The 144,179-nt window shown below is 38.2% G+C and overlaps 1 long non-coding RNA gene and 1 pseudogene across 1 annotated transcript; both read right to left on the minus strand.

The window, feature by feature from the left end:
- Positions 1-348: 348 nt before the first annotated feature.
- Positions 349-21,186, minus strand: LOC132650853 (vomeronasal type-2 receptor 116-like; annotated as a pseudogene).
- A 9,896-nt stretch (positions 21,187-31,082) lies between these two features.
- Positions 31,083-47,315, minus strand: LOC132650854 (uncharacterized). Its single transcript, XR_009588943.1, has 4 exons — positions 47,224-47,315; positions 46,731-46,832; positions 40,335-40,406; positions 31,083-31,246 (listed from the first exon to the last, which is right to left on the minus strand). It is a non-coding gene; the product is annotated as an uncharacterized LOC132650854 (long non-coding RNA).
- Positions 47,316-144,179: the final 96,864 nt, after the last annotated feature.

A 144,179-nucleotide genomic window follows, 5' to 3' on the forward strand; every position in this document is an offset into this window, starting at 1 on the left:
ATTTTTTACAATGAAGAATATACCCTCCATATTATTCTGCTGTAGAGTGTTAATAATTCCATCTTCCATAGTTCCTACTGCTCTGCTTGCCTCTACTCCAATGCCTTGTTCTCATAACACAATATGAACCACCTGATCAGTCAGTCATATCTCTTTTCTGATCTCTGTGTATCTAAACAACTACTAGTTACAAATCAGGCATCCGGTGTAGTTCCCCATAGTAAGAGCTTTTATTTTCCCTAATATGAGAAAATAGGATCTTATACAGTCATGCTAAACTATAAAATTTCTTCTGAATTTCATTGAAAATAACCTGTGAAAAAAACAGAATCTTCTGGAGTTCAAAAATGAAATAATTACACAAAATTTAATGGTTTGTTTTTAACGAGAGAAGGATAAAACAAATACATCATGGCTGACACACGGTGACACAACTTCAAAACTAGCACTTTGTAGCCAAAGGAAATCATCTATCCATGAGTTTATGCCACACTGTTCTAATTATGGGGATTCAGCTAAAAGAAAGAAACATAAAGAAATTTTATTAGTGAAAAAGTGTAAAACATAAATCTCAAACATAAGATTAAAATAATGGTTCCATTTCAAGAGATTTTAGTACAATTAATTAAATATTCACATGGTATTATACATAATTAAAGATTTATAATAGTGTAGCACTGGTTTTATTTTTTGTTTATAATTTACTAACAGATTAATTTTCATTTTAACTAAATTTTAAGTTAAAATTCCTTTTTGAATGGGTTTTGTGCCTGATATCAAGATGGGAGTTCTTATCTGGTCTTAACAAAATTATGTAGCACTTGGAGACAAAGATCAAACCAAGGAGTTCTGCACTGGAAGCCAACACAGAAAAGACTTCCATAGCCACCATAATCTTCTCCTTTGTGCTGTGGTAGACAGGGAGGAAGGTGACCCACACACAGAAGAATACCTGCATGCTGAATGACAGGAACTTGGCTTCACTGAATGTGTCAGGCAAATTTCTAGACAAGAAGGCCATGGCATAGCTCCCAAGTGCCAAGGAGAAGAGGTATCCCAGGACACAGTGAAAGGCAACTGCTGATCCTTTGTTGCACACAATGATGATGTGGCCATGTTCAGCATGAGCATCATGATCAATGAATGGTGTAGAGGTAACCAGCCAGATTCCACAGAGAACAAGTTGGATCAGTGTGCAGATGGGAATGATGAAGTTAGGGGTCCTTGATACCATTAACCACCTCACCAATCTAGCTGGAACAGTGACCTTGAATACAATAACAACTGTGATAGCTTTGGCCAGTACTGTGGAGAGAGCCACAGTGAGCAGAATTCCAAATGCTGTCTGCTGCAAGATGCAGGTGGCTGTGTTGTGTGGGCTAATGAAGAGCAAGGAACTGAGGAAGTAGATGATGAGTGTCAATAGCAGGATGTAACTGAGAGCCTGAATATTGGCCTTGAAAATGCATGTGTCTCTGTGCTTCACAAAGACTACAAGAACCACAGTTGTGAGTGCAGAGAAGCACAGTGCTGCAGTGGTGAAAGCCATACCCAAGAAGTCTTAGGACAAAAAGGTCACAGATTTCTGGAGGCAGTAACTCTTCTCTGAGTTTGCATAGTGACTTTCTGGACACATCACACACTGGTCGATATCTGTTCAGAAATAAAGGTGACTGTGAATCAATCCTCAGGTGTTCCCTTTTCCCCTAAGTTGTTACTCAGCCTCAGCTCATCAAAATGTTTCCTGATTCACCTCCTTTATTGTTTATTGTTTCAGAAAGAAATACCAGGTTGCCTGTGAATCATCTCAAATCTATGAAGCCATTTTTGTCTATGGTGACAAAAATCAAAGAATCCCAATGATCTTTGCTGTTTTTGTATGTTTGGCTTGAATTTATGGCTTCATGCATCTATTTTTTTTTCAATGCAGTTTATTCAGGAACATTGAACAATCCTCGGACCCCGGGGAAAGCCAGCCCACAGCTTAAATAGCCTCTGGGTAGCCAACCCAGGCGTGCCACGGGGGCAATGCAGATAGGTCCACATACATGGAAGCAAGCCAGCATCTATTTTATAAGTCATAAGATGACAGAATAATATTGTACAATGCTAATTTTATTCATACTTCACTTTATGAAGAAATTGCTAATTTCTAGGTGTATACTTTGTACAGTATGGACAATAGGCTTTGAAATTAATTTCTTATATACTGTTCTAAGATTCAGGACCCATATTAAATTATTTTCCCCAAATCCCCTGGATACACCCAATTTGGTTCATATTATGTATGATTTTGAAATAATAAATACCATTATATCCTTGAAGCTTAAAACCTTCACTAATATATGTTTTTACATTTAACTATAGCCTTATGTTTAACATAAAAGAAGAAAATTTTTGAAGTATTTCTATATATTCAAAAAAGAAGTTTGAAATACTCTGCTTCTAACATTTGTGTCATTTATCTTGAACTAATAACATATACTCCTTGGTTTGCAATGAAATATTTTTATTATATTAAACCTTTCTGTATTTCTAAAAATTATCACTTCATCAAATAATTTTCTGTTTTACATTTTGAACTAAACATTATCAAGTTTATTGTCAGAAAAATCAAATCTGTATTTTGATATATGTTTTCTTTAGTGATCTTGAATAGTAATTTTTTCTCAAGATAATTTCACACTCAGAGCTTATTCCTTTGCTTCTGTTATGAGTGTTTTTTGTTGCTTTTCTATTGTACAATGTATGCTTTAAGCTTTTATTTATATGTTTCATTAACTAATATATATATGTGGATAACATCTTTTTTTAAAAAATAAGTTTTTCATATTCTGCAATATTGAATCATTGTTAGTTTGAAATTTTAATTTTGACCATGTATGTGTTCACTCATATTTTACTGTATTTCAAAATATAGTCACAAAGACAGGATATTGCATTCATGACTGACGTGTTCCTACTCTGTGCATATTGAATATATTTATGCACTTACCATATATCTGAAATACAGGGAAGGACATTTATCAAAAAAGTATTACATACCTGGTCCTATAGACCACACACAATTTCAGGAGGTGGGAGACCATATCATAAGAGGAGGAACTTGATGCTGCCAATTAGTTTAATGTACTTATTGTCAAACAAACTTCTAAATGTTCTTGTTTATGCACATGGAAAAGTAATACTCTCATTCTTACTCTAAGAAGCCTCTCTTTGCTGTGATCTATGAAGAAGGCCAAGAAATATGACTGTGAAAGATCCTGAGAATGAGTGATGCATTAATGCCCATCCATAAAGAATGACTTTTAAACCATCTATTCCAACATTCAAGAAATATAATGGAAATAAATGCAAAATGTACACAAGATGATGGTTGCTAATTGTGTCTAGGCATCATATGTATTGCACTAAAGAACTCTCAATAATTACGGATAATGTCGCTGGTTGATTCTTCATAAGGATGAGATGAAGAATGAGAGAATTACTGTTCCCTTCCCTGTTAAAGTATTGCCTGTAAAGATATTTTTAAAAAGGAGAGGTAAATGTGTAACAAGTGATGACTGTATCTGGCTCCAAGGCACATTCTGAATCCAAAGGTCATGAAGATTAAACCAAATATGTCACAGAAAAATGAAAAAAAAATTCGTGCAACTGGTAAAGGGACAGTTAAGGATGAGAAGAGTAATAAGCATTAGTAGGGTGGAGCATACCTGGGATATACTGAATACATTTCAGAAATTTTTCCATCTTATGAACTATTCTAAATCAATTTAGACTTTAAAATTGAAAGTTTCAAATTTAGGCTATAAATAGCCATTGTTCAATGTATATTGAAGTCACAATAGGACTGAGAGACATGCAAATATAACCAGTCTGAGGTTTACCAAATGGAGCTTTGTTGGCTTAGCCCATAGACAAAGAGTGAAGAAATAAGGTAAAACTGGGTGTCAAAATCACTGAACTGGTACTTCCTTTTAGTTTTGGATTGACAAAACAATACTGGATATCATGCAGGGCATTCCCAGACTATATTTTGAAGAGTCGGTAGTTCGTTTGTCTGTGGAAACTATCTGGAATGTTTGACCTATTGGGTTCCTGCAAATAGGCATGAGGACTTTCTGGTTGTATATAGGATTTTCTTGGAAAACTGGGAAGTTAAATGCAGTTTTGGGGGCTATATGCCCCTCTGCACTTCCTGGACTGTTTGTCTACACAAGGCCATTTTATTTTTAAGAAACTGCTTTGACCTGGCTATCAACATACATGTTTTGGAAGGTAACTGAGTTAGACAAGTGCAGTGTGTAAGAAAAGGCTAGAGTTTTAACACCTCACTCCCATCAGAATGGCTAAACTCAAAACCTCAATGGATGACACATGCTGGAGAGGTTGTGGAAGAGAATGAACCCTCCTCCATTGCTGGTGGGAATGTAACCTTGTACAACTGCTTTGGAAATCAATCTGGCATTTCTGAGAAAATAAGAAGAGTGCTACTTCATGATCCACCTATACCATTCCTGGGCATATATTCGAATGATGCTTAACCATAAAACAAGGACATTTGCTCAAAATATATTCATAGCAGCTTTGTTAGTAATAGCCAGAATCTGGAAACAACCCAGATTTCCCACAACAGAGGAACGGGTACAGAAAGTGTGGTACATTTATGCAATGGAATACTACTCAGCAATTATAAACAAGGAAATCATGAAATTTGCAGGCAAATGCTGGGAACTAGATAATATCATCCTGAGTGAGGTAACACAGAACAAAAAGACAAATAAGGTATATGCTCATTTATAAGTGGATATTCTTCACATTATATAGAATAAACATAGTAAAATCTCTAGCCCTAAAATGCTAAACAAGGAAGACCCTAGGGAAGAGATTGACACCTCATTCAGAAGGGCAAACAAGACTGAAGTAAAAGAAGACAGGGAACAGGACAGAAGCCTGCCAGGGAGGCCCTCTTAAAGACTTTACCCATCAGGTTGTCAGAGGAGATGCTGAGACTCATATCCAAACTTTGGGCAGAGTGCACGGAAACTTATGAAGGGGGAGTTACAAAGATGTGGAGACAGGAGCTACACAAGGAGACCAACAGAGCCAAAAACACCTGGGCCCATAGTGGACATGCAGAGACTGAAACTCCAACCATTGGCCTTGAATGGAGATTTCTTAGACACCTTGCTCAGATGAAGTCCATAGGTGCTCAGCTTCAAAGTGATTTCCAAGTACAGGGCTGTCTCTGACTTGAAGTCAGTGGCCATCTCTTTAATCACCTCCTTCTAGGGGATGCAGTCTTGCCAGGCCACAGAGGAAGATGATGCAGCCAGCCCTGGTGATACCTGATAGACTAAGGTCAGATAGAAGGGGAGGAGGTTCTTCCCTGTCAGTGTATTAGGGGAATGGGAGAGGTAAATGGGTAGAAGTGGGAAGACAGGTGTGACTCAGAGGAGACAAGGTAGAAGCTATATCAGGGATACAAAATGAATAAATTGTAATAAATAATAAATAAATAACTTAAAAATTAAAAGAGAGAAGCTTGTGTAGACATTTCAATATCTAAAGAATAGACTACACAGCAAATCTAATCAAAAGAGATGGGTAATATTACATATTAACACAAATAAAATTCCATGATATTTCACAATAGCCTCAAATAATATTAAATTTCCTAGTGTAACTATAAGCAAGGGAAATAATTATGTGGTAAAACTTCAAGTCTTTGAAGAAAAAAAATTTGAAGCAGCTATGAGAAAATGGAAAATTCTTCCATGGTTATGAATCAATAGGATAACAAAGTAAAAATGACCACCATACCAAAATCAATCTACCGATTCAATGCGCTCCCCTTAAAATTTCCAACACAATTATTTACAGATTATGCAAGGATAAATCTTGACTTCATACGTGAAAATTACAAAGCCAAAATACTCAAAACAGTCTTGAACAATACAATAACTATAGGAGATATCATTACCTCTGACTGGAATTTGTACTAAGAGATATAGTATGAATGGTGTTGGCATAAAAACAGAAATATTGACAGACATATTGGTAATTGAATAGATCTCTATCTATCTATCTATCTATCTATCTATCTATCTGAGAGTTCCAATATGGTGGCAACCAGTGCACACCATTTCTGAAGGGCAGAACACCAAAAACTTGAAAACTTGTGAGTGGATGGTTAGCTGAAGCCAGAGCATTGACTTTGAGGTTTCCAGGGCTAGACCCATGTGCTGGGACACCCTGGATCCATCCTCTTCGTGGATGTCTCCGGGTCTGAAAAGTGGCCAACTATGGAACCCTGCACTCCCAGCTGCACCTTCACTTGCTCAGCTTGCCCTGGTGGTGCAACAGAGGTGGGGAGTGCATAACCCCAGGTATGGGGCACCTCCTTACTCTAAAAGCCAAACAGGGACCCAAATCTGAAAGTAGAAATCTGTGGGCTCTCTGTGCTTATCACATACACCTGTGAGTGAGTGTGCTCAGGACTTCTGTGCTTCCCACACAAGCCTGAAAGTGAGTTCATGGGCCCTTTATGCTTTGCACACCCACCTGCAAGTGAGTGTGCATGGGCCCTAGTGCTCCCACACATGCCTGTGAGTGAGTTCGCAGGTCCTCAGCACTTTCCACACAGCCTGCCAGTGAGTGCTTCTGCAAGAGAGTGCATACAGAGCCTGGAAAATGGGTCTTTCTGCACTCGCAGCCAGACATCAGATACCTCTGACACACACCCCCATTATGGGCAACATAGGGATGTCTGGGACAACAACCTCAACACTGAAGCCCCTGTTCTCTGGGTTTCCCAGTGGAGTCCAGACAAACATTTCCTAGAACGAAGACAGTGCAGCTTAGGCAGATCTGAGGGATTGAAGCACAGTGCTTGGACAGGCCTGTGGGCCACTGAGCCATTCATGGCACCTGGACATGCACACTGAGCCTGCAAAATATGCCAGAACCCTCACCTGTACTTAAGCTTTGTCCTTATACTTCACTTCTCCAGGCAGACACACCTACACCCACACTCCTGCACTTGCACATTTGCACCTGCAACCTTCCTCGATTAGCTGCATTTGAAACACCAACACCCACTCTCAAACCAGTGGACCTCTCTAATCTTCCTGAAGAATTCCCTGGACTCCACAGAAAGACAGACACAGTCTGCAGTATGGGCTCTAAGGAACAAACAGAAAAGGCTACTGATCATCAAATGGCTAGAGGCAGGCTTAAGAACACATCCAACATAAATTAGGACATCACGGATTCACCAGCAACCTCCAAAAAACATAGATATTTTAATTCATTGGAATCACAGGAAAATTATTGTAAAGCTATGCTTATTGAATTATTAGAGGCACGTGAATAAGAAATGAACAAAACTCTTAAACAGCTACACAAAAATAGAGGCACATAAAGAGGAAAGAAACAAAGCTCTCAAAGAAATACCAACAAAAAATAGCAACCCAAATATAGACACATAAAGGGGAAACAAATTTAAAAATGGATGCCATCATAGAAAGATAGGAATTCACATTCAAACAGATGAAGGAAATGGTGCAAGACATGAATTAGAATCAATTAGAATTAGAATCAATGAAAAAATACAAACAATGAAAACTCAGGAGCTGGAGAACTTAGAGAAAAGACCAGGAGCCAAAAAAGGTAAGCATCACCAACAGAATACAATAGATGGAAGAAAGAATCTCAGGCACTGAAGATACAATTGCAGAAATTGAAACTTCTTTCAAAGAAAAAGTAAAATCAGAAAAGTTCCCAACACAAAACATCCAAGAAATCAAGGACATCATGAAAAGAAAAAAAATCTAAAAATAATATGAATAGACCAAAAAAAAAAAAAAAAATCCCAGGCTCCAAGGTCAAAACACTAAATCTACAGAACAAAGAAAAATATTAAAAGCAGCAAGGGAAAAAAGGACAAGTAAAATGTAAAGGTTGATTTAGCAGAATCACACCAGATTTCTCAACAGAAAGCATGATAGCCAGAAGGGCCTAGGAAGATGTCGTGCAGACTCTAAGAGAACACAGATGCCAAACCAGACTACTATACCCAGCAAAAATTTCAATCACCAAAGATAAAGAAAACAAAATATTCCATGACAAAATTAAACTTAAACAACATCTTCATAGCAACCCAGCCCTACAGAAGATACTAGAATGAAAACTTCAATCTAGCGAAAACAACTACACCCAAGAAAATAAAGAACATAGATAACCTCACAACAACAACAACAAAGTCAAAAGAAAACAAGCACACAAACACACTATCACCACCAACTCCACAATAAAGGAACTAGCATTTATTGGTTTATCTATCAACATCAATGGACTCAACTCGCCCATAAAAAGACACAGACTAACAGAATGGTTGCAGAAACAGGATCCAACATTCTGCTGCATCCGAGAAACACACCACTGCAAGAATGAGAGAAACTACCTCAGAATAAAGGGCTGGAAAAATATTTTTAAAGCAAACAGACCCAGAAAAAAAAGCTGGGGTAGCTATTCTAATATATAATAAAATAAACTTTCAAACAAAATTAATAAAAAAAATGAGGATGGAAACTTCATACTCATCAAAGGGGAAATTCCACCATGAGGACAACACAATCCTGAACATCTATGCCCCAAATACAAGAGCATTGGTATTTGTAAATGAAACAGTACTAAAGCTCAAATTACATAACCATCCCAACACCTTGATAGTGGCAGACTTCAATACTCTACTCTCTCCATGGGACAGATCATCAAGACAGAAGCTAAATAGGGAAATAATGACACTTACAGAGGTCCCAAATAAAATGGGCCTACAGAAATTTTCACCCAAACTCAAAAGAGTCTACCTTCTTCTCAGCACCCCACACAACCTTTTCCAAAGTTGACCATTCTCCATAGTCAAACACAAAGCAAGCCTTAACAGATACAAGAAGATCGAAATAATCCTATCAGAACACCATGGCCTAAAACTAGACCACAACAACAACAACAGAAATAACAAAAAGCCTACACATGCATGGAAACTAAACAACTCTCTACCTAATGACAGTTTAGTCATGGAAGAAATAAAACAAAGAAACTCAATGTAACTCAATGAAAATGAAGGCACAACTTACCCAAATTTATGGGACACAATGAAAGTAGCGATCAAAGAAAAATTCACAGCACTAAGTGCCTTCAGACAGAAGTTGGAGATATCTCATAGAAGGAACTTAATGGCACTTGAAAGCTCTAGAAAATAATAAGCAGACACACCCAAGAGGAGTAAAGGGTTGGAAATAATCAAATTCAGGGTGAAATCAATACATTAGAAACAAGTAAACAATTCAAAGAATCAAGCAAGAGCTGGTTCTTTGAAAAAAATCAACAAGATAGACAAACCCTTAGCCAAACTAAGTATATGGCAGAGAAAAACTATCCAAGTCAGCAAAATCAGAAATGAAAAGTGTGTTATAATGACAGACACTGAGGAAATTTAGAGAATCATTAGGTCTTACTTCAAACGCCTATGTCACAAATTTTGAAAATATAAATGAAACGGACAATTTTCCTGATAGATTCCATTTAGGAAAGTTAAACCAAGATCAGGTAAATAGATTAAACAGTCCTACATGGCCCAAAGAAATGGAAGAATTCTACCAGACCTTCAAAGAAGACCCAAAGCCAATACTCTTCAAACTATTCCAGAAGATAAGAAGAGAAGTAACATTAACAAACTCATTCTATGAGGACACAGTCACATTGATACCTAAACTACACAAAGATCCAACAAAAAGTAGAATTTCAGACCCATCTCTTCTTATGAACATGACACAATAAAAGAAAAAAAAAAGTCTCAATAAAATACTCGCAAACCAAATCCTAAACCACATAGAAGATATCATCAATGATGACCAAGTAGGCTTCATTCCAGGTGTGCAGAGGTGGTTCAATATACTGAAATCCATTAATGTAATCCAGCACATAAGCAAACAGAAGGAGAAAACAAAACAAAACAAAACAAAAACATGATCATCTTCTGAGATGCCAAAAAAGCATTTCACAAAACCCAACATTCATTCATGTTTAGACTTTTAGAAAGATCAGTTATACAGGCACTTACTAAACATAGTAAAGGAAATATACAGCAATCCTAGAACCAACAAAAAACTAAAGAGAGAGAAACTTAAATCAATCCTAATGAAATCAGGACAAGGCAAGGCTGCCCCCTATTCCATATCTCTTCAAAATAGTACTCGAAATCCTAGCTAGAGCATTCAGACAACTAAAGGAGATAAAGGGAATAGACACTGGAAAGGAAGAAGTCACAAAAATTCTATCAGAGAGCTCCTTCAGCCAATAAACACCTTTAGCAAAGTGGCTGTATACAAAATTAACTCAAAAAAATCTGAAGCCCTCCTATATTCAACAATCAAATGGGCTGAGAAAGAAATTAGGGAAACAACACCCTTCACAATAGCCACAAATAACATAAAGTGTCTTGGTGTGACTAATCAAGCAAATGAAATACCTATATTAAAAAGTACAAAACTCTGAAGAAAGAAATTGAAGAAGACTATCCAGCAGGGTATTAAAGCAGATGCTGAGGCTCATAGCCAAACTCTGGACAGAGTGCAGGGATTCTAAAGAAGGGGGAGAGCAAAAGATGTAGAGGAGACAGGAGCTCTACAAGAAGAGTAGCAAAGCCAGAAAATCTGGGCACAGGGATCTTCTCTGAGACTGATACTACAACCAAGGACCATGAATGGTGTTAACCTAGAACCTCTGCACAGATGTAGACCATGGCAGCTCGGTCTTCAAGTGGTTTCCCTAGTAATGGGAACTGGGGCTGTCTCTGACATGAACTCAGTGGCTGGTTCTTTGATCACCAACTCCCCCTGAAGGCAGGGACAGTCTAACCAGGCCACAGAGGAAGACAATGCAGACAGTCCTGATGAGACCTGATAGACTAGGGTCAGATGCAAGGGGGGACATGGGAGGAGAAGAGAGAGGGAGGGCAGTATTAGCAATAGATGAGGGAAGGGGCTAACAGCTGGAATTCAAAGTGAATAAGTTGTAATGAATAAAAAATAAAAAAATAAATTGAAGATATCAGAAGATGCAAAGAGCTCCCATTCTCATGGATCTGTAGGATTAACATGAAAATGGCCATCCTACCAAAAGCAGTCTACAGATTCAACTCAATTCCCATCAATACACCAACACAATTATTTACAGAACTTGAAAGAACAAGTCTCATATGGGGAAAAAAATTCAGAATTGCTTAAACAATCCGGTACAAACTGTTTTCAACATGTGCTATAGAGCAATAGTAATAAAAACTGCATGGTACTGACATAGAAACAGACTGGTGAATCAATGAAATAAAATAGAAAAAACCCAGAATAAACCCATACACCTATGGATACTTGATTTTTGACAAAGATGCCAAAACAATACAATGGAAAAAGATAGCATATTTAACAAATGGTACTGTCCTAATTGGAAGGCTACATGTAGAAAATGCAAATAGATCCATTTTTATTACCCTGCACAAAACTAAAGTCCAAGTGGATCAAAGACCTCAACATAAAACCAGACACACTAAACCCATTAGAAGAAAAAGTGGGGAAGAGCCTTGAACTCATTGTTACATGAGACAACTTCATGAAGAGAACACCAACAGCACAGACTCTAAGATCAATAAAAGGGACCTCATGAAACTGAAAAGCTTCTATAAAGCAAAGGACACTGTCATCAGAACCAAATGACTACAGACTGGGAAAAGATCTTCACCAATCCTACAGCTGACAGAAGGCTAATATCCAGAATATATAAAAAACTTAAAAAGTTAAACACCAACAAACCAATTAATCCCATTAAAAATGGGGTACAGAGCTAAACAGAGAATTCTCAATAGAGCAATATCAAATGGCAGAGAAACAGAGAAATGCTCAACATACATAGTCAACAGGAAAATGCAAATAAAAAACCCTGAGATTTCACCTCACACCCATCAGAATGGCTAGGATCAAAAACTCACATGCTGGAAAGGATGTGGAGAAGGGAACATTTCTCCATTGCTGGTGGGAATTTAAACTTGTTCAATCACCTTGGAAATCAATTTAGTGCTTTCTCAGAAAATTGGGAATAGTGCTGCTGCAAGATCCAGCTATACCACTCCTAGGCATATATCCAAAGTAAATTTAAGTATATCACCTACCCCTGCAGGGTTCAGTCATGCTAGACCACAGAGGAAGGCAATTCAATGGTCCTGATGAGACCTGATAGTAGAGTCAAAAGAAAAGGGGAAGAGGACCTCCCTTATCAGCATATTAGATGAGCATATATTCTGAAGTAAACAACAAGGACATTTCTTCAACCATGTTTGTAGCAGCTATATTATTAAAAATAAAAAGCTTGAAACAACCTAGATGTCCTTCAATGGAGAAATGGATACAGAAATTGTGGTACTTTACACAATGGAATACTACTCAACAATTAAAAACAAGGAAATCATGAAAATTGCAGACAAATTGTGGGAACTAGAAAAGACCATCTTGAGTTAGGTAACCTAGAAGCAGAAAAACACACATGGTATATACTCACTTGTAAGTGGATATTAGCCATATAATATAGGATAAACATACTAAAATCTATACTCCTAAAGAAAGTAAACAAGAAGGAGTACCCTAGGGAAGATGCTCAATATTCATTCAGAAGGTTAAATGTGATAGACATTGGAAGCAGGAGAAACCAGGTAACAGGACAGGAGCCTACAATTGTAGGCCTCTGAAAGTCTGTACTGATCTAGGTATCAAAGCAGGGGCAGAAACTCGTAGCCAAACTTTGGGCAAAATGCCTGGATTAAATAGAAAGACCAGGAGGGGAAAGAAGCTCCAAAAGGAGACCAACAGAGCCAAAAAATCTGAGCCCTGGAAGGGGGCCTGCAGAGACTGATAACCTAACCAAGGACGTGTAGAGGACATTTAACCCACTCTCATATGTAGCCCATAGACTCAGCATCCAAGTGGAGTCCCTAATAAGGATTGCAGGGACTTTCTATGAAATGAACTCTGTGGCAGGCTCTCTGATCACCTACCCCTGCAGGGTTCAGTCATGCTAGACCACAGAGGAAGGCAATTCAATGGTCCTGATGAGACCTGATAGTAGAGTCAAAAGAAAAGGGGAAGAGGACCTCCCTTATCAGCATATTAGATGAGGGGCATATGGCAAGAAGAGGGAGGGAAGGTGGAACTGGAGGTAGACAAGGAAGAGAACCACAACTGTGATACAAATTGAACAAATTTTAATAAAAGATAATTAAAAATTTTTAAAGAAATAAATATAAATCCAAACACATATTACTACCTGATATTTTTATAAAAATATCCAAAGTTACCTACAAGGATAAAAAAACAGCATCTTCATCAAATGATAGTACTAAAACTAGATTACTATAAAATATATATAATATATATAATAATATATAATAATATAATAATGCAAATAACAAATTCATCACCTTGCACAAAACCCAACTATCAGTGGATAAAAGATCTCAAGATAAAAGAAGATACACTGAACTGTATAGAAGATAAAGTTTGGAATAGCCATGAATGCATTGGAACAGGCAAAGCTTTTCTGACTAGAACACTGAAAGGAAAGGCACCAAGGTGAACAATTAATAAATGGCATCTCATGGAATTGAAAATTTCTGTAAGGCAAAGGACACAGTTATTTAAGCCAGGCAGCTTCCTACATAAAGAGAAATTATTTACACAAACTTCACATCTGATAGAGTACTAATTGTAAAGATTATATAAAGGACTTAAAAAACCTGATTTCAAAAAAACAAAAATAAAATTGATGTGCAGACCTAAACAATGAGTGTGTAATAGAGGTATACAAATAGCTGGAAAAAAAAAACCTTAAAGAAGTGTTCAATATTTTTAGGCATCAAAATATCTAATGCAAATCAAAAATACTTTGACATTCCTATTTCTACCATAATGGACACCTCATGTTGGCAAGGATGTGGAGTAAGAACATCTCTTAAATGTTGATGTGAATACAAAAATAGCTCTAAGTAAATGAATACAGCAGTTCCTCAGAATGTTGGGAATTGATCTATCACAGTATCTAGACATATAACTTTTGGGCATATAACCAAAGAATGCAATATCCAACCACAATAACACTTGTTCAACCATGTTCATTGTAGCTTTATCCATAATATCTAGAGACTAGAAATATTCTAGATATCCCTCAACAGAAAAATAGATAAAGAAATCTGGTACACTTACACATTAGATTATTACTCAGCTGTTTTTTTAAAAGACATTATGAAATTAGCAAAAAGATGGATATTACGAGAAAAAAAAAAACATCCTGAGTGAGATAATCCAGACCTATAAAGACAAGTTTGTTGAGTACCACTTCAAAGTGGAGAGTAGCCCTTAGATTAATAACAACCAAACAACATTCCATTGACCACACACACAGGGATCTTTTCTGAGACTGATACTGCAACCAATGACCATGCAAGGAGATAAACTAGAACCCCTGCATAGATGTAGCCCATGTCAGCTCAGTCTCCAAGTGGCTTCCCTAGTCAGAGAAGAGGGACTGTCTCTGACATGAACTCAATGACTGCCTCTTTCATCATCTCCTCCTGATGGGGGAGCAGTCCTTCCAGGCAACAGGAAAAAAAAAAACAACAAAAACCAATGCATCCAGTCCTGATGAGACCTGATAGGCTAGGGTCAGACTGAAGGGGAGGAGGACCTCCCCTATCAGTGGACTGGGGGAGGGACATAGGGGGAGAAGAGAAGAGGGTGGGATTGGACAGGGACAAGGGAGACAGCTACAGCTGGAATACCAAGTGAAGAAACTGTAATAAATTAAAAATAAATAAATGAAAAATGAAAAAGAAGTCATGGAAGTAGCCAAGAATTATTTGATCTGATTTAAGGACCACTCAAGGAGAAGCAGAGCATGAATGACACTTCTTGGGTAACCAAGAGCAGGAGATTGGATATTCCAGAACCTAGGGTAAAATGAAATATAACTGATCTAAGAAAACCTCAATAAAATGATGCCTAATGATTAGGAATATCCTAATTAGAATATCCTAGTGATATTCTACTACATTCATAGTTGAATGCCTTATCCAATCATCATCATCAGAAGTTTCCTCTGGCAAGAATTCAGAGTGGATTCAGAAATCCACAGCCAGACTGTGTGAAGAGTGTCTAAATTGGAGGTCTCCATCAAAGCCCTCCCTGCAGAGCTCAGGGATTCCACTGAGAGCAGGAGGTGGGAGGATTATAAAAGTTGGGGGGATGGAAGGCACCAGGAAAACAAAGCCCTCTGAATCAACTACAAAAATGGTGCATATGAACTCACAGAGACCGAAACAGCAAGCATAAGGCCTACATGAGTACACCTGGTCTTCTGCATGTATTTTAGCTTAGTATGACAATGAGACTTCTGACTTTGAGGATGAGTGTGTCTCTGACTCTTTTGTTTCCTCTTGGGAAACTTTAAATTTCTAATCAAGGAACAAAAGTCTATATCTTCTCGCTAGTCCTTTTCCTTTGGCTTAGGTATTTCAGACTTCTATGGACAAGTTGGGAAGTTCTCTATCAGCCTGTATTTATCTGTCTCATTGGAAATCTTATTTTCAGCACAAGGAGTACAATCAAAGCAGCAAGCAGCCTTGCCTTCCTGGGCAGACTTCCTTAATCCAGGCATACAGCTCTCACTGCACACAAACTGTGGAATCTAAGAGAAATGAAAACTATTAGCAAATGTTTGGATTTTTGTGAAATTTTTGAGTGAGTGGCATGTTTCTAAGTATTATCAAATATTAATCTGGAAATGCTTACACATAAAATGAAAGGTAATGGGTATTAGTGATACTAATTTTAGAACATTTTGCAATACAAAACCCACATATTTAAACCTTGGTTCAATATATGAAGCTGTTGTCATCAAAGTAGTGTTCTAGAAGGTCACAGTATGACTTCAGATTTAAACTGTCTCAATTTTACTGGCTACTAGGGAACTTTAATATCCAATGTAGTTGTGAATGTTGATTGACAACTCTATAGGGCTTGGATTCATCATGGAAACAAGTCTTTGGGCATTTCTGTGAGGAGTTGTAGAGAAACATTTACCTGATGTGGAAAAAGCTACCACAAAATGGGGGTCAATAATTAATTGGCTACTGTGAGTTTGGTGTCATCACATTCTCTGGCTCCTAAAACATTATTTTCCCACTAGGGTAAGACTGATTGCTCACAGAGTCAGCAAAAACAAACCTGCTCTCCCTTCAGTTGTTTTGTTGACTATTTATTTGAGGTAGCAAAGCAAACACACACACAAACACACACACACACACACTCACTTGTCATCCTAATCTATCTTTTTTAAAGGCTGACAATAAAAATGCCACTTTACCCCTTGGTTTGCCTGTGGTATATATGCAAGATTAGAGTCTCACAACAGTGTGAGGCAGCCATGATCATTCAGGCCTTTACAGCCATTGAAGCAGGACATTCTCCCCAAGCATGGTTGGATACCATAAAAAGCTAAAATGGTACGCTCAGGATGCGAGGCTAAGCACTGCACTCAGGGTCAGCCGCTTTGGACCCAGAGAAGAGCATGTCTGATTGCATGCGGGTTGATGCCCCAGGTCCCGCCTCTGAGAAAAAGGTATCGGACGGGTCTGATGCTCTTTGGGTGGATGACACCTAAATGAACATCTGTACAAAGTCCCAATATATTTCTAATATCAGAGATCAGACCTCTACTCTTGCCTGATGCGTCTAAAACAAAAAGGAGGAACTGTAGAGAGCTGCGGAATGCTATGCCTTAAAGATGGAGCTGGTTTCTGCCTTCCACCTTCCCGATGGTGAGTGCTCTCTGTCACGAACAACTCCACATTTGGCTAAGGCCGAGGATCTGGCTTGCTTCCATGTATGTGGACCTATCTGCATTGCCCCCGTGGCACGCCTGGGTTGGCTACCCAGAGGCTATTTAAGCTGTGGGCTGGCTTTCCCCAGGGTCCGAGGATTGTTCAATGTTCCTGAATAAACTGCATTGAAAAAAAATGCCACTTTACTTCTCACTAAAATTTCTAAGGCTCTGTCACTAAATAAATCTTCTATCAGTGTTTTCAGGCTATGACAGAAACTTAACTTATTCATAAGAAATATGTTGGCATACTAAGATTTAAAAACAAACTTTTCCATTGATCAGAGTCAGGAAATGAGAAAACAGTTTATGTTGGCTGTTTAACTGCCTAAATGGTTGCTGAATAATAATTGGTACTGAATAAGTGTCAAAAGATCATAACATCCTGAAAACTACTTTTGTTTTTATTAAAGATCAAAATGAGATAAGTCATGACTCACCTTTATAAACTTTGTAGGCCATTGAATCATCTGCTCACATAGACAACTGTTGACCAAGAGGAGCATCTGAAGAAAATGGTGCATATGAAAATGGTGCATACTTTAACCTTTAATCCAAGACCCTTTGGAAAATTCCAAAAATTGAGAATGTCATACTCTGAATCTAGGCATTTTCTCCCATCCAGTATTTTGTGACCTCTCAAGAGATTTTTCAGTAGGTCATTCTTTAGGAAATAAAGGAACTGAAAGAGATGTAGGAATATAGTTTGAAGTACATCTAAGATACTAAAAACATTTTATTTAAAAAGTAGTACAAAGAATCATTATAAAAGGATAATTTTTAAAATTTATTTTTTATTTATTACTATTTATTCAATTTGTATCCAAGCTGTAGGACCCTCCCTCATTCTCTCCCAAACCCCTGCTATGTCCCTCTTTTAGTCCTCTGCGCCTTCCCTAGTCCACTGATAAGGAAGGTCCTCCTTCCCTTTCATCTGACCCTAGCCTATCAGGTTTCATAAGGACTGTCTGCATTGTCTTCCTCTGCGGTCTTGTAAGGAAGTCCTTTCTCAGTGGGATGTGATCAAAGAGCCAGCCACTGACTTCATGTCAGAGACAGCCCCTGTTCCCCTTACTAGGGAACCACTTGAAGACTGAGAAGGGGTACTAGGTTATCTCCTTGAATGGCCCTTCTTTGGAGTATCAGTCTCAGAACAAACCCCTATGGCCAGATATTCTGGTTCTGTTGCTCTTCTTGTAGCTCTCCTGTTCACTCCATATCTTTTTATCTCTCCCTTCTTTCATAAGATTCCCTGTACTCTGCTCCAAGTTTGACTGTGAGTCTCAGCATCTGCTTTGATACCCTGCCGGTTAGAGTCTTTCAGAGGCCCTCTGTGGTAGGCTTCAGTCCTGTTCCCTGTTTTCTCCCTCTTCTAATGTATTTCACCTTTCCCTTTCTGCATAAGGATTGGTCATCTTACCCAGAGTCCTCCTTCTTTCTTAGATTCTTTAGGTATAAAGATTTTCATATAATTTATCTTATATTATTTGTCTAATATCTACTTTTAAATGAGTCTATACCATGTGTGTCTTTCTGCTTCTGGGATACCTCACTCAGGATGACAGGCTACAGACTGGGAAATGATCTTCACCAACCCTATAACTGATAGTGGGCTAATATCCAGAATATATTAAGAACTCAACAAGTTAAACAGCAACAAATAAAGTACTCCAATAAAAATTGGGGTACAGAGCTAAACAGAGAATTCTCAATACAGGAATATCGAATGGCAGAGAAACACTTAAAGAAATGCTCAATGTCCTTGGTCATCAGGGAAATGCAAATCACAAAACCCTGAGATTTCACCTTACATCCATCAGAATGTGTAAGAACAAAAACTCAAGTGACAATATATGTTGGAGAGGATGTGGATAAAGGGGAACCCTCCACCATTGGTGTTTTGAATGTAAACTTTTACAACCACTTTGGAAATCAATCTGATGCTTTCACAGACAATGAGGAATAATGCTACCTCAAGATCCAGCTATCCAGCTATACTTCCTCCTAGGCATATATCCAAAATGTGCTCAAGTATACAACAAGGACATTTGCTTGCCAATGTTCACAACAGTTTTATTCTTAATATCCAGAATCTGGAAACAACTCATATTTCCCTCAACTGAGGAATAGATACAGAAATTGTGGTACATTTACATGGTGGAATACTACTCAGCAATTAAAATAAGGAAATCATGACATTTGCAGGCCATCGGTGGGAACTAGAATAAAAAGCACCTTAAAGGAGGTATCCGTGTGGCTGAGTAAATGAACAATACTTGGACTGAAATGCATTAAAATTTGGAAACCACATTTTCTTCAAGATAAAACCTTGCACTAGGAACAACTAAGTCAGCAATAAACAACGTAATGTGGATTCTGCTGATTCAAGTTCCTTTGGAAAGCTAACCAACTTTCAGAATATATACAAAGCTGCCATCCTTAGACGAGGGCCCTGGGGTGGAAAGTACACATTAAAGTGATCCTTAACTTCATAATCCTGTGGTAGTGCTCAGAAGCATTTTAAACCTTAAGGATCTACTGCTACTACCTCTGCTCTGAGGAATACATCCTTGCTTGTTGACAATGTATTCTAAAAACCCTGTGATACCTAATTTAAATGCCTAAATGCCTAAAAATACCTCACATTGCTGATGTTAAAACAACACAGGAAGGGATATTACCTGCCAGGGGAAGAATTCCTTTCCATCTCCATTAACATGTGGTTATGTCTGTATTTGCTGAAGATTCATCTCATGGAGACTGTAGGCCACAGCATGCATAGCACTGTATATATTGAAGCTCTCTGCATTCATAACTGGGTCAAAATAGTGTCTTGGCAGTAACTCCAAAGTAGCATTGGGTTGGCAGTTTTCTAAAAGTTGACAATCGAACTCAGAAAATGAGCACTTGAAGAACAGAAACCAAAACTTAGGAAGATAAGTGTCTTCTGGATATTTGTAGGGATTAACTGTTTAAATAAAATTTGTAAAGTCAACCATCTCTTCATGGTGGTGTGAAAAAATGAGACTCCCATGAAATGACTCTACCATAATTGTGATCAACATCCCATTGAGAGTTCAAGATCCAGACTTTCCATGTCACTAACTGCTGCTCAATATGTCGCATTAAACCTTGCAAAGAAACAACATCCCCATAAATATCACATTTGCTGATGATTCCGGAATCATTACCAGATCCTTCCATAATGCACTGGAATATGAATTCCAGGAACCACAAATCATTTTCAAAAAGGCTATGCAGATGCCAGTACTCTCCATATCTTCTCTCAAGTCTGAAAGAATCTGATTCTCTCTGGTGGCCATCGGAGAATCAGACCAACCCAGGACCATTTGAAACGATGCATCAAAGAAACTATGGTAAGTGACAGAAATGTGTCCTTGGGGGCCATCTGATAGAATTAAACTGACCTCTGTTATTTAAGCTAGAATCAAAAAGTCCAAAAGTGAGCTGTAGAAAAAGAAAATTGAAAAAAAAAGAAGAAAAACATTGGCATCAAACAGATTATCAGTCCTGAATCAACAAGCATAAACAGTTGGTATGAAGATGGTTTTGTCATATTTTAAAAGGCAAACCCAAACGGAGACTTTTCCAAAAAAATTACTGACTATTCTCAAGTTTCAGTAAGGTAGCTGTTCTCATCAACTTCTCCTTCTTTATATTTCAAATGGAATATATTTTATATGGAAATGTGGATCTATCATGAAGCACCTTTGTACTTTACTTTGTTAGATGACTTATTCTAGACCTCCTATTTTACATTTTCAATCAACCAATACTATCAAAACTGACATTTGACCCTGAGTTCCAACACCCCAGCCCTCACCTGTGGTATTTTGTAAATTTGAAACAGTTTCCCAAGGTGGGAAGATATTTTCCATGATGTTCCTGTGAGTGCAGCAGATGACATTCTCTTCAGTCCACTGTTGAAATTAGCTAGAGGTACCCTCAACGTGTGAGCCAAATAAAGGGAGCATAAAGGATACTCGTTTCCAAAGGTGCAGCATTATACAGAGCGAAGCCCAGAGTTGTGTTGGGAAGAAGAATACGGTTTCTGTTCATTTCCTCAATGGCAAGTACCAGGGCCAGAACAAACTGGTAGTTCTTAAACTCATACCTGAACAGATTAAAACAAAACAATACAAAAACATATAGGAAAAAGACATAGAATATAAACCCACATATTTAGTGCAATGGCTTTTATAACTCAAAAGCCCATGTTTCTATACAACACTTTTTTAAGTATATTCTCATGAATGATTGGAATTAACATGGGCAATTTAAGTAGATAAGACTAGGTAAGATCCTACATTATTAACCTGTATTATTTATGGTCTCAGGAAATATAATTTTTTATTACATTGCTTTATTTATCTTTTATGTGCAGAAAAATAAACTTAAACTGTCCATGAATAAGAAATTGGGTTCTGACAAAACATCACAACTTTTGGTGTCTGGAATTTGGCCCTTCTACTTTAACAATTAAGAAATGTTATTATGTCTTGATACAATCACTCAGGTTTTAGAAAATAACTTACTTAAAGTATAGCACAAAGTTAATTCAAATAATATATTGCTGCAGTTGCCATTTCTATGATATTTTCTCAATAGTGTGGCCTGGAACACAGCATGTAGACAAGGATGCCCTTGATCTCATGGGAATATTTCTTGTCTCTGCATTCAATTACTGGGATTAATTCATGTGAATCCATATTTAAATTTATGTTAACATTTTGTGTATTGATGAACTGTGCAACACTATTGTAGATGTGAGTCTCTCTGTGCATGTACAGGTTTATGAGTGTCAATAACTATTAGTGCAAGGCAGAAAGAATATCCAGGGTCAGTCCTAGCTGTCCACATTATTTCACAGTGGTTCTTTATCATTTGTTAATTATTCACTTACTGACTGACTGACTTATTTGATTGACTGAGACAGAGTCTGACCATGTAGCACTGGCTGACCTGGAACATACTCTGGCCTTGAAATCACTAAGATTCTTTCTGCCTCTCCTTACCCACTGCTGTGCAGAAGGCAGAGTACCACACTAACTGACTTCATTGTTTTCACCACATAAGCCTGCCACTGTGAACAGCAAACTTGTAGAGGGTCTCCTCTCTTGGGTTCTTCCTGCTATGTGATCATTGGATTATAATAGTACATTTATGTTTGGGGGGAGATCTGAACTTAGATCCTCACACTTGCACCTGGAGCAATTTATCTTATTATGTAATAATAATGCTAACAATAATATGGTGAGGAAAGATTTCACATTCTTCATGATGCCAAAAGTCCCACACACCAGGAATAGCATTTCATTTAGTGTCAAAGTGTGCTGTTCACAAAAAAAGTTTTCTTAACTTTCTATTTAGTAAATTGATCTTCTATAGAAATGCTACATATTAATATATTTTCAGAGTTTTCTGGAAAAGTAATATTTTTTTATATTTTGGAAAGATCTATAGGAAAGAAGATTAATTCTACATTAAAGAAGATTAAATTCTACATACTTGAAAAGAAACAAAGAGTGTACCCTTAGATGTAGAATTTTTGCGTAATTATGTTTTTCTAGTCACAGTTTTTTCTGTTGCTGTTTTTCTACATTGTTTGTATTGCTGATTCTTTGTGCTTTCTTTTTTTAATTTTTATTTTTTAATATTAGTTACAGTTTGTTAAATTTGAATCTCTGCTGTATCCCACTCCCTCTTTCCCTCCCAATCCCACCTTCCCACCCTCATCTCCTCCCTGCCCCTTTCCAAGTCCACTGATAAGGGAGAACCTCTTCCCCTTACATCTGATACTGATTTATCAGGTGTCTTCAGGACTGGCTGCAAAGTCCTCCTCTGTGGCCTAGCAAGGCTGCTTCTCCCTGGGAGGCAGGGAGGTCAAAGAGCCCACAATCGAGTTCATGTCAGAAACAGTCCCTGTTCCCCTTATTAGGGTACTCACTTGGATACTGAGCTACCAAGGGCTACATCTGAGCAGGGGCTCTAGGTTGCATCCATACATCGTCCTTGTTTGGAGAATCAGTCTCATAAAAGACCCCTGTGCCCAGATATATTTGGTCCTTGTGGAACTCCTGTTCTTTCCAGGTCGTATTAACTCCCCCCCCTTTTTTTGGTTTCCTGCATTCTGCCAGAGGTTTGGTTATGAGTCTTAATATCTGTTTTGATACACTGCTAGGTAGAGTCTTTCAGAGGCCTTCTGTGGTACAACTCCTGTCCTGTTACTTGTTTGCTCCTACATCCAACGTCCATCCCATTTGTCTTCCTAAGTGAGGATTGATCATCACACCCTGGTTCCTCTTTCTTGTTTATCTTCTTTAGGTGGATAGATTTCAGTATATTTATCCTATCTTATAGGTCTATAAAAGTGAGTATATACCATGTGTGTCTTTCTGCTTTTGGGATACCTCACTCAGGATGATCATTTCTAGGTCCCACCATTTGCCTGCAAATTTCATGATTTCCTCATTTTTAATTGCTGAGTAGTATTCCATTGTGTAAAAGTACCACAATTTCTATATCCATTCCTCAACTGAGGGACATGTGGGTTGTTTTCAGGTTCTAGTTATTACGAATAAAGCTGCTACAAACATGGTTGAGCAAATGTCCTTGTTGTGTACTTAAGCCCCTTTTGCATATATGCCTAGGAGTGGTATAGCTGGATCTTGAGGAAGCACTATTCCTAATTGTCTGAGAAAGCGCCAGATTGATTTCCAAAGTGTTTGTACAAGTTTGCATTCCCACCAATGATGGACGAGGGTTCCCCTTTCTCCACAACCTCTCCAGCATGTGTTGTCACTTGAGTTTTTGATCTTAGCCATTCTGGTGGGTGTCAGGTGAAATCTCAGGGTCGTTTTGATTTGCATCTCTCTGATGGCTAAGGACATTGAGCATTTAAGTGTTTCTCTGCCATTCTGTATTCCTCCACTGAGAATTCTCTGTTTAGCTCTGTACCCAATTTTTTAATCGGATTGCTTGATTTGCTGCTTTTTAACTTCTTTAGTTCTTTATATATTCTGGATATCAGCCCTCTGTCAGATGTAGGGCTGGTGAAGATCCTTTCCCAGTCTGTAGGCTGTCATTTTGTTTTGATGACTATATCCTTTGCTTTACAGAAGCTTTTCAGTTTCATAAGGTCCCATTTATCGATTGTTGCTCTAAGAGCCTGTGCTGTTGGTGTTCTGTTTAGGAAGTTGTCTCCTGTGCCAATGAGTTCCAACGTCTTACCCACTTTTTCTTCTAACCGATTTAGTGTAGCTGGATCTTTGATCCACTTGGACTTTAGTTTTATGCAGGGTGATAAATATGGATCTATTTTCATTTTTCTACATGTAGACATCCAGTTGGACCAGCCCATTTGTTGAAGATGCTGTCTTTGTGATTTCTTATTCCTTTTCTAAAAAAATTTTCCTTTGAAAAACTGCATTTCTCTCACATATCTGACATGCACACAGGCTCCAAGTACATTGTATTTTTTTTTCTTTCCAAACCTAAAGCCCTTTTCTATGAATCTGCTCTGATGTACAGATTGTGTTTCTGAGTTATGTTTCTTATAAATCTAATAAATTTGTCTAGGAACTTCACAAAAATATGAAACAAAATGAAAATATTGTGATGTCATAATTTAAAAGTAATAACTACTATCAGAGATAATCAAACTCAGAGGTGAAATTAATGAATTGGAAACAAAGAAAACATCCAATAATAAGTAAGTATATACCATGTGTGTTTTTATGCTTGTTAACTACTTCACTCAGGATGATCTTTTCTCGATTCTAACATTTGCCTGCACATTTCATGAATTCTTTGATTTTAATTGTTGAGTAGTATTCCATTGTGTAAATGTACCACAATTTCTGTATTCATTCCTCAGTTGGGGGACATCTGGGTTGTTTCCAGGTTGTGGCTATTAAGAATAAAGCTGCTATGAACATTTGATCACCTCCCCCTAAGAGGGGAGCCAAGCCAAACAGGAGGACAAGAAGCCAGTCCTGATGAGACTTGATTGTCTAGGGTCAGATGGAAGGGGAGGAGGAACCTATAATTAATATAAAAAGTAAAAATTAAAAAAATAAAAGAATCAATGTGACCAAGAGCTGGTTCTTTGAGAAAATCAATAAGATAGACAAACCCACAGCCAGACTAATGAAAAGGCAGAAAGAAACTATTCAAATCATCAAAATCAGAAATGAAAAGGGGGACATAACAATAGACCCTGAGGAAATCCAAACAATCATTAGGTCTTACTATAAAACCTGTATACCACAAAATGTGAAAATCTAAATGAAATCTCTAATTTTCTTTTCCAAATTAAAAATTAAATCAAGATTGGGTAAATACATTAAATAGTCCTATCCACCCCAAAGAAATAGAAGGAGTCATCAAAAGTCTCTCTTAAACAAACAAACAAACAAACAAAAAGACTAGGGACAAATGGTGTCAGTGCAGAATTCTACCAGACCTTCAAAGAAGAGCTAACTCCAATTCTCTTCAAATTATTCCACAAAATAGAAACAAAAGGAATATTGCCAAACTCAGTCTATGAAGCCCTTAATACCTACACCACACAAAGACCCAACAAAAAAAGAGAACTTCAGACCTATCTCTCTTTGGATATTGATGCAAAAATACTCTAAAATACATGCAAACCATATTCAAGAAAACATAAAGATATCATCCAACATGACAAAGTAGGCTTCATCCCAGGCATGTAGGGGTGGTTCAAAATATGGAAAACCATCAATGTAATCCACCATGTGAACAAACTGAAGGAGAAAAACCACATGATCATCTCCTTAGATGCCTAAAAAACATATGGCAAAATCCAACACCATTCATACTTAAAGTCTTGGAGAGATCAGGGATAAAAATCACATACCTAAATACAGTAAAAACAATATATAGCAAGTCTATAGTCAACATCAAAATACATGGAGAGAAACTTAAATGAATCCCACTGAAATCAGGGACAAGGCAAGGCTGGCCAATCTCTTGTTATCTTTTAAACATAGTTCTTGAATTTCTAGCTAGAGCAATAAGACAACTAAAGGAGAACAAGGGATACAAATTGGAATGGAAGATGACAAAGTATCACTATTTGCAGATGATATGACAATATAATGAATGACCCAAAAAATTCTACTCAGGAACTCTTTCAGCTGATAAACACCTTCATCAAAGTGGCTGGACACAAAATTAAATAAAAAAAAATCAGTAGCCCTTCTGTATACAAATGACAAATGTGCTGAGAAAGAAATTAGGGAAATAACAACTTTCACAAGAGCCACAAATTACATAAAGTACCTTAGTCTGGCTCTAACCAAGCAAGGGAAAGACCTGTTAGAAAAAACTTCAAGTCTCTGAAGAAAGAAATTGAAGATCAGAAGATGAAAAGATCTCCCATGCTCATGGATTAGTATGATTAACACAGTGAAAAACGGACATCCTGCCAAAAGCAATCTACAGATTCAATGCAATTCCCATAAAAATACGAACACAATTCTTTACAGACCTTGAAAGAACAAGTCTCAATTTCATATGGAAAAAAAAAAAAACAGACTTACTAAAACAATCCTGTACAACAGATAGTCGGGAGGTATCTTCATCCGTGATCTCAAACTGTACTACAGAGCAATAGTAATAAAAACTGCATGGTATTGGCATAGACACAGAATGGTGGATCAGTGGAATAGAATAGAAAACTCAGAAATGAACCCACACACCTATGGATACTTGCTTTTTGACAAAAAACCCAAAACCATACAATAGAAAAGGGCAGTATCTTCAACAATTGGTGCTGGTAAAACTGGATGTCTACATGTAGAAAAATGCAAATAGATTCATACTTATCACCCAGGGGATCAAAGACCTCAGTATAAAAGTGGACACATTAAACCTGTTAGAAGAAAAAGTGGGGAAGGGCCTTGAAATCATTGGTACAAGAGACAACTTCTTGAACAGAACACCAACAGCACAGGTTCTAAGATCCTAAACAATCAATAAATGGGACCTCATGAAACTAAAAATCTGTAATGCAAAGGACACTGTTGTCAGAACCAAAGGACAGCCTATAGATTGGAAAAGAATCTTCACCAACCCTCTATCTGATAGATGGATAATATCCAGAATCTACAAATACTCAAGAAGTTAAACAGCAACAAATCAAGTAATCCAATTAAAAAATGGGGTACAGAGCTAAAAAGATAATTCTCTATCAAGGAATATTGAATGACAGATAAACACTTAAAGAAATGCTCGACATTGTTAGTAATCAGGAAATGCAAATCAAAACGACGCAGAGATTTCGCTTTACACTGATCAGAAAGATGAAGATCAAAAACTCAAGTGAAGACACATGCTAGAGAGGATGTGGAGAGAGGGGAACCCTCCTCCATTTCTGTTGGAAATTCTACAACCACTTTGGAAATCAATCTGGTGCTTTCTCAGACAATTTAGAATAGTACTTCCTCTAGACGCAGTTATAAAACTCCTTGGCATATTCCCAAAAGATGCTCCACCATTCAATAAGAGCCTTTGCTCATCCATCTTTATAGTTTTATTTGTAATAGCCAGAATCTGGAAAACCCTACATGTCCCTAACCAGAGTACTAGATACAGAAAATATAGTACAGTTGGGAAAGGATCTTCAACAACCCTATATCTGATAGAGGGCTAATATCCAGAATAAATAAAGAACTTAAGTAGGTAAACACCAACATGACAAGTAATCTAATTAAAAAATGGCATACAGAGCTAAAAAGAGAATTCTCAATAGAGGAATATAAAATGGCACTTAAAGAAATGCTCAACATCTTTAGTCATCAGGGAAATGCAAATAAAAATGACCCAGAGATTTCACCTTACATCCATCAGAATGGCTAAGATCAAAAACTCAAGTGACAACAGATGCTGGAGAGGATGTGGAGGAAGGGGAACCCTACTCCTTTGCTGGTGGGAATGTAAACTTGTACAACCACTTTGGAAATCAGTCTGGCACTTTCTCAGACAATTAGGAATTGTGCTACCTCAAGATTCAGCCATAGCACTCCTAGGCATATATCCAAAATATGCTCTAGTATACAAAAATGACATTTGCTCACCATTTTTGGAGCAGCTTTATTTGTAATAGCCAGAATCTAAAACAACTCAGATGTCCCTCAATTGAGGAATAAATACAGAAATTGTGATACACTTACACAATGGTATAATACTCGGTTTTTAAAAACAAGGGAACCATGAAATTTTCAGGCTAATGGTGGGAAGTAGAAAAGATCATTCTGAGTGAGGTATCCTAGAAGCAGAAAGACACACATGGTGTATATTCACTAATAAATGGATATTAGACATATAAAATAGGATAATCATGTTAAAATCTGTAGACCTAAAGAAGCTAAGCAAGAAGGAGGAGCCTGGGAAAGATGATCAATCCTCACTTAAGAAAAGCAAATTTAATGGACATTGGAAGTGTGAGAATATAGGGAATAGGACAGGAGTCTAGCACAGATGGCCTTTGAAGAACTCTACCCAGCAGAGTATTTAAGCAGATGCTGAGACTCATAGCCAAACTTTGGGCAGGGCATCCTATTAATGAAGTGGGAGATAGAAAGACCTGGAGTGGACAGGAGTTTCACAAGGAGAGCAACAGAACCAAAACATCTGGGCACAGGGGTTTTTTCTGAGACTGATACTCTAAATAAGGACCATGTATGGAGGTAAGAGATATAGTCCAAGGCAGCTCAGTCTCCAAGTGGTCTCCCTAATAATAGTAACAGGGACTGTCTCTGACATGAACCCAGTGGCTGGCTCTTTTCTCACCTCCCCCTAATGGGGGAGTAGCCTTATCAGGCCACAGAGGAAGACAATGCAGCCAGACATGATGAGACTTGATAGGCTAGAGTCAAATGGAAAAGCAAGAGGACCACCCTACCAGTGCACTTTGGGAGGGGACTGGGAGGTGTTGTGGGATTGAGGGTGGGATTAGGATGGGATGAAAGAGGGAGCTACAGCTGGGATACAAAGTGTAATTTATTAAAAATAAATAAAGTAAAATTTCAAAAAAACACCTGATATGAACTCATTGGCCAGACTCTTGATCACCTCCCCTTGTGGGATTTAGCCTTGCCAAACCACAGAAGAGGACAATGAAGCCAGTCCTGATGAGACCTGATAGGCCAGGATCAGAGAGAAGGGGAGAGGGACCTTTCTTATCAGTGGACTAGTGGAGGGACATAGGGGAAAAAGGAGGAGCAAATGGGAGACTGGGAGGAGACAAGGGAGGGGACTACAGCCAGGATACAAATTATATAAATTTTAATTAATAAAAAGGTAATTTAAATATCATTCATCTTTCATATTTATTATCTATAATGTGTGTCAGGAAGATACGATATTGGAAACTTGCAAACTTGATGTCAAGACTCCACTGCTGAGGATACTACATAACTTGAGTTGCTAAACATGGAGAAATCAAGCTATTAATCACCTGGATGTTTTATCTATCTTGGCTATATTTCATAATGCTAGAAGGTTCTACACTTGCTACCAATGAAAATAAAGGTAACACCAACTCCTATTCTTCCATGAACTATGAGGTATGTAGTTATGATGGGCTTTACATCATATGTACTATGGTCCAATAATGGGCAAACATATTATATATGGAATCAACCTTTGTTTGATTTGATTTTAAGGTCTCCTCAATGGAATGGAACACACACTTGGCACCATAAAAATAGCCAGAATCTGTGACTAGATACAGCAAAGACCCAAGGATTGAACTTAATGCTGTTATTCTACAAAATGGACTATATATGAAATCAACTCATTTGTTGTTGCACCGTGGATTAGTGCATCCCTGAGCCTTCATCAGCGTAGCTTTTGTTCTTTTTGCAGTAGATGGAAAATAATGCAGAAATCAGTGACTGTTCAAGGTATAGAAACTGCTCATGGTACATATCATAATAGACTATGAAGTGCTCAGACACAAATGTGGCTTACATATCACACCCATTTCAATAAGGATGAGGGGTCATGGCTGAAGAGACCTGGGTAGATTGTAAGAGCCAGAGGCTTGGATAACCTCAAGAAAACAACATTTTCTGTCCACAGCAGGCTACTTGCACATGTAAATTCACAATAATTATGAAAAGATGTGCCAGATCATGTGTACTTAAACAAAACAAAATACCAGCATGAAGAAGGAGAGGGGAAGAAAATATCACTGCTAGCTGAAATTTGATTGGGATTTGATAGTTACTGGGAAAGAGAGTTACTGAGATTTGCGAGTTACTGGAAAAGTGAAGAGAGTTTCTTCACTGTTATGATCACTAGGTGGCCATCCACACACACAAGAAGGCTCCAGTTAAAATAGTACTTATAGAACACTCACTGCCCTTGACTGGGAGAATAAAGGAAACACAAAGTCAGATAGGTAGGGGGCTTAATGTAGGCGGATATGGAAGTGGTGGTGTTGGTGAATATGACCAAAATGTTTGCACTAAAATATTAAACAATATATATTTAAAGACCAAAATAAAATTAAATGTGTGATGGAAGGGCATTGTTGAAATTGTGAGAAACAAGAAAAATAAATAGTAGTTCTTGCCAAAGGACAGCATAGATCCAAATGTATATCTACATACATATGATATATATCATTTTACACAACTTTATGCATGTAAGTAAAGGATTGCAAACACATTATAGACTGCAATCACTACTTCATAGTTCATGATAAAGTAGCAGAGGGGCTCCAATCCTCCACACACACAGCAGTGATAAAGAAATGGAAGACTTCACCACTTTATTTTAGATTCATGTTTTGAAAACCATAGTATGTCATAAACTTGTACACCACTTGAGTCTATGACCTACCTAGTCACAGATTATGGCGATTTTGAATGCCAAGCATGTGTTCTATATCATGAGGGGACCTTAAAAATCGAATCAGAGAAAGATTAATTACACATAAAATATGTGTGCCTATTACTGAACCAGACTGTATATCATATAAGGCCCATCATAACTGTATCCCTCTTGGTTCACAGATAAAGTGATATTACCTTTAGTTCCTTTGGTAGGATATATAGCACCTTCCAGCACTATGAAATATAGCCAGCAAAGATAAAGCATCCAGGTGATTAATAGCTTGATTTCTCCATGTTCATTAACTCAAGTTTTCTGGTATCTTCAGCAATGGAGTCTTGACATTAAGTTCTGTAGTATACAATCTTGTAGCTTCCTGATACATATTATAGATAATAAACATGAAAGATACATGATATTTATATTTGTTAATGTGACTCAGAATGCACATATTAAATGTATACAATTTCTCTGAAATGTACAGAATTCTGGTCTGGTTAATTTTGGTGCCTGGTGTTTTGATTTAAGATTTCTTCATAATAGAATTTTACTTAAAATATTTTTATTGTTAGTCTCTACAGTCCTACTTTAGTCTTTGTAGACTGTCACAGTGCTCCTCAATTTTGTGGTTTTCATGATCTCATCCTGCTAAATACAATTGCATTCTTCCTTACCACTTTTAAATTATGATATATACAATATCTCTTGTTCCGATTCATTTTGTGTGAAGTTTCTAGACAAATCTATTAAGTTTAAAAGTAACAAATATTCTGTTTTTATTTTGTGGAATTGTTTGAATTGGTGGCAGCTCTTCTTTGAGCATCTGGTAGAATTATGCACTGAAACCATCAGACTCTGGCATTTTTTTTGACAGGAAGACATTTGATGATGGCTTTTATTTGCTTGGAGGGATATAGGACTGTTTAATTTATTTACCTGATCTTAGTTTAGCTTTCGTAAATGGAATCTATCAAGAAAATTATGTTTCATTTAGATTCTCAAGTTTTGTTGTGTAAAAGCTTTTGAAGTAAGACTTAATTACTCTTTGAATTTCCTTAGTGTCTGTCATTATATCTTCCTTTTTGTTTATGATTTTGCTGATTTGGATATTTTCTTTCTGCCTTTTTGTTAGTTTAGCTAAGGGTTTGTCTATCTTGTTGATTTTCTCAAAGAACCAGCTCTTGGTTTCATTGATTCTTTGAATTGTTTTATTTGTTTCTAATTGATTGATTTCAGCCATGAGTTTGATTATTTCCAGCTGTCTGCTCCTACTGGGTATTCCAGCTTCTTCTTTTTCTAGGGCTTTCAGGTAAGCCTTTAAGTTGCTTATATGAGATGTCTCAAACTTCTTTCTGAAGGTACTTAGTACTATGAACTTTCCTCTTAGCACTGCTTTCATTGTGTCCCATAAGTTGTGTGAATTTTGCCTTCATTTTCATTGAATTTCAAGAAGTGTCTAATTTCTTTTTTTTTCTTCCCTGACCAATCTGTCATTGGGTAGAGAGTTGTTTAGTTGACATGCATGTGTAGGTACATTGCCAAACTCATTCTATGAGGCCACAGTAACCTTGAAACCTAAACCACACAAAGATCCAACAAAAAAAGAACTTCATACCTATCTAGCTTATGAAAATTGATGCTAAAATACTGGCAGGAGCAGTGGGCTTGGATCTGACCCGGAAGCACAGGAAACCATTGGAACCCCTCCCCCTATCAGTGAGTACTTTTCTGGGACAAGCAGCAAGCACACTGGGGTCCAACCCTACAGCCTTAGGCCACCCACCTGCCAAAACACTCCATCTGTGGATAACTTGCCTCCCACTGCCTAAGACCACTTTCTGTGGATATCTTCCTAGAATCAGAGTAAGACAGCTCTGACCTTGGGCACTCACTGCCTGTATTGTGGGTGAGACTCCAAACCTGGATGCTTACCATCACAGTACTGTGGACACCTTCTCGGTAATAAAGGCTCCTGATTCCAAACCCGGGAGACCACACTCAACATTCTTTGGACACCTTCCTAGTCACAGCAGTTAGTGTAACTGACTCTCTCTGCCCATTGGAGGGGATACATTCTGGTGCTGTGGAGAACGTACAGCTCCTTTATGCCTAATCCTCTTCTGTGTGGCTCACCCAGGTCAGAATCAGCCAGCACAGCACAGACAGTGAACACAGCAGAGCTAACCTAGGCTTTGGACTAAGGTTCTATTCCCCACCATCTAAGTGAAGCCTGTGGGACACTGGGGCAGTTCTAGGCAAAGAGATCTACCTGCCATTGCTCCAACACTTTGGCTCACATATGACAAAATCAGCAAGCCCAAATAAGCTAGACCAGAAAAGAAATTCCTCCTGTCACATAATAATCAAAACACTAAATCTACAGAAAAATGAAAAAAAAAATTATTAAAAGTGGCAAGGGAAAAAAGCCAAGTAACATATAAAGTCAAACCTATCAGAATCACACCAGACTTCACAACAGAGTCTATGAAAGCCAGAAGGGCCTAGACAGATATCATGCAGAGATTAGAGATCATAGATGACAACCCAGACTACTATATCCAGCAAAACTTTCAATCAACAAAGATGGAGAAAACAAAATCATCCATGACATAACTAAATTTAAACAATATACATGCGGCAATCCAACCCTACAGAAGATACTAGAAGGAAAATTTCAACCCAATGAGATCAAGTACACCCAATACAGAGAATAAACACACCTCACATCAAAAAACAAAAGAAAGCAAACACACAAACACAAAATCATCAACAACTCAACAATAAAAGGAACTAAAAATCATTGGTCACTAATATCTATTAACATTGATAGTCTCAACTCTCCGATAAAAAGACTCAGACAAACAGACTTGTTGCAGACACAGGATCCAACATTCTGTTGCATTTAAGAAACACCTCTGCAACAAAAGTCGCCACTACCTCAGAGTAATGAGTTGGAAGAAAGTTTTCCAAGCAAATGGACACAAGAAGGAAGCTTGTGTAGCCATCCTAATATCTAATAAAATAGGCTTTCAACCAAAATTAATCAAAAGAGATGAAGAAGGATACTTCATTCTCATCAGAGGAAAAATACATCAGGAGAACATCACAATCCTGAACATCAATGCACCAAAACACAAGGATATGTCAAAAAAACTTTATTAAATCTTAAATCACACATTGATCCCAATACTTTATTAGAGGGAGACTTCAACACCCCACTCTTGCCAAAGGATAGATCATTGTGATAGAAGTTAAATAGAGAAATAATGACACTTGCAGAGGTCTTAAATCAAATGGACCTAATAGATGTCTATAGACACTTTCACACAAACACAAAAGAGTATACATTCTTCTCAGCACCTCGTGGAACCTTCTCCAAAACTGACTATACAGCCAGGCACAAAGCAAGCCTTCACAGATATAGGAAGATTTAAACAATCGTTTGTATCCTATCAGACCACCATGGCCCAAAACTAGACCTCAACAACAACAGAAATAACAACATGCCTACATATGCATGGAAACTAAACAACTCTCTACTCAACAACAGCAAGATCAGATAAGAAATAAAAAAGAAGAAATCAGAGAATTCCTAAAACTCAATGAAAATGAAGGCACCCAAATTTATGGGATACAATGAAAACAGTACTAAGAGGAAAGTTCATAGCACTAAGTGCCTTCATAAGAAAATTCAAGGCATCTCAAACAAGCAACTTAATGGCACACCTTAAAATACTAGAAATAAAGAAGCAGAGCCACCTAAGAAGAGTATACAACTAAAAATGATCAAACTCAGGGATGGAATAAATACATTAGAAACAAAGAGAACGAGTCAAAGAATCACCAAATTCAAGAACTGGTTCTTTGAGAAAATGAACAAGACAGACAAACCCTTAGCCAAATTAACTAAAAGGCAAAGGAACATTGTACAAATCAACACAATCAAAAGTGAAAAGGAGAAGATAACAACAGACACTGAGGAAATTTAAGGAATCATTAGGTCCTTCTTCAAAAGGCTATATGCAACAAAATTTGAAAATGTAACTAAATGGAAAATTTGCTTGACAGATTCCATTTACCAAAGATGAATCAAGATCAGGTAAATAAATTAAACAGTCCTATATCACATAAGGAAATAGAAGGTTTCATCAAAAATCTCCGATCCATAAAAGACCCAGGGCCATATTGTTTCAGTGCAGAATTCTACCAGACCTTCAACTATGTGCTAATACAAATACTCTTCAAACTGTTCCACAAAACAGAAACAGAAGGGATGTTGCCAAACTCATTCTGTGAGGCCACAGTCATGCTGATAGCAAAACCACACAAAGACCCAACAAAGTAAGAGAAATTTAGACCAAATTCACTTAGGAACATTGATGCAAAATTACTCAATAAAATACTTGTAAACTGAATGCAAAGCATATTAAAGATATCGATCACCACAACCAAGTAGGCTTCATCTTAGCCATGCAGGAGTAGTTAAACATAAAAAAAAATCAATGTAATCCACCATAAAAACAAACTGAAAAAGTAAACAAACACATGAGCATCTCCTTTGATGCTGAAAGAACATTTTACAACGTTCAACACCCATTCATGTTTAAAGCTTTGGAGAGATCATGGATACAAGGCACATACTGAAACATAGTAAAAGCAGCGTACAGCAACCCTACAGCCAACATCAAATTAATTGGACAGAAATTTAAATCAATCCCACAGAAATCAGGGACAAGGGAAGGCTGCCCACTCTGTATCTTTTCAACATCGTACTGGAAGCCCTAGATAGAGCAATAAGACAACTAAAGGGGATTAAGGGAATTTCAAAGGAAGAATTAAGATTAAGATTAAGGAATTGCAAATTGCAAAGGAAGAGGTCAAAGTATCACTATTGGCAGATCATCAGTGACCCCAAAAATTCTACCAGAGAACCCCTTCAGCTGATAAATGCCTTCAGCAAAGTGGCTGGATAAAAAATATCTCAAAAAAAATCTGAAACCCTCCTTATACAAAAGACAAAAGGCTGAGAAAGAAATTAGGGAAACAACTCCCTTCACAATAGCCACAAAGAACTTAAAGAACCTTGGTGTAACTCTAACCAAAAAAATGAAAGAAGCACAGGGGAAAAAAAACTTCAAGTGTCTAAAGAAAGAAATTGAAGAAGATATCAGAAGATGAAAAGATCTCCCATGTTCATGAAGCTGTAGGATTAACATATTGAAAATGTCTATGCTTCCAAAAGCAACCTACAGATTTAATGCAATTCCCATCAAAATACCACAAAATTTTCTACAGACATTGAAAGAACAATTTTCAATTTCACAAAACAAAATAAAAAAAACCTACAGAATTCCTAAAAACAATCCTGTACAATAACAGATTTAAAAATCTCCCATGCTCATGGAACTGTAAGATTAACATAGTGAAAATGTCCATGCTACCAAAAACAATCTACAGATTTAATGCAATTCCCGTAAAAATACCACAGAATTTTCTACAAACATTGAAAGAACAATTCTCAATTTCACAAAACAAAACAAATTAAAAAGACAAAAAACAACCATAGAATTCCTAAAACCAATCCTGTACAATAACAGAAATTCTGGAGGTATCTCCATCCCAGATCTCAAGCTGTACTATGGAGCAACACTAATAAAAATGGCACGGTAATGGCATACAAACAGATTGGTAGATTATTGTACTCAAACAGAAAACCCAGAAATAAATCCACACATCTAAGAAAACTTAAATTTTGACAAAGAACCTAAAACCACACAATGGAAAAGAAACAGCATTTTCAACAAATTATGCTAGTCTAATTGAATGTCTAAGTAGAAAAATGCAAACAGACCCATATTTATCAACCTGCACAAAACTAAAGTCTAAGTGAATCAAAGAACTCAACATGAAACCAGACACACTAAACCTGTAAGAAGAAAAAATTGGGAAGAGCCTTGACTTTATTTACACATAAGACAATGTCCTGAAGAGAACACCAACACTACTAGCTCCAAGATTAATAATTAATAAATGGGATCTTATGAAACTGAAAAGCTTTTGTAAAGCAAAGGACACCATCAATCAGAACAAAACGACATCCTACAGAATGGGAAAAGAGCTTCACTAACCCTGCATCTGACAGAAGGCTAATATACAGAATATATAAAGAACTAAAGAAGTTAAACACCAACAAAACAAGTAATACAATTAAAAAATGAGATACAGAACTAAACAGAGAATTCTCAGCAGAGGAATATAGAATGACAGAGAAACACTTAAAGAAATGCTCAACATCCTTAGCCATCAGGGAGATGCAAATCAAAACGACCCTGAGATTTCACCTTACACCCATCAGAATGGCTAAGATCAAAAACTCCAATGACAACACATGCTGGAGAGGTTGTGGAGAAAGGGGAACCCTCCTCCATTGCTGGTGGGAATGTAAACTGGTACAACCACTTTGGAAGTCAATCTGGTGCTTTCTCAGACAATTAAGAATAGTGCTTTCTCAAGACCAAGCTATACCACTGCTAGGCATATACCCAAAATTTGCTCAAGTACACAACAAGGACATTTGCTCAACCATGTTTGTAGCAGCTTTATTTGTAATAGCCAGAACCTGGAAACAACCCAGATGTCCATCAACATCAACGGAGGAATGGATACAGAAATTGTGGCAATTTTCACACAATGGAATACTACTCAGCAATAAAAAAACAAGGAAATCATGAAATTTGCAGGCAAATGGTGGGATGTAGAAAATATCATTCTAAATGAGGTATCCCAGAAGGAGAAAGACACACACGGTATATACTCACTTATATAGACCTACAAGATGATAAAACATACTGAAATCTATACACTCCTCACTTATAAAGACAAATGGGATGGGCATTAGACATAGGAGAAAACAAGTAACAGGACAGGAGCCTACCACAGAGGGCCTCTGAAAGACTCTACCTAGCAGTGTATCAAAACAGATATTAAGACTCATAACCAAACCTTTGGCAGAGTGCAGGGAATCATATGAAAGAAGGGAGTTTTTATGACGTGGAAAGGATAGGAGCTCCACAAGGACCAAATATATCTGGGCAAAGGGGTCTTTTCTGAGACTGACACTCCACCCAGGACCATGTATGGATATAACATAGAACCTCTGTTCAGATGTAGTCTGTGGTAGCTCATTAACCAATTGGTTTCCCACAGTAAGGGGAACAGGGACTATTTCTGACAGGCACTCAATGGCAGGCTCTTTGACCTCCCCACCCCACAAGGGAGGAGCAGTCCTGATAGGCCACAGAGGTGGACTTTGCAGCCAGTCCTGAAAATACCTGATAAAACAGGGTCAAATAAAAGGGGAGGAGGTCCTTCCCAATCAGTGGACTTGGAAAGGGGCAGGGAAGAGATGAGGGAGGGAGGGTAGGGTTGGGAGGGAATGAGGGAGTGGAATACAGCTGGAATACAGAGTTAATAAAATGTAACTAATAATAAAAATAAAATAAATTAATTTTTTTTTCAAAAACTCAAACTGAAACAATGCTAAATAGGAAAACCCAGTCAAGGAAATACAAATCTCAGTGTAAAGTCACACTAACAGAATTGATCTTGTTGAAAAGAGAGAGTTTAGGAAAGAAGACCAAGTAGAGGAACCAGAAGACTCAATAAAAGAAAATGAGAAACTTAAAAGCATATATGAATGGAAATGACAGAGTTTGGGGATACAAAGAAAATATCAAACACCTAAAGTATATTTATAAAAAGAGGAGCATAAAAACATTAGCAAAGTCATATAAAGTATCTTCAGTAAAGGTATTGAAGAAAATTTCCAAAAGCTAATAAAAGGGATGCCTACCAAGTTGTGAGAGAACTACAGAATGCCAATTACATAAGACTAGAAAACAAATTCTCCATGACGTATTGTCAGGAGCCCTTCTGTAAAAGGAGCTCTTTAGGAATGTGAGCCTTCTGGAAGGTTGTCCAGTATTTTGCATCTGTACTGTGATGCAGCCACAGAAATGCTTCCAGCATCTGAAATGATGTCAAGAGCCACTGATTTGGGAAAGTTCAGTAGGTAGGAGAGCTCTCTGGAAGGGAATCCTGTATTTTGCAAGGACTGTACTGTCATGCACCACAGAACTGATTCCAACCTCTAACAACACCATCATTTGTGCACTGCTGCATCTCCCTAAAACCTGGCATGGTTTGAACCATCACTTTCTGGGGATTTACCCACTCTAATTGAACAATCTTATTGAAGATGTACTGCTTTTTAACTGGATTATTTCCTAATTATGGAATTCCTGATTTGATTCAAATAATTTTAAAGTTAAATTGCTTTCAAACTTCTAAAACAACTTTAGAATGTTTATGACTGCAATAAACAGCTTTGTGAACCTCCAGATACATTACTAGGAGACAGATATGAGGCACATTTGTGACCTCTCAGATAGCCTTTATTCCAGATGATGCCACGAACCCTGGTATACACCATAGGTACAGGCAAGTCATTTTAAACTTCCCATGAACCCAAAATATAATAGAGCTACCATAAAATGTCTAAATCAAGTACAAATATTGATGCCATTAAATATAAACTATTTTGTTGTAATTTCTTATACCTTGTCAACTAATGGCATACTATCATTTTAAATAAACGTTGTTTCTTAGAATTTGAAGCAAAAAAGAATTATTATCTTGAACTCAGTATAAACTTAGAGAGAGCTGAAAGGTGTAGCCAGGTTAGTCCTAACTGAAAATACATATATTCTTGGAACTTTGAGACCCTTTTCAGCCTTTGTCATTCTAAACTATGAACACATGTAAAGGATACATAAATAAGAAATGTTTAGTTTTAAAATGTGTAAACTGTTGTATTTTAGAATTCATCTTATTTTGTGATCAATTGTCTTATTGACTATGAGGTAATTCCTTTGCCTCAGAAATATAAAAGTATAAATAGATAATAAATGAGTTTTTTATGGCCAGTGATTTTATATGAGTGTATGTCAATTGTTTGCAGGTCAGGAGCTCCACTTTTATCAACCATGGAATGTGTCTAGTAATATGTACAAATCCATATGTCTGATTGTTTGTCTATATGTATATATGGGTGTGTACTGTGGGACCAGAAGCCTGACGCAGTTTCTGCAGAGGAGTTGCTAGCTAAAAGCAACAACATCATCATATGTAAACTCTTGAAAATTTGTTTAAGATGAACTATAAGGTTTTAATTTCATCTACCCTTTCTGTTGAGCATGTGTATAGGAACAGTCTGTGCTTACTTTCCTTTTTTTTTCTTCCTTTTCCTATCGATCCACAAATAAGTGAATAGATTCAGAACCTAACTGAGTAGGACTCTTCCAGTTTGGGCCAGAGCAGATTTTGACAAGTTCAATCAGTGAAAACAAAACAGGTGGCCAGGTTAAGTTTTCTGCCTTAGCAACAGTGTATCCAGTCCCTTTTACCTGACCACTCAAGAGATAAATTGAACAGGGATTCTTCATCCTGTCACAAGTCATATCCTGAACATTGGAACCCTGCCAAACAGAGAGAGAAAGAGGGAGATTGGCATAGAGATTTTAACAATGTAGTATAGTTAAAATACTAGAAACACAAAATTTAAAAATGGTATTAAATTTTACACTGAGGAAGATAAAGTAACTTAAAAAGGTAGCCCACTTATTAGAATAATACAAAAGAGTTTCACATAAACTTAACCACAGAAGGAAATCAAAGGATATACTCTAACCCCTGAAACATCGTAACTGTTAGACAAGAAGTTATACTCAACAAAAATATGTATTAAAACTGCAGGAGGAATAAGCTTTTACAGTAAACACTCATTAAAAGAATTCATGTGTACAAAACAGCACTATGAAAAAAATTAGGAGGAATATATCAATGTAAAAAGAAGAATGACCAAGATATCACAAGGTACTAAAAAATATTGCATGTACAATGTTTAATTGTCAAATATATTCAAGAAAAAAGCATGAAATCAAGAAAATAACAAAAATCAATACACAGCTTTCATAATAACTATATTACTGGTCTCAATTTCTCAATAAATACGCATGAACTACCAGACTGGATAAGAAACAGGATACATCTGTTTTCTGCCTCTAAGAACCTTACATCAACGTTAAATACAGACACTTACTTGTGGAAATAGATTTGATAAGATTCCAATGAAATGGAACCAGAAAACCACCATATATATAGGTATTTTATTGTCTGACCAAATGTACTTCAAGACAAAAGTAGTTAGGGGGGCACTTCATACTCATTCAAGAAAAATCCACCAAAAGATATTACAATCAGTTTGGTAGTGGTGGCAGTGTGCACTTGTAATCCCAGCAATCCTGGAGGCAGAGGAGGCTTGGTCACAGTGAGTTCAAATCCTCCCTGGCCTACAATGCAAGTCCAGGAGAGCCAGAGCTACACAGAGACACCTGTCTGGGAAAAAAAAACAAACAAAAAGATATTACAATCCCAACACACAGACATCAAAAACAAGTGTACTCAGTTTCCTAAAAGAAAAAATTACATATGAAACAACAGATTTGCTCCAAAACAGTGATAATCAATAATCCCTTCTGCTAATAAACTGGTTATCTGGAAACAAACTAATCCGAGGAACTGTGGAATTTAAAGACACCATAAATCAAATGCACCTAACAAACACAAGGCAAATTTTAAGACATTAGATAAGAAACCAGAAGATGGAAAGACTGCACATGCTTAGGGTTTTATAAGAATAATGTTGTGTAAATGCCCACTCTACCAAAAGCTATTCATATATTCAATGCAGTCTCCACCAATTTCCAATATAGTTCCTCAAAGAAACTGAAAATGTTCTTGAAATCCATTTGTAAGAAAAAAATCCAAAACAACAAAAACTGTCTTTAACATCAAAAATACTTCTGCAGGTATCTCCATTTCATGTGTCAGGTTACATTACAGAGCTATAGTAATAAAAACAGCATGGTACTGTCTTAAAAATGGGCTTACTGACCATTGGAATAGAATTGAGGACCACCACACAAAGCTGCACTCCTACAGCTTTTGAAAATTAGGGAAAAGAGCACCTTCAGTAGTACTTGCTGAACTATTTACCTCCACATAAAAATGAAACTGTCCATATCTCTCACCATGCACAAAACAATTCCAGAGGTATCATAGAAGAACTGCAATCTTTTTCATGATATCCTGAAACTAACAAAAGAAAAATAAGAGATACGTTGGAATTTTCAGGAAAGAATTTTCTGATCAGGACTAAAATGGAACATGCAAAAAACATGAAGACCATCAACTAATAAACGGGAGGGGATCAGAGAGACTGCCACTTGGTTCATGCCAGAAAAGTTCCAAAGAATCCAAAACCATGCAATGGAAAAAAGATAGCATCTTCAACAAATGATGTTGTTCTAACTGGATGTCTACATGCAGAAAAATGCAAATAAACCCGTATTTATCACCCTGCACAAAACTAAAGTCCATGTGGATCAAAGACCTCAACATAAAACCAGACACACTAAATCTATTAGAAAAAAAAGAGGGGAAGAGCCTTGACCTCACTGGCACAGAACATCGAGAACACAGGTTCTAAGATCATCAATCAATAAATGAGACCCCAGGAAAAAAAAAAGCTTCTATAAGGCAAAGGACACTGTCATCAGAACAAAATGACAGCCTACAGATTGGGAAAGGATCTTCACCAACCCTATATCTGACAAAGGGCTAATATCCAGAATATATAAAGAACTCAAGTAGTTAAACTCCAACAAACCAAGTAATCCAATTAAAAAATGGGGTAGTTACACATTTTCTTATTTTTGTTGACTTTATAAGTATATAATTGACTCTGAATTATTTGTTTAGAGTGTTAACTATTAAGTTTAGAGTGAATTAACACTATTAACTGATGCAGATTCCAGCGTAACTAAGAAAAATATTTTTTAGATGTTTATAATTTTCTGGTTTCAGATAATCAAAAGCTGTGCTAATTTAAACAAAAGAGAATGCTGATAACTTTTTGTTTCTTTATTGAAGCAAAAATATTAATATGTATTTTTTAAAGTGCCTTATTAACAACACTTCATCCATGTATTTAAACTTTATGTTTAGTTGAAATGTAGTTGTTGTCATAAAAAAGCAATCTTCTTATATCTGTTGAGTCTTGCTTTGTGACCCACTATATGGTCTACTTTGGAGAAGGTTCCATGAGGTGCTGAGAAAAAGGTAATTTTTTTTTGTTTGGGTGAAAGGTTCTGTAGATGTCCACGAGGTCCATTTGATTCATGACCTGTCAGAGTTATTGTTTCTTTGTTTAATTTCTGTTTTGTTGACCTGTCCTTTGTTGAGAGTGGGGTGTTGAAGTCTCCCACTATTAATGTGTGGGGGTCTATGTGTGGTTTAAGCTTTATTAAAGTTTCTTTTACAAATGTGGGTGCCCTTGCATTTGGGTCATAGATGTTCAGGATTGTGATATCTTCCTGGTGAATTTTTCCCTTGATGATTATGAAGTGTCCTTCTCTATCTCTTTTGATTAATTTTGGTTGAAAATATCTTTTATTAGATATTAGAATGGCTTACTTACTCCTGCTTGCCTCTTGGGTCCATTTGCTTGGTAAACCGTCTTCCAGCCCTTTACTCTCAGGTAATGTCTATCTTTGTGATTTAGGTGTGTTTCTTGTATGCAACAGATTGTTGGGTCTTGTTTACGCATCCATTCTGTTAGTCTGTGTCTTTTTATTGGAGAATTGAGTCCACTGATGTTGAGGGAGATTAATGACCAGTGGCTCTTAGATCCTTTGATATTGATGTTGGCTACGATAGTGTGTTTGGCTACTTGTTTTTGTTTTGCTGTAGTGAAGTTATTTATTTCCTGTTTTGTTTTTGTTTTGTTTTTGTTTTTGTTTTTTTTGAAAGTAGTTCGTTTTCTTGGGTTGTATTTTTCCTTCTAGCATCTTCTGTAACACTGGAATTGTGTGTAGGTATTGTTGAAATTTTTGTCATTGAATATCTTGTTTTCTCCATCTATGAGGACTGAGAGTTTTGCTGGGTACAGTAGCCTATGCTGACATCTGTGTTCTCTTAGGGTCTGGATGGATACATCCAGGCTCTTCTGGCTTTCATAGTCTCTGTTGAGAAGTCAGGTGTGATTCTAATGGGTTTGCCATTATATGTCACTTGGCCTTTTTCCCTTGCAGCTTTTAGTATTTTTTCTTTGTTCTGTATACTTACTGTTGTGATTATTATGTGATGGGAAGATTTCCTTGTCTGATTTATTAGGTGTTCTGTAGACCTCTTGTATTCTTATTGGCCTCTCCTTTAAGTTGGGGAAATTTTCTTCAATGATCTTGTTGAAAATATTTACTGGGCCTTGGAGGAGGGAGTCTTCTTTTTCCTCTATTCTTATTCTTCTTAGGTTTTGTCTTTTTATGTTGTCATGAATTTCTTGGATGGTCTGTGTCAGGAATTTTTAATATTTAACATTTTCTTTGAGGGATACATTGATTTCTTCCATTTTATCCTGCACACCTGAGATTCTTTCTTCCATCTCTTGTTGGAAGTCTATTAGTTATGCTTACCTGTGTAGTACCTATTTTCTTCCCCAAGTTCTTTCTCTCCATGATTTCCTCCATTTGTGTTTTCTTTAATTTTTCCAATTCTATCTTCAGATCTTGAGCCATTTTGTTGATTTCCTTCACCTGTCTGACTGTATTTTCCTTCAATTCCTTCAGCTGTTTGTTTGAACAATCCTCTGTTTCTTTTATTTCTTTCAGTGATTTAAATATTTCCTCTTTAAAGGCCACAAACTGGCTGCAACTTCCCATCTTTCTTTACAGATGACCATAATCTGTTTGTATTTATCTTCCTCTATTTCTTTACAAATGGTCATAAGCTGTTATGTCTTTATGTTCTTCTAGGTCTTTACACATTTTGTTTCCTCTATTTTCCTCTTCATGAGCATAGATGTTAGGTCATCTTCTTGAATTTCAGTTATGCTGGGGTGTCCAGGGCTACTTGCCTTTGTATAACTGGGTTCTGGAGATGCCATACTGCTCTGTCTTTTGTTGGTTGAGCTTTTACCTTGGCTCTACCCATTGGGCTATCTTCGGTGTTGGGTGTTAGTTTTTGGTGGTCCCTGGAATCCTGTGGTGGAGAGAATCCCATTGGCAGGAATGTTTCTTTTTTTCTGAAGGAAGCCTCCTCAGCTTTTTGGGTATGGTCACTGAATGGCCGGTGTTTTTCAGGAGTTGTCACAGATCACCTCAGGTGTACAGACCTGAGTGGTAACTGTGGTCCTTGTTAGTGGAGAGGGCTCTCCTCTCACTCGGAGAAGTCACAGCTGCCCTGCTTCTGGGTTTCTTGCTGTAATTTAGTGAGCTGTTGCTGTAACCTGGGTAGCCCGTGGTTTGGTTTGTTTAGGGATAACTGGTTGCCCCTTGGAGAAGTATCTGGGGGTTGATCTCGGGGATCCCAGGCTTCTGTAGGTCTGAGGTTGGGGCTCTGTGCCCCAGTACCCAAGTGGTAATCAGTGGCAGGTGAGTACCGCTCTCCTGGGAGCAGCAGGCTAGCTGGTGCACAGCAGGTCCCTGGCTTTCCAGGCACGCTGGTCTGTGGGACCTTTTTCAGGGATATATTGGGTGGCCTCCATCCATCCGCATTTGCTTCCTTCCCTGTAAGTTTTTTTCCCTGACAGGGACTCCCAGTCTCTAGTGCCCTGGGGCACACAGTTCTGTCTCTACTGAACAACTGTGCACAGCAGGTCTCTGGGCTGACAGCACGAGTGCCTGCTAGTCTATGGGACCTTTTCCAGGGATATACTGGATGACCTAATTCAGTCCCCATCTGCTTCCTTCCTGTGGGGTTTTCTCCCAACAGGGACTCCCAGCCTCTGTTGCCCTGCAGTGCACAGTTCTGTCTGTGATGGAGAGTTGGGCATGCAGCAAGTCTCTGTGCTCACAGCTGGAGCCCAGTTCAGTGCTGGTGGTGCACACCCACCATTCTGTGAGATCTTTTCCAGGGAAAGACTGGCTGACCGGAGGCTAGATCCTTTTCCTTCCTTCCCTGTGGGTTTTTCTCGCAACTGGGACTCCCATTCTCTGGTGTTTTTGTACCCACCATTCAGCCTGGGAAGGTGATCAGGATACACAGGCATGTGGCTCTGGTCTGGCAACCTAGTGGCTGCACGACCTGGGATCTCTTCCGGGTTCTGGCTGGGTGAGCTGAGAGTGGACCTGACTGATTCCCACACTGTGGGGGTTTCCTCTCACCTGGGAAACATGATCACTATTGTTTTAGGGCCCAGAGTTCAGTCAATTGGTTGCTGTACAGAAAATGTTGTCCTGGTCCTCAGAAGTAGTGTTCTCCTGGCGCTGCCACCTTGGCCAGTGAGTCTTAAGTGACATGTGCACCTGCCTTGGGATTACAGTGTACTGAAGGGACGGGCTCAGTGATTTCTGGCCTTGGATTCCATTTGGGGGCCACACCTTTTCCAGATCTTCAGAGATTTTTATTTCAGTATCATTTACGCCTGTCGTTTCATAGCCTACCTTTTGTCTTCCAGCACTCAGTAGGCAATTTCCCTCCTCCTCCTGGAATTAAGGTGAATACCGTACAGCCTTAGTCAACATGTGGCAAAGTGAACAATCTGTCCCACAGGTGGAAGGGTGCCAAGAGTATTAAAGATTAAAGAGAGGTTTTAGAAAATGCAATGAGATTATTTTTTTCTGTGACTTCACAGAAAAAAAAATGGCTGGGGATGGAACTCAGTTGGCATGGTGCTTGCCTAGCATGCATGAAGCTATGGGTTCATGCCCAACACCACATAAAACTTGACACAGTGGTATTACCTGTAATCAGTGCCCTTAGGAGGTACAGGTGGAACAATCAGAAGTTCAAGGATATCCTTGGCTAGTGAGTTTATGACTATCAATGGCTAAAAGAAGTCCTGTCTGAAAATATAAAGCAAAACAAAACAAGCATTTTTTTTTGCAGCATGGAGGATGAAATCTTTGCTCTCATACATGTAGAGCATGCTTTCTTCCATTGAGCTAAATCCTCAGATTCCCCAAATTTACTTATATCAACTTAAAAAAAAACTGAGAGGGCTAAAGGAATGGCTCAGTGGATAAGAATACTTCCGGCTATTCCAAAAATAAACCTAAGTTTAATTCACAGTATCCACTTAAGCTGGCTCACAGCACCTGGTCCACCTCTACAGGATCCCATGAATTCTTCTGATCTCCTCAGATGACAAACATAGGAAAGGAACTAAAACAAACAAATAAACAAAAAAATACAGTCTTTAATCCCAGCCCTGGGGAAAAAGAGGCAGACAGATACCTGTGAGTTCAAGTTCAGCCATGGTCTACAGAGTAATTTCAGGACAGCCAGGACTACATAATGAGACCCTGTCTTGAAAAACAAAAACAAACAAATAAAAAAATAAATGAATATGATAATTTAAATTAGTTTTCAAAATAATTACCCTGCATTGGATACCCTAAACCTGGAGTTAGAGGTGGCCATGAGCAATGAGATATGGTTGCTGGGAAGCAAACTAAGGTACTGTGCAAGAGCCACTATCAGTTTAAACTCATGACCCATCTGGTCAGGTGCTCCTCCCCTTTGTAGACATGGTTCCATGTAACCTAGACTGGCCAAAATCTCTCTATGTAGCTGAGGATGACCTTAAATTTCTGTCTTGCTGCCTCCACCTCCCCTGTGCTGGAAACTACAGGTGTTTACTATCATATCTCTCTTACAAAAGTGCAGAGGATCAGACCCAGGGCTTCATGAATGGTAGTTAGTCACTCTACCAACTGAGCTACAGTCTCAGGAGGAGGTCTATTTCATCTTGATGCTGTTCAACAGAAGCCAGCACACAAACTGGCAGTAAAAGAACATCTTTTTAAAAATGGGGTAAAAGAATAGAGGGATGTGGATGCCAGGAGCAGTTCATTGGGTTTTTATCAAATGAGATTTTAGTAATGGTTTAGATTTTCTTGACAGCTTCGGAAATTTAATGAGTGCAATGCAGAAAGAGAGAGTATTTGTAAGCTCAGTATTACACACTAGTTTTCCCTGCACTCTGTAAGATGAGGTAGGAAAATTCAGAGTTTGATGCCAGCCTAGGCTACCCTGTTAGCTGGAGGACAGCTTGGGCTGTGTTAAGACCATGTCTCAACAGAACACCAACAGCACAGGCTCTAAGAGCAACAATCAATAAATGGGACCTCATGAAACTGAAAAGTTTCTGTAAAGCAAAGGATACCGTCATCAAAACAAAACGACTGCCTACAGATTGGGAAAGAATCTTCACTAACCCTTTATCTGACAGAGGACTAATATCCAGTATATACAAAGAAATAAGTAGCAGAAAAGCAGCAATCCAAGTAATCCAATTAAAAAATGGGGAACAGAGCTAAACAGAGAATTCTCCACAGAGGAATATCGAATGGCAGAAAAACACTTAAAGAAATGCTCATCCTCATTAGCCATCAGGGAAATGCAAATCAAAACGACCCTGAGATATCACCTTACACCCATCAGAATGGCCAAGATGAAAAACTCAAGCGATAACACATGCTGGAGAGGTTGTGGAAAAAGGGGAACCCTCCTCCACTGCTGGTGGGAATGTAAACTGGTACAACCACTCTGGAAAGCTATCTGGCGCTTTCTAAGACAAATAGGAATAGTGCTTCCTCCAGACCCAGCTATACCACTGCTAGGTATATACCCAAAGTTTGTTCAAGTACACAAAAAGGACACTTGCTCAACCATGTTTATAGCAGCTCTATTTGTAACAGCCAGAACCTGGAAACAACCCAGATGTCCATCAACGGTGGAATGGGTACAGAAATTGTGGTATTTTTATACAATGGAATACTACTCAGCAATGAAAAAGGAGGAAATCATGAAATTTGCAGGCAAATGGTCGGATCTAGAAAAGATCATTCTGAGTGAAATATCCCAGAAGGAGAAAGACAAACATGGGATATACTCACTTATATAGACCTATAAGATATGATAAACATAATGAAATCTATACACCTAAAAAAGATAATCAATTGAGCGGACATGGGGTAAGATGATCAATCCTCGTTTAGAAAGACAGATGGGATGTGCATTGAACGTATGACAGGAGTCTACTGAGCGCATCTGAAAGACTCTAACTAGCAGTGTTTTCAAAGCAAAGACTCATGACCAAACCTTTGGCAGAGTACAGGGAATCATAAGAAAGAAGGGGAATTAGTCTGATGGGGAAAGGATAGGAGCTCCACAAGGACCAAATATATCTGGGCACAGGGTCTTTTCTGAGACTGACATTCAACCAAGGACCATGAATGGATATAACCTAGAACCTCCACTCAGATGTAGCCTGTGGTAGCTCAGTAACCAATTGGTTTCGCAAAGTGAGGGGAACAGGGACTATTTCTAACAGGAACTCAATGACTGGCTCTTTGGTCTCCCCACCCCCGAAGGGAGGAGCACTCCTGTTGGGCCACAGAGGAGGGCTTTGCAGCCAGTCCTGAAGATATCTGATAAAAAAGGATCAGATGAATGGGGAGGAGGTCCCCCCTATCAGGTGGACTTGGAAAGGGGCACGGTGGAGATGAGGGAAGGAGGGAGGGACCGGGAGGGAATGAGGGATCCGGACACGGCTGGGATACAGAGTTAATAAAATGTAACTGATAAAAAAATAAAAAAAAGAAACAAACAAAAAAAAAGAATACAGGAAAACTGAAAAGTGTTATCTCCAACTGTAAGGCACAGTAACAAGTTTCCAACGAAAGAACAGAAAAGCAAAGCACTACTTTGTAAACTAATTCATATACGTGTCACCTGTTCAATTATTATAACAGGAAAACTGAAAAGTGATATAACCCTAACCCTAACCCTAACCCTAACCCTAACCCTAACTTGTTCCAAACAGGAACAAGTTTCCAACAAAAGAACATAAACGCAAAGCACTAATTTGTAACCTCAATCACATATGTGTTGCTCGCTCAATTAGGAAAACAGGAAAAATGAAAAGTGATATATCGCACTGTACAGCACAGGAACAAGTTTCCAACAAAAGAAGAGAAAAGCAAAGCACTACTTTGTAAAGGGAATCACATGTGTGTCGCTCACTCAATTAGGAATACAATAAAACTGAAAAGTGATATCTCCCACTGTATGGCACAGAAACAAGTTTCCATCGAAAGAACAGAAAAGCAAAGCATAACTTTGTAAGCTAATTCACATATGTGTCGCATGTTCAATTATTATAACAGGAAAATGGAAATGTGATATATAGCACTGTACAACAAAGGAAGAAGTTTCTAACGAAAGAACAGAAAAGCAAAGCACTACTTTTTAAACTAATTCACATACGTGTCACCCGTTCAATTATTATAAGAGGAAAACTGAAAAGTGATATATCACACTGTACAGCACAGAAACAAGTTTCCAACAGAAGAACAGAAATGCAAAGCACAACTTTGTAAACTAAATCACATTTGTGTCGCTCGCTCAATTAGGAATACAGGAAAACTGAAAAGTGATATATCGCACTCTACAGCACAGGAACAAATTTGCAATGAAAGAACAGAAAAGCAAAGCACTACATTGTAAAAAGAATCAAATATGTATCACTTGCTCAATTAGGAATACAGGAAAACTGAAAAGTGATATATTGCACTGTACGGCACAGAAACAAGTTTCCATCGAAAGAACAGAAACGCAAAGCATAACGTTGTAAACTAATTCACATATGTGTCGCCTGTTCAATTATTATAACAGTAAAAATGAAATGTGATATATCGCACTGTACAACACAGGAACAAGTTTCAAACGGAAAAACAGAAAAGCTAAGCACTACTTTGTACACTAAATCACATGTGTGTCGCTCGCTCAATTAGGAATACAGGAAAACTGAAAAGTGATATATCGCACTCTACAGCACAGGAAGAAGTTTCCAACGTAAGAACGGAAAAGCAAAGCACTACTTTATAAACGGAATCACATGTGTGTCACTAGCTCAATTAGGAATACAGGAAAACTGAAAAGTGATATATATCAAACTGTACGGCAAAGAAAGAAGTTTTCATCGAAAGAACAGATAAGCAGAGCACTACTTGGTAAACATTCACATACGTGTCGCCCGTTCAATTATTATAACAGGAAAACTGAAATGTGATATATCGCATTGTACAACACAGGTACAAGTTTCTCACGAAAGAACAGAAAAGCAAAGCACTACTTTGTAACCTAAATCACATGTGTGTCACTCGCTCAATTAGGAATACAGGAAATACTGCAAAGTGATATAACCCTAACCCTAACCCTAAACCTAACCCTAACTTGTTCGTAACAGGAACAAGTTTCCAACAAAAGAAAAGAAACGCAAAGCACTACTTGGTAAAATGAATCACATGTGTGTAGCTCTCTCAATTAGGAATACAGGAAAAATGAAAAGTAATATATCGAATTGTACGTCAAAGAAACAAGTTTTCATCGAAAGAACAGAAACACAAAGCACAAATTTGTAAACTAATTCACATACATGTCGCCTGTTCCATTATTATAACAGGTAAACTGCAAAGTGATATGACCCTAACCTTAACCCTAACCCAAAAACCCTAACCCTAACCCTAAACCTAACCCTAACCCTACCCTAACCGTAACCCTAACCCTAACCCTAACTTGTTCCTAACAGGAAGAAGTTTCCAATGAAAGAACAGAAAAGCAAGGCACTACTTTGTAAACGGAATCACACGTGTGTCGCTCACTCAATTAGGAATACAGGAAAACTGAAAATTGTTATCTCCCATTGTAAGGCACAGACACAAATTTCCATCGAAAGAACAGAAACGCAAAGCACAACTTTGTAAACTAATTCACATACTTGTCGCCCGTTCAATTATTATAACAGGAAAACTGAAATGTGATTAATCACACTGTACAGCACAGAAACAAGTTTCCAACAGAAGAGCAGAAATGCAAATCATTACTTTGTAAACTAAATCACATGTGTGTCGCTCGCTCAATTAGGAATACAGGAAAACTGAAAAGACATATATCACACTGTACAGCACAGAAACAAGTTTCCATCGAAAGAACAGAAACTCAAAACACAACTTTCTAAACTAATTCACATAAGTGTCGCCTGTTCTATTATTATAACAGGTAAACTGCAAAGTGATATAACCATAACCCTAACCCTAACCCTAACCCTACCCTAACCCTAACCCACTAAACCTAACCCTAACCCTAACCCTAACAATAACCATAACCCTAACGCTACCCTAACCCTAAACCTAGCCCTAACCCTAACCCTAACTTGTTCCTAACAGGAACAAGTTTCCAATGAAAGAACATAAACGCAAAGCACTACTTTGTAAACTAAATCACATGTGTGTCGCTCGCTCAATTAGGAATACAGGAAAACTAAAAAGTGATATGTCGCACTGTACTGCACAAGAACAAGTTTCCAATGAAAGAACAGATACGCAAAGCACAACTTTGTAAACTAATTCACATATGTGTCGCCTGTTCAATTATTATCACAGGAAAACTGAAAAGTGAAATAACCCTAACACTAATCCTAACCTTAAACCTAACCCTAACCCTAACCCTACCCTAACCCTAACCCTAACCCTAACCCTAACCCTAACCCTAACCCTAACCCTAACTCTTTCCTAACAGGAACAAGTATCCAACAGAAGAACATAAACTCAAAGCACTACTTTGTAAACTAAATCAGATGTGTGTCGCTCGCACGATTAGGAATAAAGGAAAACTGAAAAGTGATATATCACACTGTACAGTACAGGAACAAGTTTCCAACGAAAGAACAGAAAAGGAAAGCATTACTTTGTAAACGGAATCACATGTGTGTCGCTCGCTCAATTAGGAATACAGGATAACTGAAATGTGATATATCGCACTGTATTGCACAGGAACAAGTTTCCAATGAAAGAACAGAAAAGCAAAGCACTACTTTGTAAAAGGAATCACATGTGTGTCGCTCGCTCAATTAGGAATACTGGAAAACAGAAAAGTGTTATATCCCTCTGTACGGCACAGACACAAATTTCCATCGAAACGCAAAGCACAACTTTGTAAACTAATTCACATACGTGTCACCTGTTCAATTATTATAACAGGAAAACTGAAATGTGATATATCACACTGTACAGCACAGAAACAAGTTTCCAACAGAAGAGCAGAAATGCAAATCATTACTTTGTGAACTAAATCACATGTGTGTTGCTCGCTCAATTAGGAATACAGGAAAACTGAAAAGTGATATATCGCACTATACGGCACAGAAACAAGTTTCCATCGAAAGAACAGGAACTCAAAACACAACTTTGTAAACTAATTCACATAAGTGTCGCCTGTTCTATTATTAAAACAGGTAAACTGCAAAGTGATATAACCATAACCCTAACCGTAACCCTAACCCTACCCTAACCCTAACCATAAACGTAACACTAACCCTAACCCTAACCCTAAACCACTAACCCTAAACCTAACCCTAACCCTAACCCTAACCCTAACCCTACACTAAACCTAAGCCTAGCCCTAGCCCTAACCCTAACCCTAACCCTAACTTCTTCATAACAGGAACAAGTTTCCAAAGAAAGACCATAAACCCAAAGCACTACTTTGTAAACTAAATCACATGTGTGTCGCTCGCTCAATTAGGAATACAGGGAAACCAAAAAGTGATATATCGCACTGTACTGCACAAGAACAATTTTCCAAGAAGAACAGAAACCTAAAGCACTACTTTGTAAACTAAATCACAAGTGTGTCGCTCGCTCAATTAGGAATACAAGGAAACCAAAAAGTGTTATCTCGCACTGTATGGCACAGGAACATGTTTCCAAAGAAAGAACAGAAATGCAAAGCATAACTTTGTAAACAAATTCACATACGTGTCGCCTGTTCAATTATTATAACAGGAAAACTGAAAAGTGATACATCACACTGTACAGCACAGGAACAAGTTTCAAATGTAAGAACAAAAAAGAAAAGCACTAATTTGTATGCTAAATCACATGTGTGTCACTCGATCCATTAAGGAATGCAGGAAAACTGAAAAGTGATATATCTCACTGTACAGCACAAGAACAAGATTCCAACGACAGAACAGAAAAGCAAAGCACTACTTTCAAACGTAATCACCTGTGTGTCGCTCGCTCAATTAGGAATACAGGAAAAATGAAAAGTGTTATCTCGCACTGTACGTCACAGAAATAAGTTTCCATTGAAAGAACAGATAAGCAAAGCACAACTTTGTAAACTTATTCACATATGTGTCGCCTGTTAAATTATTATAACAGGAAAACTGAAAAGTGATATAACCCTAACCCTAACCCTAACCCTAACCCTAACCCTATCGCTTACCCAGCCCTAACCTAACCCTAACCCTAACGCTAACCCTAATCCTAACTTGTTCCTAACAGGAACAAGTTTCCAACGAAAGAACATAAATGAAAATCACTACTTTGTAAACTGAATCACATGTGTGTCACTTGCTCAATTAAGAATACAGGAAAACCGAAAAGTGTTATATCGCACTGTACGGCACAGAAACAAGTTTCCATCGAAAGAACAGAAACGCAAAGCACTACTCTGTAAATTAAATCACATACGTGTCGCCTGTTCAATTATTACAACAGGAAAACTGAAAAGTGATATATCACACTGTACAGCACAGAAACATGTTTCCAACCGAAGATCAGAAATCCAAAGCACTACTTTGTATACTAAGTCACATGTGTGTCGCTCGCTCAATTAGGAATACAGGAAAACTGAAAAGACTTATCTTGCACTGTACGGCACAGAAATAAGTTTCCATTGAAAGAACAGAAACGCAAAGCACAATTTGTAAACTAATTCACATATGTGTCACTTGTTCAATTATAACAAGAAAACTGAAAAGTGATACAACCCTAACCCTAACCCTAACCCGAACCCTAACACTAACACTAACTCTATCTCTTACCCAGCACTAAGCTAACCCTAACCCTAACCCTAACTCTAACCCTAACCCTAACCCTAACTTGTTCCTAACAGGAACAAGTTTCCAACGAAAGAACGTAAATGAAAAGCACATTTTTGTAAACTGTATCACATGTGTGTCAATCGCTCAATTAGGAATACAGGAAAACCGAAAAGTGTTATCTTGCACTGTATGGCACAGAAACAAGTTTCCAAAGAAAGAACAGAAATGCAAAGCACAACTTTGTAAACTAATTCACGTACGTGTCCCCTGTTCAATTATTATAACAGGAAAACTTAAAAGTGATATAACGCATTGTACAGCACAGGAACAAGTTTCCATCGAAAGAACAGAAACGCAATGCACAACTCTGTTAACTAATTCGCATATGTGTCGCCTGTTCAATTATTATAACAGGAAAACTGAAAAGTGATATAACCCTAACCCTAACCCTAACCCTAACCCTAAGCCCTAACCCTAACCCTAACCATAACCCTAAATTGCTACTACCAGGAACAAGTTTCCAACGAAAGAAAGTAAATGAAAATCACTACATTGTAAACTGAATCACATGTGTGTCATTCGCTCAAATAGGAATACAGGAAAACCGAAAAGGGTTATCTCGCACTGTACAGCACAGAAACAAGTTTCCATCAAAAGAACAGAAACGCAAAGCACAACTTTGTAAACTAAATCACATAGGTGTCGCCCGTTCAATTATTACAACAGGAAAACTGAAAAGTGATATATCACACTGTACAGCACAGAAACAAGTTTCCAACCGAAGAACAGAAATCCAAAGCACTACTATGTAAACTAAATCACATGTGTGTCGCTCGCTCAATTAGGAATACAGGAAAACCGAAAAGTGTTATCTCGCACTGTATGGCAGAGAAACAAGTTTCTAATTCACATATGTGTCGCCTGTTCAATTATTATAACAGGAAAACTGAAAAGTGATATAACCCTAACCCTAACCCTAAACCTAACCCCCTAACCCTAACCCTAATCCTAACCCTAACTCCCTAACCCTAACCCTAACCCTAACCCTAACCCCTAACCCTAACCCTAACCCTAACACTATCATTTACCCAGCCCTAACCTAACCCTAACCCTAACCCTAACCCTAACCCTAACCCTAACAGGAACAAGTTTCCAACGAAAGAACGTAAATGAAAAGCACTACTTGGTAAACTGAATCACATGTGTGTCACTCGCTCAATTAGGAATACAGGAAAACCGAAAAGTGTTATCTCGCACTGTATGGCACAGAAACAAGTTTCCATCGAAATGACAGAAATGCAAAGCACAACTTTGTAAACTAATTCACATATGTGTCGCCTATTCAATTATTATAACAGGAAAACTGAAAAGTGATATATCGTATTGTACAGCTCAGGAACAAGTTCCAAATGAAAGAACAAAAAAGAAAAGCACTAATTTGTATGCTAAATCACAAGTGTGTCCTTCGCCCCATTAAGGAATACAATTAAACTGAAAAGTGATATATCTCACTGTACAGCACAAGAATAAGTTTCAAACGATAGAATAGAAAAGCAAAGCACTACTTTTAAACGAAATCACCTGTGTATCGCTCGCTCAATTAGGAATACAGGAAAAATGATAAGTGTTATCTCGCACTGTATGTCACAGAAATAAGTTTCCATTGAAAGAACAGATACGCAAAGCACAACTTTGTAAACTAATTCACATATGTGTCGCCTGTTCAATTATCATAACAGGAAAACTGAAAAGTGATATAACCCTAACCCTAACCCTAAGCCTAACCCCCTAACTCTAAACCTAACCCTAACCCTAACCCCCTAACCCTAACCCTAACCCTAACCCTATCCCCTAACACTAACCCTAACCCTATTCTATACCCAGCCCTAACCTAACCCTAACCCTAACCCTAACCCTAACCCTAACCCTAAACCTAACCCTAACACTAACAGGAACAAGTTTCCAACAAAAGAACGTAAATGAAAAGCACTACTTTGTAAACTGAATCACATGTGCGTAACTCGCTCAATTAGGAATACAGGAAACCCGAAAAGTGTTGTCTCGCACTGTCCAGCACACAAACAAGTTTCCATCGAAAGAACAGTAACGCAAAGCACAACTTTGTAAACTGAATCACATACGTGTCGCCCGTTCAATTAGTACAACAGGAAAACTGAAAAGTGATATATCACACTGTACAGCACAGAAACAAGTCTCCAAGAAGAACAGAAACCCAAAGCACTACTTTGTAAACTAAAGCACATGTGTGTCGGTCGCTCAATTAGGAATACAGGAAAACCGAAAAGTGTTATCTTGCACTGTATGGCACAGAAACAAGTTTCCAAAGAATGAACAGTAACGCAAAGCACAACTTTGTAAACTAATTCACATATGTGTCGCCTGTTCAATTATTATAACAGGAAAAATGAAAAGTGATATAACCCTAACCCTAACCCTAACCCTAAGCACCTAACCCTAACCCTAACCCTAACCCTAACCCTTAACCCTAACCCTAACCCTAAACCTAACCCCTAACCCTAACCCTAACCATAACCCTAACCCTAGACCTTACCCAGCCGTAACCTAACCCTAAACCTAACCCTAACGCTAACAAGTTTCCAACGAAAGAACGTAAATGAAAATCACTACTTTGTACAGTGAATCACATGTGTGTCATTTGCTCAATTAGGAATACAGGAAAACCGAAAAGTGTTATCTCGAACTTTACGCACAGAAACAAGTTTCCATCTAAAGAACAGAAACGCAAAGCACAACTTTGTAAATTAAATCACATATGTGTCGCCCGTTCAATTATTACAACAGAAAAACTGAAAAGTGATATATCACACTGTACAGCACAGAAACAAGTTTCCAACCGAAGAACAGAAATCCAAAGCACTACTTTGTAAACTAAATCACATGTGTGTCGCTCGCTCAATTAGGAATACAGGAAAACCGAAAAGTGTTATCTCGCACTGTATGGCAGAGAAACAAGTTTCTAATTCACATATGTGTCGCCTGTTCAATTATTATAACAGGATAACTGAAAAGAGATATAACCATAACCCTAACCCTAACACCTAACCCTAACCCTAACCCTAACCCTAACCCTAACCCTATCCCTTACCAAGCCCTAACCTAACCCTAACCCTAACCCTAACCCTAACCCTAACCCTAATCCTAACTTGTTCCTAACAGGAACAAGTTTCCAACGAAAGAACGTAAATGAAAAGCACTACTTTGTAAACTGAATCACATGTGTGTCACTTGCTCAATTAGGAATACAGGAAAACCGAAAAGTGTTATCTCGTACTGTACGTCACAGAAACAAGTTTCTATCGAAAGAACAGAAACACAAAGCACAACTTTGTAAACTAAATCACATACATGTCGCCCGTTCAATTATTACAACAGGAAAACTGAAAAGTGATATATCATACTGTACAGCACAGAAACAAGTTTTCAACCGAAGAACAGAAATCCAAAGCACTACTTTGTAAACTAAATCACATGTGTGTCGGTCGCTCAATTAGGAATACAGGAAAACCAAAAAGTGTTATCTTGCACTGTATGGCACAGAAACAAGTTTCCAAAGAAAGAACAGAAATGCAAAGCACAACTTTGTAAACTGATTCACATATGTGTCGCCTGTTCAATTATTATAACAGGAAAACTGAAAAGTGATATAACCCTAACCCTAACCCTAAGCCTAACCCCGTAACCCTAACCCTAACTCTGAACCTAACCTCCTAACCCTAACCCTAACATTAACCCTAACCTAACCCCTAACCCTAACCCTAACCCTAACCCTAACCCTAACCCTAACCCTATCCTTTACCCAGCCCTAACCTAACCCTAACCCTAACCCTAACCCTAACCCTAACCCTAAACCTAACCCTAACAGGAACAAGTTTCCAACGAAATAAGGTAAATGAAAAGCACTACTTTGTAAACTGAATCACATGTGTGTTACTCGCTCAATTAGGAATACAGGAAAACCGAAAAGTGTTATCTCACACTGTATGGCACAGAAACAAGTTTCCAAAGAAAGAACAGAAATGCAAAGCACAACTTTGTAAACTAATTCACGTACGTGTCCCCTGTTCAATTATTATAACAGGAAAACTTAAAAGTGATATAACGCATTGTACAGCACAGGAACAAGTTTCCCACGAAAGAACAGAAATGCAAAGCACTACGTTGTAAACTAAATCACATGTGTGTCGGTCGCTCAATTAGGAATACAGGAAAACCGAAAAATTTATCTCGCACTGTATGGAACAGAAACAAGTTTAAAGAAAGAACAGAAATGCAAAGCACAACTTCGTAAACTAATTCACGTACGTGTCCCCTGTTCAATTATTATAACAGGAAAACTTAAAAGTGATATAACGCATTGTACAGCACACGAACAAGTTTCCATCGAAAGAACAGAAACGTAATGCACAACTCTGTAAACCAATTCACATACGTGTCGCCTGTTCAATTATTATAACAGGAAAACTGAAAAGTGATATATCACACTGTACAGCACAGGAACAAGTTTCAAATGAAAGAACAAAAAAGAAAAGCAGTAATTTGTATACTAAATCACATGTGTGTTGCTCGCTCCATTAAGAAATACAGGAAAACTGAAAAGTGATATATCTCACTGTACAGCACAAGAACAAGTTTCCAACGAAAGAACAGAAAAGCAAAGCAATACATTTAAAAGGAATCACCTGTGTGTCGCTCGCTTAATTAGGAATACAGGAAAACTGAAAAGTGTTATCTCCCACTGTACATCACAGAAATAAGTTTCCATTGAAAGAACAGATACGCAAAGCACAACTTTGTAAACTAATTCACATATGTGTCGCCTGTTCAATTATTATAACAGGAAAACTGAAAAGTGATATAACCCTAACCCTAACCCTAAGCCTAACCCCCGAACTCTAACCCTAATCCTAACCCTAACCCTAACCATAACCTTAACCCCTAACCCTAACCCTAACCCTAACCCTAACCCTAACCCTAACCCTAACCCTAACCCTCTCCTTTACCCAGCCCTAACCTAACTCTAACCCTAACCCTATCCGTAACCCTAACCCTAACAGGAACAAGTTTCCAACGAAAGAACGTAAATGAAAAGCACTACTTGGTAAACTGAATCACATGTGTGTCGCTGGCTCCATTAGGAATACAGGAAAACTGAAAAGGTGTTATCGCGCACTATATGGCACAGAAACAATTTTCCATTGAAAGAACAGAAACGCAAAGCACAGCTTTGTAAACTAATTCACATATGTGTTGCCTGTTCAATTATTATAACAGGAAAACTGAAAAGTGATATATCGCACTGTACAGCACAGGAACATGTTTCCACTCGAAAGAACAGAAACGCAAAGCACAACTTTTTAAACTAATTCAAATACGTGTCGCCTGTTCAATTATTATAACAGGAAAACTGAAAAGTGATATAACCCTAACAATAATCCTAACCCTAACCCTTACCCTAACCCCTAACCCTAACCCTAACCCTCTCCCTAACCCTAACCCCTAACCCTAACGCTAACCCTAACCCTAACCCTAACAGGAACAAGTTTCCAACGAAAGAACCTAAATGAAAAGCACTGCTTGGTAAACTGAATCACATGTGTGTCACTTGCTCAATTAGGAATACAGGAAAACCGAAAAGTGTTATCTCGTACTGTACGGCACAGAAATAAGTTTCTATAAAAAGAACAGAAACGCAAAGCACAACTTTGTAAACTAATTCACATATGTTTCGCCTGTTCAATTATTATAACAGGAAAACTGAAAAGTGATATATCATACTGTAAAGCAGAGGAACAAGTTCCAAATGAAAGAACAAGAAAGAAAAGCACTAATTTTTATACTAAATCACATGTGTGTCGCTCGCTCCAATAAGGAACACAGGAAAACTGAAAACTGATATATCTCACTGTACAGCAAAAGAACAAGTTTCCAACGAAAAAACAGAAAAGAAAGCAATATATTTAAACGGAATCACCTTTGTGTCGCTCGCTCAATTAGGAATACAGGAAAACCGAAAAGTGTTATCTCGCACTGTATGGTACAGAAACAAGTTTCCATCGAAAGAACAGAATAGCAAAGCACAACTTTGTAAACTAAATCACATACCTGTCGCCCGTTCAATTATTACAACAGGAAAATTGAAAAGTGATATATCACACTGTACAGCACAGAAACAAGTTTCCAAGAAGAACAGAAACCCAAAGCACTACTTTGTAAACTAAATCACATGTGTGTCGCTGGCTCAATTAGGAATACAGGGAAACCGAAAAGTGTTATCTCACACTGTATGGCACAGAAACAAGTTTCCAAAGAAAGAACAGAAACGCAAAGCAAAACTTTGTAAACTAAATGACATACGTGTCGCCAGTTCAATTATTATAACAGGAAAACTGAAAAGTGATATAACGCACTGTACAGCACAGGAATATGTTTCTACTCGAAAGAACAGAAACGCAAAGCACAACTTTTTAAACTAATTCAAATACGTGTCGCCTGTTCAATTATTATAACAGGAAAACTGAAAAGTGATATAACCCTAACCGTAACCCTAACCCTAAGCCCCGAACCCTAACCCTAAACCTAACCCTAACCCTAACCCTAACCCCTAACCCTAACCCCTAACACTGACAGTAACCCTAAGCCCCTAACCCTAACCCTAACCATAACCACTAACCCTAACCTAACCCTAACCCTAACCCCTAATACTAACAATAACAATAACCCTAACCCTAACCCTATCCCTTACACATCCCTAACCTAACCCTAACCCTAACCCTAACTCTAACCCTAACCCTAATCCTAACTTGTTCCTAACAGGAACAAGTTTCCAACGAAAGAACGTAAATGAAAAGCACTACTTTGTATACTGAATCACATGTGTGTCACGTGCTCAATTAGGAATACAGGAAAACCGAAAAGTGTTATCTCGCACTGTACGGCACAGAAACAAGTTTCCATCGAAAGAACAGAAACGCAAAGCACAACTTTGTAAATTAATCACATACTTGTCGCCCGTTCAATTATTACAACAGGAAAACTGAAAAGTGATATATCAAACTGTACAGCACAGAAACAAGTTTCAAACAGAAGAACAGAAATTCAAAGCACTACTTTGTAAACTAAATCACATGTGTGTCGCTCGCTCAATTAGGAATACAAGAAAACCGAAAAGTGTAATCTTCCACTGTATGGCACAGGAACAAGTTTCCAAAGAAAGAACAGAAATGCAAAGCACAACTTTGTAAACTAATTCACATATTTGTCATCAGTTCAATTATTATAACAGGAAAAATGAAAAGTGATATAATGCACTGTACAGCACAGGAACAAGTTTCCATCGAAAGAACAGAAACGCAAAGCACAACTTTGTAAACTAATTCACATACGTGTTGCCTTTTAATTATTATAACAGGAAAAATGAAAAGTGATATATCACATTGTACAGCACAGGAACAAGTTTCAAATGAAAGAACAGAAATGAAAATCACTCCTTTGTAAACTAAATCACCTGTGTGTCGCTCGCTCAATTAGGAATACAGGAAAACTGAAAAGTGTTATATCGCACTGTACGGCACAGAAACAAGTTTCCATTGAAAGAACAGAAACGCAAAGCACAACTTTGTAAAGTAATTCACATATGTGTCGCCTGTTCAATTATTATAAGAAGAAAACTGAAAAGTGATATAACCCTAACCCTAACCCTAACCCTAACCCCTAACCCTAACCCTAACCCTATCAGTAACCCTAACCCTAACCCGTAACCCTAACCCCTAACCCTAACCCTAACCCTAACACTAACCCCTAACCCTGACCCTAACACTAACCCTAACCCTAACCCTATCCCTTACCCAGCCCTAACCTAACCCTAAAGGTAACCCTAACCCTAACCAACGAAAGAACCTAAATTAAAAGCTCTACTTTGTAAACAGAATCACATGTGAGTCACTCGCTCAATTAGGAATACAGGAAAACCGAAAAGTGTTATCTCGCACTGTACGGCACAGAAACAAGTTTCCATCGAAAGAACATTAACGCAAAGCACAACTTTGTAAACTAAATCACATACGTGTCGCCCGTTCAATTATTACAACAGGAAAACTGAAAAGTGATATATCACAGTGTACAGCACAGAAACAAGTTTCCACGCGAAGAACAGAAATCCAAAGCACTACTTTTTAAACTAAATCACATGTGTGTCGCTCACTCTATTAGGAATACAGGAAAAGCGAAAAGTGTTATCTCGCACTGTATGGCACAGAAACAAGTTTCCAAAGAAAGAACAGAAATGCAAAGCACAACTTTGTAAACTAATTCACATACGTGTCCCCTGTTCAATTATTATAACAGGAAAACTGAAAAGTGATATAACGCACTGCACAGCACAGGAACAAGTTTCCATCGAAAGAACAGAAACGCAAAGCACTAATATTAAACGGAATCACCTGTGTGTCGCTCTCTCAATTAGGTATACAGGAAAACTGAAAAGTGATATCTCGTACTGTACGGCACAGAAACAAGTTTCCATTGAGAGAACAGAAACGAAAATCACAACTTTGTAAACTAATTCACATATGTGTCGCCTGTTCAATTATTATAACAGGAAAACTGAAAAGTGATATAACCCTAACCCTAACCCTAACCCTAACCCCTAACCCTAACCCTAACCCTAACCCCTAATCCTAACACTAAACCTAACCCTAACCCTAACCCTATCCCTTACCCATCCCTAACCTAACGCTAACCCTAAGCCCCTAACCCTAACCCTAAACCTAACCCTAACACCTAAACCTAACCCTAACCCTAACCCTAACACTAACCCCTAACCCTAACCCCTAACCCTAACCCTATCCCTTACTCAGCCCTAACCTAACCCTAACACTAACCCTAACCTTAACCCTATCCCTTACCCAGCCCTAACCTATCGCTAACCCTAACCCTAACCCTAACCCTAACCCTAACCCTAACCCTAACCCTAACCCTAACTTGTTCCTAACAGGAACAAGTTTCCAACGAAAGAACGTAAATGAAAAGCACTACTTTGTAAACTGAATCATATGTGTGTCACTAGCTCAATTAGGAATACAGGAAAACCGAAAAGTGTTATCTCGCACTGTACGGCACAGAAACAAGTTTCCATCGAAATAACAGAAACGCAAAGCACAACTTTATAAATTAATCACATAGTTGTCGCCCGTTCAATTATTACAACAGGAAAACTGAAAATTGATATATCACACTGTACAGCACAGAAACAAGTTTCCAACCGAAGAACAGAAATCCAAAGCACTACTTTGTAAACTAAATCACATAAGTGTCGCCTGTTCAGTTATTATAACAGGAAAATTGAAAAGTGATATATCACATTGTACAGCACAGGAACAAGTTTCAAATGAAAGAACAGAAAAGCAAAGCACTACTTTTAAACGGAATCACCTCTGTGTCGCTCGCTCAATTAGGAATACAGGAAAACTGAAAAGTGTTATCTCGCAGTGTATGTCAGAGAAATAAGTTTCCATTGAAAGAACAGAAACGCAAAGCACAACTTTGTAAACTAATTCACATATGTGTTGCCTGTTCAATTATTATAACAGGAAAACTGAAAAGTGATATACTACAAAAGCCTATATGCCACAAAATTTGAGAATCTGAATGAAATGGATAATTTTCTTGAAAGTTTCCATCTACCAAAACTAAGTCAAGATCAGGTAGAAAGACTGAATAGCCCTATATCTCCCAAGGAAATCTAAGCAGTTATTAACAGTCTCCCCTCCAAAAAAAGCCCTGGACCAGATGGCTTCAGTACAGAATTCTAGAAGACCTTCAAAGAAGTGCTAACTCCAATTCTCCTCAAGGTATTCCACAAAATAGAAACAGAAGGAACACTACCAAACTCATTCTATGAAGCCACAGTCACCTTAATACCTAAACCACACAAAGACCCAACAAAAAAAGAGAACTTTAGGCCTATCTCTCTTATGAACATTGACGCAAAAATACTTAATAAAATACTTGCAAACCGAATCCAAGAACACATCAAAGATATCATCCACCATGACCAAGTAGGCTTCATCCCAGGCATGCAAGGGTGGTTCAACATACGGAAATCCATCAATGTAATCCACCACATAAACAAACTGAAGGAGAAAAACCACATGAACATCTCCTTAGACGCCGAAAAAGCATTTGACAAAGTCCAACACCCATTCATGTTTAAAGTCTTGGAGAGATCAGGGATACAAGGCACATACCTAAACATAGTAAAGGCAATATATAGCAAGCCTATAGCTAACATCAAACTCAATGGAGAGAAACTTAAATCAATCCCACTGAAATCAGGGACAAGACAAGGCTGTCCATTGTCCCCATATCTCTTCAACATAGTACTTGAAGTCCTAGCCAGAGCAATAAGACAACTAAAGGAGATCAAGGGGATACAAATCGGAAAGGAAGAGGTCAAAGTGTCACTATTTGCAGATGATATGATAGTATACATGAGCGACCCCAAAAATTCAACCAGAGAACTCCTTCAGCTGATAAACACTTTCAGCAAAGTGGCAGGATACAAAATCAACTCAAAAAAATCAGAAGCCCTCCTATATACCAAAGACAAAAAGGCTGAGAAAGAAATTAGGGAAACAACACCCTTCACAATAGCCACTAATAACATAAAGTACCTTGGTGTGACTCTAACCAAGCAAGTGAAAGACCTGTTTGAGAAAAACTTCAAGTCTTTGAAGAAAGAAATCGAAGAAGATATCAGAAGATGGAAAGATCTCCCGTGTTCATGGATTGGTAGGATTAACATTGTGAAAATGGCCATACTGCCAAAAGCAATCTACAGATTCAATGCAATTCCCATCAAAATACCAACTCAATTCTTTACAGACCTTGAAAAAAAGATTCTCAGCTTCATATGGAGAAACAAAAAACCCAGAATCTCCAAAACGATCCTGTACAACAACAGATCATCTGGAGGTATCTCCATTCCTGATCTCAAGCTGTACTACAGGGCAACAGTTATAAAAACTGCATGGTATTGGCATAGAAACAGAAAGGAGGATCAATGGAACCACATAGAAGACCCAGAACTAAATCCACACACCTATGAATACTCGATATTCGACAAAGAAGCCAATTCCATTCAATGGAAAAAAGACAGCATCTTCAACAAATGGTGCTGGACCAACTAGATGTCTACATGCAGAAAAATGAAAATAGATCCATATTTATCACCCTGCACAAAACTAAAGTCAAAGTGGATCAAGGACCTCAACATAAAACCAGATACCCTAAATCAATTGGAAAAAAAAGTGGGGAACAGCCTAGAACTCATTGGCACAGGAGACAACTTCCTGAACAGAACACCAACAGCACAGGCTCTAAGAGCAACAATCAATAAATGGGACCTCATGAAACTGAAAAGTTTCTGTAAAGCAAAGGATACCCTCATCAAAACAAAACGACTGCCTACAGATTGGGAAAGAATCGTCACTAACCCTTTATCTGACAGAGGACTAATATCCCGGAAAGCCGAAAAGTGTTATCTCGCGCTGTACGGCACAGAAACAAGTTTCTATTGAAAGAACAGAAACGCAAAGCACAGCTTTGTAAACTAATTCACATACGTGTCGCCTGTTCAATTATTACAACAGGAAAACCGAAAAGTGTTATCTCGCACTGTATGGCACAGAAACAAGTTTCCAAAGAAAGAACAGAAATGCAAAGCACAACATTGTAAACTAATTCAAATACGTGTCCCCTGTTCAATTATTATAACAGGAAAACCGAAAAGTGCTATTTCGCACTGTATGGCACAGAAACAAGTTTCCAAAGAAAGAACAGAAATGCAAAGCACAACTTTGTAAACTAATTCACATATGTGTCGACTGTTCAATTATTACAACAGGAAATCTGAAAAGTGATATAACCCTAACCCTAACCCTAACACTACCCCTAACCCTAACCCCTACACTAACCATAACCATATCTCTTACCCAGTCCTAACCTTACCCTAACCCTAACCCTAACCCCTAACCCTAACCCTAACATTAACCCTAACCCTAACCCTAACCCTAACCCTTACCCAGGCCTAACCTAACCATAACCCTAACCCTAACCCTAACCCTAAACCTAACCTTAACTTTTTCCTAACAGGAACAAGTTTCCAATGAAAGAACGTAAATGAAAAGCACTATTTTGTAAACTGAAGCAAATGTGTGTCACACGCTCAATTAGGAATACAGGAAAACCGAAAAGTGTAATCTCGCACTGTACGGCACAAAACAAGTTTCCATCGAAAGAACAGAAACGCAAAGCACAACTTTGTAAATTAATCACATACATGTCGCCCGTTCAATTATTACAACAGAAAAACTGAAAAGTGATATATCACACTGTACAAAGCACAACTTTGTACAACTTTGTAAACTAATTCATATATGTGTCGCCTATTCAATTATTATAACAGGAAAACTGAAAAGTGATATAATCCTAACCCTAACCCTAACCCTAACCCCAAACCCTAACCCTAACCCTAACCCTATCCCTTACCCAGCCCTAACCTAACCCAAACCCTAACCCTAACCCTAACCCTAACCCTATCCCTTACCGAGCCCTAACCTAACCCTAACCCTAACCCTAACCCTAACCCTAACTTGTTCCTAACAGAAACAAGTTTCCAACGAAAGAACGTAAATGAAAAGCACTACTTTGTAAACTGAATCCAATGTGTGTCACGTGCTCAATTAGGAATACAGGAAAACCGAAAACTGTTATCTCGCACTGTACGGCACAGAAACAAGTTTCCATCGAAAGAACAGAAAAGCAAAGCACAACTTTGTAAATTAATCACATACGTGTCGCCCGTTCAATTATTACAACAGAAAAACTGAAAAGTGATATAACGCACTGTACAGCACAGGAAAAAGTTTCCATCGAAAGAACAGAAACGCAAAGCACAACTTTGTAAACTAATTCACAGACGTGTCGCCTGTTCAATTATTACAACAGGAAAAGTGAAAAGTGATATAACCCTAACCCTAACCCTAAGCCCCTAACCTTAACTCTAACCCTAACCCTAACACCTAACCCTAACCCTAACCCTAACCCTAACCCTATCCCTTACCCAGCCCTAACCTAAACCTAACCCTAACCCTAACCCTAACCCTAACCCTAACCCTAACCCTAACCCTAACTTGTTCCTAACAGGAACAAGTTTGCAATGAAAGAACGTAAATGAAAGGCACTACTTTGTAAACTGAATCACATGTGTGTCACAGGCTCAATTAAGAATACAGGAAAACCGAAAAGTGTTATCTGGCACTGTACGGCACAGAAACAAGTTTCCATCGACAGAACAGAAAAGCAAAGCACAACTTTGTATACTAAATCACATTGTACAGCACAGGAACAACTTTCAAATGAAAGAACAAAAAAATCACTAATTTGTAAACTAAATCACATATGTGTCGCTCGCTCCATTAGGAATACAGGAAAACCGAAAAGTGATATATCTCACTGTACAGCACAAGAACAAGTTTCCAACGAAAGAACAGAAAAGCAAAGCACTACTTTTAAACGGAATCACCTGTGTGTCGCTCGCTCAATTAGGAATACAGGAAAACTGAAAAGTGTTATCTCGCACTGTACGGCACAGAAACAAGTTTCCATTGAAAGAACAGAAACTAATTCACATGTGTCGCCTGTTCAATTATTATAACAGGAAAACTGAAAAGTGATATAACCCTAACCCTAACCCTAAGCCCCTAACCCTAAACTTAACACTAACACTAACACCTAACCCTAACCCTAACCCTAACCCTAACCCTAACACTAACCCCTAACCCTAACCCTAACCCTAACCCTAACCCTAACCCTAACCCTAACCCTATCCCTTACCCAGCCCTAACCTAAACCTAACCCTAACCCTAACCCTAACCCTATCCCTTACCGAGCCCTAACCTAACCCTAACCCTAACCCTAACCAAAACCCTAACCCTAACCCTAACCCTAACTTGTTCCTTGTTCCTAACAGGAACAAGTTTCCAATGAAAGAACATAAATGAAAAGCACTACTTTGTAAACTGAATCACATGTGTGTCACACGCTCAATTAGGAATACAGGAAAGCCGAAAAGTGTTATCTCGCACTGTACGGCACAGAAACAAGTTTCCAAAGAAAGAACAGAAATGCAAAGCACAATTTTGTAAACTAATTCACATACGTGTCCCCTGTTCAATTATTACAACAGGAAAACTGAAAAGTGATATATCACACTGTACAGCACAGAAACAGGTTTCCAACCGAAGAACAGAAATCCAAAGCACTACTTTGTAAACTAAATCACATGTGTGTCGCTCGCACAATTAGGAATACAGGAAAACCAAAAAGTGTTATCTCGCACTGTATGGCACAGAAACAAGTTTCCAAAGAAAGAACAGAAATGCAAAGCACAACTTTGTAAACTAATTCACATACGTGTCCCCTGTTCACTTATTACAACAGGAAAACTGAAAAGTGATATATCACATTGTACAGCACAGGAACAAGTTTCCATCGAAAGAACAGAAAAGCAAAGCACAACTTTGTAAACTAAATCACATACGTGTCGCCCGTTCAATTATTACAACAGGAAAACTGAAAACTGATATATCACACTGTACCACACAGAAAAAAGTTTCCAACGAAAGAACAGAAATCCAAAGCAGTACTTTGTACACTAAATCACATTTGTGTCGCTCGCACAATTAGGAATACAGGAAAACCGAAAAGTTTTATCTCGTACTGTATGTCACAGAAACAAGTTTCCAAAGAAAGAACAGAAATGCAAAGCACAACTTTGTAAACTAATTCACATACGTGTCCCCTGTTCAATTATTATAACAGGAAAACTTAAAAGTGATATAACGCACTGCACAGCACAGGAACAAGCTTCCATCGAAAGAACAGAAACGCAAAGCACAACTTTGTAAACTAATTCACATATGTGTCGCCTGTTCAATTATTATAACAGGAAAACTGAAAAGTTATATTTCGCACTGTACAGCATAGGAACAAGTTTCCATTGAAAGAACAGAAACGCAAAGCACAACTTTGTAAACTAATTCACATATGTTTTGCCTGTTCAATTATTATAACAGGAAAACTGAAAAGTGATATAACCCTAACCCTAACCCTAACCCTAAGTCCCTAACCCTATCCCTAACCCTAACCCTAACACCTAACCCTAACCCTAACCCTAACCCTAACCCTAACCCTATCCCTTACCGAGCCCTAACCTAACCCTAACCCTAACCCTAACCCTAACCCTAACCCTAACTTGTTCCTAACAGGAACAAGTTTCCAACGAAAGAACGTAAATGAAAAGCACTACTTTGTAAACTGAATCACATGTGTGTCACTCGCTCAATTAAGAATACAGGAAAACCGAAAAGTGTTATCTGGCACTGTACGGCACAGAAACAAGTTTCCATTGAAAGAACAGAAAAGCAAAGCACAACTTTGTAAACTAAATCACATACGTGTCGCCCGTTCAATTATTACAACAGGAAAACTGAAAACTGATATATCACACTGTACAGCACAGAAACAAGTTTCCAACCGAAAAACAGAAATCCAAAGCACTACTTTGTACACTAAATCACATTTGTGTCGCTCGCCCAATTAGGAATACAGGAAAACCGAATAGTTTTATCTCGCACTGTATGGCACAGAAAAAAGTTTCCAAAGAAAGAACAGAAATGCAAACCACAACTTTGTGAACTAATTCACATACGTGTCCCCTGTTCAATTATTATAACAGGAAAACTTAAAAGTGATATAACGCACTTCACAGCACAGGAACAAGCTTCCATCGAAAGAACAGAAACGCAAAGCACAACTTTGTAAACTAATTCACATATGTGTCGCCTGTTCAATTATTATAATAGGAAAACTGAAAAGTTATATCACGCACTGTACAGCACAGGAACAAGTTTCCATCGAAAGAACAGAAACTCAAAGCACAACTTTGGAAACTAATTCACATACGTGTCGCCTGTTCAATTATTATGACAGGAAAACTGAAAAGTGATATATCATATTGTACAGCAAAGGAACAAGTTTCAAATGAAAGAACAAAAAAGAAAATCACTACTTTGTACACTAAATCACATGTGTGTCGCTCGCATAATTAGGAATATAGGAAAACCCAAAAGTGTTATCCTACACTGTATGGCACAGAAACAAGTTTCCAAAGAAAGAACAGAAATGCAAATCACAACTTTGTAAACTAATTCACATACGTGTCCCCTGCTCAATTATTCTAACAGGAAGACTGAAAAGTGATATATCACACTGTACAGCACAGGAACAAGTTTCAAATGAAAGAACAGAAAAGCAAAGCACTACCTTTAAACGGATTCACCTGTGTGTCGCTCGCTCAATTAGGAATACAGAAAAACTGAAAAGTGTTATCTCGCACTGTATGGCACAAAAACAAATTTCCGTTGAAAGAACAGAAAGGTAAAGTACAACTTTGTAAACTAATTCACATATGTGTCGCCTATTCAATTATTATAACAGGAAAACTGAAAAGTGAAATAACCCTAACCCTAACCCTTAGTCCCTAACCCTAACCCTAAACTTAACCCTAACACCTAACCCTAACCCTAACCCTAACCCTAACCCTATCCCTTGCCCAGCCCTAACCTAACCCAAACCCTAACCCTAACCCTAACCCTAACCCTATCCCTTACAGAGCCCTAACCTAACCCTAACCCTTACCCTAACCCTAACCCTAACCCTAACTCTAACCGTAACCCTAACCCCAACCCTAACCCTAACTTGTTCCTAACAGGAACAAGTTTCCAACGAAAGAATGTAAATGAAAAGCACTACTTTGTAAACTGAATCACATGTGTGTCACTCGCTCAATAAAGAAAACAGGAAAACCGAAAAGTGTTATCTGGCACTGTAAGGCACAGAAACAAGTTTCCATCGAAAGAAAAGAAAAGCAAAGCACAACTTTGTAAACTAAATCACATACGTGTCGCCCGTTCAATTATTACAACAGGAAAACTGAAAAGTGATATATCACACTGTACAGCACAGAAACAAGTTTCCAACCGAAGAACAGAAATCCAAAGCACTACTTTGTACACTAAATCACATTTGTGTCGCTCGCAAAATTAGGAATACAGGAAAACCGAAAAGCGTTATCTCGCACTATGGCACAGAAACAAGTTTCCAAAGAAAGAACAGAAATGCAAAGCACAACTTTGTAAACTAATTCACATACGTGTCAACTGTTCAATTATTCTAACAGGAAAACTGAAAAGTGATAAAACGCACTGTACAGCACAGGAACAAGTTTCCATCGAAAGAACAGAAACGCAAAGCACAACTTTGTAAACTAATTCACATACGTGTCGCCTGTTCAATTACTACTACAGGAAAACTGAAAAGTGATATATCACACTGTACAGCACAGGAAAAAGTTTCAAATGAAAGAACAGAAAAGCAAATCACTACTTTTAAAAGGAATCACCTGTGTGGCGCTCGCTCAATTAGGAATACATGAAAACTGAAAAGTGTTATCTCGCACTGTACGGCACAGAAATAAGTTTCCATTGAAAGAACAGAAACGCAAAGCACAACTTTGTAAACTAATTCACATATGTGTCGCCTGTTCAATTATTATAACAGGAAAACTGAAAAGTGATATAACCCTAACCCTAACCCTATCCCTTACCCAGCCCTAACCTAACCCTAACCCTAACCCTAACCCTATCCCTTACCGAGCCCTAACCTAACCCTAACCCTAACCCTAACCCTAACCCTAACCCTAACTTGTTCCTAACAGGAAAAAGTTTCAAACGAAAGAACGTAAATGAAAAGCACAACTTTGTAAACTAAATCACATACGTGTCGCCCGTTCAATTATTACAACAGGAAAACTGAAAAGTGATATATCACACTGTACAGCACAGAAACAAGTTTCCAACCGAAGAACAGAAATCCAAAGCACTACTTTGTACACTAAATCACATTTGTGTCGCTCGCATAATTAGGAATACAGGAAAACCGAAAAGTTTTATCTCGCACTGTATGGTACAGAAACAAGTTTCCAAAGAAAGAACAGAAATGCAAAGCACAACTTTGTAAACTAATTCACATACGTGTCCCCTGTTCAATTATTCTAACAGGAATACTGAAAAGTGATATAACCCTAACCCTAACCCTAACCCTAAGTCCCTAACCCTAACCCTAACCCTAACCCTAACCCTAACCCCTAACCCTAACCCTAACCCTAACCCTAACCCTAACCCTAACCCTATCCCTATCCCTTACCGAGCCCTAACCTAACCCTAACCCTAACCCTAACCCTAACCCTAACTTGTTCCTAACAGGAACAAGTTTCCAACGAAAGAACTTAAATGAAAAGCACTACATTGTAAACTGAATCACATGTGTGTCAATCTCTCATTTAAGAATACAGGAAAACCGAAAAGTGTTATCTGGCACTGTACGGCACAGAAACAAGTTTCAAACGAAAGAACAGAAAAGCAAAGCACTACACTTAAACGGAATCACCTGTGTGTCGCTCGCTCAATTAGGAATACATGAAAACTGAAAAATGTTATCTCGCACTGTACGGCAGAGAAACAAGTTTCCATTGAAAGAACAGAAATGCAAAGCACAAATTTGTAAACTATTTCACATATGTGTCGCCTGTTCAATTATTATAACAGGAAAACTGAAAAATGATATAACCCTAACCCTAACCCTAACCCTAAGTCCCTCACCCTAACCCTAACCATAACCCTAACCCTAACACCTAACCCTAACCCTAACCGTAACCCTAACCCTATCCCTTACCGAGCCCTAACCTAACCCTAACGCTAACCCTAACCCTAACCCTAACCCTAACCCTAACCCTAACCCTAACTTGTTCCTATCAGGAACAAGTTTCCAACGAAAGAGCGTAAATGAAAAGCACTACTTTGTAAACCGAATCACATGTGTGTCACTCGCTCAATTAAGAATACAGGAAAACCGAAAAGTGTTATCTGGCACTGTACGGCACAGAAACAAGTTTCCATCAAAAGAACAGAAAAGCAAAGCACAACTTTGTAAACTAAATCACATATGTGTCGCCCGTTCAATTATTACAACAGGAAAACTGAAAAGTGATATATCACACTGTACAGCACAGGAACAAGTTTCCAACCGAAGAACAGAAATCCAAAGCACTACTTTGTACACTAAATCACATTTGTGTTGCCTGTTCAATTATTATAACAGGAAAACTGAAAAGTGATATAACCCTAACCCTAACCCTAACCCTAACTCCCTAACCCTAACCCTAACCCTAACCCTAACCCTATCCCTTACCCAGCCCTAACCTAACCCTAACCCTAACCCTAACCCTAACACTAACCCTAACCCTAACCCTAACCCTATCCCTTACCGAGCCCTAACCTAACCCTAACCCTAACCCTAACCCTAACCCTAACTTGTTCCTAACAGGTACAAGTTTCCAACGAAACAACGTAAATGAAAAGCACTACTTTGTAAACTGAATCACATGTGTGTCACTCGCTCAATTAAGAATACAGGAAAACCGAAAAGTGTTATCTGGCACTGTACAGCACAGAGACAAGTTTCCATCGAAAGAACAGAAAAGCAAAGCACAACTTTGTAAACTAAATCACATACGTGTCGCCTGTTCAATTATTACAACAGGAAAACTGAAAACGGATATATCACACTGTACAGCACAGAAACAAGTTTCCAACCGAAGAACAGAAATCCAAAGCACTACTTTGTACACTAAATCACATTTGTGTCACTCACACAATTAGGAATACAGGAAAACCAAAAAGTTTTATCTCGCACTGTATGGCACAGAAACAAGTTTCCAAACAAAGAACAGAAACGCAAAGCACAAATTTGTAAACTAATTCACATATGTGTCGCCTGTTCAATTATTATAACAGGAAAACTGAAAAGTTATATAACGCACTGTATAACGCACAAGAACAAGTTTCCAACGAAAGAACAGAAAAGCAAAGCACTACTTTTAAACGGAATCACCTGTGTGTCGCTCGCTCAATTAGGAATACAGGAAAACTGAAAAGTGTTATATCTCACTGTAAGGCACAGAAACAAGTTTCCATTGAAAGAACAGAAACGCAAAGCACAACTTTGTAAACTAATTCACATATGTGTCGCCTGTTCAATTATTATAACAGGAAAACTGAAAAATGATATAACCCTAACCCTAACCCTAACCCTAAGTCCCTCACCCTAATCCTAACCCTAACCCTAACCCCTAACCTTAACCCTAACCCTAACCCTAACCCTAACCCTAACCCTATTCCTTACCGAGCCCTAACCTAACCCTAACCCTAACCCTAACCCTAACTTGTTCCTAACAGGAACAAGTTTCCAACGAAAGAACTTAAATGAAAAGCACTACATTGTAAACTGAATCACATGTGTGTCAATCTCTCATTTAAGAATACAGGAAAACCAAAAAGTGATATCAGGCAATGTACAGCACAGAAACAAGTTTCCATCGAAAGAACAGAAAAGCAAAGCACAACTTTGTAAACTAAAGCACATACATGTCGCCCATTCAATTATTACAAGAGGAAAACTGAAAAGTGATATATCACACTGTACAGCACAGAAACAAGTTTCCAACCGAAGAACAGAAATCCAAAGCACGACTTTGTACACTAAATCACATGTGTGTCGCTCTCACAATTAGGAATACAGGAAAACCGAAGTGTTATCTCGCACTGTATGGCACAGAAACAAGTTTCCAAAGAAAGAACAGAAATGCAAAGCACAACTTTGTAAACTAATTCACATACGTGTCCCCTGTTTAATTATTATAACAGGAAAACTTAAAAGTGATATAACACACTGCACAGCACAGGAACAAGTTTCCATCGAAAGAACAGAAACGCAAAGCACAACTTTGTAAACTAATTCACATATGTGTCGTCTGTTCAATTATTATAACAGGAAAACTGAAAAGTTATATAACGCACTGTATAGCACAGGAACAAGTTTCCATCGAAAGAACAGAAACTCAAAGCACAACTTTGAAAACTAGTTCACATACGGGTCGCCTGTTCAATTATTATAACAGGAAAACTGAAAAGTGAAATAACCCTAACCCTAACACTTAGTCCCTAACCCTAACCCTAACCCTAACCCTATCCCTATCCCTTACCCAGCCCTAACCTAACCCAAACCCTAACCCTAACCCTAACCCTAACCCTAACCACAACCCTAACCCTAACTTGTTCCTAACAGGAACAAGTTTCCAACGAAAGAACGTAAATGAAAAGCACTACTTTGTAAACTGAATCACATGTGTGTCACTCGCTCAATTAAGAATACAGGAAAACTGAAAAGTGATATATCTCACTGTACAGCACAGAAACAAGTTTCCAAAGAAAGAACAGAAATGCAAAGCACAACTTTGTAAACTAATTCACATACGTGTCGCCTGTTCAGTTATTACAACAGGAAAACTGAAAACAGATATATCACACTGTACAGCACAAAAACAAGTTTCCAACCGAAGAACAGAAATCCAAAGCACTACTTTGTACACTAAATCACATTTGTGTCGCTCACACAATTAGGAATACAGGAAAACCAAAAAGTTTTATCTTGCACTGTATGGCACAGAAACAAGTTTCCAAAGAAAGAACAGAAACGCAAAGCACAACTTTGTAAACTAATTCACATATGTGTCGCCTGTTCACTTATTATAACAGGAAAACTGAAAAGTTATATAACGCACTGTACAGCACAAGAACAAGTTTCCAACAAAAGAACAGAAAAGCAAAGCACTACTCTTAAATGGAATAACCTGTGTGTTGCTCGCTCAATTAGGAATACAGGAAAACTGAAAAGTGTTATCTCGCACTGTATGGCACAGAAACAAGTTTCCATTGAAAGAACAGAAACACAAAGCACAACTTTGTAAACTAATTCACATATGTGTCGCCTGTTCAATTCTAATAACAGGAAAACTGAAAAGTGATATAACCCTAACCCTAACCCTAAGTCCCTAACCCTAACCCTAACCCTTACCCTGAGCCCTAACCCTTACCCTGAGCCCTAACCCTAACCCTAACCCTAACCCTAACCCTAACCCTAACCCTATCCCTTACCGAGCCCTAACCTAACCCTAACCCTAACACTAACTTGTTCCTAACAGGAACAAGTTTCCAACGAAAGAACTTAAATGAAAAGCACTAAATTGTAAACTGAATCACATGTGTGTCAATCTCTCATTTAAGAATACAGGAAAAACGAAAAGTGTTATCTGGCCATGTACAGCACAGAAACAAGTTTCCATCGAAAGAATAGAAAAGAAAAGCACAACTTTGTAAACTAAATCACATACGTGTCGCCCGTTCAATTATTACAAGAGGAAAACTGAAAAGTGATATATCACACTGTACAGCACAGAAACAAGTTTCCAACCGAAGAACAGAAATCCAAAGCACTACTTTGTACCCTAAATCACATGTGTGTCGCTCGCACAATTAGGAATACAGGAAAACCGAAGTGTTATCTCGCACTGAATGGCACAGAAACAAGTTTTCAAAGAAAGAACAGAAATGCAAAGCACAACTTTGTAAACTAATTAACATACGTGTCCCCTGTTCAATTATTCTAACAAGAAAACTGAAAAGTGATATAACGCACTGTACAGCACAGGAACAAGTTTCCATCGAAAGAACAGAAACGCAAAGCACAACTTTGTAAACTAATTCACATACCTGTCGCCTGTTCAATTATTACAACAGGAAAACTGAAAACTGATATATCACACTGTACAGCACAGAAACAAGTTTCAAATGAAAGAACAGAAAAGTAAAGCACTACTTTTAAATGGAATCACCTGTGTGTCGCTCGCTCAATTAGGAATACATGAAAAGTGAAAAGTGTTATCTCGCACTGTACGGCACAGAAACAAGTTTCCATTGAAAGAACAGAAACGCAAAGCACAACTTTGTAAACTAATTCACATATGTGTTGCCTGTTCAATTATTATAACAGGAAAACTGAAAAGTGATATAACCCTAACCCTAACCCTAAGTCCCTAACCCTAACCCTAACCCTAACACTAACCCCTAACCCTAACCCTAACCCTAACCCTAACCCTATCCGTTACCGAGCCCTAACCTAACCCTAACCCTAACCCTAACCCTAACCCTAACCCTAACTTGTTCCTACCTGGAACAAGTTTCCAATGAAAGAACTTAAATGAAAAGCACTACATTGTAAACTGAATCACATGTGTGTCAATCTCTCATTTAAGAAAGAGGAAAACCGAAAAGTGTTATCTGGCAATGTACAGCACAGAAACAAGTTTCCATCGAAAGAACAGAAAAGCAAAGCACAACTTTGTAAACTAAATCACATACTTGTCGCCCGTTCAATTACTACAAGAGGAAAACTGAAAAGTGATATATCACACTGTACAGCACAGAAACAAGTTTCCAACCGAAGAACAGAAATCCAAAGCAATACTTTGTACACTAAATCACATGTGTGTCGCTCGCACAATTAGGAATAGAGGAAAACCAAAAGGTTTTATCTCGCACTGTATGGCACAGAAACAAGTTTCCAAAGAAAGAACAGAAACGCAAAGCACAACTTTGTAAACTAATTCACATATGTGTCGCCTGTTCAATTATTATAACAGGAAAACTGAAAAGTTATATAACGCACTGTACAGCACAAGAACAAGCTTCCAACGAAAGAACAGCAAAGCAAAGCACTACTTTTAAACGGAATCACCTGTGTGTCGCTCGCTCAATTAGGAATACAGGAAAACTGAAAAGTGTTATCTCGCACTGTATGGCACAGAAACATGTTTCCATTGAAAGAAGAGAAACGCAAAGCACAACTTTGTAAACTAATTCACATATGTGTCACCTGTTCAATTGTTATAACAGGAAAACTGAAAAGTGATATAACCCTAACAATAACCCTAAGTCCCTAACCCTAACCCTAACCCTAACCCTAACCCCTAACCCTGACCCTTACCCTAACCCTAACCCTAACCCTATCCCTTACCCAGCCCTAACCTAACCCTAACCCTAACCCTAACACTAACCCTAACCCTAACCATAACCCTATCCCTTACCGAGCCCTAACCTAACCCTAACCCTAACCCTAACCCTAAACCTAACTTGTTCCTATCAGGAACAAGTTTCCAACGAAAGAACGTAAATGAAAAGCACTACTTTGTAAACTGAATCACATGTGTGTCACTCGCTCAATTAAGAATACAGGAAAACCAAAAAGTGTTATCTGGCACTGTACAACACAGAAACAAGTTTCCTTCGAAAGAACAGAAAAGCAAAGCACAACTTTGTGAACTAAATCACATATGTGTCGACCGTTCAATTATTACAACAGGAAAACTGAAAAGTGATATATCACACTGTACAGCACAGAAACAAGTTTCCAAACGAAGAACAGAAATCCAAAGCACTTCTTTGTACACTAAATCACATTTGTGTTGCCTGTTCAATTATTATAAAAGGAAAACTGAAAAGTGATATAACCCTAACCCTAACCCTAACCCTAACTCCCTAACCCTAACCCTAACCCTAACCCTATCCTATCCCTTACCCAGCCCTAACCTAAACCTAACCCTAACCCTAACACTAACCCTAACCCTAACACTAACCCTATCCCTTACCGAGCCCTAACCTAACCCTAACCCTAACCCTATCCCTAACCCTAACTTGTTCCTAACAGGAACAAGTTTCCAACGAAACAACGTAAATGAAAAGCACTACTTTGTAAACTGAATCACATGTGTGTCACTCGCTCAATTAAGAATACAGGAAAACCGAAAAGTGTTATCTGGCACTGTACAGCACAAGAACAAGTTTCAAATGAAAGAACAAAAAAGAAAATCACTAATTTGTAAACTAAATCACATGTGTGTCACTCGCTCCATTAGGAATACAGGAAAACTGAAAAGTGATATATCTCACTGTACAGCACAAGAACAAGTTTCCAACGAAAGAACAGAAAAGCAAAGCACTACTTTTAAACGGAATAACCTGTGTGTCGCTCGCTCACTTAGGAATACAGGAAAACTGAAAAGTGTTATCTCGCACTATACGGCACAGAAACAAGTTTCCATTGAAAGAACAGAAATGCAAAGCAGAACTTTGTAAACTAATTCACATATGTGTCGCCTGTTCAATTCTAATAACAGGAAAACTGAAAAGTGATATAACCCTAACCCTAACCCTAACCCTAAGTCCCTAACCCTAACCCTAACCCTAACCCTAACTCTAACCCCTAACCCTAACCCTAACCCTAACCCTAACCCTAACCCTAACCCTATCCCTTACCGATCCCTAACCTAACCCTAACCCTAACCCTAACCCTAACCCTAACCCTAAGTTGTTCCTAACAGGAACAAGTTTCCAACGAAAGAATTTAAATGAAAAGCACTACATTGTAAACTGAAGCACATGTGTGTCAATCTCTCTTTTAAGAATACAGGAAAACCGAAAATTGTTATCTGGCAATGTACAGCACAGAAACAAGTTTCCATCGAAAGAACAGAAAAGCAAAGCACAACTTTGTAAACTAATTCACATACGTATCCCCTGTTCAATTATTATAACAGGAAACGTGAAAAGTGATATAACCCTAACCCTAGCCCTAACCCTAACCCTAAGTCCCTAACCCTAACCTTAACCCTAACCCAATCTCTTAACCAGCCCTAACCTAACCATAACCCTAACCCTAACACTAACCCTCTCCCTTACCCAGCCCTAACCTAACCCTAACCCTAACCCTAACCCTATCCCTTACAGAGCCCTAACCTAACCCTAACCCTAACCCTAACCCTAACCCTAACCTTAACTTGTTCCTAACAGGAACAAGTTTCCAACTAAAGAACGTAAATGAAAAGCACTACTTTGTAAACTGAATCACATGTGTGTCACTCGCTCAATTAAGAATACAGGAAAACCGAAAAGTGTTATCATGCACGGTACGGCACAGAAACAAGTTTCCATCGAAAGAACAGAAAAGCAAAGCACAACTTTGTAAACTAAATCACATACGTGTTGCCCGTTCAATTTTTACAACAGGAAAACTGAAAACTGATATATCACACTGTACATCACAGAAACAAGTTTCCAACCGAAGAACAGAAATCCAAAGCACTACTTTGTACACTAAATCACATTTGTGTCGCTCGCACAATTAGGAATACAGGAAAACCGAAAAGTGTTATCTTGCACTGTAAGGCACAGAAACAAGTTTCCATCGAAAGAACAGAAACGCAAAGCACAACTTTGTAAACTAATTCACATACGTGTCACCTGTACAATTATTACATCAAGAAAACGGAAAACTGATATATCACACTGTATAGCACAGGAACAAGTTTCAAATGAAAGAACAGAAAAGCAAAGCACTACCTTTAAACGGAATCACCTGTGTGTCGCTCGCTCAATTAGGAATACAGGAAAACTGAAAAGTGTTATCTGGCACTGTACGGCACAGAAACAAGTTTCCATTGAAAGAACAGAAAGGCAAAGCACAACTTTGTAAACTAATTCACATATGTGTCGCCTGTTCAATTAGTATAACAGGAAAACTGAAAAGTGATATAACCCTAACCCTAACCCTGACCCTAACACCTAACCCTAACCCTAACCCTAACCCTATCCATTACCCAACCCTAACCTAACCCTAACCCTAACCCTAACCCTATCCCTTACCGAGCCCTAACCCAACCCTAACCCTACCCATAACCCTAACCCTAACCATAACCCTAACCCTAATTTGTTCCTAACAGGAACAAGTTTCCAATGAAAGAACGTAAATGAAAAGCACTACTTTGTAAACTGAATCACATGTGTGTCACTCGCTCAATTAAGAATACAGAAAAACCGAAAAGTGTTATCTGGCACTGTACGGCACAGAAACAAGTTTCCATAGAAAGAACAGAAAAGCAAAGCACAACTTTGTAAACTAATTCACATACGTGTCCCCTGTTCAATCATTCTAACAGGAAAACTGAAAAGTGATATAACGCACTGTACAGCACAGGAACAAGTTTCCATCGAAAGAACAGAAACGCAAAGCACAACTTTGTAAACTAATTCACATACTTGTCGCCTGTTCAATTATTACAACAGGAAAACTGAAAACTGATATATCACACTGTACAGCACAGAAACAAGTTTCAAATGAAAGAACAGAAAAGCAAAGCACTACTTTTAAACGGAATCACATGTGTGTCACTCGCTCAATTAGGAATACATGAAAACTGAAAAGTGTTATCTCGCACTGTACGGCACAGAAACAAGTTTCCATTGAAAGAACAGAAACGCAAAGCACAACTTTGTAAACTAATTCACATATGTGTCGCCTGTTCAATTATTATAACAGGAAAACTGAAAAGTGATATAACCCTAACCCTAACCCTGACACTAAGTCCCTAACCCTAACCCTAACCCTAACCCTAACCCTAAGTCCCTAACCCTAAACCTAACCCTAACCCTAACCCTAACACCTAACCCTAACCCAAACCCCAACCCTAACCCCTAACCCTAACCCTAACCCTAACCCAATCTCTTACCCAGCCCTAACCTAACCCTAACCCTAACCCTAACCCTAACCCTCTCCCTTACCCAGCCCTAACCTAACCCTAAACCTAACCCTAACCCTAACCCTAACCTTAACTTGTTCCGAACAGGAACAAGTTTCCAACGAAAGAACGTAAATGAAAAGCACTACTTTGTAAACTGAATCACATGTGTGTCACTTGCTCAATTAAGAATACAGGAAAACCGAAAAGTGTTATCTTGCACGGTACGGCACAGAAACAAGTTTCCATCGAAAGAACAGAAAAGCAAAGCACAACTTTGTAAACTAAATCACATACGTGTCGCCCTTTCAATTATTACAACAGGAAAACTGAAAACTGGTATATCACACTGTACATCACAGAAACAAGTTTCCAACTGAAGAACAGAAATCCAAAGCACTACTTTGTACACTAAATCACATTTGTGTCGCTCGCACAATTAGGAATACAGGAAAACCGAAAAGTTTTATCTCGCACTGCACGGCAGAGAAACAAGTGTCCATTGACAGAACAGAAATGCAAAGCACAACTTTCGAAACTAATTCGCATATGTGTCGCCTGTTCAATTATTATAACAGGAAAACTGAAAAGTGATATAACCCTAACCCTAACCCTTAGTCCCTAACCCTAACCCTAACCCTAACCCTAACACCTAACCCTAACCCGAACCCTAACACTAACCCTAACCCTATCCCTTACCCATTCCTAACCTAACCCTAACCCTAACCCTATCCCTTACCGAGCCCTAACCTAACCCTAACCCTAACCCTAACCCTAAACCTAACTTGTTCCTAACAGGAACAAGTTTCCAACGAAAGAACGTAAATGAAAGCACTAATTTGTAAACTGAATCACATGTGTGTCACTCGCTCAATTAAGAATACAGGAAAACCGAAAAGTGTTATCTTGCACTGTACAGCACAGAAACAAGTTTCCATCGAAAGAACAGAAACGCAAAGCACAACTTTGTAAACTAAATCACATACGTGTCGCCTGTTCAATTATTACAACAGGAAAACTGAAAAGTGATATATCACACTGTACAGCACAGGAACAAGTTTCCAACCGAAGAACAGAAATCCAAAGCACTACTTTGTACACTAAATCACATTTGTGTTGCCTGTTCAATTATTATAACAGGAAAACTGAAAAGTGATATAACCCTAACCCTAACCCTAACCCTAACTCCCTAACCCTAACCCTAACCCTAACCCTATCCTATCCCTTACCCAGCCCTAACCTAAACCTAACCCTAACCCTAACACTAACCCTAACCCTAACACTAACCCTATCCCTTACCGAGCCCTAACCTAACCCTAACCCTAACCCTATCCCTAACCCTAACTTGTTCCTAACAGGAACAAGTTTCCAACGAAACAACGTAAATGAAAAGCACTACTTTGTAAACTGAATCACATGTGTGTCACTCGCTCAATTAAGAATACAGGAAAACCGAAAAGTGTTATCTGGCACTGTACAGCACAAGAACAAGTTTCAAATGAAAGAACAAAAAAGAAAATCACTAATTTGTAAACTAAATCACATGTGTGTCACTCGCTCCATTAGGAATACAGGAAAACTGAAAAGTGATATATCTCACTGTACAGCACAAGAACAAGTTTCCAACGAAAGAACAGAAAAGCAAAGCACTACTTTTAAACGGAATAACCTGTGTGTCGCTCGCTCACTTAGGAATACAGGAAAACTGAAAAGTGTTATCTCGCACTATACGGCACAGAAACAAGTTTCCATTGAAAGAACAGAAATGCAAAGCAGAACTTTGTAAACTAATTCACATATGTGTCGCCTGTTCAATTCTAATAACAGGAAAACTGAAAAGTGATATAACCCTAACCCTAACCCTAACCCTAAGTCCCTAACCCTAACCCTAACCCTAACCCTAACTCTAACCCCTAACCCTAACCCTAACCCTAACCCTAACCCTAACCCTAACCCTAACCCTATCCCTTACCGATCCCTAACCTAACCCTAACCCTAACCCTAACCCTAACCCTAACCCTAAGTTGTTCCTAACAGGAACAAGTTTCCAACGAAAGAATTTAAATGAAAAGCACTACATTGTAAACTGAAGCACATGTGTGTCAATCTCTCTTTTAAGAATACAGGAAAACCGAAAATTGTTATCTGGCAATGTACAGCACAGAAACAAGTTTCCATCGAAAGAACAGAAAAGCAAAGCACAACTTTGTAAACTAATTCACATACGTATCCCCTGTTCAATTATTATAACAGGAAACGTGAAAAGTGATATAACCCTAACCCTAGCCCTAACCCTAACCCTAAGTCCCTAACCCTAACCTTAACCCTAACCCAATCTCTTAACCAGCCCTAACCTAACCATAACCCTAACCCTAACACTAACCCTCTCCCTTACCCAGCCCTAACCTAACCCTAACCCTAACCCTAACCCTATCCCTTACAGAGCCCTAACCTAACCCTAACCCTAACCCTAACCCTAACCCTAACCTTAACTTGTTCCTAACAGGAACAAGTTTCCAACTAAAGAACGTAAATGAAAAGCACTACTTTGTAAACTGAATCACATGTGTGTCACTCGCTCAATTAAGAATACAGGAAAACCGAAAAGTGTTATCATGCACGGTACGGCACAGAAACAAGTTTCCATCGAAAGAACAGAAAAGCAAAGCACAACTTTGTAAACTAAATCACATACGTGTTGCCCGTTCAATTTTTACAACAGGAAAACTGAAAACTGATATATCACACTGTACATCACAGAAACAAGTTTCCAACCGAAGAACAGAAATCCAAAGCACTACTTTGTACACTAAATCACATTTGTGTCGCTCGCACAATTAGGAATACAGGAAAACCGAAAAGTGTTATCTTGCACTGTAAGGCACAGAAACAAGTTTCCATCGAAAGAACAGAAACGCAAAGCACAACTTTGTAAACTAATTCACATACGTGTCACCTGTACAATTATTACATCAAGAAAACTGAAAACTGATATATCACACTGTATAGCACAGGAACAAGTTTCAAATGAAAGAACAGAAAAGCAAAGCACTACCTTTAAACGGAATCACCTGTGTGTCGCTCGCTCAATTAGGAATACAGGAAAACTGAAAAGTGTTATCTGGCACTGTACGGCACAGAAACAAGTTTCCATTGAAAGAACAGAAAGGCAAAGCACAACTTTGTAAACTAATTCACATATGTGTCGCCTGTTCAATTAGTATAACAGGAAAACTGAAAAGTGATATAACCCTAACCCTAACCCTGACCCTAACACCTAACCCTAACCCTAACCCTAACCCTATCCATTACCCAACCCTAACCTAACCCTAACCCTAACCCTAACCCTATCCCTTACCGAGCCCTAACCCAACCCTAACCCTACCCATAACCCTAACCCTAACCATAACCCTAACCCTAATTTGTTCCTAACAGGAACAAGTTTCCAATGAAAGAACGTAAATGAAAAGCACTACTTTGTAAACTGAATCACATGTGTGTCACTCGCTCAATTAAGAATACAGAAAAACCGAAAAGTGTTATCTGGCACTGTACGGCACAGAAACAAGTTTCCATAGAAAGAACAGAAAAGCAAAGCACAACTTTGTAAACTAATTCACATACGTGTCCCCTGTTCAATCATTCTAACAGGAAAACTGAAAAGTGATATAACGCACTGTACAGCACAGGAACAAGTTTCCATCGAAAGAACAGAAACGCAAAGCACAACTTTGTAAACTAATTCACATACTTGTCGCCTGTTCAATTATTACAACAGGAAAACTGAAAACTGATATATCACACTGTACAGCACAGAAACAAGTTTCAAATGAAAGAACAGAAAAGCAAAGCACTACTTTTAAACGGAATCACATGTGTGTCACTCGCTCAATTAGGAATACATGAAAACTGAAAAGTGTTATCTCGCACTGTACGGCACAGAAACAAGTTTCCATTGAAAGAACAGAAACGCAAAGCACAACTTTGTAAACTAATTCACATATGTGTCGCCTGTTCAATTATTATAACAGGAAAACTGAAAAGTGATATAACCCTAACCCTAACCCTGACACTAAGTCCCTAACCCTAACCCTAACCCTAACCCTAACCCTAAGTCCCTAACCCTAAACCTAACCCTAACCCTAACCCTAACACCTAACCCTAACCCAAACCCCAACCCTAACCCCTAACCCTAACCCTAACCCTAACCCAATCTCTTACCCAGCCCTAACCTAACCCTAACCCTAACCCTAACCCTAACCCTCTCCCTTACCCAGCCCTAACCTAACCCTAAACCTAACCCTAACCCTAACCCTAACCTTAACTTGTTCCGAACAGGAACAAGTTTCCAACGAAAGAACGTAAATGAAAAGCACTACTTTGTAAACTGAATCACATGTGTGTCACTTGCTCAATTAAGAATACAGGAAAACCGAAAAGTGTTATCTTGCACGGTACGGCACAGAAACAAGTTTCCATCGAAAGAACAGAAAAGCAAAGCACAACTTTGTAAACTAAATCACATACGTGTCGCCCTTTCAATTATTACAACAGGAAAACTGAAAACTGGTATATCACACTGTACATCACAGAAACAAGTTTCCAACTGAAGAACAGAAATCCAAAGCACTACTTTGTACACTAAATCACATTTGTGTCGCTCGCACAATTAGGAATACAGGAAAACCGAAAAGTTTTATCTCGCACTGCACGGCAGAGAAACAAGTGTCCATTGACAGAACAGAAATGCAAAGCACAACTTTCGAAACTAATTCACATATGTGTCGCCTGTTCAATTATTATAACAGGAAAACTGAAAAGTGATATAACCCTAACCCTAACCCTTAGTCCCTAACCCTAACCCTAACCCTAACCCTAACACCTAACCCTAACCCGAACCCTAACACTAACCCTAACCCTATCCCTTACCCATTCCTAACCTAACCCTAACCCTAACCCTATCCCTTACCGAGCCCTAACCTAACCCTAACCCTAACCCTAACCCTAAACCTAACTTGTTCCTAACAGGAACAAGTTTCCAACGAAAGAACGTAAATGAAAAGCACTAATTTGTAAACTGAATCACATGTGTGTCACTCGCTCAATTAAGAATACAGGAAAACCGAAAAGTGTTATCTTGCACTGTACAGCACAGAAACAAGTTTCCATCGAAAGAACAGAAACGCAAAGCACAACTTTGTAAACTAAATCACATACGTGTCGCCTGTTCAATTATTACAACAGGAAAACTGAAAAGTGATATATCACACTGTACAGCACAGGAACAAGTTTCCAACCGAAGAACAGAAATCCAAAGCACTACTTTGTACACTAAATCACATTTGTGTTGCCTGTTCAATTATTATAACAGGAAAACTGAAAAGTGATATAACCCTAACCCTAACCCTAACCCTAACTCCCTAACCCTAACCCTAACCCTAACCCTATCCCTTACCCAGCCCTAACCTAACCCTAACCCTAACCCTAACACTAACCCTAACCCTAACCCTAACCCTATCCCTTACCGAGCCCTAACCTAACCCTAACCCTAACCCTAACCCTAACCCTAACCCTAACTTGTTCCTAACAGGTACAAGTTTCCAACGAAACAACGTAAATGAAAAGCACTACTTTGTAAACTGAATCACATGTGTGTCACTCGCTCAATTAAGAATACAGGAAAACCGAAAAGTGTTATCTGGCACTGTACAGCACAGAGACAAGTTTCCATCGAAAGAACAGAAAAGCAAAGCACAACTTTGTAAACTAAATCACATACGTATCGCCCGTTCAATTATTACAACAGGAAAACTGAAAACTGATATATCACACTGTACAGCACAGAAACAAGTTTCCAACCGAAGAACAGAAATCCAAAGCACTACTTTGTACACTAAATCACATTTGTGTCACTCACACAATTAGGAATACAGGAAAACCAAAAAGTTTTATCTCGCACTGTATGGCACAGAAACAAGTTTCCAAAGAAAGAACAGAAACGCAAAGCACAAATTTGTAAACTAATTCACATATGTGTCGCCTGTTCAATTATTATAACAGGAAAACTGAAAAGTTATAAAACGCACTGTACAGCACAAGAACAAGTTTCCAACGAAAGAACAGAAAAGCAAAGCACTACTTTTAAACGGAATCACATGTGTGTCGCTCGCTCAATTAGGAATACAGGAAAACTGAAAAGTTTTATCTCGCACTGTAAGGCACAGAAACAAGTTTCCATTGAAAGAACAGAAACGCAAAGCACAACTTTGTAAACTAATTCACATATGTGTCGCCTGTTCAATTATTATAACAGGAAAACTGAAAAGTGATATAACCCTAACCCTAACCCTTAGTCCCTAACATTAACCCTAACCCTAACCCTAACACCTAACCCTAACCCTAATTCTAACCCTAACCCTAACCCTATCCCTTACCCAGCCCTAACCTAAACCTAAACCTAACCCTAAGCCTAACCCTAACCCTATCCCTTACCGAGCCCTAACCTAACCCTAACCCTAACACTAACCCTAACCCTAACCCTAACTTGTTCCTAACAGGAACAAGTTTCCAACGTAAGAACGTAAATGAAAAGCACTACTCTGTAAACTGAATCACATGTGTGTCACTCGCTCAATTAAGAATAGAGGAAAACCCGAAAAGTGTTGTCTTGCACTGTACGGCACAGAAACAAGTTTCCATCGAAAGAACAGAAACGCAAAGCACAACTTTGTAAACTAAATCACATACGTGTCGCCTGTTCAATTATTACAACAGGAAAACTGAAAACTGATATATCACAATGTACAGCACAGGAACAAGTTTCAAATGAAAGAACAGAAAAGCAAAGCACTCCCTTTAAACGGAATCACCTGTGTGTCGCTCGCTCAATTAGGAATATATGAAAACTGAAAAGTGTTATCTCGCACTGTACGGCACAGAAACAAGTTTCCATTGAAAGAGCAGAATTGCAAAGCACAACTTTGTAAACTAATTCACATACGTGTCCCCTGTTCAATTATTCTAACAGGAAAACTGAAAACTGATATATCACACTGTACAGCACAGGATCAAGTTTCAAATAAAAGAACAGAAAAGCAAAGCACTACTTTTAAACGGAATCACCTGTGTGTCGCTCACTGAATTAGGAATACAGGAAAACTGAAAAGTGTTATCTCGCACTGTACATTACAGGAACAAGATTCCATCGAAAGAACAGAAACGCAAAGCACAAGTTTGTAAACTAATTCACATACGTGTCGCCTGTTCAATTATTACAACAGGAAAACTGAAAACTGATATATCACACTGTACAGCACAAGAACAAGTTTCCAACGAAAGAACAGAAAAGCAAAGCACTACTTTTAAACGGAATCACCTGTGTGTCGCTCGCTCAATTAGGACTACAGGAAAACTGAAAAGTGTTATCTCGCACTGTATGGCACAGAAACAAGTTTCCATTGAAAGAACAGAAAGGCAAAGCACAACGTTGTAAACTAATTCACATATGTGTTGCCTGTTCATTTATTATAACAGGAAAACTGAAATGTGATATAACCCTAACCCTAACCCTTAGTCCCTAACCCTAACCCTAACCCTAACCCTAACACCTAACCCTAACCCTAACCCTAACCCTAACCCAATCACTTACACAGCCCTAACCTAACCCTAACCCTAACCCTAACCCTAACCCTAACCCTAACCCTAACCCTAACTTGTTCCTAAGAGGAACAAGTTTCCAACGAAAGAACGTAAATGAAAAGCACTACTTTGTAAACTGAATCACATGTGTGTCACTCACTCAATTAAGAATTCAGGAAAACCGAAAAGTGTTATCTGGCACTGTACAGCACAGAAACAAGTTTCCATCGAAAGAACAGAAAAGCAAAGCACAACTTTTTAAACTAAATCACATACGTGTCGCCTGTTCAATTATTATAACAGGAAAACTGAAAAGTTATATAACGCACTGTACAGCACAGGAACAAGTTTCTATCGAAAGAACAGAAACTCAAAGCACAACTTTGTAAACGAATTCACATACGTGTCGCCTGTTCAATTATTATAACAGGAAAACTGAAAAGTGATATATCATATTGTACAGCACAGGAACAAGTTTCAAATGAAAGAACAAAAAAGAAAATCACTAATTTGTAAACTAAATCACATGTGTGTCACTTGCTCCATTTGGAATACCGGAAAAATGAAAAGTGATATATCTCACTGTACAGCACAAGAACAAGTTTCCAACGAAAGAACAGAAAAGCAAAGCACTACTTTTAAACGGAATCACCTGTGTGTCGCTCGCTCAATTAGGAATACAGGAAAACTGAAAAGTTTTATCTCGCACTGTAAGGCACAGAAACAAGTTTCCATTGAAAGAACAGAAACGCAAAGCACAACTTTGTAAACTAATTCACATATGTGTCGCCTGTTCAATTATTATAACAGGAAAACTGAAAAGTGATATAACCCTAACCCTAACCCTTAGTCCCTAACATTAACCCTAACCCTAACCCTAACACCTAACCCTAACCCTAATTCTAACCCTAACCCTAACCCTATCCCTTACCCAGCCCTAACCTAAACCTAAACCTAACCCTAACCCTAACACTAACCCTATCCCTTACCGAGCCATAACCTAACCCTAACCCTAACCCTAACCCTAACCCTAACCCTAACCCTAACCCTAACCCTAACCCTAACTTGTTCCTAACAGGAACAAGTTTCCAACGTAAGAACGTAAATGAAAAGCACTACTCTGTAAACTGAATCACATGTGTGTCACTCGCTCAATTAAGAATAGAGGAAAACCCGAAAAGTGTTATCTTGCACTGTACGGCACAGAAACAAGTTTCCATCGAAAGAACAGAAACGCAAAGCACAACTTTGTAAACTAATTCACATACGTGTCGCCTGTTCAATTATTACAACAGGAAAACTGAAAACTGATATATCACAATGTACAGCACAGGAACAAGTTTCAAATGAAAGAACAGAAAAGCAAAGCACTCCCTTTAAACGGAATCACCTGTGTGTCGGTCGCTCAATTAGGAATATATGAAAACTGAAAAGTGTTATCTCGCACTGTACGGCACAGAAACAAGTTTCCATTGAAAGAGCAGAATTGCAAAGCACAACTTTGTAAACTAATTCACATACGTGTCCCCTGTTCAATTATTCTAACAGGAAAACTGAAAACTGATATATCACACTGTACAGCACAGGAACAAGTTTCAAATAAAAGAATAGAAAAGCAAAGCACTACTTTTAAACGGAATCACCTGTGTGTCGCTCACTGAATTAGGAATACAGGAAAACTGAAAAGTGTTATCTCGCACTGTACAGCACAGGAACAAGTTTCCATCGAAAGAACAGAAACGCAAAGCACAACTTTGTAAACAAATTCACATACGTGTCGCCTGTTCAGTTATTACAACAGGAAAACTGAAAACTGATATATCACACTGTACAGCACAGGAACAAGTTTCAAATGAAAGAACAGAAAAGCAAAGCACTACTTTTAAATGGAATCACCTGTGTGTCGCTCGCTCAATTAGGACTACAGGAAAACTGAAAAGTGTTATCAAGCACTGTATGGCACAGAAACAAGTTTCCATTGAAAGAACCGAAAGGCAAAGCACAACTTTGTAAACTAATTCACATATGTGTCGCCTGTTCAATTATTATAACAGGAAAACTGAAAAGTGATATAACCCAAACCCTAACCCTTAGTCCCTAACATTAACCCTAACCCTAACCCTAACACCTAACCCTAACCCTAATTCTAACCCTAACCCTAACCCTATCCCTTACCCAGCCCTAACCTAAACCTAAACCTAACCCTAAGCCTAACCCTAACCCTAACCCTTACCGAGCCCTAACCTAACCCTAACCCTAACACTAACCCTAACCCTAACCCTAACCCTAACCCTAACCCTAACTTGTTCCTAACAGGAACAAGTTTCCAACGTAAGAACGTAAATGAAAAGCACTACTCTGTAAACTGAATCACATGTGTGTCACTCGCTCAATTAAGAATAGAGGAAAACCCGAAAAGTGTTGTCTTGCACTGTACGGCACAGAAACAAGTTTCCATCGAAAGAACAGAAACGCAAAGCACAACTTTGTAAACTAAATCACATACGTGTCGCCTGTTCAATTATTACAACAGGAAAACTGAAAACTGATATATCACAATGTACAGCACAGGAACAAGTTTCAAATGAAAGAACAGAAAAGCAAAGCACTACTTTTAAACGGAATCACCTGTGTGTCGCTCACTGAATTAGGAATACAGGAAAACTGAAAAGTGTTATCTCGCACTGTACATTACAGGAACAAGATTCCATCGAAAGAACAGAAACGCAAAGCACAACTTTGTAAACTAATTCACATACGTGTCGCCTGTTCAATTATTACAACAGGTAAACTGAAAACTGATATATCACACTGTACAGCACAAGAACAAGTTTCCAACGAAAGAACAGAAAAGCAAAGCACTACTTTTAAACGGAATCACCTGTGTGTCGCTCGCTCAATTAGGACTACAGGAAAACTGAAAAGTGTTATCTCGCACTGTATGGCACAGAAACAAGTTTCCATTGAAAGAACAGAAAGGCAAAGCACAACTTTGTAAACTAATTCACATATGTGTTGCCTGTTCATTTATTATAACAGGAAAACTGAAATGTGATATAACCCTAACCCTAACCCTTAGTCCCTAACCCTAACCCTAACCCTAACCCTAACACCTAACCCTAACCCTAACCCTAACCCTAACCCTAACCCAATCACTTACACAGCCCTAACCTAACCCTAACCCTAACCCTAACCCTAACCCTAACCCTAACTTGTTCCTAAGAGGAACAAGTTTCCAACGAAAGAACGTAAATGAAAAGCACTACTTTGTAAACTGAATCACATGTGTGTCACTCACTCAATTAAGAATACAGGAAAACCGAAAAGTGTTATCTGGCACTGTACAGCACAGAAACAAGTTTCCATCGAAAGAACAGAAAAGCAAAGCACAACTTTTTAAACTAAATCACATACGTGTCGCCTGTTCAATTATTATAACAGGAAAACTGAAAAGTTATATAACGCACTGTACAGCACAGGAACAAGTTTCCATCGAAAGAACAGAAACTCAAAGCACAACTTTGTAAACGAATTCACATACGTGTCGCCTGTTCAATTATTATAACAGGAAAACTGAAAAGTGATATATCATATTGTACAGCACAGGAACAAGTTTCAAATGAAAGAACAAAAAAGAAAATCACTAATTTGTAAACTAAATCACATGTGTGTCACTTGCTCCATTTGGAATACCGGAAAAATGAAAAGTGATATATCTCACTGTACAGCACAAGAACAAGTTTCCAACGAAAGAACAGAAAAACAAAGCACTACTTTTAAACGGAATCACCTGTGTGTCGCTCGCTCAATTAGGAATACAGGAAAACTGAATTTTATCTCGCACTGTAAGGCACAGAAACAAGTTTCCATTGAAAGAACAGAAACGCAAAGCACAACTTTGTAAACTAATTCACATATGTGTCGCCTGTTCAATTATTATAACAGGAAACCTGAAAAGTGATATAACCCTAACCCTAACCCTTAGTCCCTAACATTAACCCTAACCCTAACCCTAACACCTAACCCTAACCCTAATTCTAACCCTAACCCTAACCCTATCCCTTACCCAGCCCTAACCTAAACCTAAACCTAACCCTAACCCTAGCCCTAACTCTATCCCTTACCGAGCCCTAACCTAACCCTAACCCTAACACTAACCCTAACCCTAACCCTAACCCTAACCCTAACTTGTTCCTAACAGGAACAAGTTTCCAACGTAAGAACGTAAATGAAAAGCACTACTCTGTAAACTGAATCACATGTGTGTCACTCGCTCAATTAAGAATAGAGGAAAAGCGAAAAGTGTTATCTTGCACTGTACGGCACAGAAACAAGTTTCCATCGAAAGAACAGAAACGCAAAGCACAACTTTGTAAACTAATTCACATACGTGTCGCCTGTTCAATTATTACAACAGGAAAACTGAAAACTGATATATCACACTGTACAGCACAGGAAGAAGTTTCAAATGAAAGAACAGAAAAGCAAAGCACTCCCTTTAATCGGAATCACCTGTGTGTCGCTCGCTCAATTAGGAATATATGAAAACTGAAAAGTGTTATCTCGCACTGTACGGCACAGAAACCAGTTTCCATTGAAAGAGCAGAATTGCAAAGCACAACTTTGTAAACTAATTCACATACGTGTCCCCTGTTCAATTATTCTAACAGGAAAACTGAAAACTGATATATCACACTGTACAGCACAGGAACAAGTTTCAAATAAAAGAACAGAAAAGCAAAGCACTACTTTTAAACGGAATCACCTGTGTGTCGCTCACTGAATTAGGAACACAGGAAAACTGAAAAGTGTTATCTCGCACTGTACAGCACAGGAACAAGTTTCCATCGAAAGAACAGAAACGCAAAGCACAAGTTTGTAAACTAATTCACATACGTGTCGCCTGTTCAATTATTACAACAGGAAAACTGAAAACTGATATATCACACTGTACAGCACAGGAACAAGTTTCAAATGAAAGAACAGAAAAGCAAAGCAATAATTTGTAAACTAAATCACATGTGTGTCACTCGCTCCATTAGGAATACAGGAAAACTGAAAAGTGATATATCTCACTGTACAGCACAAGAACAAGTTTCCAACGAAAGAACAGAAAAGCAAAGCACAACTTTGTAAACTAATTCACATATGTGTCGCCTGTTCAATTATTATAACAGGAAAACTGAAAAGTGATATAACCCTAACCCTAAACCTAACCCTATGTCCCTAACCCTAACCCTAACCCTAACCCTAACCCCTAACCCTAACCCTAACCCTAACCCTATCCCTTACCCAGCCCTAACCTAACCCTAACCCTAACCCTAACACTAACCCTAACCCTATCCCTTACTGAGCCCTATCCTAACCCTAACCCTAACCCTAACCCTAACCCTAACCCTAACCCTAACTTGTTCCTAACAGGAACAAGTTTCCAACCGAAGAACAGAAATCCAAAGCACAACTTTTTACACTAAATCACATGTGTGTCGCTCGCACAATTAGGAATACAGGAAAACCGAAAAGTGTTATCTCGCACTGTATGGCACAGAAACAAGTATCCAAAGAAAGAACAGAAATGCAAAGCACAACTTTGTAAACTAATTCACATACGTGTCCCCTGTTCAATTATTATAACAGGAAAACTGAAAAGTGATAAATCATATTGTACAGCACAGGAACAAATTTCAAATGAAGGAACAAAAAAGAAAATCAATAATTTGTAAACTAAATCATGTGTGTCGGTCGCTCCATTAGGAATACAGGAAAACTGAAAAGTGATATATCTCACTGTACAGCAAAAGAAGAAGTTTCCAACGAAAGAACAGAAAAGCAAAGCACTACTTCTAAACGGAATCACCTGTGTGTCGCTCGCTCAATTAGGAATACAGGAAAACTGAATAGTGTTATCTTGCACTGTACGGCACAGAAACAAGTTTCCATCGAAAGAAGAGAAACGCAAAGCACAACTTTGTAAACTAAATCACATACGTGTCGCCTGTTCAATTATTACAACAGGAAAACTGAAAACTGATATATCACAATGTACAGCACAGGAACAAGTTTCAAATGAAAGAACAGAAAAGCAAAGCACTCCCTTTAAACGGAATCACCTGTGTGTCGCTCGCTCAATTAGGAATATATGAAAACTGAAAAGTGTTATCTCGCACTGTACGGCACAGAAACAAGTTTCCATTGAAAGAGCAGAATTGCAAAGCACAACTTTGTAAACTAATTCACATACGTGTCCCCTGTTCAATTATTCTAACAGGAAAACTGAAAACTGATATATCACACTGTACAGCACAGGAACAAGTTTGAAATAAAAGAACAGAAAAGCAAAGCACTACTTTTAAACGGAATCACCTGTGTGTCGCTCACTGAATTAGGAATACAGGAAAACTGAAAAGTGTTATCTCGCACTGTACAGCACAGGAACAAGTTTCCATCGAAAGAACAGAAACGCAAAGCACAACTTTGTAAACAAATTCACATACGTGTCGCCTGTTCAATTATTACAACAGGAAAACTGAAAACTGATATATCACACTGTACAGCACAGGAACAAGTTTCAAATGAAAGAACAGAAAAGCAAAGCACTACTTTTAAATGGAATCACCTGTGTGTCGCTCGCTCAATTAGGACTACAGGAAAACTGAAAAGTGTTATCAAGCACTGTATGGCACAGAAACAAGTTTCCATTGAAAGAACCGAAAGGCAAAGCACAACTTTGTAAACTAATTCACATATGTGTTGCCTGTTCAATTATTATAACAGGAAAACTGAAAAGTGATATAACCCTGACCCTAACACTTAGTCCCTAACCCTAACCCTAACCCTAACACCTAACCCTAACCCTAACCCTAACCCTAACCCAATCCCTTACACAGCCCTAACCTAACCCTAACCCTAACCCTAACCCTAACCCTAACCCTAACCCTAACCCTAACTTGTTCCTAAGAGGAACAAGTTTCCAACGAAAGAACGTAAATGAAAAGCACTATTTTTTAAACTGAATCACATGTGTGTCACTCGCTCAATTAAGAATTCAGGAAAACCAAAAAGTGTTATCTGGCACTTTACAGCACAGAAACAAGTTTCCATCGAAAGAACAGAAAAGCAAAGCACAACTTTTTAAACTAAATCACATACGTGTTGCCTGTTCAATTATTATAACAGGAAAACTGAAAAGTTATATAACGCACTGTACAGCACAGGAACAAGTTTCCATCGAAAGAACAGAAACTCAAAGCACAACTTTGTAAACTAAATCAAATACGTGTCGCCTGTTCAATTATTATAACAGGAAAACTGAAAAGTGATATATCATATTGTACAGCACAGGAACAAGTTTCAAATGAAAGAACAAAAAAGAAAATCACTAATTTGTAAAGTAAATCACATGTGTGTCACTTGCTTCATTTGGAATACCGGAAAACTGAAAAGTGATATATCTCACTGTACAGCACAAGAACAAGTTTCCAACGAAAGAACAGAAAAGCAAAGCACTACTTTTAAACGGAATCACCTGTGTGTCGCTCGCTCAATTAGGAATACAGGAAAACTGAAAAGTGTTATCTCGCACTGTAAGGCACAGAAACAAGTTTCCATTGAAAGAACAGAAACGCAAAGCACAACTTTGTAAACTAATTCACATATGTGTCGCCTGTTCAATTATTATAACAGGAAAACTGAAAAGTGATATAACCCTAACCCTAACCCTTAGTCCCTATCATTAACCCTAACCCTAACCCTAACTCCTAACCCTAACCCTAATTCTAACCCTAACCCTAACCCTATCCCTTACCCAGCCCTAACCTAAACCTAAACCTAACCCTAACCCTAACCCTAACCCTATCCCTTACCGAGCCCTAACCTAACCCTAACCCTAACACTAACCCTAACCCTAACCCTAACCCTAACCCTAACCCTAACCCTAACTTGTTCCTAACAGGAACAAGTTTCCAACGTAAGAACGTAAATGAAAAGCACTACTCTGTAAACTGAATCACATGTGTGTCACTCGCTCAATTAAGAATAGAGGAAAACCGAAAAGTGTTATCTTGCACTGTACGGCACAGAAACAACTTTCCATCGAAAGAATAGAAACGCAAAGCACAACTTTGTAAACTAATTCACATGTGTGTCGCCTGTTCAATTATTACAACAGGAAAACTGAAAACTGATATATCACACTGTACAGCACAGGAACAAGTTTCAAATGAAAGAACAGAAAAGCAAAGCACTCCCTTTAAACGGAATCACCTGTGTGTCGCTCGCTCAATTAGGAATATATGAAAACTGAAAAGTGTTATCTCGCACTGTACGGCACAGAAACAAGTTTCCATTGAAAGAGCAGAATTGCAAAGCACAACTTTGTAAACTAATTCACATACGTGTCCCCTGTTCAATTATTCTAACAGGAAAACTGAAAACTGATATATCACATTGTACAGCACAGGAACAAGTTTCAAATAAAAGAACAGAAAAGCAAAGCACTACTTTTAAACGGAATCACCTGTGTGTTGCTCACTGAATTAGGAATACAGGAAAACTGAAAAGTGTTATCTCGCACTGTACAGCACAGGAACAAGTTTCCATCGAAAGAACAGAAACGCAAAGCACAACTTTGTAAACTAATTCACATACGTGTCGCCTGTTCAATTATTACAACAGGAAAACTGAAAACTGATATATCACACTGTACAGCACAGGAACAAGTTTCAAATGAAAGAACAGAAAAGCAAAGCAATAATTTGTAAACTAAATCACATGTGTGTCACTCGCTCCATTAGGAATACAGGAAAACTGAAAAGTGATATATCTCACTGTACAGCACAAGAACAAGTTTCCAACGAAAGAACAGAAAAGCAAAGCACAACTTTGTAAACTAATTCACATATGTGTCGCCTGTTCAATTATTATAACAGGAAAACTGAAAAGTGATATAACCCTAACCCTAACCCTAACCCTAAGTCCCTAACCCTAACCCTAACCCTAACCCTAACCCCTAACCCTAACCCTAACCCTAACCCTATCCCTTACCCAGCCCTAATCTAACCCTAACCCTAACCCTAACACTAACCCTAACCCTATCCCTTCCCGAGCCCTAACCTAACCCTAACCCTAACCCTAACCCTAACCCTAACCCTAACTTGTTCCTAACAGGAACAAGTTTCCAACCGAAGAACAGAAATCCAAAGCACAACTTTGTACACTAAATCACATTTGTGTCGCTCACACAACTAGGAATACAGGAAAACCAAAAAGTTTTATCTCGCCCTGTATGGCACAGAAACAAGTTTCCAAAGAAAGAACAGAAACGCAAAGGACAACTTTGTAAACTAATTCACATATGTGTCGCCTGTTCAAATATTATAACAGGAAAATGAAAAGTGATATAACCCTGACCCTAACGCTTAGTCCCTAACCCTAACCCTAACCCTAACCATAACACCTAACCCTAACCCTAACCCTAACCCTAATCCTAACCCTATCCCTTACCCAGCTCTAACCTAACCCTAACCCTAACCCTAACCCTAACCCTAACCCTAACCCTAACCCTAACCCTAACCCTAACCCTAACTTGTTCCTAACAGGAACAAGTTTCCAACGAAAGAACATAAATGAAAAGCACTACTTTGTAAACTGAATCACATGTGTGTCACTCGCTCAATTAAGAATACAGGAAAACCGAAAAGTGTTATCTTGCACTGTACGGCACAGAAACAAGTTTCCATCGAAAGAACAGAAAAGCAAAGCACAACTTTGTAAACTAAATCACATACGTATCGCCCGTTCAATTATTACAACAGGAAAACTGAAAACTGATATATCACACTGTACAGCACAGAAACAAGTTTCCAACTGAACAACAGAAATCCGAAGCACTACTTTGTACACTAAATCACATTTGTGTCGCTCACACAACTAGGAATACAGGAAAACCAAAAAGTTTTATCTCGCCCTGTATGGCACAGAAACAAGTTTCCAAAGAAAGAACAGAAACGCAAAGGACAACTTTGTAAACTAATTCACATATGTGTCGCCTGTTCAATTATTATAACAGGAAAATGAAAAGTGATATAACCCTGACCCTAACGCTTAGTCCCTAACCCTAACCCTAACCCTAACCATAACACCTAACCCTAACCCTAACCCTAACCCTACCCCTATCCCTTACCGAGCCCTAACCCTAACCCTAACCCTAACCCTAACCCTAACCCTAACCCTAACCCTAACCTAACTTGTTCCTAACAGGAACAAGTTTCCAACGAAAGAACGTAAATGAAAAGCACTACTTTGTAAACTGAATCACATGTGTGTCACTTGCTCAATTAAGAATACAGGAAAACCGAAAAGTGTTATCTTGCACTGTACGGCACAGAAACAAGTTTCCATTGAAAGAACAGAAAAGCAAAGCACAACTTTGTAAACTAAATCACATACGTATCGCCCGTTCAATTATTACAACAGGAAAACTGAAAACTGATATATCACACTGTACAGCACAAAAACAAGTTTCCAACCGAAGAACAGAAATCCAAAGCACTACTTTGTACACTACATCACATTTGTGTCGCTCGCACACTTAGGAATACAGGAAAACCGAAAAGTTTTCTCTCGCACTGTATGGCACAGAAACAAGTTTCCAAAGAAAGAACAGAAATGCAAAGCACAACTTTGTAAACTAATTCACATACGTGTCCCCTGTTCAATTATTATAACAGGAAAACTGAAAAGTGATATATCATATTGTACAGCACAGGAACATGTTTCAAATGAAAGAACAAAAAAGAAAATCACTAATTTGTAAACTAAATCACATGTGTGTCACTCGCTCCATTAGGAATACAGGAAAACTGAAAAGTGATATATCTCACTGTACAGCACAAGAACAAGTTTCCAACGAAAGAACAGAAAAGCAAAGAACTACTTTTAAACGGAGTCACCTGTGTGTCGCTCGCTCAATTAGGAATACAGGAAAATTGAAAAGTGTTATCTCGCACTGTACGGCACAGAAACAAGTTTCCATTCAAAGAACAGAAACGCAAAGCACATCTTTGTAAACTAATTCACATATGTGTCCCCTGTTCAATTATTATAACAGGAAAACTGAAAAGTGATATAACCCTAACACTAACCCTAACCCTAAGTCCCTAACCCTAACCCTAACCTTAACCCTAACCCTAACCCTAACCCTAACCCTAACCCTAACCCTATCCCTTACCCAGCCCTAACCTAACCCTAACCCTAACCCTAACCCTAACCCTATCCCTTACCGAGCCCTAACCTAACCCTAACCCTAACCCTAACCCTAACCCTAACCTTAACCCTAACCCTAACTTGTTCCTAACTGGAACAAGTTTCCAACGAAAGAACGTAAATGAAAAGCACTACTTTGTAAAATGAATCACATGTGTGTCACTCGCTCTATTAAGAATACAGGAAAACCGAAAAGTGTTATCTCGCACTGTACGGCACAGAAACAAGTTTCCATTGAAAGAACAGAAACGCAAAGCACAACTTTGTAAACTAATTCACATATGTGTCGCCTGTTCAATTATTATAACAGGAAATTGAAAAGTGATATAACCCTAAACCTAACCCTCACCCTAAGTCCCTAACCCTAACCCTAACCCTAACCCTAACCCATAACCCTAACCCTAACCCTAACCCTAACCCTATCCCTTACCCAGCCCTAACCTAACCCTAACCCTAACCGTAACCCTAACCCTATCCCTTACCGAGCCCTAACCTAACTCTAACCCTAACACTAACCCTGACCCTAACCCTAACTTATTCCTAACAGGAACAAGTTTCCAACGAAAGAAGGTAAATGAAAACCACTACTTTGTAAACTGAATCACATGTGTGTCACTCGCTCAATTAAGAATACAGGAAAACCGAAAAGTGTTATCTTGCACTGTATGGCACAGAAACAAGTTTCCATCGAAAGAACAGAAAAGCAAAGCACAACTTTGTAAACTAAATCACATACGTATCGCCCGTTCAATTATTACAACAGGAAAACTGAAAACTGATATATCACACTGTACAGCACAGAAACAAGTTTCCAACCGAAGAACAGAAATCCAAAGCACTACTTTGTACACTAAATCACATTTGTGTCGCTCGCACAGTTAGGAATACAGGAAAACCGAAAAGTTTTCTCTCGCACTGTATGGCACAGAAACAAGTTTCCAAAGAAAGAACAGAAACGCAAAGCACAACTTTGTAAACTAATTCACATACGTGTCCCCTGTTCAATTATTCTAACAGGAAAACTGAAAAGTGATATAACGCACTGTACAGCACAGGAACAAGTTTCCATCGAAAGAACAGAAACGCAAAGCACAACTTTGTAAACTAATTCACTTACGTGTCGCCTATTCAATTATTACAACAGGAAAACTGAAAACTGATATATCACACTGTACAGCACAGGAACAAGTTTCAAATGAAAGAACAGAAAAGCAAAGCACTACTTTTAAACGGAATAACCTGTGTGTCGCTCGCTCAATTAGGAATACAGGAAAACTGAAAAGTGTTATCACGCACTGTATGGCACAGAAACAAGTTTCCATTGAAAGAACAGAAAGACAAATCACAACTTTGTAAACTAATTCACATATGTGTCGCCTGTTCAATTATTATAACAGGAAAACTGAAAAGTGATATAACGCTGACCCTAACCCTTAGTCCCTAACCCTAACCCTAACCATAACCATAACACCTAACCCTAACCGTAACCCTAACCCTATCCCTTACCGAACCCTAACCTAACCCTACCCCTAACCCTAACCCTAACCCTAACCCTAACCCTAACCCTAACCCTAACTTGTTCCTAACAGGAACAAGTTTCCAAAGAAAGAAAGTAAGTGAAAAGCACTACTTTTAAACTGAATCACATGTGTGTCACTCGCTCAATTAAGAATACAGGAAAACCGAAAAGTGTTATCTCGCACTGTATGGCACAGAAACAAGTTTCCATCGAAAGAACAGAAAAGCAAAGCACAACTTTGTAAACTAAATCACATACGTATCGCCCGTTCAATTATTACAACAGGAAAACTGAAAACTGATATATCACACTGTACAGCACAGAAACAAGTTTCCAACCGAAGAACAGAAATCCAAAGCACTACTTTGTACACTAAATCACATTTGTGTCGCTCGCACAATTAGGAATACAGGAAAACCGAAAAGTTTTATCTCGCACTGTATGGCACAGAAACAAGTTTCCAAAGAAAGAACAGAAATGCAAAGCACAACTTTGTAAACTAATTCACATACGTGTCCCCTGTTCAATTATTATAACAGGAAAACTGAAAAGTGATATAACGCACTGTACAGCGCAGGAACAAGTTTCCATCGAAAGAACAGAAACGCAAAGCACAACTTTGTAAACTAATTACCATATGTGTCGCCTGTTCAATTATTAAAACAGGAAAACTGAAAAGTTATATAACCCACTGTACAGCACAGGAACAAGTTTCCATCGAAAGAACAGAAACTCAAAGCACAACTTTGTAAACGAATTCACATACGTGTCGCCTGTTCAATTATTATAACAGGAAAACTGAAAAGTGATATATCATATTGTACAGCACAGGAACAAGTTTCAAATGAAAGAACAAAAAAGAAAATCACTAATTTGTAAACTAAATCACATGTGTGTCACTCGCTCCATTAGGAATACAGGAAAACTGAAAAGTGATATATCTCACTGTACAGCACAAGAACAAGTTTCCAACGAAAGAACAGAAAAGCAAAGCACTACTTTTAAACGGAATCACCTGTGTGTCGCTCACTCAATTAGGAATACAGGAAAACTGAAAAGTGTTATCTTGCACTGTACGGCACAGAAACAAGTTTCCATTGAAAGAACAAAAACGCAAAGCACAACTTTGTAAACTAATTCACATATTTGTCGCCTGTTCAATTACTATAACAGGAAACCTGAAAAGTGATATAACCCTAAACCTAACCCTAACCCTAAGTCCCTAACCCTAACCTAAACCCTAACCCTAACCCCTAACCCTAACCCTAACCCTAACCCTAACCCTAACCCTATCCCTTACCCAGCCCTAACCTAACCCTAACCCTAACCCTAACCCTATCCCTTACCGAGCCCTAACCTAACCCTAACCCTAACCCTAACCCTGACCCTAACCCTAACTTATTCCTAACAGGAACAAGTTTCCAACGAAAGAACGTAAATGAAAAGCACTACTTTGTAAACTGAATCACATGTGTGTCACTCGCTCAGTTAAGAATACAGGAAAACCGAAAAGTGTTATCTTGCACTGTACGGCACAGAAACAAGTTTCCATTGAAAGAACAGAAACGCAAAGCACAACTTTGTAAACTAATTCACATATGTGTCGCCTGTTCAATTATTATAACAGGAAAACTGAAAAGTTATATAACGCACTGTACAGCACAGGAACAAGATTCCATTAAATGAACAGAAACTCAAAGCACAACTTTGTAAACGAATTCACATAGGTGTCGCCTGTTCAATTATTATAACAGGAAAACTGAAAAGTGATATATCATATTGTACAGCACAGGAACAAGTTTCAAATGAAAGAACAAAAAAGAAAATCACTAATTTGTAAACTAAATCACATGTGTGTCACTCGCTCCATTAGGAATACAGGAAAACTGAAAAGTGATATATCTCACTGTACAGCACAAGAACAACTTTCCAACGAAAGAACAGAAAAGCAAAGCACTACTTTTAAATGGAATCACCTGTGTGTCGCTCGCTCAATTAGGAATACAGGAAAACTGAAAAGTGTTATCTGGCACTGTGCGGCACAGAAACAAGTTTCCATTGAAAGAACAGAAACGCAAAGCACAACTTTGTAAACTAATTCACATATGTGTCGCCTGTTCAATTATTATAACAGGAAACCTGAAAAGTGATATAACCCTAACCCTAAGTCCCTAACCCTAACCCTAACCCTAACCCTAACCCCTAACCCTAACCCTAACCCTAACCCTAACCCTATCCCTTACCCAGCCCTAACCTAAACCTAACCCTAACCCTAACCCTAACCCTATCCCTTACCGAGCCCTAACCTAACCCTAACCCTAACCCTGACCCTGAACCTAACCCTAACTTATTCCTAACAGGAACAAGTTTCCAACCAAAGAACGTAAATGAAAAGCACTACTTTGTAAACTGAATCACATGTGTGTCACTCGCTCAATTAAGAATACAGGAAAACCGAAAAGTGTTATCTTGCACTGTACGGCACAGAAACAATTTTCCATCGAAAGAACAGAAAAGCAAAGCACAACATTGTAAACTAAATCACATACGTATCGCCCGTTCAATTATTACAACAGGAAAACTGAAAACTGATATATCACACTGTACAGTACAGAAACAAGTTTCCAACCGAAGAACAGAAATCCAAAGCACTACTTTGTACACTAAATCACATTTGTGTCGCTCGCACAAATAGGAATACAGGAAAACCGAAAAGTTTTAAAGCGCACTGTATGGCACAGAAACAAGTTTCCAAAGAAAGAACAGAAACGCAAAGCACAACTTTGTAAACTAATTCACATATGTGTCGCCTGTTCAATTATTATAACAGGAAAACTGAAAAGTTATATAACGCACTGTACAGCACAGGAACAAGTTTCCATCGAAAGAACCGAAACTCAAAGCACAATTTTGTAAACGTATTCACATACGTGTCGCCTGTTCAATTATTATAACAGGAAAACTGAAAAGTTATATATCCTATTGTACAGCACAGGAACAAGTTTCAAATGAAAGAACAAAAAAGTAAATCACTAATTTGTAAACTAAATCACATGTGTGTCACTCGCTCCATTAGGAATACAGGAAAACTGAAAAGTGATATATCTCACTGTACAGCACAAGAACAAGTTTCCAACGAAAGAACAGAAAAGCAAAGCACTACTTTTAAACGGAATCACCTGTGTGTCGCTCGCTCAATTAGGAATACAGGAAAACTGAAAAGTGTTATCTCGCACTGTACGGCACAGAAACAAGTTTCCATTGAAAGAACAGAAACGCAAAGCACAACTTTGTAAACTAATTCACATATGTGTCGCCTGTTCAATTATTATAACAGGAAAACTGAAAAGTGATATAACCCTAACCCTAACCCTAAGTCCCTAACCCTAACCCTATCCCTAACCCTATCCCTTACCCAGCCCAAACCTAACCCTAACCCTAACCCTAACCCTAACCCCTAACCCTAACCCTAACCCTAACACTAACCCTAACCCTAACCCTATCCCTTACCCAGCCCTAACCTAACCCTAACCCTAACCCTAACCCTAACCCTATCCCTTACCGAGCCCTAACCTAACCCTAACCCTAACACTATCCCTGACCCTAACCCTAACTTATTCCTAACAGGAACAAGTTTCCAACGAAAGAACGTAAACGAAAAGCACTACTTTGTAAAGTGAATCACATGTGTGTCACTCGCTCAATTAAGAATACAGGAAAAACCGAAAAGTGTTAAAGCACTACTTTGTAAACTGAATCACATGTGTGTCACTCGCTCAATTAAGAATACAGGAAAACCGAAAAGTGTTATCTTGCACTGTACGGCACAGAAACAAGTTTCCATCGAAAGAACAGAAAAGCAAAGCACAACTTTGTAAACTAAATCACGTACGTATCGCCCGTTCAATTATTACAACAGGAAAACTGAAAACTGATATATCACACTGTACAGCACAGAAACAAGTTTCCAACCGAAGAACAGAAATCCAAAGCACTACTTTGTACACTAAATCACATTTGTGTCGCTCGCACAATTAGGAATACAGGAAAACAGAAAAGTTGTATCTCGCACTGTATGGCACAGAAACAAGTTTCCATAGAAAGAACAGAACTGCAAAGCACAACTTTGTAAATTAATTCACATACGTGTCCCCTGTTCAATTATTATAACAGGAAAACTGAAAAGTGATATAACGCACTGCACAGCACAGGAACAAGTTTCCATCGAAACAACAGAAACGCAAAGCACAACTTTGTAAACTAATTCACATATGTGTCGCCTCTTCAATTATTATAACAGGAAAACTGAAAAGTTATATAACGCACTGCACAGCACAGGAACAAGTTTCCATCGAAACAACAGAAACGCAAAGCACAACTTTGTAAACTAATTCACATATGTGTCGCCTGTTCAATTATTATAACAGGAAAACTGAAAAGTGATATAACCCTAACCCTAACCCTAACCCTAAGTCCCTAACCCTAACCCTAACCCTATCCCTTACCCAGCCCAAACCTAACCCTAACCCTAACCCTAACCCTATCCCTAACCCTAACCCCTAACCCTAACCGTAACCCTAACCCTAACCCTATCCCTTGCCCAGCCCTAAACTAACCCTAACCGTAACCCTAACCCTAACCCTAACCCTAACCCTTTCCCTTACCGAGCCCTAAACTAACCCTAACCCTAACCCTATCCCTGACCCTAACCCTAACTTATTCCTAACAGGAACAAGTTTCCAACGAAAGAACGTAAATGAAAAGCACTACTTTGTAAACTGAATCACATGTGTGTCACTCGCTCAATTAAGAATACAGGAAAACCGAAAAGTGTTAAAGCACTACTTTGTAAACTGAATCACATGTGTGTCACTCGCTCAATTAAGAATACAGGAAAACCGAAAAGTGTTATCTTGCACTGTACGGCACAGAAACAAGTTTCCATTGAAAGAAGAGAAAAGCAAAGCACAACTTTGTAAACTAAATCACATATGTATCGCCCGTTCAATTATTACAACAGGAAAACTGAAAACTGATATATCACACTGTACAGCACAGAAACAAGTTTCCAACCGAAGAACAGAAATCCAAAGCACTACTTTGTACACTAAATCACATTTGTGTCGCTCGCACAATTAGGAATACAGGAAAACAGAAAAGTTTTATCTCGCACTGTATGGCAAGAAACAAGTTTCCATAGAAAGAACAGAACTGCAAAGCACAACTTTGTAAACTAATTCACATACCTGTCCCCTGTTCAATTATTATAACAGGAAAACTGAAAAGTGATATAACGCACTGCACAGCACAGGAACAAGTTTCCATCGAAAGAACAGAAACTCAAAGCACAACTTTGTAAACGTATTCACATATGTGTCGCCTGTTCAATTATTATAACAGGAAAACTGAAAAGTTATATAACACACTGTACAGCACAGGAACAAGTTTCCATCGAAAGAACAGAAACTCAAAGCACAACTTTGTAAACGAATTCACATACGTGTCGCCTGTTCAATTATTATAACAGGAAAACTGAAAAGTGATATATCATATTGTACAGCACAGGAACAAGTTTCAAATGAAAGAACAAAAAAGAAAATCACTAATTTGTAAACTAAATCACATGTGTGTCACTTGCTCCATTAGGAATACAGGAAAACTGAAAAGTGATATATCTCACTGTACAGCACAAGAACAAGTTTCCAACAAAAGACCAGAAAAGCAAAGCACTACTTTTAAACGGAATCACCTGTGTGTCGCTCGCTAAATTAGAAATACAGGAAAACTGAAAAGTGTTATCTCGCACTGTACGGCACAGAAACAAGTTTCCATTGAAAGAACAGAAACGCAAAGCACAACTTTGTAAACTAATTCACATATGTGTCTCCTGTTCAATTATTATAACAGGAAACCTGAAAAGTGATATAACCCTAACCCTAACACTAACCCTAAGTCCCTAACCCTAACCCTAACCCTAACCCTAACCCCTAACCCTAACCCTAACCCTAACCCTAACCCTAACCCTATCTTTTACCCAGCCCTAACCTAACCCTAACCCTAACCCTGACCCTAACCCTAACTTATTCCTAACAGGAACAAGTTTCCAACGAAAGAACGTAAATGAAAAGCACTACTTTGTAAACTGAATCACATGTGTGTCACTCGCTCAATTAAGAATACAGGAAAACCGAAAAGTATTATCTTGCACTGTACGGCACAGAAACAAGTTTCCATTGAAAGAACAGAAACGCAAAGCACAACTTTGTAAACTAATTCACATATGTGTCGCCTGTTCAATTATTATAACATGAAACCTGAAAAGTGATATAACCCTAACCCTAACCCTAACCCTAAGTCCCTAACCCTAACCCTAACCCTAACCCTAACCCCTAACCCTAACCCTAACCCTAACCCTAACCCTATCCCTTACCCAGCCCTAACCTAAACCTAACCCTAACCCTAACCCTAACCCTATCCCTTACCGAGCCCTAACCTAACCCTAACCCTAACCCTGACCCTGAACCTAACCCTAACTTATTCCTAACAGGAACAAGTTTCCAACGAAAGAACGTAAATGAAAAGCACTACTTTGTAAACTGAATCACATGTGTGTCACTCGCTCAATTAAGAATACAGGAAAACCGAAAAGTGTTATCTTGCACTGTATGGCACAGAAACAAGTTTCCATCGAAAGAACAGAAAAGCAAAGCACAACTTTTTAAACTAAATCACGTACGTATCGCCCGTTCAATTATTACAACAGGAAAACTGAAAACTGATATATCACATTGTACAGCACAGAAACAAGTTTCCAACCGGAGAACAGAAATCCAAAGCACTACTTTGTACACTAAATCACATTTGTGTCGCTCTCACAATTAGGAATACAGGAAAACCGAAAAGTTTTAAAGCGTACTTTATGGCACAGAAACAAGTTTCCAAAGAAAGAACAGAAACGCAAAGCACAACTTTGTAAACTAATTCACATATGTGTCGCCTGTTCAATTATTATAACAGGAAAACTGAAAAGTTATATAACGCACTGTACAGCACAGGAACAAGTTTCCATCGAAAGAACAGAAACTCAAAGCACAACTTTGTAAACGAATTCACATACGTGTCGCCTGTTCAATTATTATAACAGGAAAACTGAAAAGTGATATAACCCTAACCCTAACCCTAAGTCCCTAACCCTAACCCTAACCGTATCCCTTACCCAGCCCAAACCTAACCCTAACCCTAACCCTAACCCTAACCCTAACCCTAACCCCTAACCCTAACCCTAACACTAACCCTAACCCTAACCCTATCCCTTACCCAGCCCTAACCTTACCCTAACCCTAACCCTAACCCTAACCCTAACCCCTAACCCTAACCCTAACCCTAACCCTATCCCTTACCGAGCCCTAACCTAACCCTAACCCTAACACTATCCCTGACCCTAACCATAACTTATTCCTAACAGGAACAAGTTTCCAACGAAAGAACGTAAACGAAAAGCACTACTTTGTAAACTGAATCACATGTGTGTCACTCGCTCAATTAAGAATACAGGAAAACCGAAAAGTGTTAAAGCACTACTTTGTAAACTGAATCACATGTGTGTCACTCGCTCAATTAAGAATACAGGAAAACCGAAAAGTGTTATCTTGCACTGTACGGCACAGAAACAAGTTTCCATCGAAAGAACAGAAAAGCAAAGCACAACTTTGTAAACTAATTCACATATGTGTCGCCTGTTCAATTATTATAACAGGAAAACTGAAAAGTGATATAACCCTAACCCTAACCCTAACACTAACCCTAACCCTAACCCTATCCCTTACCCAGCCCTAACCTAACCCTAACCCTAACCCTAACCCTAACCCTAACCCTAACCCTAACCCTAACCCTATCCCTTACCGAGCCCTAACCTAACCCTAACCCTAACACTATCCCTGACCCTAACCCTAACTTATTCCTAAAAGGAACAAGTTTCCAACGAAAGAACGTAAACGAAAAGCACTACTTTGTAAACTGAATCACATGTGTGTCACTCGCTCAATTAAGAATACAGGAAAACCAAAAAGTGTTATCTTGCAATGTAGGGCACAGAAACACGTTTCCATCGAAAGAACAGAAAAGCAAAGCACAACTTTGTAAACTAAATCACGTACGTATCGCCCGTTCAATTATTACATCAGGAAAACTGAAAACTGATATATCACACTGTACAGCACAGAAACAACTTTCCAACCGAAGAACAGAAATACAAAGCACTACTTTGTACACTAAATCACATTTGTGTCGCTCGCACAATTAGGAATACAGGAAAACCGAAAAGTTTTAAAGCGTACTTTATGGCACTGTACGGCACAGAAACAAGGAAAACCGAAAAGTTTTAAAGCGCACTGTATGGCACAGAGACTAGTTTCCAAAGAAAGAACAGAAATGCAAAGCACAACTTTGTAAACTAATTCACATACGTGTCCCCTGTTCAATTATTATAACAGGAAAACTGAAAAGTGATATAACCCTTACCCTAACCCTAACCCTAACCCTAACCCCTAACCCTAACCCTAACCCTAACCCTATCCCTTACCCAGCCCTAACCTAACCCTAACCCTAACCCTAACCCTAACCCTATCCCTTACCGAGCCCTAACCTAACCCTAACCCTAACCCTAACCCTAACCCTAACCCTAACCCTAACCCTAACTTATTCCTAACAAGAACAAGTTTCCAACGAAAGAACGTAAATGAAAAGCACTACTTTGTATACTAAATCACATTTGTGTCGATCACACAATTAGGAATACAGGAAAACCGAAAAGTTTTATCTCCCACTGTATGGCACAGAAAAAAGTTTGCAAAGAAAGAACAGAAATGCAAAGCAGAACTTTGTAAACTAATTTACATATGTGTCGCCTGTTCAATTATTATAACAGGAAAACTGAAAAGTTATATAACGCACTGTACAGCACAGGAACAAGTTTCCCTCGAAAGAACAGAAACTCAAAACACAACTTTGTAAACGAATTCACATACGTGTCGCCTGTTCAATTATTAGAACAGGATAACTGAAAAGTGATATATCATATTGTACAGCACAGGAACAAGTTTCAAATGAAAGAACAAAAAAGAAAATCACTATTTTGTAAACTAAATCACATGTGTGTCACTCGCACAATTAGGAATAGAGGAAAACCGAAAAGTTTTAAAGCGCACTGTATGGCACAGAAACAAGTTTCCAAAGAAAGAACAGAAATGCAAAGCACAACTTTGTAAACTAAATCACATACTTGTCGCCCATTCAATTATTACAACAGGAAAACTGAAAACTGATATATCACACTGTACAGCACAGAAACAAGTTTCCAACCGAAGAACAGAAATCCAAAGCACTACTTTGTACACTAAATCACATTTGTGTCGCTCGCACAGTTAGGAATACAGGAAAACCGAAAAGTTTTATCTCGCACTGTATGGCACAGAAACAAGTTTCCAAAGAAAGAACAGAAATGCAAAGCACAACTTTGTAAACTAATTCACATACGTGTCGCCTGTTCAATTATTATAACAGGAAAACTGAAACGTGATATATCATATTGTACAGCACAGGAACAAGTTTCAAATGAAAGAACAAAAAAGAAAATCACTAATTTGTAAACTAAATCACATGTGTGTCACTCGCTCCATTAGGAATACAGAAAAACTGAAAAGTGTTATATCTCACTGTACAGCACAAGAACAAGTTTCCAACGAAAGAACAGAAAAGCAAAGCACTACTTTTAAACGGAATCACATGTGTGTCGTTAGCTCAATTAGGAATACAGAAAATTGAAAAGTGTTATCTCGCACTGTACGGCACAGAAAGAAGTTTCCATTGAAAGAACAGAAACGCAAAGCACAACTTTGTAAACTAATTCACATACGTGTCCCCTGTTCAACTATTATAACAGGAAAACTGAAAAGTGTTATAACGCACTGCACAGCACAGGAACAATTTTCCATCGAAAAAACAGAAACGCGAAGCACAACTTTGTAAACTAATTCACATATGTGTCGCCTGTTCAATTATTATAACAGGAAAACTGAAAAGTTATATAACGCACTGTACAGCAGAGGAACAAGTTTCCATCGAAAGAACAGAAACTCAAAGCACAACTTTGTAAACGAATTCACATACGTGTCGCCTGTTCAATTATTATAACAGGAAAACTGAAAAGTGATATATCATATTGTACAGCACAGGAACAAGTTTCAAATGAAAGAACAAAAAAGAAAATCACTAATTTGTAAACTAAATCACATGTGTGTCACTCGCTCCATTAGGAACACAGAAAAACTGAAAAGTGATATATCTCACTGTACAGCACAAGAACAAGTTTCCAACGAAAGAACAGAAAAGCAAAGCACTACTTTTAAACGGAATCACCTGTGTGTCGCTCGCTCAATTAGGAATACAGAAAATTGAAAAGTGTTATCTCGCACTGTACGGCACAGAAACAAGTTTCCATTGAAAGAACAGAAACGCAAAGCACAACTTTGTAAACTAATTCACATATGTGTCGCCTGTTCAATTATTATAACAGGAAACCTGAAAAGTGATATAACCCTAACCCTAACCCTAACCCTAAGTCCCTAAAACTAACCCTAACCCTAACCCTAACCCCTAACCCTAACCCTAACCCTAACCCTAACCCTATCCCTTACCCAGCCCTAACCTAACCCTAACCCTAACCCTAACCCTAACCCTATCCCTTACCGAGCCCTAACCTAACCCTAACCCTAACCCTGACCCTAACCCTAACTTATTCCTAACAGGAACAAGTTTCCAACGAAAGAACGTAAATGAAAAGCACTACTTTGTAAACTGAATCACATGTTTATCACTCGCTCAATTAAGAATACTCGAAAACCGAAAAGTGTTGTCTTGCACTGTACGGCACAGAAACAAGTTTCCATCGAAAGAACAGAAAAGCAAAGCACAACTTTGTAAACTAAATCACATACTTGTCGCCCATTCAATTATTACAACAGGAAAACTGAAAACTGATATATCACACTGTACAGCACAGAAACAAGTTTCCAACTGAAGAACAGAAATCCAAACCACTACTTTGTACACTAAATCACATTTGTGTCGCTCGCACAATTAGGAATACAGGAAAACCGAAAAGTTTTTAAGCGCACTGTATGGCACAGAAACAAGTTTCCAAAGAAAGAATAGAAATGCAAAGCACAACTTTGTAAACTAATTCACATACATGTCCCCTGTTCAATTATTATAACAGGAAACCTGAAAAGTGATATAACCCTAACCCTAACACTAGCCCTAAGTCCCTAATCCTAACCCTAACCCTAACCCTAACCCCTAACCCTAACCCTAACCCTAACCCTAACCCTAACCCTAACCCTTACCCAGCCCTAACCTAACCCTAACCCTAACCCTAACCCTAACCCTATCCCTTACCGAGCCCTAACCTAACCCTAACCCTAACCCTGACCCTAACCCTAACTTATTCCTAACAGGAACAAGTTTCCAACCAAAGAACGTAAATGAAAAGCACTACTTTGTAAACTGAATCACATGTGTATCACTCGCTCAATTAAGAATACTCGAAAACCGAAAAGTGTTGTCTTGCACTGTACGGCACAGAAACAAGTTTCCATCGAAAGAACAGAAAAGCAAAGCACAACTTTGTAAACTAAATCACATACGTGTCGCCCATTCAATTATTACAACAGGAAAACTGAAAACTGATATATCACACTGTACAGCACAGAAACAAGTTTCCAACCGAAGAACAGAAATCCAAAGCACTACTTTGTACACTAAATCACATTTGTGTCGCTCGCACAATTAGGAATACAGGAAAACTGAAAAGTTTTATCTGGCACTGTATGGCACAGAAACAAGTTTCCATAGAAAGAACAGAACTGCAAAGCACAACTTTGTAAACTAATTCACATACGTGTCCCCTGTTCAATTATTATAACAGGAAAACTGAAAAGTGATATAACGCACTGCACAGCACAGGAACAAGTTTCCATCGAAAGAACAGAAACGCAAAGCACAACTTTGTAAACTAATTCACATATATGTCGCCTGTTCAATTATTATAACAGGAAAACTGAAAAGTTATATAACGCACTGCACAGCACAGGAACAAGTTTCCATCGAAAGAACAGAAACTCAAAGCACAACTTTGTAAACGAATTCACATACGTGTCGCCTGTTCAAATATTATAACAGGAAAACTGAAAAGTGATATATCATATTGTACAGCACAGGAACAAGTTTCAAATGAAATAACAAAAAAGAAAATCACTAATTTGTAAACTAAATCACATGTGTGTCACTCGCTCCATTAGGAATACAGGAAAACTGAAAAGTGATATATCTCACTGTACAGCACAAGAACAAGTTTCCAATGAAAGAACAGAAAAGCAAAGCACTACTTTTAAACGGAATCACCTGTGTGTCGCTCGCTCAATTAGGAATACAGGAAAACTGAAAAGTGTTATCTCGCACTGTATGGCACAGAAACAAGTCCATTGAAAGAACAGAAACGCAAAGCACAACTTTGTAAACAAATTCACATATGTGTCGCCTGTTCAATTATTATAACAGGAAACCTGAAAAGTGATATAACCCTAACCCTAACCCTAAGTCCCTAAACCTTACCCTAACCCTAACCCTAACCCCTAACCCTAACCCTAACCCTAACCCTAACCCTAACCCTAACCTTATCCCTTACCCAGCCCTAACCTAACCCTAACCCTAACCCTGACCCTAACCCTAACTTATTCCTAACAGGAACAAGTTTCCAACGAAAGAACGTAAATGAAAAGCACTACTTTGTAAACTGAATCACATGTGTGTCACTCGCTCAATTAAGAATACAGGAAAACCGAAAAGTGTTATCTTGCACTGTACGGCACAGAAACAAGTTTCCATCGAAAGAACAGAAAAGCAAAGCACAACTTTGTAAACTAAATCACATACGTATCGCCCATTCAATTATTACAACAGGAAAACTGAAAACTGATATATCAAACTGTACAGCACAGAAACAAGTTTCCAACCAAAGAACAGAAATCCAAAGCACTACTTTGTACACTAAATCACATTTGTGTCAATCGCACAATTAGGAATACAGGAAAACCGAAAAGTTTTATCTCGCACTGTATGGCACAGAAACAAGTTTCCAAAGAAAGAACAGAAACGCAAAACACAACTTTGTAAACTGATTCACATATGTGTCGCCTGTTCAATTATTATAACAGGAAAACTGAAAAGTTATATAACGCACTGTACAGCACAGGAACAAGTTTCCATCGAAAAAACAGAAACTCAAAGCACAATTTTGTAAACGAATTCACATACGTGTCGCCTGTTCAATTATTATAACAGGAAAACTGAAAAGTGATATATCATATTATACAGCACAGGAACAAGTTTCAAATGAAAGAACAAAAAAGAAAATCACTAATTTGTAAACTAAATCACATGTGTGTCACTCGCTCCATTAGGAATACAGAAAAACTGAAAAGTGATATATCTCACTATACAGCACAAGAACAAGTTTTCAACGAAAGAACAGAAAAGCAAAGCACTACTTTTAAACGGAATCACCTGTGTGTCGCTCGCTCAATTAGGAATACAGGAAAATTGAAAAGTGTTATCTCGCACTGTACGGCACAGAAACAAGTTTCCATTGAAAGAACAGAAACGCAAAGCACAACTTTGTAAACTAAATCACATACTTGTCGCCCATTCAATTATTACAACAGGAAAACTGAAAACTGATATATCACACTGTACAGCACAGAAACAAGTTTCCAACCGAAGAACAGAAATCCAAAGCACTACTTTGTACACTAAATCACATTTGTGTCGCTCGCACAGTTAGGAATACAGGAAAACCGAAAAGTTTTATCTCGCACTGTATGGCACAGAAACAAGTTTCCAAAGAAAGAACAGAAATGCAAAGCACAACTTTGTAAACTAATTCACATACGTGTCGCCTGTTCAATTATTATAACAGGAAAACTGAAACGTGATATATCATATTGTACAGCACAGGAACAAGTTTCAAATGAAAGAACAAAAAAGAAAATCACTAATTTGTAAACTAAATCACATGTGTGTCACTCGCTCCATTAGGAATACAGAAAAACTGAAAAGTGTTATATCTCACTGTACAGCACAAGAACAAGTTTCCAACGAAAGAACAGAAAAGCAAAGCACTACTTTTAAACGGAATCACATGTGTGTCGTTAGCTCAATTAGGAATACAGAAAATTGAAAAGTGTTATCTCGCACTGTACGGCACAGAAAGAAGTTTCCATTGAAAGAACAGAAACGCAAAGCACAACTTTGTAAACTAATTCACATACGTGTCCCCTGTTCAACTATTATAACAGGAAAACTGAAAAGTGTTATAACGCACTGCACAGCACAGGAACAATTTTCCATCGAAAGAACAGAAACGCGAAGCACAACTTTGTAAACTAATTCACATATGTGTCGCCTGTTCAATTATTATAACAGGAAAACTGAAAAGTTATATAACGCACTGTACAGCAGAGGAACAAGTTTCCATCGAAAGAACAGAAACTCAAAGCACAACTTTGTAAACGAATTCACATACGTGTCGCCTGTTCAATTATTATAACAGGAAAACTGAAAAGTGATATATCATATTGTACAGCACAGGAACAAGTTTCAAATGAAAGAACAAAAAAGAAAATCACTAATTTGTAAACTAAATCACATGTGTGTCACTCGCTCCATTAGGAACACAGAAAAACTGAAAAGTGATATATCTCACTGTACAGCACAAGAACAAGTTTCCAACGAAAGAACAGAAAAGCAAAGCACTACTTTTAAACGGAATCACCTGTGTGTCGCTCGCTCAATTAGGAATACAGAAAATTGAAAAGTGTTATCTCGCACTGTACGGCACAGAAACAAGTTTCCATTGAAAGAACAGAAACGCAAAGCACAACTTTGTAAACTAATTCACATATGTGTCGCCTGTTCAATTATTATAACAGGAAACCTGAAAAGTGATATAACCCTAACCCTAACCCTAACCCTAAGTCCCTAAAACTAACCCTAACCCTAACCCTAACCCCTAACCCTAACCCTAACCCTAACCCTAACCCTAACCCTATCCCTTACCCAGCCCTAACCTAACCCTAACCCTAACCCTAACCCTAACCCTAACCCTATCCCTTACCGAGCCCTAACCTAACCCTAACCCTAACCCTGACCCTAACCCTAACTTATTCCTAACAGGAACAAGTTTCCAACGAAAGAACGTAAATGAAAAGCACTACTTTGTAAACTGAATCACATGTGTGTCACTCGCTCAATTAAGAATACAGGAAAACCGAAAAGTGTTGTCTTGCACTGTACGGCACAGAAACAAGTTTCCATCGAAAGAACAGAAAAGCAAAGCACAACTTTGTAAACTAAATCACATACGTATCGCCCATTCAATTATTACAACAGGAAAACTGAAAACTGATATATCACACTGTACAGCACAGAAACAAGTTTCCAACTGAAGAACAGAAATCCAAACCACTACTTTGTACACTAAATCACATTTGTGTCGCTCGCACAATTAGGAATACAGGAAAACCGAAAAGTTTTTAAGCGCACTGTATGGCACAGAAACAAGTTTCCAAAGAAAGAATAGAAATGCAAAGCACAACTTTGTAAACTAATTCACATACATGTCCCCTGTTCAATTATTATAACAGGAAACCTGAAAAGTGATATAACCCTAACCCTAACACTAGCCCTAAGTCCCTAATCCTAACCCTAACCCTAACCCTAACCCCTAACCCTAACCCTAACCCTAACCCTAACCCTAACCCTTACCCAGCCCTAACCTAACCCTAACCCTAACCCTAACCCTAACCCTATCCCTTACCGAGCCCTAACCTAACCCTAACCCTAACCCTGACCCTAACCCTAACTTATTCCTAACAGGAACAAGTTTCCAACCAAAGAACGTAAATGAAAAGCACTACTTTGTAAACTGAATCACATGTGTATCACTCGCTCAATTAAGAATACTCGAAAACCGAAAAGTGTTGTCTTGCACTGTACGGCACAGAAACACGTTTCCATCGAAAGAACAGAAAAGCAAAGCACAACTTTGTAAACTAAATCACATACGTATCGCCCATTCAATTATTACAACAGGAAAACTGAAAACTGATATATCACACTGTACATCACAGAAACAAGTTTCCAACCGAAGAACAGAAATCCAAAGCACTACTTTGTACACTAAATCACATTTGTGTCGCTCGCACAATTAGGAATACAGGAAAACCGAAAAGTTTTATCTGGCACTGTATGGCACAGAAACAAGTTTCCAAAGAAAGAACAGAACTGCAAAGCACAACTTTGTAAACTAATTCACATACGTGTCCCCTGTTCAATTATTGTAACAGGAAAACTGAAAAGTGATATAACGCACTGCACAGCACAGGAACAAGTTTCCATCGAAAGAACAGAAACTCAAAGCACAACTTTGTAAACGAATTCACATACGTGTCGCCTGTTCAAATATTATAACAGGAAAACTGAAAAGTGATATATCATATTGTACAGCACAGGAAAAAGTTTCAAATGAAAGAACAAAAAAGAAAATCACTAATTTGTAAACTAAATCACATGTCTGTCACTCCCTCCATTAGGAATACAGGAAAACTGAAAAGTGATATATCTCACTGTACAGCACAAGAACAAGTTTCCAACGAAAGAACAGGAAAGCAAAGCACTACTTTTAAACGAAATCACCTGTGTGTCGCTCGCTCAATTAGGAATACAGGAAAACTGAAAAGTGTTATCTCGCATTGTACGGCACAGAAACAAGTTTCCATTGAAAGAACAGAAACGCAAAGCACAACTTTGTAAACTAATTCACATATGTGTCGCCTGTTCAATTATTATAACAGGAAACCTGAAAAGTGATATAACCCTAACCCTAACCCTAACCCTAAGTCCCTAAACCTTACCCTAACCCTAACCCTAACCCCTAACCCTAACCCTAACCCTAACCCTAACCCTAACCCTAACCCTATCCCTTACCGAGCCCTAACCTAACCCTAACCCTAACCCTGACCCTAACCCTAACTTATTCCTAACAGGAACAAGTATCCAACGAAAGAACGTAAATAAAAAGCACTACTTTGTAAACTGAATCACATGTGTGTCACTCGCTCAATTAAGAATACAGGAAAACCGAAAAGTGTTGTCTTGCACTGTACGGCACAGAAACAAGTTTCCATCGAAAGAACAGAAAAGCAAAGCACAACTTTGTAAACTAAATCACATACGTATCGCCCATTCAATTATTACAACAGGAAAACTGAAAACTGATATATCACACTGTACAGCACAGAAACAAGTTTCCAACCGAAGAACAGAAATCCAAAGCACTACTTTGTACACTAAATCACATTTGTGTCGCTCGCACAATTAGGAATACAGGAAAACCGAAAAGTTTTATCTCGCACTGTATGGCACAGAAACAAGTTTCCATAGAAAGAACAAAACTGCAAAGCACAACTTTGTAAACTAATTCACATACGTGTCCCCTGTTCAATTAGTATAACAGGAAAACTGAAAAGTGATATAACGCACTGCACAGCACAGGAACAAGTTTCGATCGAAAGAACAGAAACGCAAAGCACAACTTTGTAAACGAATTCACATATATGTCGCCTGTTCAATTATTATAACAGGAAAACTGAAAAGTGATATAACACACTGTACAGCACAGGAACAAGTTTCCATCGAAAGAACAGAAACTCAAAGCACAACTTTGTAAACGAATTCACATACGTGTCGCCTGTTCAATTATTATAACAGGAAAACTGAAAAGTGATATATCATATTGTACAGCACAGCAACAAGTTTCAAATGAAAGAACAAAAAAGAAAATCACTAATTTGTAAACTAAATCACATGTGTGTCACTCGCTCCATTAGGAATACAGGAAAACTGAAAAGTGATATATCTCACTGTACAGCACAAGAACAAGTTTCCAACGAAAGACCAGAAAAGCAAAGCACTACTTTTAAACGAAATCACCTGTGTGTTGCTCGCTCAATTAGGAATACAGGAAAACTGAAAAGTGTTATCTCCCAATGTACGGCACAGAAACAAGTTTCCATTGAAAGAACAGAAACGTAAAGCCCAACTTTGTAAACTAATTCACATATGTGTCGCCTGTTCAATTATTATAACAGGAAACCTGAAAAGTGATATAACCCTAACCCTAACCCTAACCCTAAGTCCCTAAACCTTACCCTAACCCTAACCCTAACCCTAACCCCTAACCCTAACCCTAACCCTAACCTTAACCCTAACCCTATCCCTTACCGAGCCCTAACCTAACCCTAACCCTAACCCTGACCCTAACCCTAACTTATTCCTAACAGGAACAAGTTTCCAACGAAAGAACGTAAATAAAAAGCACTACTTTGTAAACTGAATCACATGTGTGTCACTCGCTCAATTAAGAATACAGGAAAACCGAAAAGTGTTGTCTTGCACTGTACAGCACAGAAACAAGTTTCCATCGAAAGAACAGAAAAGCAAAGCACAACTTTGTAAACTAAATCACATACGTATCGCCCATTCAATTATTACAACAGGAAAACTGAAAACTGATATATCACACTGTACAGCACAGAAACAAGTTTCCAACCGAAGAACAGAAATCCAAAGCACTACTTTGTACACTAAATCACATTTTTGTCGCTAGCACAATTAGGAATACAGGAAAACCGAAAAGTTTTATCTCGCACTGTATGGCACAGAAACAAGTTTCCATAGAAAGAACAGAACTGCAAAGCACAACTTTGTAAACTAATTCACATACGTGTCCCCTGTTCAATTATTATAACAGGAAAACTGAAAAGTGATATAACGCACTGCACAGCACAGGAACAAGTTTCCATCGAAAGAACAGAAACGCAAAGCACAACTTTGTAAACGAATTCACATATATGTCGCCGGTTCAATTATTATAACAGGAAAACTGAAAAGTGATATAACGCACTGCACAGCACAGGAACAAGTTTCCATCGAAAGAACAGAAACTCAAAGCACAACTTTGTAAACGAATTCACATACGTGTCGCCTGTTCAATTATTATAACAGGAAAACTGAAAAGTGATATATCATATTGTACAGCACAGGAACAAGTTTCAAATGAAAGAACAAAAAAGAAAATCACTAATTTGTAAACTAAATCACATGTGTGTCACTCGCTCCATTAGGAATACAGGAAAACTGAAAAGTGATATATCTCACTGTACAGCATAAGAACAAGTTTCCAACGAAAGACCAGAAAAGCAAAGCACTACTTTTAAACGGAATCACCTGTGTGTCGCTCGCTCAATTAGAAATACAGGAAAACTGAAAAGTGTTATCTCGCACTGTACAGCACAGAAACAAGTTTCCATTGAAAGAACAGAAACGCAAAGCACAACTTTGTAAATTAATTCACATATGTGTCGCCTGTTCAATTATTATAACAGGAAACCTGAAAAGTGATATAACCCTAACCCTAACACTAGCCCTAAGTCCCTAACCCTAACCCTAACCCTAACCCTAACCCCTAACCCTAACCCTAACCCTAACCCTAACCCTAACCCTAACCCTAACCCTATCTTTTACCCAGCCCTAACCTAACCCTAACCCTAACCCTGACCCTAACCCTAACTTATTCCTAACAGGAACAAGTTTCCAACGAAAGAACCTAAATGAAAAGCACTACTTTGTAAACTGAATCACATGTGTGTCACTCGCTCAATTAAGAATACAGGAAAACCGAAAAGTGTTATCTTGCACTGTACGGCACAGAAACAAGTTTCCATCGAAAGAACAGAAAAGCAAAGCACAACTTTGTAAACTAAATCACATACGTATCGCCCATTCAATTATTACAACAGGAAAACTGAAAACTGATATATCACACTGTACAGCACAGAAACAAGTTTCCAACCGAAGAACAGAAATCCAAAGCACTACTTTGTACACTAAATCACATTTGTGTCGCTCGCACAATTAGAAATACAGGAAAACCGAAAAGTTTTAAAGCGCACTGTATGGCACAGAAACAAGTTTCCAAAGAAAGAACAGAAATGCAAAGCACAACTTTGTAAACTAATTCACATACGTGTCCCCTGTTCAATTATTATAACAGGAAAACCGAAAAGTGATATAACACACTGCACAGCACAGGAACAAGTTTCCATGGAAAGAACAGAAACGCAAAGCACAACTTTGTAAACTAATTCACATATATGTCGCCTGTTCAATTATTATAACAATAAAACTGAAAAGTTATATAACGCACTGTACTGCACAGGAACAAGTTTCCATCGAAAGAACAGAAACTCAAAACACAACTTTGTAAACGAATTCACATACGTTTCGCCTGTTCAATTATTATAACAGGAAAACTGAAAAGTGATATATCATATTGTACAGCACCGGAACAAGTTTCAAATGAAAGAACAAAAAAGAAAATCACTAATTTGTAAACTAAATCACATGTGTGAAACTCGCTCCATTAGGAATACAGAAAAACTGAAAAGTGATATATCTCACTGTACAGCACAAGAACAAGTTTCCAACGAAAGAACAGGAAAGCAAAGCACTACTTTTAAACGGAAATCTGAAAAGTGATATATCATATTGTACAACACAGGAACAAGTTTGTGTGTCACCTGTGTGTCGCTCGCTCAATTAGGAATACAGGAAAACTGAAAAGTGTTATCTCGCACTGTATGGCACAGAAACAAGTTTCCATTGAAAGAACAGAAACGCAAAGCACAACTTTGTAAACTAATTCACATATGTGTCGCCTGTTCAATTATTATAACAGGAAACCTGAAAAGTGATATAACCCTAACCCTAACCCTAACCCTAAGTCCCTAACCCTAACCATAACCCTAACCCTAACCCCTAACCCTAACCCTAACCCTAACCCTAACCCTATCCCTTACCCAGCCCTAACCTAACCCTAACCCTAACCCTAACCCTAACCCTATCCCTTACCGAGCCCTAACCTAACCCTAACCCTAACCCTGACCCTAACCCTAACTTATTCCTAACAGGAACAAGTTTCCAACGAAAGAACGTAAATGAAAAGCACTACTTTGTAAACTGAATCACATGTGTATCACTCGCTCAATTAAGAATACTCGAAAACCGAAAAGTGTTGTCTTGCACTGTACGGCACAGAAACAAGTTTCCATCGAAAGAACAGAAAAGCAAAGCACAACTTTGTAAACTAAATCACATACGTATCGCCCATTCAATTATTACAACATGAAAACTGAAAACTGATATATCACACTGTACAGCACAGAAACAAGTTTCCAACCGAAGAACAGAAATCCAAAGCACTACTTTTACACTAAATCACATTTGTGTCACTCGCACAATTAGGAATACAGGAAAACCGAAAAGTTTTATCTGGCACTGTATGGCACAGAAACAAGTTTCCATAGAAAGAACAGAACTGCAAAGCACAACTTTGTAAACTAATTCACATACGTGTCCTCTGTTCAATTATTATAACAGGAAAACTGAAAAGTGATATAACGCACTGTACAGCACAGGAACAAGTTTCCATCGAAAGAACAGAAACTCAAAGCACAACTTTGTAAACGAATTCACATACGTGTCGCCTGTTCAATTATTATAACAGGAAAACTGAAAAGTGATATATCATATTGTACAGCACAGCAACAAGTTTCAAATGAAAGAACAAAAAAGAAAATCACTAATTTGTAAACTAAATCACATGTGTGTCACTCGCTCCATTAGGAATACAGGAAAACTGAAAAGTGATATAACGCACTGCACAGCACAGGAACAAGTTTCCATCGAAAGAACAGAAACGCAAAGCACAACTTTGTAAACGAATTCACATACGTGTCGCCTGTTCAAATATTATATCAGGAAAACTGAAAAGTGATATATCATATTGTACAGCACAGGAACAAGTTTCAAATGAAAGAACAAAAAAGAAAATCACTAATTTGTAAACTAAATCACATGTGTGTCACTCGCTCCATTAGGAATACAGGAAAACTGAAAAGTGATATATCTCACTGTACAGCACAAGAACAAGTTTCCAACGAAAGAACAGAAAAGCAAAGCACTACTTTTAAACGAAATCACCTGTGTGTCGCTCGCTCAATTAAGAATACAGGAAAACTGAAAAGTGTTATCTCGCACTGTACGGCACAGAAACAAGTTTCCATTGAAAGAACAGAAACGCAAAGCACAACTTTGTAAACTAATTCACATATGTGTCGCCTGTTCAATTATTATAACAGGAAACCTGAAAAGTGATATAACCCTAACCCTAACCCTAAGTCCCTAACCCTAACCCTAACCCTAACCCTAACCCCTAACCCTAACCCTAACCCTAACCCTAACCCTAACCCTAACCCTAACCCTATCCCTTACCCAGCCCTAACCTATCCCTAACCCGAACCCTAACCCTAACCCTATCCCTTACCGAGCCCTAACCTAACCCTAACCCTAACCCTAACCCTGACCCTAACCCTAACTTATTCCTAACAGGAACAAGTTTCCAACGAAAGAACGTAAATGAAAAGCACTACTTTGTAAACTGAATCACATGTGTGTCACTCACTCAATTAAGAATACAGGAAAACCGAAAAGTGTTATCTTGCACTGTACGGCACAGAAACAAGTTTCCATCGTAAGAACAGAAAAGCAAAGCACAACTTTGTAAACTAAATCACATACGTATCGCCCATTCAATTATTACAACAGGAAAACTGAAAACTGATATATCACACTGTACAGCACAGAAACAAGTTTCCAACCGAAGAACAGAAATCCAAAGCACTACTTTGTACACTAAATCACATTTGTGTCGCTCGCATAATTAGGAATACAGGAAAACCGAAATGTTTTAAAGCGCACTGTATGGCACAGAAACAAGTTTCCAAAGAAAGAACAGAAATGCAAAGCACAACTTTGTAAACTAATTCACATACGTGTCCCCTGTTCAATTATTATAACAGGAAAACTGAAAAGTGATAGAACGCACTGCACAGCACAGGAACAAGTTTCGATCGAAAGAACAGAAACGCAAAGCACAACTTTGTAAACTAATTCACATATGTGTCGCCTGTTCAATTACTATAACAGGAAAACTGAAAAGTGATATAACGCACTGCACAGCACAGGAACAAGTTTCCATCGAAAGAACAGAAACTCAAAGCACAACTTTGTAAACTAAATCACATACGTGTCGTCCATTCAATTATTACAACAGGAAAACTGAAAACTGATATATCACACTGTACAGCACAGAAACAAGTTTCCAACCAAAGAACAGAAATCCAAAGCACTACTTTGTACACTAAATCACATTTGTGTCGCTCGCACAGTTAGGAATACAGGAAAACCGAAAAGTTTTATCTGGCACTGTATGGCACAGAAACAAGTTTCCAAAGAAAGAACAGAAATGCAAAGCACAACTTTGTAAACTAATTCACATACGTGTCCCATGTTCAATTATTATAACAGGAAAACTGATAAGTGATATAACGCACTGCACAGCACAGGAACAAGTTTCCATCGAAAGAACAGAAACGCAAAGCACAACTTTGTAAACTAATTCACATATGTGTCGCCTGTTCAATTATTATAACAGGAAAACTGAAAAGTGATATAACGCACTGTACAGCACAGGAACAAGTTTCCATCGAAAGAACAGAAACTCAAAGCACAACTTTGTAAACGAATTCACATACGTGTCGCCTGTTCAATTATTATAACAGGAAAACTGAAAAGTGATATATCATATTGTACAACACAGGAACAAGTTTGTGTGTCACCTGTGTGTCGCTCGCTCAATTAGGAATACAGGAAAACTGAAAAGTGTTATTTCGCACTGTACGGCACAGAAACAAGTTTCCATTGAAAGAACAGAAACGCAAAGCACAACTTTGTAAACTAATTCACATATGTGTCGCCTGTTCAATTATTATAACAGGAAACCTGAAAAGTGATATAACCCTAACCCTAACCCTATCCCTAAGTCCCTAACCCTAACCCTAACCCTAACCCCTAACCCTAACCCTAACCCTAACCCTAACCCTAACCCTATCCTTTACCCAGCCTTAACCGAACCCTAACCCTAACCCTAACCCTAACCCTAACCCTATCCCTTACCGAGCCCTAACCTAACCCTAACCCTAACCCTGACCCTAACCCTAACTTATTCCTAACAGGAACAAGTATCCAACGAAAGAACGTAAATGAAAAGCACTACTTTGTAAACTGAATCACATGTGTATCACTCGCTCAATTAAGAATACTCGAAAACCGAAAAGTGTTGTCTTGCACTGTACGGCACAGAAACAAGATTCCATCGAAAGAACAGAAAAGCAAAGCACAACTTTGTAAACTAAATCACATACGTATCGCCCATTCAATTATTACAACAGGAAAACTGAAAACTGATATATCACAATGTACAGCACAGAAACAAGTTTCCAACCGAAGAACAGAAATCCAAAGCACTACTTTGTACACTAAATCACATTTGTGTCGCTCGCACAATTAGGAATACAGGAAAACCGAAAAGTTTTATCTGGCACTGTATGGCACAGAAACAAGTTTCCAAAGAAAGAACAGAACTGCAAAGCACAACTTTGTAAACTAATTCACATACGTGTCCCCTGTTCAATTATTATAACAGGAAAACTGAAAAGTGATATAACGCACTGCACAGCACAGGAACAAGTTTCCATCGAAAGAACAGAAACGCAAAGCACAACTTTTAAACGAATTCACATACGTGTCACCTGTTCAAATATTATAACAGGAAAACTGAAAAGTGATATATCATATTGTACAGCACAGGAACAAGTTTCAAATGAAAGAACAAAAAAGAAAATCACTAATTTGTAAACTAAATCACGTCTGTCACTCGCTCCATTAGGAATACAGGAAAACTGAAAAGTGATATATCTCACTGTACAGCACAAGAACAAGTTTCGAACGAAAGAACAGAAAAGCAAAGCACTACTTTTAAACGGAATCACATGTGTGTCGCTCGCTCAATTAGGAATACAGGAAAACTGAAAAGTGTTATCTCGCACTGTACGGCACAGAAACAAGTTTCCATTGAAAGAACAGAAACGCAAAGCACAACTTTGTAAACTAATTCACATATGTGTCGCCTGTTCAATCATTATAACAGGAAACCTGAAAAGTGATATAACCCTAACCCTAACCCTAACCCTAAGTCCCTAAACCTTACCCTAACCCTAACCCTAACCCCTAACCCTAACCCTAACCCTAACCCTATCCCTTACCGAGCCCTAACCTAACCCTAAACCTAACCCTGACCCTAACCCTAACTTATTCCTAACAGGAACAAGTTTCCAACGAAAGAACGTAAATGAAAAGCACTACTTTGTAAACTGAATCACATGTGTATCACTTGCTCAATTAAGAATACTCGAAAACCGAAAAGTGTTGTCTTGCACTGTACGGCACAGAAACAAGTTTCCATCGAAAGAACAGAAAAGCAAAGCACAACTTTGTAAACTAAATCACATACGTATCGCCCATTCAATTATTACAACAGGAAAACTGAAAACTGATATATCACACTGTACAGCACAGAAACAAGTTTCCAACCGAAGAACAGAAATCCAAAGCACTACTTTGTACACTAAATCACATTTGTGTCGCTCGCACAATTAGGAATACAGGAAAACCGAAAAGTTGTATCTCGCACTGTATGGCACAGAAACAAGTTTCCATAGAAAGAACAAAACTGCAAAGCACAACTTTGTAAACTAATTCACATACGTGTCCCCTGTTCAATTATTATAACAAGAAAACTGAAAAGTGATATAACGCACTGCACAGCACAGGAAAAAGTTTCCATCGAAAGAACAGAAACGCAAAGCACAACTTTGTAAACGAGTTCACATATATGTCACCTGTTCAATTATTATAACAGGAAAACTGAAAAGTGATATAACGCACTGCACAGCACAGGAACAAGTTTCCATCAAAAGAACAGAAACTCAAAGCACAACTTTGTAAACGAATTCACATACATGTCGCCTGTTCAATTATTATAACAGGAAAACTGAAAAGTGATATATCATATTGTACAGCACAGCAAAAAGTTTCAAATGAAAGAACAAAAAAGAAAATCACTAATTTGTAAACTAAATCACATGTGTGTCACTCGCTCCATTAGGAATACAGAAAAACTGAAAAGCGATATATCTCACTGTACAGCACAAGAACAAGTTTCCAACGAAAGAACAGAAAAGCAAAGCACTACTTTTAAACGGAATCACCTTTGTGTCGCTCGCTCATTTAGGAATACAGGAAAACTGAAAAGTGTTATCTCGCACTGTAAGGCACAGAAACAAGTTTCCATTGAAAGAACAGAAACGCAAAGCACAACTTTGTAAACTAATTCACATATGTGTCGCCTGTTCAATTATTATAACCGGAAACCTGAAAAGTGATATAATCGTAACCCTAACACTAACCCTAAGTCCCTAACCCTAACCCTGACCCTAACCCTAACCCCTAACCCTAATCCTAACCCTAACCCTAACCCTAACCCTATCCCTTACCCAGCCCTAACCTAACCCTAACCCTAACCCTAATCCTAACCCTATCCCTTACCGGGCCCTAACCTAACCCTAACCCTAACCCTAACCCTGACCCTAACCCTAACTTATTCCTAACAGGAAAGGGTTTCCAACGAAAGAACGTAAATAAAAAGCACTACTTTTTAAACTGAATCACATTTGTGTCACTCGCTCAATTAAGAATACAGGAAAACCGAAAAGTGTTATCTTGCACTGTATGGCACAGAAACAAGTTTCCATCGAAAGAACAGAAAAGCAAAGCACAACTTCGTAAACTAAATCACATACGTATCGCCCGTTCAATTATTACAACAGGAAAACTAAAAACTGATATATCACACTGCACAGCACAGAAACAAGTTTCCAACCGAAGAACAGAAATCCAAAGCACTACTTTGTACACTAAATCACATTTGTGTCGCTCGTACAAGTAGGAATACAGGAAAACCGAAAAGTTTTATCTCGCACTGTATGGCATAGAAACAAGTTTCCATAGAAAGAACAGAACTGCAAAGCACAACTTTGTAAACTAATTCACATACGTGTCCCCTGTTCAATTATTATAACAGGAAAACTGAAAAGTGATATAACGCACTGCACAGCACAGGAAGAAGTTTCCATCGAAAGAACAGAAACGCAAAGCACAACTTTGTAAACTAATTCACATATGTGTCGCCTGTTCAATTATTATAACAGGAAAACTGAAAAGTGATATAACGCACTGTACAGCACAGGAACAAGTTTCCATCGAAAGAAAAGAAACTCAAAGCACAACTTTGTAAACGAATTCACATACGTGTCGCCTGTTCAATTATTATAACAGGAAAACTGAAAAGTGATATATCATATTGTACAACACAGGAACAAGTTTCAAATGAAAGAACAAAAAAGAAAATCACTAATTTGTAAACTAAATCACATGTGTGTCACTCGCTCCATTAGGAATACAGGAAAACTGAAAAGTGATATATCTCACTACAGCACAAGAACAAGTTTCCAACGAAAGAACAGAAAAGCAAAGCACTACTTTTACACGGAATCACCTGTGTGTCGCTCGCTCATTTAGGAATACAGGAAAACTGAAAAGTGTTATCTCGCACTGTACAGCACAGAAACAAGTTTCCATTGAAAGAACAGAAACGCAAAGCACAATTTTGTAAACTAATTCACATATGTGTCGCCTGTTCAATTATTATAACAGGAAACCTGAAAAGTGATATAACCGTAACCCTAACCCTAATCCTAAGTCCCTAACCCTAACCCTAACCCTAACCCTAACCCTAACCTCTAAACCTAACCCTAACCCTAACCCTAACCCTATCCCTTACCCAGCCCTAACCTAACCCTAACCCTAACCCTAATCCTAACCCTATCCCTTACCGAGCCCTAACCTAACCCTAACCCTAACCCTAACCCTGACCCTAACCCTAACTTATTCCTAACAGGAACAAGTTTCCAACGAAAGAACATAAATGAAAAGCACTACTTTGTAAACTGAATCACATGTGTGTCACTCGCTCAATTAAGAATACAGGAAAATCGAAAAGTGTTATCTTGCACTGTACGGCATAGAAACAAGTTTCCATCGAAAGAACAGAAAAGCAAAGCACAACTTTGTAAACTAAATCACATACGTATCGCCCATTCATTTATTACAACAGGAAAACTGAAAACTGATATATCACACTGTACAGCACAGAAACAAGTTTCCACCGAAGAACAGAAATCCAAAGCACTACTTTGTACACTAAATCACATTTGTGTCGCTCGCACAATTAGGAATACAGGAAAACCGAAAAGTTTCATCTCGCAATGTATGGCACAGAAACAAGTTTCCAAAGAAAGAACAGAAATGCAAAGCACAACTTTGTAAACTAATTCACATACGTGTCCCCTGTTCAATTATTATAACAGGAAAACTGAAAAGTGATATATCACACTGTACAGCACAGAAACAAGTTTCCAACCGAAGAACAGAAATCCAAAGCACTACTTTGTACACTAAATCACATTTGTGTCGCTCGCACAATTAGGAATACAGGAAAACCGAAAAGTTTCATCTCGCACTGTATGGCACAGAAACAAGTTTCCAAAGAAAGAACAGAAATGCAAAGCACAACTTTGTAAACTAATTCACATACGTGTCCCCTGTTCAATTATTATAACAGGAAAACTGAAAACTGATATATCACACTGTACAGCACAGAAACAAGTTTCCAACCGAAGAACAGAAATCCAAAGCACTACTTTGTACACTAAATCACATTTGTGTCGCTCGCACAATTAGGAATACAGGAAAACCGAAAAGTTTTATCTCGCACTGTATGGCATAGAAACAAGTTTCCATAGAAAGAACAGAACTGCAAAGCACAACTTTGTAAACTAATTCACATACGTGTCCCCTGTTCAATTATTATAACAGGAAAACTGAAAAGTGATATAACGCACTGCACAGCACAGGAACAAGTTTCCATCGAAAGAACAGAATCGCAAAGCACAACTTTGTAAACTAATTCACATATGTGTTGCCTGTTCAATTATTATAACAGGAAAACTGAAAAGTGATATAACGCACTGCAGAGCACAGGAACAAGTTTCCATCGAAAGAACAGAAACTCAAAGCACAACTTTGTAAACGAATTCACATACGTATCGCCTGTTCAATTATTAAAACAGGAAAACTGAAAAGTGATATATCATATTGTACTGCACAGGAACAAGTTTCAAATGAAAGAACAAAAAAGAAAATCACTAATTTGTAAACTAAATCACATGTGTGTCACTCGCTCCATTAGGAATACAGGAAAACTGAAAAGTGATATATCTCACTGTACAGCACAAGAACAAGTTTCCAACGAAAGAACAGAAAAGCAAAGCACTACTCTTAAACGGAATCACCTGTGTGTCGCTCACTCAATTAATAATACAGGAAAACTGAAAAGTGTTATCTCGCACTGTACGGCACAGAAACATGTTTCCACTGAAAGAATAGAAACGCAAAGCACAACTTTGTAAACTAATTCACATATGTGTCGCCTGTTCAATCATTATAACAGGAAACATGAAAAGTGATATAACCCTAACCCTAACCCTAACCCTAAGTCCCTAACCCTAACCCTAACCCTAACCCTAACCCTAACCCTAACCCCTAACCCTAACCCTAACCCTAACCCTAACCCTAACCCTATCCCTTACCCAGCCCTAACCTAACCCTAACACTAACCCTAACCCTAACCCTGACCCTAACCCTAACTTATTCCTAACAGGAACAAGTTTCCAACGAAAGAACGTAAATGAAAAGCACTACTTTGTAAACTGAATCACATGTGTGTCACTCGCTCAATTAAGAATACAGGAAAACCGAAAAGTGTTATCTTGCACTGTACGGCACAGAAACAAGTTTCCATCGAAAGAACAGAAAAGCAAAGCACAACTTTGTAAACTAAATCACATACGTATCGCCCGTTCAATTATTACAACAGGAAAACTGAAAACTGATATATCACACTGCACAGCACAGAAACAAGTTTCCAACCGAAGAACAGAAATCCAAAGCACTACTTTGTACACTAAATCACATTTGTGTCGCTCACACAATTAGGAATACAGGAAAACCGAAAAGTTTTATCTCGCACTGTATGGCATAGAAACAAGTTTCCATAGAAAGAACAGAACTGCAAAGCACAACTTTGTAAATTAATTCAGATACGTGTCCCCTGTTCAATTATTATAACAGGAAAACTGAAAAGTGATATAACGCACTGCACAGCACAGGAACAAGTTTCCATCGAAAGAACAGAAACGCAAAGCACAACTTTGTAAACTAATTCACATATGTGTCGCCTGTTCAATTATTATAACAGGAAAACTGAAAAGTGATATAACGCACTGTACAGCACAGGATCAAGTTTCCATCGAAAGAACAGAAACTCAAAGCACAACTTTGGAAACGAATTCACATACGTGTCGCCTGTTCAATTATTATAACAGGAAAACTGAAAAGTGATATATCATATTGTACAGCACAGGAACAAGTTTCAAATGAAAGAACAAAAAAGAAAATCACTAATTTGTAAACTAAATCACATGTGTGTCACTCGCTCCATTAGGAATACAGAAAAACTGAAAAGTGATATATCTCACTGTACAGCACAAGAACAAGTTTCCAACGAAAGAACAGAAAAGCAAAGCACTACTTTTAAACGGAATCACCTGTGTGTCGCTCGCTCAATTAGGAATACAGGAAAACTGAAAAGTGTTATCTCGCACTGTACGGCACAGAAACAAGTTTCCATTGAAAGAACAGAAACGCAAAGCACAACTTTGTAAACTAATTCACATATGTGTCGCCTGTTCAATTATTATAACAGGAAACCTGAAAAGTGATATAACCCTAACCCTAACCCTAACCCTAAGTCCCTAACCCTAACCCTAACCCTAACCCTAACCCCTAACCCTAACGCTAACCCTAACCCTAACCCTAACCCTAACCCTATCCCTTACCCAGCCCTAACCTAACCCTAACCTTAATCCTAACCCTATCCCTTACCGAGCCCTAACCTAACCCTAACCCTAACCCTAACCCTGACCCTAACCCTAACTTATTCCTAACAGGAGCAAGTTTCCAACGAAAGAACGTAAATGAAAAGCACTACTTTCTAAACTGAATCACATGTGTGTCACTCGCTCAATTAAGAATACAGGAAAACCGAAAAGTGTTATCTTGCACTGTACGGCACAGAAACAAGTTTCCATCGAAAGAACAGAAAAGCAAAGCACAACTTTGTAAACTAAATCACATACGTATCGCCAGTTCAATTATTACAAGAGGAAAACTGAAAACTGATATATCACACTGCACAGCACAGAAACAAGTTTCCAACCGAAGAACAGAAATCCAAAGCACTACTTTGTACACTAAATCACATTTGTGTCGCTCGCACAATTAGGAATACAGGAAAACCGAAAAGTTTTATATCGCACTGTATTTCATAGAAACAAGTATCCATAGAAAGAACAGAACTGCAAAGCACAACTTTGTAAACTAATTCACATACGTGTCCCCTGTTCAATTATTATAACAGGAAAACTGAAAAGTGATATAACGCACTGCACAGCACAGGAACAAGTTTCCATCGAAAGAACAGAAACGCAAAGCACAACTTTGTAAACTAATTCACATATGTGTCGCCTGTTCAATTATTATAACAGGAAAATTGAAAAGTGATATAACGCACTGTACAGCACAGGAACAAGTTTCCATCGAAAGAAAAGAAACTCAAAGCACAACTTTGTAAACGAATTCACATACGTGTCGCCTGTTCAATTATTATAACAGGAAAACTGAAAAGTGATATATCATATTGTACAGCACAGGAACAAGTTTCAAATGAAAGAACAAAAAAGAAAATCACTAATTTGTAAACTAAATCACATGTGTGTCACTCGCTCCATTAGGAATACAGAAAAACTGAAAAGTGATATATCTCACTGTACAGCACAAGAACAAGTTTCCAACGAAAGAACAGAAAAGCAAAGCACTACTTTTAAACGGAATCACCTGTGTGTCGCTCGCTCAATTAGGAATACAGGAAAACTGAAAAGTTTTATCTCGCACTGTACGGCACAGAAACAAGTTTCCATTGAAAGAACAGAAACGCAAAGCACAACTTTGTAAACTAATTCACATATGTGTCGCCTGTTCAATTATTATAACAGGAAACTTGAAAAGTGATATAACCCTAACCCTAACCCTAACCCTAAGTCCCTAACCCTAGCCCTAACTCTAACCCTAACCCCTAACCCTAACCCTAACCCTAACCCTAACCCTAACCCTATCCCTTACCCAGCCCTAACCTAACCCTAACCCTAACCCTAACCCTAATCCTAACCCTATCCCTTACCGAGCCCTAACCCTAACCCTAACCCTAACCCTAACCCTAACCCTAACCCTAACTTATTCCTAACAGGAACAAGTTTCCAACGAAAGAACGTAAATGAAAAGCACTACTTTGTAAACTGAATCACATGTGTGTCACTCGCTCAATTAAGAATACAGGAAAACCGAAAAGTGTTATCTTGCACTGTAAGGCACAGAAACAAGTTTCCATCGAAAGAACAGAAAAGCAAAGCACAACTTTGTAAACTAAATCACATATGTATCTCCCATGCAATTATTACAACAGGAAAACTGAAAACTGATATATCACACTGTACAGCACAGAAACAAGTTTCCAACCGAAGAACAGAAATCCAAAGCACTACTTTGTACACTAAATCACATTTGTGTCGCTCGCACAATTAGGAATACAGGAAAACCGAAAAGTTTTATCTCGCACTGTATGGCACAGAAACAAGTTTCCAAAGAAAGAACAGAAATGCAAAGCACAACTATGTAAACTAATTCACATACGTGTCCCCTGTTCAATTATTATAACAGGAAAACTGAAAAGTGATATAACGCACTGCACAGCACAGAAACAAGTTTCCAAAGAAAGAACAGAAATGCAAAGCACAACTTTGTAAACTAATTCACATACGTGTCCCCTGTTCAATTATTATAACAGGAAAACTGAAAAGTGATATAATGCACTGCACAGCACAGGAACAAGTTTCCATCGAAAGAACAGAAACGCAAAGCACAACTTTGTAAACGAATTCACATACGTGTCGCCTTTTCAAGTATTATGACAGGAAAACTGAAAAGTGATATATCATATTGTACAGCACAGGAACAATTTTCAAATGAAAGAACAAAAAAGAAAATAACTAATTTGTAAACTAAATCACATGTGTGTCACTCGCTCCATTAGGAATACAGAAAAACTGAAAAGTGATATATCTCACTGTACAGCACAAGAACAAGTTTCCAACGAAAGAACAGAAAAGCAAAGCACTACTTTTAAACGGAATCACCTGTGTGTCGCTCGCTCAATTAGGAATACAGGAAAACTGAAAAGTGTTATCTCGCACTGTACGGCACAGAAACAAGTTTCCATTGAATGAACAGAAACGCAAAGCACAACTTTGTAAACTAATTCACATATGTGTCGCCTGTTCAATTATTATAACAGGAAACCTGAAAAGTGATATAACCCTAACACTAACCCTAACCCTAAGTCCCTAACCCTAACCCTAACCCTAACCCCTAACCCTAACCCTAACCCTAACCCTAACCCTAACCCTAACCCTAACCCTATCCCTTACCCAGCCCTAACCTAACCCTAACCCTAACCCTAATCCTAACCCTATCCCTTACCGAGCCCTAACCTAACCCTAACCCTAACCCTAACCCTGACCCTAACCCTAACTTATTCCTAACAGGAACAAGTTTCCAACGAAAGAACGTAAATGAAAAGCACTACTTTGTAAACTGAATCACATGTGTGTCACTCGCTCAATTAAGAATACAGGAAAACCGAAAAGTGTTATCTTGCACTGTACGGCACAGAAACAAGTTTCCATCGAAAGAACAGAAAAGCAAACCACAACTTTGTAAACTAAATCACATACGTATCGCCCTTTCAATTATTACAACAGGAAAACTGAAAACTGATATATCACACTGCACAGCACAGAAACAAGTTTCCAACCGAAGAACAGAAATCCAAAGCACTACTTTGTACACTAAATCACATTTGTGTCGCTCGTACAATTAGGAATACAGGAAAACCGAAAAGTTTTATCTCGCACTGTATGACATAGAAACAAGTTTCCATAGAAAGAACAGAACTGCAAAGCACAACTTTGTAAACTAATTCACATACGTGTCCCCTGTTCAATTATTATAACAGGAAAACTGAAAAGTGATATAACGCACTGCACAGCACAGGAACAAGTTTCTATCGAAAGAACAGAAACGCGAAGCACAACTTTGTAAACTAATTCACATATGTGTCGCCTGTTCAATTATTATAACAGGAAAACTGAAAAGTGATATAACACACTGTACAGCACAGGAACAAGTTTCCATCGAAAGAACAGAAACTCAAAGCACAACTTTGGAAACGAATTCACATACGTGTCGCCTGTTCAATTATTATAACAGGAAAACTGAAAAGTGATATATCATATTGTACAGCACAGGAACAAGTTTCAAATGAAAGAACAAAAAAGAAAATCACTAATTTGTAAACTAAATCACATGTGTGTCACTCGCTCCATTAGGAATACAGAAAAACTGAAAAGTGATATATCTCACTGTACAGCACAAGAACAAGTTTCCAACGAAAGAACAGAAAAGCAAAGCACTACTTTTAAACGGAATCACCTGTGTGTCGCTCGCTCAATTAGGAATACAGGAAAACTGAAAAGTTTTATCTCGCACTGTACGGCACAGAAACAAGTTTCCATTGAAAGAACAGAAACGCAAAGCACAACTTTGTAAACTAATTCACATATGTGTCGCCTGTTCAATTATTATAACAGGAAACTTGAAAAGTGATATAACCCTAACCCTAACCCTAACCCTAAGTCCCTAACCCTAGCCCTAACTCTAACCCTAACCCCTAACCCTAACCCTAACCCTAACCCTAACCCTAACCCTATCCCTTACCCAGCCCTAACCTAACCCTAACCCTAACCCTAACCCTAATCCTAACCCTATCCCTTACCGAGCCCTAACCCTAACCCTAACCCTAACCCTAACCCTAACCCTAACCCTAACTTATTCCTAACAGGAACAAGTTTCCAACGAAAGAACGTAAATGAAAAGCACTACTTTGTAAACTGAATCACATGTGTGTCACTCGCTCAATTAAGAATACAGGAAAACCGAAAAGTGTTATCTTGCACTGTAAGGCACAGAAACAAGTTTCCATCGAAAGAACAGAAAAGCAAAGCACAACTTTGTAAACTAAATCACATATGTATCTCCCATGCAATTATTACAACAGGAAAACTGAAAACTGATATATCACACTGTACAGCACAGAAACAAGTTTCCAACCGAAGAACAGAAATCCAAAGCACTACTTTGTACACTAAATCACATTTGTGTCGCTCGCACAATTAGGAATACAGGAAAACCGAAAAGTTTTATCTCGCACTGTATGGCACAGAAACAAGTTTCCAAAGAAAGAACAGAAATGCAAAGCACAACTATGTAAACTAATTCACATACGTGTCCCCTGTTCAATTATTATAACAGGAAAACTGAAAAGTGATATAACGCACTGCACAGCACAGAAACAAGTTTCCAAAGAAAGAACAGAAATGCAAAGCACAACTTTGTAAACTAATTCACATACGTGTCCCCTGTTCAATTATTATAACAGGAAAACTGAAAAGTGATATAATGCACTGCACAGCACAGGAACAAGTTTCCATCGAAAGAACAGAAACGCAAAGCACAACTTTGTAAACGAATTCACATACGTGTCCCCTTTTCAAGTATTAACAAGGAAAACTGAAAAGTGATATATCATATTGTACAGCACAGGAACAATTTTCAAATGAAAGAACAAAAAAGAAAATAACTAATTTGTAAACTAAATCACATGTGTGTCACTCGCTCCATTAGGAATACAGAAAAACTGAAAAGTGATATATCTCACTGTACAGCACAAGAACAAGTTTCCAACGAAAGAACAGAAAAGCAAAGCACTACTTTTAAACGGAATCACCTGTGTGTCGCTCGCTCAATTAGGAATACAGGAAAACTGAAAAGTGTTATCTCGCACTGTACGGCACAGAAACAAGTTTCCATTGAATGAACAGAAACGCAAAGCACAACTTTGTAAACTAATTCACATATGTGTCGCCTGTTCAATTATTATAACAGGAAACCTGAAAAGTGATATAACCCTAACACTAACCCTAACCCTAAGTCCCTAACCCTAACCCTAACCCTAACCCCTAACCCTAACCCTAACCCTAACCCTAACCCTAACCCTAACCCTATCCCTTACCCAGCCCTAACCTAACCCTAACCCTAACCCTAATCCTAACCCTATCCCTTACCGAGCCCTAACCTAACCCTAACCCTAACCCTAACCCTGACCCTAACCCTAACTTATTCCTAACAGGAACAAGTTTCCAACGAAAGAACGTAAATGAAAAGCACTACTTTGTAAACTGAATCACATGTGTGTCACTCGCTCAATTAAGAATACAGGAAAACCGAAAAGTGTTATCTTGCACTGTACGGCACAGAAACAAGTTTCCATCGAAAGAACAGAAAAGCAAACCACAACTTTGTAAACTAAATCACATACGTATCGCCCTTTCAATTATTACAACAGGAAAACTGAAAACTGATATATCACACTGCACAGCACAGAAACAAGTTTCCAACCGAAGAACAGAAATCCAAAGCACTACTTTGTACACTAAATCACATTTGTGTCGCTCGTACAATTAGGAATACAGGAAAACCGAAAAGTTTTATCTCGCACTGTATGACATAGAAACAAGTTTCCATAGAAAGAACAGAACTGCAAAGCACAACTTTGTAAACTAATTCACATACGTGTCCCCTGTTCAATTATTATAACAGGAAAACTGAAAAGTGATATAACGCACTGCACAGCACAGGAACAAGTTTCTATCGAAAGAACAGAAACGCGAAGCACAACTTTGTAAACTAATTCACATATGTGTCGCCTGTTCAATTATTATAACAGGAAAACTGAAAAGTGATATAACACACTGTACAGCACAGGAACAAGTTTCCATCGAAAGAACAGAAACTCAAAGCACAACTTTGTAAACGAATTCACATACGTGTCGCCTGTTCAATTATTATAACAGGAAAACTGAAAAGTGATATATCATATTGTACAGCACAGGAACAAGTTTCAAATGAAAGAACAAAAAAGAAAATCACTAATTTGTAAACTAAATCACATGTGTGTCACTCGCTCCATTAGGAATACAGAAAAACTGAAAAGTGATATATCTCACTGTACAGCACAAGAACAAGTTTCCAACGAATGAACAGAAAAGCAAAGCACTACTTTTAAACGGAATCACCTGTGTGTCGCTCGCTCAATTAGGAATACAGGAAAACTGAAAAGTGTTATCTCGCACTGTACGGCACAGAAACAAGTTTCCATTGAAAGAACAGATAGGCAAAGCACAACTTTGTAAACTAATTCACATATGTGTCGCCTGTTCAATTATTATAACAGGAAACCTGAAAAGTGATATAACCCTAACCCTAACCCTAACCCTAAGTCCCTAACCCTAACCGTAACCCTAACCCTAACCCCTAACCCTAACCCTAACCCTAACCCTAACCCTAACCCTAACCCTATCCCTTACCCAGCCCTAACCTAACCCTAACCCTAATCCTAACCCTATCCCTTACCGAGCAATAACCTAACCCTAACCCTAACCCTAACCCTGACCCTAACCCTAACTTATTCCTAACAGGAACAAGTTTCCAACGAAAGAACGTAAATGAAAAGCACTACTTTGTAAACTGAATCACATGTGTGTCACTCGCTCAATTAAGAATACAGGAAAACCGAAAAGTGTTATCTTGCACTGTACGGCACAGAAACAAGTTTCCATCGAAAGAACAGAAAAGCAAAGCACAACTTTGTAAACTAAATCACATACGTATCGCCCATTCAATTATTACAACAGGAAAACTGAAAACTGATATATCACACTGTACAGCACAGAAACAAGTTTCCAACCGAAGAACAGAAATCCAAAGCACTACTTTGTACACTAAATCACATTTGTGTCGCTCGCACAATTAGGAATACAGGAAAACCGAAAAGTTTTATCTCGCACTGTATGGCACAGAAACAAGTTTCCAAAGAAAGAACAGAAACGCAAAAAAAAACTTTGTAAACTGATTCACATATGTGTCGCCTTTTCAATTATTATAACAGGAAAACTGAAAAGTTATATAACGCACTGCACAGCACAGGAACAAGTTTCCATCGAAAGAACAGAAACTCAAAGCACAACTTTGTAAACGAATTCACATACGTGTCGCCTGTTCAATTATTATAACAGGAAAACTGAAAAGTGATATATCATATTGTACAGCACAGGAACAAGTTTCAAATGAAAGAACAAAAAAGAAAATCACTAATTTGTAAACTAAATCACATGTGTGTCACTCGCTCCATTAGGAATACAGAAAAACTGAAAAGTGATATATCTCACTGTACAGCACAAGAACAAGTTTCCAACGAAAGAACAGAAAAGCAAAGCACTACTTTTAAACGGAATCACCTGTGTGTCACTCGCTCAATTAGGAATACAGGAAAATTGAAAAGTGTTATCTCGCACTGTACGGCACAGAAACAAGTTTCCATTGAAAGAACAGAAACGCAAAGCACAACTTTGTAAACTAATTCACATATGTGTCGCCTGTTCAATTATTATAACAGGAAAACTGAAAAGTGATATAACGCACTGCACAGCACAGGAACAAGTTTCCATCGAAAGAACAGAAACTCAAAGCACAACTTTGTAAACTAAATCACATACTTGTCGCCCATTCAATTATTACAACAGGAAAACTGAAAACTGATATATCACACTGTACAGCACAGAAAAAAGTTTCCAACCGAAGAACAGAAATCCAAAGCACTACTTTGTACACTAAATCACATTTGTGTCGCTCGCACAGTTAGGAATACAGGAAAACCGAAAAGTTTTATCTCGCACTGTATGGCACAGAAACAAGTTTCCAAAGAAAGAACAGAAATGCAAAGCACAACTTTGTAAACTAATTCACATACGTGTCGCCTGTTCAATTATTATAACAGGAAAACTGAAACGTGATATATCATATTGTACAGCACAGGAACAAGTTTCAAATGAAAGAACAAAAAAGAAAATCACTAATTTGTAAACTAAATCACATGTGTGTCACTCGCTCCATTAGGAATACAGAAAAACTGAAAAGTGATATATCTCACTGTACAGCACAAGAACAAGTTTCCAACGAAAGAACAGAAAAGCAAAGCACTACTTTTAAACGGAATCACCTGTGTGTCGTTAGCTCAATTAGGAATACAGAATATTGAAAAGTGTTATCTCGCACTGTACGGCACAGAAACAAGTTTCCATTGAAAGAACAGAAACGCAAAGCACAACTTTGTAAACTAATTCACATATGTGTCGCCTGTTCAATTATTATAACAGGAAACCTGAAAAGTGATATAACCCTAACCCTAACCCTAACCCTAAGTCCCTAAAACTAACCCTAACCCTAACCCTAACCCCTAACCCTAACCCTAACCCTAACCCTAACCCTATCCCTTACCCAGCCCTAACCTAACCCTAACCCTAACCCTAACCCTAACCCTATCCCTTACCGAGCCCTAACCTAACCCTAACCCTAACCCTGACCCTAACCCTAACTTATTCCTAACAGGAACAAGTTTCCAACGAAAGAACGTAAATGAAAAGCACTACTTTGTAAACTGAATCACATGTGTATCACTCGCTCAATTAAGAATACTCGAAAACCGAAAAGTGTTGTCTTGCACTGTAAGGCACAGAAACAAGTTTCCATCGAAAGAACAGAAAAGCAAAGCACAACTTTGTAAACTAAATCACATACGTGTCGCCCATTCAATTATTACAACAGGAAAACTGAAAACTGATATATCACACTGTACAGCACAGAAACAAGTTTCCAACCGAAGAACAGAAATCCAAAGCACTACTTTGTACACTAAATCACATTTGTGTCGCTCGCACAATTAGGAATACAGGAAAACCGAAAAGTTTTATCTGGCACTGTATGGCACAGAAACAAGTTTCCATAGAAAGAACAGAACTGCAAAGCACAACTTTGTAAACTAATTCACATACGTGTCCCCTGTTCAATTATTATAACAGGAAAACTGAAAAGTGATATAACGCACTGCACAGCACAGGAACAAGTTTCCATCGAAAGAACAGAAACGCAAAGCACAACTTTGTAAACGAATTCACATACGTGTCGCCTGTTCAATTATTATAACAGGAAAACTGAAAAGTGATATATCATATTGTACAGCACAGGAACAAGTTTCAAATGAAAGAACAAAAAAGAAAATCACTAATTTGTAAACTAAATCACATGTGTGTCACTCGCTCCATTAGGAATACAGAAAAACTGAAAAGTGATATATCTCACTGTACAGCACAAGAACAAGTTTCCAACGAAAAAACAGAAAAGCAAAGCACTACTTTTAAACGGAATCACCTGTGTGTCGCTCGCTCAATTAGGAATACAGGAAAATTTAAAAGTGTTATCTCGCACTGTACGGCACAGAAACAAGTTTCCATTGAAAGAACAGAAACGCAAAGCACAACTTTGTAAACTAATTCACATATGTGTCGCCTGTTCAATTATTATAACAGGAAAACTGAAAAGTGATATAACGCACTGCACAGCACAGGAACAAGTTTCCATCGAAAGAACTGAAACTCAAAGCACAACTTTGTAAACTAAATCACATACTTGTCGCCCATTCAATTATTACAACAGGAAAACTGAAAACTGATATATCACACTGTACAGCACAG

Source organism: Meriones unguiculatus (assembly GCF_030254825.1).
Source record: "Meriones unguiculatus strain TT.TT164.6M chromosome 13 unlocalized genomic scaffold, Bangor_MerUng_6.1 Chr13_unordered_Scaffold_34, whole genome shotgun sequence".
In the NCBI taxonomy this organism is placed as follows: Eukaryota; Metazoa; Chordata; class Mammalia; order Rodentia; family Muridae; genus Meriones; species Meriones unguiculatus.